This window comes from Delphinapterus leucas, chromosome 9 (assembly GCF_059928025.1).
Source record: "Delphinapterus leucas isolate spDelLeu-1000000601 "Yukka" chromosome 9, BTC_Dleu_Yukka2, whole genome shotgun sequence".
NCBI lineage: Eukaryota > Metazoa > Chordata > Mammalia > Artiodactyla > Monodontidae > Delphinapterus > Delphinapterus leucas.
The window spans coordinates 24,320,600-24,442,495 of NC_143137.1; the positions used below are offsets into that span (position 1 = coordinate 24,320,600).

The following is a 121,896-nucleotide window of genomic DNA, read 5'->3' on the forward strand; positions in this document are numbered from 1 at the left end:
TGGACTTGAATTCTATTTTGTTTAACATTAATATTGCTGCATTTTCTTTTTGTTACCAATTGTATATTTTCCATACCTCTATTTTTAATTTTACTTCATAATTTCTTCCCTTTCTCCTTTCCTCCCTCCCTCTCTTCCTTCTCTACCCAAAGTGCAATTTGTCTTTTAAAGGTGGAATTTAATATATTTATGCTTATTATGATTATTGATATGGCCGGTTATATTCCCACTACTTTATTTTATTGGTGTTTCATCCTTTTGGGTCTTTTGTTAGATTTATTATGTTTTTGTCATTTAATTTTTATTTCTCTCTTTCTAATCATTATCCTTTAAGTTTTTATTTTTAGAAATTTATTCATTTATTTTATTTATTTTGGCTGCGTTGGGTCTTCGTTGCTGCGTGTGGGCTTTCTCTAGTTGCGGTGGCTTCTCTTGTTGTGCAGCACGGGCTCTAGAGCGCAGGCTCAGTAGTTGTGGCGCACGGGTTTAGTTGCTTCGCGGCATGTGGGATCTTCCCGGACTAGGGCTTGAACCCGTGTCCCCTGCATTGGCAGGTGGATTCTTAACCACTGCGCCACCAGTGAAGCCCATCCTTTAAGTTTTTATCCCCTATATTTAAACTTAAAATTTGACTTCAACCTCTAGAGCAGTACTGTGCAATAAAAAATTCTGTGATGAAGGAAATGTCTTATATCTCTAACACTGGCTAGTAGGGTAACCACTAGCTACATGGGCTATTGATTACTTGAAATGTGGCTAGTGTGACTTAGGAACTGAAGTTTTAACTTATTTAATTTTTTTTTTTTTTTTCGGTATGCGGGCCTCTCACTGTTGTGACCTCTCCCGTTGCGGAGCACAGGCTCCGGACGCGCAGACTCAGCGGCCATGGCTCATGGGCCCAGCCGCTCCACGGCATGTGGGATCTTCCTGGACCGGGGCACGAACCCGTGTCCCCTGCATCGGCAGGCGGACTCTCAACCACTGCGCCACCAGGGAAGCCCAACTTATTTAATTTTAATGAATGTAAATTTAAATAGCCATATGTAGCCAGCAAGTACCATGATATTAGTTTGCTCAGGCTGCCATAACAGAATACCACAGCATAGGTGGCTTAAATGACAGAAATGTATTATCTCACAGTTCTGGAGCCTGGAAGTCCAAGATCAAGGTGTTGCCAGGTTTGGTCTCTCCTGAGGTCTCTCTCCTTGACTTGTAGATGGTTGTCTTCTTGCCCTGTCCTCACAGGGCCTTGCCACTGTGTGCACACATCCCTGGTGTCACTTGTGTATCCACACTTCCTCTTCTTACAAGGCCACCAGTCAGATTAGATTAGGATTCACCCTAACAATGTCATTTAAACTTACTTGTCTCTTTAAAGGCCCTATCTCCAAATACAGTCACATTCTGAGCTACTGAGGGTTAGGGCTTTAACTTATGAATTTTGCGGGGACACAAATCAGCCCATGACAACCATGCTGGAGAACACAGGCCCAGAGTTAATTTGTGTTTATTTCTTCCTCTCCAGATACACTGCTACTCACCTTAGGATACTTTGATTTTTCTGTTCCTCATCCTACACCACTATGTGCCTTACGGTAATCATCTGGAATTCTACTTCCAGGTTTTTTTTTGTTTTTTGATTTCTGCATTAAGAATTATTAGAATTATCTTGACATTTTATGTATTCCTTTGTTTGTATTTTTTCTTGTATACCATGCATTTCTCTTTCTTGAACTCATTTATCTTGCTGCTCCAATATTGCTCTCAAGTAATTCTTTCATAGAGAGGCTAGAGGGCCAGGTATAGGGTTCTAGGTTCAAAATAAATTTCTCTTAATAATTTGAAAACATTGTTTACACTGCTGGTGTCCCTCTGAGATCCCTATTAACAGGCAAGGGCATCCATCCCACAGCTGCCATAATCATTGGCTACTAACAGCTCAGTCCTGCTCCCTTGTCTGGAGAATTGCCCTTTGCTCAAAGAGAGCTAACTCATTTGGTAAACTACCTACCCACTTTTCCTGGGGGCAGCCTCCAGCCCTTGCCTGGTAGGGGCATACAAAAGGCTTTCTCACTGCCTCAAGTGAGACCAATTCTGCGGGAAATGATCATGCTCCAGAGCTCTCCAAGGGATCAAGCTGAAGCCAGTCCCTTGCTAACACCACATCTTAATTCCTTCTCCAGCCTTATTCTGTTTCTCTTATTCTCTCTCTCTAAGGAACTCCCTTAATAAATCACGTGCACCCAAACTCCGCTTCTAGGGAACCTGATCCAAGACACATTGTTTCAGTATTTTCTACTGTCTTATGCCCCCTTGCTTAGCCCAGGACCCAATGCCAATTAGACCTTCAAAAAATGTTCACCAAATGAACAAATGAAGTCATCTTCCCTGGGCAGCAAGCTGATCACATTACACTTTCTTTCCAAACCTAACTTCTAATTATGAAATTAAAATTCCTGATTTTGGGGACTTCCCTGGTGGTGCAATGGTTAAGAATCTGCCTGCCAATGCAGAGGACATGGGTTCGAGCCCTGGTCCGGGAAGATCCTGCATGCCGCAGAGCAACAAATCCCGTGTGCCACAACTACTGAGCCTGCGTTCTAGAGCCTGCGAACCACAACTGCCAAAGCGCACGTGCCTGGAGCCGGTGCTCTGCAACAAGAGAAGCCACTGCAATGAAAAGCCTGCACAGTGCAATGAAGAGTAGCCCCCACTCTCTGCAACTAGAGAAAGCCCACGTGCAGCAATGAAGACCCAACGTAGCCAAATAAATAAATTTTTGAAAATGACTGATTTTGGCCTTAAAGCCTTGCACTAGTGGCTCATTCACATCAAGCCCATCTACCTTTATTTGTTAGTCTACTGTGATTTTTTTTTTACTGCTTTTATGATCCCAAATGTATTTTTTTACAATACTCTTTTTTTTTTTTTACTGCTTTTATGATCCCAAATGTATTTTTTAACCTCTGAATTATAAACAGTCTTACATTGCTTATACATGTGTCCTATTTCCTCAGCTGGAACACAATTTTATGGACTTTCTTTTTCTTTATTGCTTAGGACCTAGCACCTTGCTAGATATATAGTGCTTAATTAATAATTGTATAATGTTTTTATGACAGCTTAGTTTAAAGGGATTGTATTTGAACACAAATTTTTTCTTAGAAAAATCCTTTTTTTCTTTCTTTAGTACTCCTGGATCATTTAATCCCTGTTTGGGAACTCTATTTCCATAGCAACAGATTATCCTAACAGAAAGAGGACAGTATAATCTTTACTTTGAATGACCAGAAAGAGAAGGATTATGAGAAGAAAACTTGAAGTTACAAAATTGTGGATAAAATGAATGAATCAAGCAGAGGAAACAGTTAATGCAAAGAAGGATAAATCATTTCTAACAGCATTAATAGTATTATTGTACTTCAAGATGATTAAACTAGCCAGCAGAATCCAGAAGCTCAAACATTAGTAACATGATAAACTTGAGAAGCTGAAGGCAAAAGCATTAAGTCGGTCCCAGGGGTCCTTGCTGGCTTCAAAGCAGTGCCCTCTATTTGATCAGTGAGGGCAGTGGAACAGAACCTAAGCTCTTTAATGATTTGCAGTATCATCAAGTCTCCACTAAGCCTGTATTTGAGAGTTGCCTGAGGTGACTTTCTCTTTAATTTGCAAAAAGTGTTCAATATCTAAGTAGTGACAAATTGAATCTGGCCCACAAAGAGGAGAGAAATATAATGCGGCACAAAATAAGCTGCTCTTTGGAAACATAAATAGAGTTCAGGACAAACTCCAGCAGCTGAAATTCTGTGGATATTTCTTTGGCTTTACATGGCTAGATATTTAAAAGTATTCTAGGTGGATGCTGCCATCAACCAGACTCTCTCGTCATTGAGCATGCTCTCTTAATTCTTGAAGTGAAGAATTTTTGATTGGAAAAAAAGACTGCTACAGAGATGAGACCACACCTAAGTTTCGACACTGAACCAGTCTTGGGAGTGCCGAGATTCAGAAGAGGAAGCAGCATGGACACAGGACCTGCTACCCAGCCAGCCCTCTGCTCCCTGTGTCTTGGTGACCACCTGAGAAATAGGAGATTCAATAGTTGGGATGATGATCTCTGAGGATCCCTGAGCTCAACAAGTCTACAGTTTTAAAATAAGAGCAAAAGCTATTTGTATTCTCTGCATTGTTAGTGTGAATTTCTTTCTTAACCTCACTATTCTTTGTGTTAACTATAGTTCTTTGTATATTGTATATTCTGGGCATTAGTCCTTTGCTGATTATACATACATGTTGTAAATAGTTTTCCTACTCTGTGGCTTGTCTTTTCATTGTTTTCTTTCGGACACAAATTCTTATTTAGTGTAGTATAACTTATCAATCTTTATTATTACAGTTATGTTTTTTATGTCTTATTTAAGAAATACTTCTCTGAGTATACCTTGAAGTCATAAATGTATTTGCCTTTATTATTTTTTAAGGTTTTATGTTTTTTTCTTATTGTGTTTAGATTTTTAGTCCATCTGGAATTGATCCTTACATATAATGCGATATAGGGATACAATTTAATTTTTTCATTTGAATAGCTAACTGTCCCAGGACCATTTATTGAAAACACACTTGTCTTTTCCTAATTGATCTGCCATGCTCTCTCTCTCTCGCTCTCTCTCTTTTTTTGCATAAGACGTGAAGTTTAGATCAAAGTTCACTTTATTGCATATGGAGGCCCAGTTGTTTCAACATCATTTGTAGAAAATACTTGATTTGCCCATTTTCCTATGCCAAATTTCCTTTCCTACCTCTCTTAACTATTTATATATGGGTGTATCCTTTTCTGGACTCTCTCATTTGTTCTATTTCACTGTTTCTGTACAAAAACCAAACAATCTTATTTGCTATAGCTTAATAATAGGTCAATATCCATCAGAGCAAACTTTTCTATTGCTAATTTTTTTTAACAGTCATGAATGGATGTTAAATTTTATCAAATGCTTTTTTTTATGTGCTTACTGAGCATATAGTGAATTATGCCAGTTGATTTTCCTAATGTTAAAATAACCTTTCTTCCTAGAATAATCTCATTGTGTTACTGTATAAGTTACCCATTGCAGCAAGACAAACACCCCCAAATCTCGATGGCATCCAACAATAAACATTTATTCCCAGGCATCTTGGGTCATCTGGGTTTGGGGTGATCTAGGCCGCATGGCTTTGTTTGATGCTGTGGCAGTGGGGGCAGCTCATATTTTCTGAGGACTGTGGTTGGGTTGAGCCAACTGTGCTCTGCATGCCCCTCACCCTTCTTGGATTAGCAGACTAGACAGGACATGTGCTTTTCACGGTAGAGGCATTATCAGGTAATCAACAGTGATCCAGTACTGTTGTCTACTCTGTGTACTTTATTCAAATATCACCATCTGTCTCACTAATATTCTGTACAGCAAAGGAGAAAAACAATTTCTGGTCCAGTTCAGGACGACACATTGTATTTACTTGTCATATTTCTTTAGTCTCTTTGACCAGAAACACTTCCTCAGTCTTTCTTTCATGTTCTTGATATTTATGAAGGGTAGAGGCCATTTCTTTTGTAGATACTTTTGTATTTTAGATGTGTTTTCTTAAACAGTCTTTAAGTGGATTTTGTTTATTGTTTTATACAGTTGGAAAACATATTGCTTCCACTAGATACTTATCTATTTACATTTATTACTGATAGTAGTTATTGATATACTTGGATATATTTCTACATCTTATCATGGATTTTCTATTTGTCCTACCTTTTTAATGTCATTTTTCTCTTTCTTGCATTCTTTTGAATTGAGTTTTTTTCTCATTCCATTTTCTTCTTTATTATATGCTTTGTTTCTATTCTTTTACTTGTTATCCTAGATATTTTAATATACATATTTGGCTTATCAAATCCTAAAGTTAATCATATCATCACCCTCTTCTCTAGTAATACAGTTATTGTAAAACATTTAATCATGACAGTCCTGAAATGTATTATTCTTGGCATCCATTTTAGGTTTATTTTGTTTTCTTTTAACTCCATAAGACAATATTATCATTATTTATAAAATCAATGTTTATTTAGTTTTATCCACATATTTACTACTTTCTTTCTTGATGATTTCTTTTTGCATCTTGGATCTTCCATCTGGGATCAATTTCCTTCTGCATAAAATATATATCTTTTAGAATTTCCCTTATCGAGTGTCTGTTGGTAGCAGTCTGTCAGGCTGTTTGTGTTTGAAAATATCTTCCTTTGTCCCTTTTTTAAAAGACGTTTTGAGTTTACAGTTCTAGAGTGTCAGCTATTTTTTTCTCAGCCCTTTGAAAATATTGTTCCATGGTCTTTTGATTTTCCCTGTGTCTGTCTTTGTGCTTTATCTGAAAGTTAGCTGTCTTTTCTCTCTGGCTGCTTTTAAGAGATTTTCCTTGTCTTTGTTATTCTGTGCTTTTCTCCAGGATGTATCCAGGCATAGGTTCCTTTTTATTATCAAGCTTGGGATTCATTAGGCTTCTTCAACTTGTGGAGAGGTGTCCTATCACTTCTGAAAAATTTTTAATCATCAATCCAAATATTCTTTCTTCCTATTTTTTTCTCTGTTGTCCTTTTAGAGCTCTGATGTCACATATCTCTTAGTCTCTCTTTTGTGATTTCTATCACGGGCTCTCTATGCTGCCTTTGGGATGATTTATTTCATCTATCTTCCCATTTCACACTTGAGCTTTTTCTAGTCTGTCTGTTAGGCTTTAATTTTTTTTGTTCCAGGAGTTGTATTTGTTTTAGCATATGTGCTGCCAAAATGAGTACTACATATATATATATAATATATGTATTAATATGCTTCATCATTTCTACAGTGGCTTTTTTTCCCTCATAATTTTAAACCATTCTTTAATTTATTTAGACAGAAAGCCTTTTAGACATTTTTTTCAGGTCTGTTCTAATGGCTTGGGCTTGGGCTTCATGGTATTGTTTCTGTCCTGTTATGTTTTGTGTCTTTTTTTTTTTTTTTTACTGTGACTTCATATTTCATTTTTTGTTTTGCGTGAATTCTTTGAAACTGATAAAGCAGACTCCAGAGAGGATTTGAATTTGTTTCTGCCAGAAACCTGGAGGAACTACCAGCCCAGGACAACTTTAAACTGACTTCTTAGCTTGTGATTTATGGGAAACCCCCCCGTGCCCCTGCCCCGGTAGTATGACTTTGGTATGAAGGCTGGCTTGTGGTTAACAGTTTTGGGGAAAGTGTCCTGCCCTCTCCAAGACTAAATTTCTAGGTAAATAATTTTGCTTTCAATTCCTTCTTTTTCTAGTTCCCTCTTACACTGGTGCTGTGGCCCTTTGCAGTCTCAGCTTTATGAAGTGGGCTCTCCAGTTAAATCTCCCACGTTGGGTTTTGTGACGCGTGTCCGGAGCCTGTGCTCCGCAACGGGAGAGGCCACAATAGCGAGAGGCCCGTGTACCGCAAAAAAAAAAACCAAAAAAAACCCAGAGGCTTTTTAAAACACAAGAAATCTAACAGGGAGCAGAAATAAAGGTCTGCCACCTAAAAAAAAAAATGATCACGGTTATTCTGGAGTCCTCACATAAGAAAATAGTATTCTGAAATATTGTCACGTTAAACTTAAGCTACCCTTGTGTGACTTCAAACTATGCAATTTGCATTTAGCCCATGCTTAATTATATCCTAGAAGAATTCCTCTAATTCTCATTCATGACAATAATCATGCAAAATTTAATAAAGACCCACTTACAAAGCCGTATACACAAGGTTAATAATAACAAATCAATAATTTCTCTTTCTTTCACCTACATTCTGAAAAATGATTTTCTTTCTTCCGCATAGCACAAGGTTTCCAAATCCCATTTACATACAGCCACACATTTTTCCATACCATTTTATTATCTCCATACATAACTTCGCATGCACTAATACTGAAATAAAAGAATGTTCTGTGTTCAAACTAGTCTATTTCATCCAATTAAATAGATGTTTTTTGATTGTATTACATCTAGTATTTTTCTTGTACCTACACCACATGTATTTGACACTGGTTTTGGCATTTGGGGAGGAACACACTTATGAATAAGATTCTCTGCATCTGAGAAGTTTCCATTCGAACCAAAAAAGAAAAAAAAAGTAAGAAAAAAATGATAACACAAGGCAGAATAGAAGAGCTTTAAGAGATGTTTAAAAGGCTGTGGGCAGCAAAAAAAGAGATCACATCTTGTCAGGGTGAGGTTTCAAGAGGTTGCTTTCTAAAAAAGAAACCTCAAAGTAGAAACAGAGATAGAAAACACAAGATGCAGTCTTTGCCAAAAAAACCTCAAAGTAGAAACAGAGATAGAAAACACAAGATGCACTCTTTGTCTGCAAAAATAATCAAGGCCTAGGTGGGAGAAGAAGGAAGGACAAGTTGAAAGGCTTTGAGGTGGCAAAGCAAAGAGCCTGGTCAGGATCCAGTGGTGGTGCAATCTGGTGGAGTTCAGGGTACAGTCTCTACAAGGAGAGGAGAGGGAAAATGAAGCAAAATTAGCTCCGCTTATTTTGAAGAGCCTTCATTGCCAGGCCAGCATTCAGGGTATGAATCTTGCGGTACGCGGGCCTCTCACTGCTGTGGCCTCTCCCGTTGCGGAGCACAGGCTCCGGACGCGCAGGCTCAGCGGCCATTGCTCACGGGCCCAGCCGCTCCGCGGCATGTGGGATCTTCCCGGACCAGGGCACGAACCCGCGTCCCCTGCATCGGCAGGCGGACTCTCAACCACTGCGCCACCGGGGAAGCCCAAAGCCTCTGCTTTTATGTGAGACATCACCTGCAGCCTCGTGGTTTCCCCTTTTCATACTCTTCACCAGATACAAAGCACTTTGGTTTTGCTCAGCATTTTTAACTTTTTCAAACCATGTTTACATTTTTTTATGCTTGCAACTCTGTGAAGTAGGAAGGATGAGTCTTTCTACTCACCTTTTACCGACTACAACCACGAGCCACAGAGCGGTTAAACTGTGGCTTAAAGGCAGTGGCGCTTCCGCAGCAGCCCACGCTGCTTCCCTTTCCTGAGTGAAGTTACGTGGGCGCACAAGTTCTACTGGAACAAACACAGGGCCAGGCTAGGCAGCGCTGCTTGACACACCTGTGTGATTGTGCACTCCATTGTGTGGACAGAGGACTGCAGGAAAATTAATGGGTCACAGAAAGCTTGTTTATGAATTCACACGTTTTATCTACGCCGTCGTTTGAACCAGCTTTCATAATGACCTCACATCATCACACTAAGAGTTATTCTCCAACTGACTTGGAGATCAGTTCACTTAATTTATGTCACCTGCTTTCTAACTGTTTTACATTCAGATGTGAAAATTTTAATTTTAAAATTAAGTTTTGGGCTCCCAAGCCCCAAACTTGGAAGACCAGTTAACATGCCTTTTGTTAACAGCCGAGTAAACACATCTCCAGCTGAGAAGCAGGGGCTGCTTTCAAATCAATTTGCTTCAGCTGGAACTAAATCCATGAATTAGCCCAACGGGGATGATGATGTTATTCAAGAATCTGGGGAAGAAATGAAGGATGAAACTGTTCATATCTTCTTACTCTTTCGGTAATTCATGTACAACTTCCCAAAAGGTGAGATTTTTCATAATACTTCTGTCAGAGGCTTATTTACCCCAAGATTTCCATTTTAAAGTTGTGTTCAGCTTTGTGGCCTGTTTTCACAGTTTTGTCATTTAACTTCATTTCATTCTTCTGTTTTTCATTAAAGAATTAATTTAACTATAATGTTCTCTGTGAATAAGACCTTCGATTCCAAAATCTGTTTTTCACTAATGAATTTCTTTAATCCTTAGATAGTTGTCATTTTCCTCCAGACCAAATAAGTTTTTCTTTTTTCTCCATTATGATGACCTAAGTCAGGACTGCAGGCCAGAATATTCATTTTGCAAGTAAAGTAACCTCAACTTTTACTGTTTCCATTAGCTGTATTCAAGTGGTTCCCTTAAAATAATTCCTGGCCTTAGTTTTTGCCTAATGAAAGTAATGAGGTGAGGTCACCAGCAGGCCGAGAGGGAGGTGGGATGACTCTTATCCTCAATAAAGGGCTGCTGGAGGTTGGTAACTAGGTCAGCAAATGGGGTCTGGGGAGGACTAGGGTCATCAATGATGCTTTACCAGTTGAATGGAGGTTGTGTAGATGCAGTTTAGAGTAGGGCAGAGGTGCTGAACCTGGGGACAGACTGAAGTTCTAGACGCTCTTCTGCTGCTTTCTAGCTCCAAGACCTTAGATAAATTACCTAATCTCTCTGAAGCTCATATTCCTAACTTATAAAATAGGAACAAAAACAATATCTCCTAGGGTCATTCTGTGTATCAGTTATCTGTCGCTAAGGAAAAAGCTATCTCAAAACTCGGTGGCCTAAAACACAATAATTTATTTGCTCACACTTTGGGCTCAGTTCTGCAGGGCAGTTCTTCTGTTGGTCTTTTCTGGAGTCACTCATGCAGCTACAGTGATCTGGGGTTTACCCGGTGGATCCAGGATTGGCCTCACCTTGATCTGGCAGTCATCTGGGACTGTCAACAGAATGCCTCAGTTCTCTACGTGGCTGCTTCTGCAGCCAAGTCCAGGTGTCTTACATGGCAATGGCAGTAATTCCAAGAAGGCAAGTCCCAATGTGCAAATGCTTACCACGTCTCTGCTTATGTCACATTTGCTAAATGTCTTTGGCCAAAGTAAGTCACATGACCAAGCCCAGGGTCAGTGAGGGTGGGAACTTTGCCACAGTACGGAGGCTTGATATATGTGGGACTATTAGTGTAGCAATCTGTACATTCTCTTGGTCAAACGTGACAATGCATGGAAAATTATTTTTAAAGTGTTGTATCAGTGTAAGTTTTGTGTGGTATGTATGCATGTGTAGTGGCAGGTGGGGAGAAGACATAGTACCTGAAAACTTTAACAGATATTGAATTTACAGTCCTGAAAATAATTATTTAGTTTTTAATCTCTGACTTCCATTATTAAATTAAAATTAGTTAACTCAAGTGGGCTCAGAGGTATAGTATGCTGGAACCTGGATCATGTGATCAGTACATGAAGCTTGGAGAAAAGGACTCAGCTACAGAGAATTGGCACTGCAAGAGAATTGGTTCAAGGATATATCAAATTTATGGATGAATGAGTCATTCATCAGAACCTGAAGGTCTATTCTAAGTGAGCTCAACTTGAAGGTCAGGATAGTCGTCAGTGTCATGAGAGCTCACCGCACATCCTGCCTGTGGATGGAGATTGTAAAGATGAGGATTCATCTGAGACAGACTGGTGGTAACTAGGAAAGCACCATCCCTATACTAGAGGGGATTGGGGCAGGGCAGGGGACATAAGGAGGCAGAACTCAAGCCTACTTCTCTGGACTAGACAAAAATACATGGGGAGGGAGGGCAAATAGCATATGAATTTGGGAGTACTGTGACTCACGGCAGGGTGAGGCAGGTGCTTAGAGTTTGTGTGTCATGAGTGCCCTTAAAGTTGGTCTTTAGGGAATCTTGGGATGCAGAGGGAGGATATGGGAGGTCAGCAACCATCCTGAACCACTGGGTCCATCGTACAGGCAGGGCTGACTGTGAGGCTGAGGCTCTTAAACTTCCTAAGTCAAGACCAACTTAGGAACTGAAGTGAAAGTGGCAGGTATCAATGGACCCAAATGAAAAGTTTGAGGAGGCTGGTGCAGATGCCCTGCAGGATAGTGGGTCTCAAATGTCAGTGAGCACAGGAATTTCATGGTTAAAAGTACACATCCCTGGACTCATCCCAGATATTGTGACTTAGTATATCTGACGTGGTGCCCAGGAGTTTGCATTTTCAGGAAGCAGCGTAGTGCTAATGATCTAACCTGTGCTCTACAATATGGTACACTTGTGGCTATTTAAATTTAAATTAGTTAAAATTAAATAAAATTAAAAATTTAGTTACTCATCTACTAGCCACATTTCAAGTGCCCAATAGCCACATGTAGCTAATGGCAACAATATTGAACAGCGCAGAATTGGAGCATTACCATCATTGCAGAAAGTTGTATTGGATGTGCTGGTTAAGCCACTTACTCAGTAATTCCTTTCCTTTGGACCACATCTGGGTCTGCTAGGCCCTCCTGGTTTTGTGCCCCATCCCACGTCCATAACCACTACTTCCCAGATGAACAGCCCTAACCTGAACAATGGTTCAGGACCATGGACAACAGCACACATGGCCATCTCTCCCCTCAAATAGTTTTAGTCACACAGTACTTAAGTCTAAGCAGGTGAAGAGCCAGGAATGGGAGACTAAAGTTAAGGAATCCAATGGGGCAGCAAGCCATGTTGACATCAGAGTCTTTGAACCATACTGAAATCTTCAACCCCTAATCCCTTAGCTCAATGGTGGTGACTCTGGCTTCTGGCCACATCAGCTCTTCTCAAGGAGAGGCAGGGGGAAGAGAGCCTTGAGCTGCCGCTATTTAGAATGTATCATTAACAAGCACCATACCTCTAGGGCAGTGAAGTAGGAGATAAGAATAGAAAGAGTCCACTGGGACTCTCTAAATTCTGGACTACCACTTACTTGTGATGCAACCATGGGGATGTTACTTAACTTCTTTGAGTCTCAGTTTTCCAATCTGTAAAATGGCTAGAATAATATTAATGTTATGAAATGATAAAATACTTGTAATGCACCTCATGAAAGGTCTAGCACACAGTAGGCATTCAATAAATATTAGTTCTATTTCCCTTCATGGTAATTTGGACTTTATACTCTTTAATGTGGCAGTCCCCAATTTACAGTACAGAGTCTTTACTTTATGGCAGCAGCGTCAAAATTTAGGGACAGAGGTGACTTGGTAGGCTATCATTTTTTTGTCTGTCCCCAAGTAGGATCTTGTAGAGCTATGTAATTCAAGTACCCAGAATTTCAAATAACGATCTGGAGTTAGGCTATCATGGCAGATTCTCTTTCTCCTCTCCCCTCCTCTTCCTCTCCTCCCATCTCTTCCTCCATCTCTTCTTTCCTTTCTCTCTTCTTCTTTCACCTGTATCTCTTCGTCTTGCTTCTTCCTCCTACTTTTTCTCCTCTTTCTTCTATTTCCTTCTTCCTCCTTTTCTTCTTTTTCTTCCTTTTCCTCCTTCTTCAGCTGCTGCTATGAGAACTGCTGTACATACGTATGTACAGAATCACAATCTCATTATCCACTGGAGCTTAGTGAGTTTTGTTAATGCAGTTTTTTTCCCCCCAAATTTCAAACTATTAGTGTGCTGATGTATTTGAGAACATAGGTATATCATTTTCCAAAGATATCTCTTTTACATAGGAATCAGGTGGTTTAAACTCATCAATTAAGATTAGTTTGAGGGCTTCCCTGGTGGTGCAGTGGTTAAGAATCCGCCTGCCAATGGAGGGCACACGGGTTCGAGCCCTGGTCCGGAAGATCCCACATGCCATGGAGCAACTAAGCTCTTGTGCCACAACTACTGAGCCTACACTCTAGAGCCCGTGAGCCACAACTGCTGAACCCGTGTGCCACAACTACTGAAGCCTGCGTGCCTAGAGCCCGTGCTCCGCAACAAGAGAAGCCACCGCTATGAGAAGCCTGTGCACCGCAATGAAGAGTAACCCCCACCCGCTGCAACTAGAGAAAGCCTGCACGCAGCAATGAAGACCCAACACAGCCAAAAATAAAATAAATAAATAAATTTATTTAAAAAATAGATTAGTTTGAAATTATGCTTTCTTTTTTTAGCTTTATTGAAGTATAATTGACAAATTGTTTAAGACATTTAAAGTATTCAATATGATGACTTGATATATGTATATGTTGTGAAAGGATTTCCCCCATCTAATTAATCCACACATCCATCACCTCACATATTCCCTGCCCCCTTTATTGGTGAGAACATGTAAATTCTACTCTCTAGCAAGTTTTGGTTATATAATACAGTGCTATGAACTATAGTCACCATGTTATACGTTAGATCCTCTTATGGACCTTACTCAACTTATAATGATAGGTTGTGCCCTATTACCAACTTCTCCCTACCCTATTCCCCCTCCCCCACCAAGCCAGTGGCAATCACTTTTCTACTCTCTGGTTTCTATACCTTGACTATTGTGAATAATGCTGCAGTGAACATGGGAGTACAGATATCTCTTTGAGATAATTGTTTATTTTCTTTGGATATATATCCAGAAATGGGATTTCTGGATCATATGGTAGTTATATTTTCAATTTCTTTAAGAACCTCCATACATTTTTCCACAGTGGTTGTATCAGTTTACACTCCCACTAACAGTACACAAGGGTTCTCTTTTTTCTACATCCTCTACAGTGTTTGTTATATCTTGTCTTTTTGATAATAGCCATCCTAACAGGTGTGAGATGATATCTCATTGTGGTTTTGACTTGTATTTCCATGATAATTGGGGATATTGAACACCTTTTCCTGTACTTGTTGGCCATTTGTATGTCTTCTTTGGAAAAATATCTATTCAGGTCTTTTGTCTATTTTAAAATTGGGTTATTTGGTTTTCTGCTATTGAGTTGTATGAGTTCCTTGTATATTTTGGATATTAACCCCTTATTGAATATGTGGTTTGCAAATATTTCCTCCCAGTCCATAGGTTGCCTTTTCATTTTGTTCATGCTCTCCTTTGCTGAGCAGAGCCTTTTAGTTTGATGCAGTCCTACATGTTTATTTTGTTTTTGTTGCCTTTGCTTTTGCTGCCAAATCCAAAATATCATTGCTAAGACTGATGTCAAGGAGCTTACCCCTATGTTTTCTTCTAAAAGTTTTATGGTTTCAGGTCTTATGTTCAAGTTGTAATCCATTCTGAGTTGATTTTTGTGGATGGTGAGGATAGGGATCCAATTTCATCCTTTTGCATGTGGCTGTTGAGTTCTCCCAACATCATTTATTGAAGAGACTGTTTCCTTTCTCTATTTTTGGCTCCTTTGTTGTAATTAACAACTATATATGGATGGGCTTATTTCTGGTCTCTCTATTCTTTTCCACTGATCCATGTGTCTGTTTTTAATGCTTATACCATACTGTTTTGATTACTATAGCTTTGAATATAATTTGAAATCAGGAAATGTGATGTCTTCAGCTTTGTTCTTCTTTCTCAAGATTGGTTTGGCTCAAAGTTATGCATTGATTCTTAATGGATATATTATCTTTATTGAATATTTCTTTTCTGAAATATTATAGTTAACTGTAAACAATAATATTTGGAAATGCCTGCTACTCCAGAACATTTGCCTTCATCACCCTTTGTAATATTGTGAGGGTAGTATCTATATAATTTGGAATGAATCTACATTCTAATTAAATTTAAATAACAGAAAAACATTCTTTTAGAATAGAACATTTAAAAAAAATGATGGTGTTTGGGGGACATAACAAATTGTTTGTCCCCTAGCAGGCACTGCTGTATTAAAGTTGTTAAAATCCAAAGGCCATGTGTTAATTGACATAGTATAAATATGCATAATAACATAGAAGCAGTGGAAGATCTAGATTCCAATCCCCATATGGCCATTTTCCAGGAATGCAGTGCTGAGCAAGTTGCTCAACTTCTCTAAGCCTCAGTGTCTTCATATGTAAAATGGGGATAATAACAACCTGCACGGATTTTTAAGGATCAGAGATAATATACAATGCTAGGCACAAAAATGCTAGAATTTATTTTATGTTACTTATATTTACTCTTGTCCAGGAAAAATTTAGAGAATCTAGTATTATATTCATAATGACAATGAGCATTACTAGGGAATCCTATTAATTTTATTAAAAGCAAACATAAACTTGGCATCATATAATGTTGATTTCATTCTTTGCATTGAAGATAGTTATTTTAAATATACATAATAGAAGATCACATGATTCTGGAGTGTATTGCTTGTAAAATTAAAAAGAAATAGAATAGGTCAAACTACCAATTTTTAAAAATAAATAGTTATGAAGTTTCACAACTGGAGAAAAGTATTTCCCTTTCAAATTGCTCTGAAAGCCTGGTTTTACTTACCTGATGCATAACTTACTGTCTCATTTTAATCGAATAAAAATGTGCCCTCCAGTGCATGAATTTTAATTTACTTTGTTTTGACTTAATATGTTACCTGTTAAAATAACTAGGAGTAAAACCTTGGCTTTGATACGAAGGGAGAAAGGATCATGATTTGAAGTTCTTTTTCTTCAATTATTTTGACATCAACTTATAGTGAAAGGGAAGAAAAAACCCTAAGAAGCCTTTCTGCTTTGCATTTATGCCAAGTAGAAATCAAATATACTTCACTTGGATTTTTCTAATTGTCGTATTTACTTTCTTTGTGAAGGTGGAGAACTTGATAATTTTAGAACGCTTTACTCTCTTTTGCTCTAGGATATCTATATTACAAAATAGAATGTACTACTTAAAAGAACTATTTACTTTTCTAATGGTTTCCTCTTTCCACATGGGAGCAGTGAAATTTTCCTTCCCTTTTCATTACACCTGTCTTCAGTATCAAGCTACAAACACATTTTTGCTGGCCTTTGTACACAACGAATATAGACAAATTTGCTCATAATGGAGCCTGTGGTTACCCTTTCTACACAGATATGGTGAGTCTTTTGCTTTTATTTATTTATTTTTATTTATTTTTTACTGAAGTATAGTTGATGTATAACATTATATGTCATAGGTGTACAATATAATGATTCACAATTTTTAAAGGTTATACACCATTTATAGTTATTATAAAATATTGACTATATTCCCTGTGTTGTACAATATATCTTGTAGCTTATTTTATACATAATAGTTTGTACCTCTTAATACCCTACCCCTATATTGCCCCTCTCCCTTCCCTCTCCCCACTGGTATCCACTAGTTTGTTCTCTGTATCTGTGAGTCTGCTTTCTTTTTTGTTATATTTACTAGTTGGTTGTATTTTTCAGATTCCACATATAAGTGATATCATATAGTCTTTGTCTTTCTCTGTCTGACTTATTTCACTTAGCATTATACCCTCCAAGTCCATCCATGTTGCTGCAAATGGCACAATTTCATTCTTTTTAATGGCTGAGTAGTATCCCATTGTATGTATATACCACATCTTCTTTATTCATATGTTGATGGATGTTTAGGTTGCTTCCACATCTTGACAATTGTAAATAACACTGCTATGAACATTGGGGTACATGTATCTTTTCGAATTAGTGTTTTTGTTCTTTTGGGGATATATACCCAGGAGTGGAATTGCTGGGTCATATGGTAGTTGTATTTTTAGTTTTTTGAGAAACCTCCATACTGTTTTCCACAGTGGCTGCACCAATTTACATTCCCACCAACAGTGTACAAGGGTTCCCTTTTCTCCACATCCTCGCCAACATTTGTTATTTGTGTTCTTTTTGATGACAGCCACTCTGACAGGTGTGAGGTGATAGCCCATTGTGATTTTGATTTGCATTTCCCTGATGATTAGTGATGTTGAATATCTTTTCATGTGCCTGTTGGCCATCTGCATTTCCTCTTCATAAAAATGTTTATTCAGTTATTCTGCCCATTTTTTTTTTACATCTTTATTGGAGTATAATTGCTTTAAATGGTGTGTTAGTTTCTGCTTTATAACAAAGTGAATCAGTTATACATATGTTCCCATATCTCCTCCCTCTTGCATCTTCCTCCCTCCCACCCTCCCTATCCCACCCATCCAGGTGGTCACAAAGCACCGAGCTGATCTCCCTATGCTATGTGGCTGCTTCCCAGCAATCCCACTACTGGGCATATACCCTGAGAAAACCATAATTCAAAAAGAGTCATGTACTACAATATTCATTGCAGCTCTATTTACAATAGCCAGGAGATGGAAACAACCTAAGTGTCCATCATCGGATGAATGGATAAAGATGTGGCACATATATACAATGGAATATTACTCGCCATAAAAAGAAATGAAATTGAGTTATTTGTAGGGAGGTGGATGGACCTGGAGTCTGTCATACAGAATGAAGTAAGTCAGAAAGAGAAAGGCAAATACCGTATGCTAACACATATATATGGAATCTAAGAAAAAAAAATGTCATGAAGAACCTAGGGGTAAGACGGGAATAAAGTCACAGACCTACTAGAGAATGGACTTGAGGATATGGGGAGGGAGAAGGGTAAGCTGTGACAAAGTGAGAGAGTGGCATGGACATATATACACTTCTGCCCATTTTTTAATCGGTTGTTTTTTTGATTTTGGGGTATATGAACTATTTACATATGTTGGCTATTAACCTCTTATTGGTCATATCATTTGCAAATATTTTCTCCCAGTCAGTAGGTTGTCTTTTCATTTCATCAGTGGTTTCTTTTGCTGTGCAAAACTTTCAAGTTTAATTCGGTCCCATTTGTTTATTTTTGTTTTTGTTTCCTTTGCTTTAGGAGACATCAAAAAGAATATTGCTGCGATTTATGTCAAGGAGTGTTTTGCCTATGTTTTCCTCTGGGAGTTTTATGGTATCCGGTCTTACATTTAGGTCTTTAATCCATTTCGAATTTATTTTTGTATATGTTGTGAGAGAATGTTCTAATTTTACTCTTTTACATGTAGCTGTCCAGTTTTCCCAGCACCACTTATTGAAGAGACTGTCTTTTTTCCACTGTATATTCTTTCCTCCTTTGTGGTAGATTAATTGACCACAAGTGTGTGGGTTTAATGAGTCTTTTGCTTTTAAAGCAATGTATCTCATAGTAGCATGAGGTGGTGATTTTTTAAAAACCACTTAATTAAGGTATGACTGATACACAAAACACTGTATGTACTTATTGTATACAACTTGATGAATTTGGAAATATGTATACACCTGTGAAATTATCACCATAATCTATACCATAAACATATCTATCACGTCCAAATGTTTCCTCTCACCCTCTTTATTATTATTATTGTGTGTGAATAAGAACATTTAACATAGATCCACTGTTTTAGCAAATCTTAAAATATACAATACAGTATTATTAACGATCGGCACTATGCTGTATAGTTGATCTGTGATGCTGATTTAAAAAATAATATGCCAAGGAAAACTGGAGAATCATATATTTCACCTAAATAAGTTAAAATAGTAATGTTATTTCATACACATTCTTTAGAAATGCAATAACCTAATTTTTGTGTAACAGATTTTCAAACACTTATTAAAGCCAATTACCCAATGGGTTTCAGTGTTAGCTGCTCAGGGTGAGGGCAGGAGCATTAATCAGCTTACTTCACCCTGCCCGGCCATGCTAGGATGGATGACGGGAAAGCAGTTAACAGATAACTGCAGTGTGGCAGACTAGCTACAGGCACTGAAATATGCTAGGAAGACCATTGATATGGTTAGCTGTGTAAATGATGCATTTTTAGTTAAAAGAAAAATAACAAAATGAACTCCCACCCAGGCCAAGAAATAGAATTTTGTTCTGTACCGGGTACCCACTGTGTGTTTCTACCAGATCATATTCCTCTCCCTCCTGGCTGAATTTTGTGTGATATTGCCTTATTTCATCATAGTTTTATCCCTCTGTATGCATTTTAGTGAACATATTGTTCAGTGGTTTCTGCTTTATATAAATGGAATCATACTTAGGTATTCATCTGTGACTTACCCCTTTGCTTCAGTTTTGGATTTCTGAGATTCATCCTTGTTGATGCATGGTGTTCCAGATACTCATTTTCACTAGTGCAGGTTATCCCAGTATATGAACACACTACCACTTCGCTATCTGTTCTACTGTTGATTGACGTTTGTGCTGTTTCCTCTTTCTTTGGTATTACTTACAGTGAATTATAAATATATTTGTATTCTCATGTACATGTGAATGAGTTTCTCTAGGGGATTTAACTAGTAGTGGGACTGGGTCATGCAATATATGTTTTCAACTAAGTGTTTTCCAAATTGGTTGTAATAATTGTAACAACTAACAATCCTATCAGCTGTGTATGAGAGCCCCTGTTTCTTCACTTCTTTGCCAACACTTGTTATTTCTCTACTACATTTGTAGTGTGGCTATAGGCTTTAGAACTATAGCGAACCTGGCTTCAAATCCTGGTTATAGCATGTGACCTGGAACTAATAATATCAGCTTGCTGACTTCTTGTAACGAATAAATGATACAATGTATTAAAAGATGCCTATATTGTGCCCCGGTCCGGGAAGATCCCACATGCCGCGGAGTGGCTGGGCCCGTGAGCCATGGCCGCTGAGCCTGCGCGTCCGGAGCCTGTGTTTCGCAACGGGAGAGGCCACAACAGGGAGAGGCCCGCGTACTGCAAAAGAAAAAAAGATGCCTATGCATCTTTACACTTGTAACCATGAATTATTATTGCTGTTATTACATATTCCTTGTGGTAAGCTTTAGGACTCTTTAAGAAAATTAAAAATAAAAATATTCATTCTCTATCATATGTTATTTAGAACAATCCCAACTTCCTTCCTAACAATGTCATTTGACAAATGCATATATAGTATGATGCATACATATTTTACAGACATTCACCTACATATACAGGTAAATCGAGGAACAAAGCACTTCTATATGTGGTGGAGAATATTCTGTTGGTCTGGCTAAAAACAGAAATATTGAGATATGTAGAACTATTTATCTTTCTTATTGAATAAACATTTAGTCAAGGAAAATTACTTTCTGGTTCTCCTTAAAGGCAGACAAGGGTAGTTTTCCATTCCTGACGGTTTTCTGAGGGCATCTGTGATGGATTAAAGATAGCTTCAAGTTGTTTGACACTTCTTACATTGAGAAGTCCATTTCTCCTCCCCTTGAATCAGGGCTGGCCTGGATTGTTTTGATCAACAGAGCACAACAGGAGTGATGCTGCCAGTTCTGGGGCTAGACTCCAAGAAGTCAGACAGGGTTCTCCTTTGTCTCTTGGAGTCCTGATCACAAGTCAACCATCGGGTAAGAACTCTAACAACCCTGCTGGAGAAAACATGTGGAGAAGTCCTGAGATTATATAGTGAGGCAGAGGAGCTCAAGTAAACCCAGCCATCTGCAGCACTGTTAAGACATTGGGCTAGTGAGGGAAGCAGCTGCAACTAACGTCCAGCCTAGGCCAGCCACTGGCTGCATAGCACACGTGACCCCACTGGGTGCCATATGGAGCAGAAAAATCACCTAGCCCAGCCCTTCCCAAATCATAAATATAATAAAAAGGTGCTGTTTTAAGCCACTGGGTTTTGGTAGTTTGTTACACAGCAGTAAATAACTGAAAGAGTAAGTTTTCAAGGATGGTGCCCAGGGTGGTGGAATGCTGCATTATTCCGTTTCTGGCCAACGTGAGTTCTCATGTCTGACTCTAGAAATGGAGATTCCTTGTATATGTGAAGGACCAACAGCTATTCTGACAGTGACTCGGGTTTTAATCAAATCTCAAAAAACTAAGAACTGCAGTATTTGGCAACGCAGATTTGTCCACCTCAGCCTCTGAAGTAGTACCAATGGGTAGATTGTAAAAAGCTTAGATGACTTCCATGGTGTTGGTCTCAAAATGTTTAAGATTTTTCTCTCAGATATCCTACTTTCCTTTAATTATATTTTTTTATTTGCTAAACGTGCATAAGCTTATTTGTGTTCTTAGCTAAAACATCCTTATAAAGTATACTTCCTTTTGTTGGAATTAAATTACACCTTTTAAGCTTTAAGTGGCATCTTCTAGTTCTAGCATTCTAGGGTTTAGTGAAAAGTCCCTACAACACTATTTATACCTCTAAGGATTTACAACCTTCAAGTCTCCAGTGTTACCATCTTTTGGTCTCTTGTTTTCATACATTTTCCTTGAGTATCTAAAAAAATAATTAATTACCCTTCTCTGGATTTTTTGAATTTCTAATAGTACTTTTTTTTGCAATTAGTATATAGAATGGAAAATTTTAATCTTCTATACTCTGTCTGTTCCTAGCATTCTGTTGGGTTTATAATTCAGAGCAGCCTATGGGGATGGTGTGGTGAAACTTCACCTTCGCAGTGATTATAGATATTCCCCAAATGATTTCTCATTGGCAGGAATCCTGGAAGCTCACCTTTCCTTTTCCTCTACTTCTCCCCAGCATATTGAACACTATCTCTTATACCCTCAGTTTCTGCCTGGGGTCCTAGTTCAAATAGCACAGAACCAAATTAGCTCAGAATCATAACCCTGTATCCACCAGACTTTGGGCATCACCTCTGCCCAGTGATACCCACTAAACTTACCATCCAAGCACATCAAATCCTCCAGAGAGGCCCTTGGCATAGAATGGATGAGCACCCTTTGTGATTCCGCCATACCACATCCCCTTGACTTGAAGGATGTGTTTTCAACTTCTCTTCTCGCCCTTATGGAACATGTAGCATAGTTCAGGACGACTCCAGGCCAAGATTTTTCCCCAGGAAGCTTAAAAAGAAAAAACCTCTTTATTATGGAAATGTTCAAACATACACAAAATAAAGTAGAAAAGTAAATCCCCTGTACTTACTTAGTTACTCACTTGGCTTCAACAATTATCGGTATGTGTCCAATCTTGTTTCCTCTATGTTCCTAACTATTCTTACCTCTTACTTCTTCTAACTCTGCTGGATTATTTTAAAGCAAATCCCAGATGTCATATTACTTCATTGTAAAATCTTTAGTATTTACCTCTAAAAGATAAAGAATTTTTTTAAACCATAATACCATTATCATGTCTACAATACTTATCAATAATTTCAGGTAACAGTGTATCCTGGGAAAATATCTTGAGCCTATACAATATTATTAATGTAGGTTTGAATTGCTTTTCTTAAAATGCATTACCTATCCTTATTCACACAGTATAAAATCATCCAACAATTCATCTTTGTTCATTTGGCATGCACTACTGAAAGAAATTTAAGGATAATCTACGAACTCTGCTTCCTATGCAATCACCTTCTTTATTTTAGCATTGAATAAGATTGATTTGAGTACAAATCACTCAGGGAAGAAATCCTGTTGTTGACACATCTCCACCCAAGGAAAGGGATACTTAGTATTTGCCCCTTTATCTCCCATCTTTTTGAAGTCAGTTCCCCATCCACATCAAAATATTACTTTTAGGGACTTCCCTCATGGCGCAGTGGTTAAGAATCTGCCTGACAATGCAGGGGACATGGGTGCAATCCCTGGTCTGGGAAGATCCCACATGCCGCAGAGCAGCTAAGCCCATGCGCCACAACTACTGAGCCTGCATTGCCACAACTACTGAAGCCCACACACCTAGCGCCTGTGCTCTGCAGCAAGAGAAGCCTGCACACTGCAACTAAGAGTAGCTCCCGCTCGCCGCAACTAGAGAAAGCCTGCACACAGGAATGAAGACCCAATGCAGCCAAAATAAATAAATAATACTACTTTTAGCCCCTGTTTTTAAAAATGAAAAGAAGCTATTATCAAAAGGGTTTCTAATCAGCTTTATTGAGGTATAATTTACATACAATAAAATTCACTTATTTTAAGTGGATAATTCAATGAGTTTTGAAAAATGCATGCAATCATGTATCAGACACCACAATCAAGATATAGAACAACTATGTCATCCCCAGAAATCCCCCTATGTCTCCACCAACACTCTACTGCTTGGTCCATGGCAATGACCAAACTATTTTCTACCACTATAGTTTTATCTTTTTTAGAATTTCACGTAATGTAATCTTTTGTATCTGGCTACTTTCACTTAGCATAATGTTTTTGCAAATCATTGCCTGTAACACTAATTATTCTTTTTGTTGCTGTGTATTACTCCATCATACAATATGCCAAAATTTGTTTAGCCATTCATAGTTGATGGATATTTAGATGGTTTCCAGTTTTTGGCTGTTGTGAATAAAGCTTCTATGAAAATTTGAGTATAAGAAGTCTTTGTGTAGATTCATGTTTTCATTTCTCTTAGGTAAGTACCTGGGAGTGGACGTACTGGATCATATGCTAAGTGTATGTTAACTTACTACCAAACTGTTTTCTATAGTGGCTGAACCAATTTGCATTTCCAACAGAAAACTATGAAAGTTCCAGTTTCTCCACATCGTGGGAAACTGTCAGTATTTAATTTTAGCCATTCTAGGGATTGTGTAGTGGTATCTCTTGGTTTCCCTAATGACTAATGATGTTGGACATCTTTTCATGTATTACTTATTTGCTATTCATGTACCTTCTTTTACAGACTTTCTGTTTTTTTTTTTTTTGTTGTTGTTGTTGTTTTGCAGTACGCGGGCCTCTCACTGCTGTGGCCTCTCCCGTTGCGGAGCACAGGCTCCGGACGCACAGGCTCAGCGGCCATGGCTCACGGGTCCAGCCGCTCCGCGGCCTGTGGGATCCTCCCGGACCGGGGCACAAACCCGTGTCCCCTGCATCGGCAGGCGGACTCTCAACCACTGCGCCACCAGGGAAGCCCCAAGTTATAAATTTTGACAAAGTTCAAGTTATCAATCCTTTTATTTAGAATTTGTGTTTATCCTATTAAAAATTACTTGCCTAACCCAAGGTCACTAAGATTTTCTCCTATGTTTTCTCCTAGAATTTTCATAGCTTTAGTTTTACATTTAGGCCCATGATCCATTTCGAGTTAATTTTTGTGTATGATGTGAGGTAAGGGTTTAGAATCATTTTATTTTTGCATATGGATATTCGATTTTTACAAGCTCGTTTTTGAAAAGGTTATTTCCCTATTTAATTGTCTTGGCATCTTTGATGAAAGTCAGTTGATCATATATATGTGAGTCTATTTCTGGACTGTATTCTGTTTCATTGTTGATCTTTATGTTTATCTTTATTGCCTATATTCTCATTCTATATGTCTGTCTTTAGTCAGTACCACACTATCTTGATTACTGTAGCTTTACAGTGAAATGTGCAAAAATTTTGCCAGGATTTTCGCTGGAATTGCATTGAATCTATAGATCAATTTGGGAGCAAGGACAGTAGATTGGAGCAGCCGTCTTGAAGGCTGCCATCACCAGCTTGTTGCTATAATTCTACTATCTCTTTTAAAATGGAAAATAGAATGACTGGGCACATCTGTCCAAATTTCATATCTGTACTTGGTATGTCTTGACCAAATGCTAGTGAGCCTCCAGCCTTCCTTAATAAGACAGTGTGGGATGTCTTCCCAGAAGTTTACAAGGGCAAATGCCAAAATTTGGATGTATGCAAATGTTATTCAGTCATTCATTCTACAAATATTTATTAAGGGTGTACTATGTGCCAGGTACAGTTCTAGGTGCTGGGGGTATAGCATTTAACAAAGCAGACAAGCATCCCTGCCTTAAAAGGGCTGTCTTCTAGCCTAAAGAACCATAAGTATATAGGATTGACTCAAAGTAGAACCTTAAAAAGTATTTTACTTCTTGATCTAGTACTATCTCTTCTAAGAATTTATCTGAAGAAAATAATGAGATGTTGTCAAAAGCTATGTAAAAATGTTCATTGCAGCATTTATAATAGAACCATCCCCCCTCCAAAAACTACATAGTTAATATAGGGGAATGATTAAATAACTGGTGATATATGCATTTGATGAAATATTATGTAATCATTAAAACTTTAAATTTTAGAAGACTGTAAGACCACGGGATAGATAATTTAATCATTTCCTAGTAAGACTGAACAAAGTTACATCTACCAGCAGTGTTTGAGTGTATCCATCTAATTTTACCCTTGCTGCCGTGAGTACTTTGAAAAAACAGAATGTGGAATAATCTTGTGTGTGTGTGTGTGTGTGTGTGTCTAATTACACAATAAAGCCAGAGCCAGTTTGGATGGCAAAAATGGTATCTTATTTTAATTGACAATTCTTTATTACTAGTGACAATGAAGAGTTTTGGTCATCTGTTTAGGCTATTTTTGTATTTCTTTTGTGAACTGTTTTTAAAAGGAATTTGGATAAATTCTTCAGGTTTAATTTGTTGAGAAGGCACCTGGTTAGTGAGGTTTTTGTTCTTTTATTGAGAAATCTATTTATTGTGCTGCAATGTGGCTTATGAAAGATGCTTTAAAAATTTAAAGTATTCTTTAGGTTTACTTGGAAAGGCAGTAATTTAATGATACTTTAAATTGGAAAAAGCTCACACCAAACTAATTTGAGCAGTAAATACTCATCATTCTTTTCCCATATTTCTTTGCTATTTAAAAAGCTTACTGATAGGTAGGGCAAAACTTGATGTGTTGTTGATTTTGCCTGTTGTTTTAGATATTTTAAAATATGTATTTCTTGCATATTTGAGCACTATATATTCAACTGCTCTACTCTTCCTGTTTTTGGAAACATCTGTTTCTATAACTTTTGACATTAAATTTTAATTTGAGGGAATTTCCTGGTGCTTCCACTGATGGGCCGGGTTCAATCACTGGTTGGTGAACTAAGATCCCACAAGCCACGTGGTGTGGCCAAAATAATAATAATAGTAAATTTTAATATGAGAAATAAAAAATAAAACTAATAGCCTAGGGCCAAAAGAAAATTGTTAAATGTACATCTAAGAAATGGAAAGCACTCAACATCTGTCCTGAATTGCTTTTCTAAAATACAATGAGAGGGCTTCCCTGGTTGCTCAGTGGTTAAGAATCCACCTGCCAATGGAGGGGGCATGGGTTGGAGCCCTGGCCGGGAAGATCCCACATGCTGTGGAGCAACTAAGCCCGTGTGCCACAACAGCCCGCGAGCCACAACTACAGAGCCCAGGTGCCACAACTACTGAAGCCTGTGCGCCTAGAGCCCGTGCTCCGCAACGAGAGAAGCCACTGCAGTGAGAAGCCTGCACACTGCAACAAAGAGTAGCTCCAGCTCACTGCAAAAAAAGAGAGAAAGCCTGCGCGCAGCAACAAAGACCCAACGCAGCAAAAAAATAAATAAAAAGAAAAAAGATAAGAAGATGTAGACACATATTACATCACTGTGTTCAAACAAATGCAAAGAATTGGAGTTAGTATGACATGTTTGGAAGACTTGAGAGATGGTGCACGGAGAGAAGGGTGTTGGCAGAGAAGAAAGGTGAGGAAAAGCTGGGTGGACGAGGTGGGACCAGATCATGGGAACCATAGGTGCCATGCTGAGAAGATAGAAATTCTTTTTATTTTTTTAAACATCTTTATTGGAGTATAATTGCTTTACAATGTTGTGTTAGTTTCTGCTGTATAACAAAGTGAATCAGCTATATGTATACATATATCCCCATATCCCCTCCCTCTTGCGTCTCCCTCCCACCCTACCTATCCTGCCCCTCTAGGTGGTCACAAAGCACCTAGCTAATCTCCCTGTGCTCTGCAGCTGCTTCCCACTAGCTATCTGTTTTACATTTGGTAGTGTATATATGTCCATACCACTCTCTTACTTCGTCCCAGCTTACCCTTCCCCCTCCCCTTGTCCTCAAGTCCATTCTCTACATCTGCGTCTTTATTCTTATCCTGCCCCTAGGTACTTCAGAACCTTTTTTTCCTTTTTTTTAAGATTCCATATATTTGTGTTAGCATATGGTATTTGTTTTTCTCTTTCTGACTTACTTCACTCTGTATGACAGTCTCTAGGTCCATCCACCTCACTACAAATAACTCAATTTCGTTTCTTTTTATGGCTGAGTAATATTCCATTGTATATATGTGCCACATCTTCTTTATCCATTCATCTGTCGATGAACACTTAGGTTGCTTCCATGTCCTGGCTATTGTAAATAGAGCTGCAATGAATATTGTGGTACATGACTCTTTTTGAATTATGGTTTTCTCAGGGTATATGCCCAGTAGTGGTGTTGCTGGGTTATAAGGTAGTTCTATTTTTAGTTTTTTAAGGAGCCTCCATAGTGGCTGTATCAATTTACAGTCCCACCAACAGTGCAAGAGGATTCCCTTTTCTCCACACCCTCTCCAGCATTTATTGTTGTAGATTTTTTGACGATGCCCATTCTGACTGGTGTGAGGTGATATCTCATTGTAGTTTTGATTTGCATTTCTCTAATGATTAGTGATGATGAGCATCCTTTCATGTGTTTGTTGGAAATCTGCATATCTTCTTTGGAGAAATGTCTATTTAGGTCTTCTGCCCATTTTTGGATTGGGTTGTTTGTTTTTTTGATATTGAGCTGCATGAGCTGCTTGTATATTTTGGAGATTAATCCTTTGTCATTTGCTTCATTTGCAAATATTTTCTCCCATTCTGAGAGTTGTCTTTTCATCTTCTTTATGGTTTCCTTTGCTGTGCAAACACTTTTAAGTTTCATTAGGTCCCATTTGTTTATTTTTGTTTTTATTTCCATTTCTCTAGGAGGTGGGCCAAAAAGGATCTTGCTGTGATTTATGTCATAGAGTGTTTTGCCTATGTTTTCCTCTAAGAGTTTTACAGTGTCTGGCCTTATATTTAGATCTTTAATCCTTTTTTTTTTTTTTGGCGGTATGCAGGCCTCTCACTGTTGTGGCCTCTCCCGTTGCGGAGCACAGGCTCTGGCTGCGCAGGCTCAGTGGCCATGGCTCACGGGCCCAGCCACTCCGCGGCATGTGGGATATTCCCGGACCGGGTCAGGAACCCGTGTCCCCTGCATCGGCAGGAGGACTCTCAACCACTGTGCCACCAGGGAAGCCCTCTTTAATCCATTTTGAGTTTATTTTTGTGTATGGTGTTAGGTAATACCATACACAAGAATTTCATTCTTTTACATGTAGCTGTCCAGTTTTCCCAGCACCACTTATTGAAGAGGCTGTCTTTTCTCCATTGTATATTCTTGCCTCCTTTATCAAAGATAAGGTGACCATATGTGCGTGGGTTTATCTCTGGGCTTTCTGTCCTGTTCGATTGATCTATATGTCTGTTTTTGTGCCAGTACCATACTGTCTTGATTACTGTAGCTTTGTAGTATAGTCTGAAGTCAGGGAGCCTGACTCCTCCAGCTCCGTTTTTCTTTCTCAAGATTGTTTTGGCTATTCAGGGTCTTTTGTGTTTCCATAGAAATTGTGCAAATTTTTTGTTGTCGTTCTGTGAAAAATGCCACTGGTAGTTTGATAGGGATTGCATTGAATCTGTAGATTGATTAGGGTAGTATAGTCATTTTCACAATGTTGATTCTTCCCATCCAAGAACTTGATATATCTCTCCATCTGTTTGTATCATCTTTAATTTCTTTCATCAGTGTCTTATAGTTTTCTGCATACAGGTCTGTTGTCTCCTTAGGTAGGTTTATTCCTAGGTATTTTATTCTTTTTGTTGCAAAGGTAAATGGGAGTGTTTCCTTAATTTCTCTTTCAGATTTTTCATCATTAGTGTATAGGAATGCAAGAGATTTCTGGGCATTAATTTTGTATCCTGCTACTTTACCAAATTCATTGATTAGCGCTAGTAGTTTTCTGGTAGCATCTTTAGGATTCTCTATGTTTAGTATCATGTCATCTGCAAACAGTGACAGTTTTACTTCTTCTTTTCTGATTTGTATTCCTTTTATTTCTTTTTCTTCTCTGATTGCTGTGGCTAAAACTTCCAAAACTATGTTGAATATTAGTGGTGAAAGTGGGCAACCTTGTCTTGTTCTTGATCTTAGTGGAAATGTTTTCAATTTTTCACCATTGAGAATGATGTTGACTGTGCGTTTGTCATATATGGCCTTTATTATGTTGAGGTAAGATCCCTCTATGCCTACTTTCTGGAGGATTTTTATCATAAATTGGTGTAGAAATTTGTCAAAAGCTTTTCCTGCGTCTATTGAGATGAACATATGGTTTTTATCCCTCAATTTGTTAATATGGTGCATCACATTGATTGATTTGTGTATATTGAAGAATCCTTACATTCCTGGGATAAACCCCACTTGATCATGGTGTATGATCCTTTTAATGTGCTGTTGAATTCTGTTTGCTAGTATTTTGTTGAGTATTTTTGCATCTATGTTCATCAGTGATATTGGCCAGTAGTTTTCTTTGTGACATCTTTGGTTTTAGTATCAGGGTGATGGTGGCCTAATCGAATGACTTTGGGAGTTCCTCTCTCTGCTATACTTTGGAAGAGTTTGAGAAGGATAGGTGTTAGCTCTTCTCTAAATGGTTGACAGAATTCGCCTGTGAAGGCATTTGTTCCTGGGCTTTTGTTTGTTGGAAGATTTTTAATCACAGTTTCAATTTCAGTGCTTGTGATTGGTCTGTTTATATTTTCTATTTCTTCCTGGTTCAGTCTTGGAAGATTGTGCTTTTCTAAGAATTTGTCCATTTCTTCCAGGTTGTCCATTTTATTGACATATAGTTGTTTGCAGTAATTTCTTATGTTCCTTGTATTTCTGCAGTGTCAGTTGTTACTTCTCCTTTTTCATTTCTAATTCTGTTGATTTGAGTCTTTTCCTTTTTTTTCTTGATGAGTCTGGCTAATGGTTTATCAATTTTGTTTATCTTCTCAAAGAACCAGCTTTTACTTTTATTGATCTTTGCTATTGTGTCCTTCATTCCTTTTTCATTTGTTTCTGATCTGATTTTTATGATTTCTTTCCTTCTGCTAACTTTGGGGTTTTTTTGTTCTTCTTTCTCTAATTGCTTTAGGTGTAAGGTTAGGTTGTGTATTTGAGATTTTTCTTGTTTCTTGAGGTAGGATTTTATTGCTATAGACTTCTGTCTTAGAACTGCTTTTGCTGCATCCCATAGGTTTTGGGTCATCATGTTTTCATTATCATTTGTTTCTAGGTATTTTTTGATTTCCTCTTTGATTTCTTCAGTGATCTCTTGGTTATTTAGTAGTGTATTGTTTCTTCTCCATGTGTTTGTTTTTTTTTTACAGTTTTTTCTGTAATTGATATCTAGTCTCATGGCATTTTGGTTGGAAAAGATACTTGATATGATTTCAATATTCTTAAATTTACCAAGGCTTGATTTGTGACTCAAGGTATGATCTATCATGGAGAATGTTCCGTGAGCACTTGAGAAGAAAGTGTATTCTGTGTTTTTGGATGGAATGTCCTATAAATATCAATTAAGTTCATCTTGTTTAATGTATCATTTAAAGCTTGTGTTTCTTTATTTATTTTCATTTTGGATGATCTGTCCATTGGTGAAAGTGGGATGTTAAAGTTCCCTACTATGATTGTTTTACTGTTGATTTCCCCTTTTATGGCTGTTAGCATTTACCTTATGTCTTGAGGTGCTTCTATGTTGGGTGCTGAAATTCTTTCTGTAGTTAATTGATAGCAATGAAGAATATGAATTTAGAAAAGTGAAGTAATGAGAGAATTCCCTGGTGGTCCAGTGGTTAGGGCTCTACACTTCTGCTGCAGGGGGCCTGGGTTGAATCCCTGGTTAGGGAACTAAGATCCCACATGCAGCATTGATGTAATGAGAATAACATAAAAAATATTTTGTTGATAGTCTTGAGTCTGTCTATTCATAGCCAGGCTGTGAAGGGTCTGTATCTTAGTATTGGAGTTATTCCTTTTCCCTCCAGATCGCTTGTGTTTTGCTCCAGTGAGTCTGACCAAAGCAAAACTGAATGATTCCAATCATCACTCACAGAAGGAGACTTAATGCTTTTAACAAGAAGGATGCCTGTTACAGCCCAAAATATTACTGAGGCCAGAAAACGTGAGTTCTGAGGTGGCTTGTCTGGGCCTTTGCCACTCCAGTCCTGCCACAGCTGCATGATCCTTGATGGACTGGCATCCATTCTCAGTGTCCACCCAAGGAAGGACATGGAAGTGCCCCTCTGATGGTGTGGTGATAAGGGCCCTATACACCCTTATCACAGTGACTCAGTTTCTTTGAAACACTAAAAATCAGCTTCTGTAGAACTAGAAGACTCTCACTTAAAATGATAAGAGAATTCAACCATGTGTATAATTGTCCCTTGAAAGGCAAGCAAGGAGGGACCACTGAAGTCCATTCTTGGTTGTAGTTTATGCAGCAGGGAAAGGTCTAAGATGAGCTATTCCTTTGCTGCACTGATTAGCAACTCCTCTGTAAAAGGAGGGAGATAGTTAAGATTAAAGACTGGAAGAGATGTAGGTGATCCTGCTGTTTGTCTTTGACTGAGATATTCCTATAATATTTCACTGGACTGAGAACCAGGGGTCATTTCCCTGGTTTCAGAAGGCCACACTTAAATAAGATGGGACATACTCTCAGAAAGATAAAAATTTGAGCGTATGTGAATGTTATTCAATCATTTATTCAACAAATATTCATTGAGGGTATACTATGTGCTGCATACTGTTTAAGAATCGCAGCATTTAACAAAACAAATGAGAATCACTGCTTTATTAAAAGCCTATACTCTAGGCTCTGTTTTTATTAAAAACCTTGTATAGAACCACCAGTATATAGGATTGGTTAAAAGGAGAAAGAGAGAGAGAAAAAAGAAACCAGCACGTAAAATCATTTGTGCTTCAGTGGACACCATCAAGAAGTGGAAAGATAACTCACAGACTGGGAGAAAATATTTGAAAATTGTGTATCTGATATATATATATCAAGAGTAGGTCTTCCCTAGTGGCGCAGTGGTTGAGAGTCCACCTGCCGATGCAGGGGACAAGGGTTTGTTCCCCGGTCCGGGAGGATCCCACATGCCGTGGAGCGGCTGGGCCCGTGAGCCATGGTCGCTGAGCCTGTGCGTCCGGAGCCTGTGCTCCGCAACGGGAAAGGCCACAACAGTGAGAGGCCCGCGTACTGCAAAAAAAAAAAAAAAAAGGACACATAAAAGAAGACATACATTGTCCCAGAGAAGATATACAGATGGCCAACAAGTACATCAAAAGATGCCCAATGTCATTAGCCATCAGGGAAATGCAAATCAAGACCACAATGAGATACTACTTCACACCCACTTGGATGACTATAATCAAAGGGAAACAAAAACAAGTATTGGTGAGGATGTGGAGAAGTTGGAACCCACATATATTGGTGGTGGGAATTTAAAATGCTACAGCTGCTGTGGGAAATAGTCTGGCAGTTTCTCAAAAGACTAAACTTAAGAGTTACTGTATGGCCCAGAAATTCCACTCCTAGGTATATATCCCAGAGAAATGAAAATATATGTCCATACAGAAACTTGTACATACATGTTTATAGTGGCATTATTCATAATATCTAAATGAAGAAACAACTAAATATCTATCAACTGATGAATGGATGAATAAAATGTGGTAAATCCACATAATGGAATATTTGTTTTGGCAATAAAAGAGAATGAAGTACTGATACATGCTACAACATGGATGGACCTTGAAAACACGTCAAGTGAAAGAAGTCAGACACAAAAGAAGTCAGACACAAAATATTGTATGATTCAATTTATAGGAAATTTCCAGAATAGACAAATCCACAGAGACAGGAAGTTTATTAGTGGTTGCCTAGGGCTGGGGGCAGGGGAATGGTGGTGATGCTGTTGGGGAGAAATGGGAACTGACTGCTTATGGGCTCAGGGTTTCTTTTTGGGGTGATGAAAGTGTCCTAAAATTGTGGTGATAGTTGTACAACCCTATGAATATACTAAAACTATTGAATTGTGCAATTTATATGGCTGAATTGTATTGTCTGTGAATTATAGCACAGTAAAGCTGATATACATATGAGTGGTAAGTGGTAAGAGATGTCCACAGGCAAGTGGTAAGAGATGGTCCAGTGACATCATTTAAATAACTTTTACTACAATTTTTTTACTTCTTAATTTTATTTCCTATCATTATTCTTAGCTGCAGGCTAAATGCTTGGATGTATGTAAGGAGGCATAGAATGGGTCGTGGGTGCATGTGTCAGACTCGCTGTGGGTTACTGGCAGCTACAAAAGTGAAACAGTTCTGGAAAGGAAATTCCCATCCCGTTTTGTTAGTGGGGATGGCAGCTCCATGTCAGACCCACTTGAGTTAACAGCAACCCTAAGATCTAAGATCTGCATCTGTCCTCCATTCCCTAATATAGATCAGGTTTGGCAGTCTGGGCTCGGCCATTTTTGGGAAACACCGACCTTACTTCCGTCCCCGATTAGATGGCTAAATTCCCCCCTGTGGCCTGGGAAATTCCTTTTCACTGAGAGATGGGGACCAGGGTGAAGAGGGGGTTAGAGACAGGCTGGTGGACAATGGGATGCGAGCAGAGAAGAGTGCACCCAGGTTTTGTTTTGTTTGATGAAGGGACATATTTGAGAGAGAGGAGATAATCTTTCACTTCTTGTACAGAATATGGAAGCATAAATTACAAGTTTGCTTTCAAAAGCCACATAAACAATATAATTTATTATATGTTTTACAAGTGAAATAAACTTCATGTTATTTTCCAAGTCACTTCCAAATTCATATACTTATATATCACGTCATATATTTGGTTGGCCAAAAAGTTCGTTCAGGTTTTTCCAGACAATGTTACGGAAAAACCCAAATGAACTTTTTGGCCAACCCTATATACATATACATATATATGTATATATGTATGTATATATACATATATATATGTGTATATACATATATATGTATATACACATATATATGTGTATATACATATATATGTATATATGTATATACACATATATATGTGTTTATACATATATATGTATATACACATATATATATATTTTTAAATTGAAGTATAGTTGATTTACAATGTTGTGCTAATTTCTGCTTACAGCAAAGTGACTCAGTTTTACACATATATACATTCTTTTTAAATATTCTTTTCCATTATTGTTTATTCCAGGAGATTGGGTATAGTTCCCTGTGCTATACCGTAGGACCTTGTTGTTTATCCATTCTAAATGTAATAGTTTGCATCTACTAACTCCAAACTCCCAGTCCATCCCTCCCCCTCCCCCCTCCCCCTTGGCAACTGCAAGTCTGTTCTCTACGTCTGCGAGTCTTTTTCTGTTTTGTAGATAGGTTCACTTGTGCCATATTTTAGATTCCACATATAAGTGGTATCATATGGTATTTTTCTTTCTCTTCCTGACTTACTTCACTTAGTATGATAATCTTCTAGTTGCATCCATGTTGCTGCAAATGGCATTATTTCATTCCTTTTTATGGCTGAGTAGTATCCCATTGTATATATGTACCACATCTCCTTTATCCATTCAGCTTTCAATGGACATTTAGGTTGTTTCCATGTCTTGGCTACTTCATATATTTTTTAAAAGTTACAGTGATTCAAGAAAGCTTCCAAATTGTTACATGAGGAGTATTAATAAACGCTCTATCAGAAAACAAAAAAGGAATGGAGACAATTCAAAATAGGTGAAATAAAACCAACATCAGTTAGGGCTGAAAAAATTTTAATGCAGTTGTTTTTAAATGGTAACAGAGTATATAGACTCTCGATTTCTATCCATAAAAAGGAGTGAAAAAAGACATCCCATTTATTTTCAGCTAGTCTGGAATCAGTTCTTACAACATTCTTACCAAGCTGAACCTGTGGGACAATTCACTAGCTTCCATTCCTGGTGTTTGACTCTCTCAGCTCTAGGCTTTACTGCCTATAGTATCACAATTCTTGCCTCTTCCTATGTAGACGGTATATGATTTGAGCTGTTAGCACTTGCGGGGGAGGTTTTGCCTAAAATAATTTAATCCGCTGTAATCGGTACAGCTCCCGGCATTTGCTTCTGCATACCACACCAGTATTTCCCAAACCCTGCTGCACGTTGGAATCTCCTGACGGTCTTTAAGTATACTGACACTTTGTTCCCACTCGTAGATATTTTGGCTTAACAGGTATAGGATGCAGCCTGGATGCTGGAATTTTAAAAATTCTCCCAATGTTCCTCATGTGCAGCAAGAACTGGGCACCACTGTACTAGACTATTATTTACGGACTCTCGGTGTAAGCCACTCTCTGACTAAAAGGGAAAAGCGTTAAGCCACGCACTGGTACAAGAAGCATGTGACTATTAAACTGCTTGGTTGAATCTAAAGGCAAGTGGTAAGAGATGGTCCAATGACATCATTTAAATAATTTTTACTACAATTTTTTTCAGTTCTTAATTTTATTTCATATCATTATTCTTAGCTCCAGGCTGAATGCTTTCTCTTTCTTCCTAACAATATCTTTTACATATTTTTGTAACTTTATCTCTTAACTCTGTCGTCTCTTGGCAAGTTCTGCATATTTCATTTCTTGCTCTTTTTTTGATGAATGAAACCCCGAAGGCTCCTAGTTATATGCTTTGCTAGATGAAGGTTTCTTGTGTTCCCAATTTGAATATTACCTGGGACTAGATGGTCTCAGCAAGCAGTGAGGAAAGGCAGCCTTGCCTCCATACCCAGTCCAAATCAGCACTGACCTGTTTCTCACTGACGTCATTGGAAACCAATCTCTAATTTGTTTTCCATTATCATTCCAAGATCTCCCCCATTTCTCCACTGCTGTTCTTGCCATTTGTTGCTTTCCAGGCTTCTCTATTATTGAATAACTGTGCAGAAAAGAATTTCCCCAGAAGTTTTGGATTGAATTTTTTCAAGACTTAAAAAATGTCCTTCTTTATTAATGAGCTGTGTGGGCAGTTCGTGTCTGGGTTGGCCTGTTTTTGTGGCCCTCCCTATTGCTTTGCCAAGATACTATTTGAAATATGACTTAATATGCCTTGAACTTCCTTTTGGAAACTACTGGTACATATAACATCAGAACCAAAGCACCAGTAGCCCACATCACAACTGCCTTAAATGGATAGACTTAGGGCTTTTTATTTTTTCACACACAATTCTACCTAATGGCTGCGTTTCTTTGAAGTTACAGAATAATACTTTTTTAACTGAGAGGGACATCACCTATTATTATGCTGACATAACTACTGTCAATATTTTGGTACATTTCTTTTTAGTCTTTTTTCTATACATATTTTTTCAAGTTTTTATGATAAAAAATTTAAGCACATAAAAAAAATGAAAGGCTAGCATGAAGGACCATATACCTACCACCTAGATTCAATGGTTATTAGAATTTGCCATAAATAATTCCTTTCTCTGTCTCTTCTGGCTCTGTTTTTCTGTAGCTCTCTCCATCTCTGTCTATCTCTGTCTCTTAGGAGAGTGAGCCATGCTTCTTTACTTTCCAAAATATAAAACATTCTCTTACGTAACATAAATAACATGATCATCAAAATTAGTAATAGCTCCCAAATATAATCTAATACCCAATCTGTATTTAAAATGTCCTCAGTTTCCCCCAGATTGTTTTCCAAACCAGGATACAGTTAAGGGTGGCCATTGGCTTATTACGTTTCTCTAGTTTCTTTTCATGACATCACCTTTTGAAGAGACCAATCTTGTAGAATGTCTCACATTTTGTTGAGGGATTGTTTCTTCCAGGTAATAGTTGACTTGCTCTGGTCCCTGTGTTTCCTACAGACTGGAAATTAGATCTAAGGCCATGGCTAACATTTTTGGCAAGACTGTTTCATAGGTGATGCTGTGTAGCTCATATTAGTTCATGTCAAGAGGCATATAGTATCAGAGTATCTTACTAGGAGCCGTGCTGTCTGATTCCCCAATTAAAGTGATGCAGTCACATACTTGCATGTTTTTCCCCTTTGTGATCTGCAAGTAGTCTGTGGGGTGAAATTTCGGCACTTTCACATAGTATCCAGTCCCTCATTATCTTTTCACCTAATGGTGTTAGCATTCACTGAGATTCTTGCCTGAATTAATTATTTCACTGGGGATTTCAAAATGGTGATTTTTCTAATTCTATTCTTTCTATATTTATTAGCTGGAATTATTCTCTATAAAAGAACTTTCCCTCATAAATTCTTTTCCTCCTAAAATGACAGGGTAAGTGCCTAGTGACTTTCTTTATTTACTAATTTTCAGAGTAAATAATTAGTTTAATATTTCATAGTTTTTTAAGGCACAAAGTTGAGATCATAAAGCATATACAGTTTCTGTACTTTTGAGTTAGTGTACTAGAGTTCGTATTTTCTCCTAATGATTTGTAAATATCTCCTCTAATGGCTGTGTATAATTTTTCTGTGTAGTTGAATCAAAACTCTATTAAATATTTAGATTGTTTCCAGTTATTCAGTGGTGATGAATAATGTTTTAGAACATTCTGTGCCTGAAGTTTTGCTTAAATATTGGATTATTTCCTTAGGATAGAGTCTATTATCTTAAAACTCAAATTAAGCATGTAACTATGTAGAGCATGCTGGTCAGTGATTGGCTTAGGGATATATAATGCACCTTAGTTAAATGCTGCTCCCCCCACCCATCCCTTTAGATTAAATGCTCATCTAGTGCTGTAGTTTTCCTCGTGCTACCTTGTATTTCACTTCACTTTAAAATGTCTGTGTTCTCTTTCTCAATTCTCTTACAAACCCTTTGAGGTCAGATATTGTGTTCCATTTCTCTGTGTATCCCTAACATCATGCATTATGTTTTTATTCACCATAGACACTGAAGAAATGTTTGTTGATGCTGGTGATTTCATGATATTTTGCCTTATTGGGGCAAATTTAGTAGCTTTAAAGTGATTAGAACTGTCTGTGATTTTGAAGGCTTATGTCCAATTGAAGACTCATTTTGGTCTATTCCTCCTATTAAAAAGCTCCATCATTTTGTTTGTGAAGAATGAGATTGGTGAGGGTGTTGCTAATGTGTTTCCTAAATTACTCCCAGGTCAGGAAGTGATTCTTTTATTTTAAAGCAAAATCTACTGCATCATCTGTGGTGTGCTGCTGAGAGGTCCTAGGTATGGACCAATTAGTGAGCAATGTGGCAGGATGTCGCTCTCCATAGTGTGGCAGTATCTTCTCCTGGGAAGATTTCATTGACAGATGAGTCTGCATAAAAGTGGTGAACAGGGCTTCCCTGGTGGCGCAGTGGTTGAGAGTCCGCCTGCCAATGCAGGGGACACGGGTTCGTGCCCCGGTCCGGGAAGATCCCACATGCCGCGGAGCGGCTGGGCCCGTGAGCTGTGGCCGCTGGGCCTGTACGCCCGGAGCCTGTGCTCCGCAACGGGAGAGGCCACAAAAGTGAGAGGCCCGCGTACAGCAAAAAAAAAAAAAAAGTGGTGAACATTTAGCTTGGGACACCCATGTTAGGGGAGATAAAACCTTTATTACCTGCAGTGGTTGATATTTATTTGGTATTGCTAGACATCAATGATGTCCCTCGAACTACTGCTATTTTTCTTTATCAGTTTTTTTTTAACATCTTTGTTGAAGTATAATTGCTTTACAATGTTGTGTTAGTTTCTGCTGTATAACAAAGTGAATCAGCTATATGTATACAAATACCCCCATATCCCCTCCCGCTTGCGTCTCCCTCCCACCCTCTGTATCCCACCCCTCTAGGTGATCACAAAGCACTAGCTGATGTCCCCGTGTGATGCAGATGCTTCCCACTAGCTATCTATTTTACATTTAGTAGTGTATATATTTCAGTGCTACTCTCTCACTTTGTCCCAGGTTACCCTTCCCCCTTCCCGTGTCCTCAAGTCCATTCTCTACATCTGCGTCTTTATTCCTGTCCTGCCCCCTAGGTTCTTCAGAACCTTTTTTTTTTTTTTAGATTCCATATATATGTGTTAGCATATGGTATTTGTTTTCCTCTTTCTGACTTACTTCACTCTGTATGATAGACTCCAGGTCCATCCACCTCACTACAAATAACTCAATTTCGTTCCTTTTTATGGCTGAGTAATATTCCATTGTATATATGTGCCACATCTTCTTTATCCATTCATCTGTTGATGGACACTTAGGTTGCTTCCATGTCCTGGCTATTGTAAATAGAGCTGCATTGAATATTGTGGTACATGACTCTTTTTGAATTATGGTCTTCTCAGGGTATATGCCCAGTAGTGGCATTGCTGGGTCATAAGGTAGTTCTATTTTTAGTTTTTTAAGGAGCCTCCATAGTGGCTGTATCAATTTACAGTCCCACCAACAGTGCAAGAGGGTTCCCTTTTCTCCACACCCTCTCCAGCATTTATTGTGGTAGATTTTTTGATGATGGCCATTCTGATTGGTGTGAGGTGATATCTCATTGTAGTTTTGATTTGCATTTCTCTAATGATTAATGATGTTGAGCATCCTTTCATGTGTTTGTTGGCAATCTGTATATCTTCTTTGGAGAAATGTCTATTTAGGTCTTCTGCCCATTTTTGGATTGGGTTGTTTGTTTTTTTGATATTGAGCTGCATGAGCTGCCTGTATATTTTGGAGATTAATCCTTTGTCATTTGCTTCATTTACAAATATTTTCTCCCATTCTGAGGGTTGTCTTTTCATCTTGTTATGGTTTCCTTTGCTGTGCAAACGCTTTTAAGTTTCATTAGGTCCCATTTGTTTATTTTTGTTTTTATTTCCATTTCTCTAGGAGGTGGGTCAAAAAGGATCTTGCTGTGGTTTATGTCACAGAGTGTTTTGCCTATGTTTTCCTCTAAGAGTTTTATAGTGTCTGGCCTCACATTTAGGTCTTTAATCCATTTTGAGTTTATTTTTGTGTATGGTGTTAGGAAGTGTTCTAATTTCATTCTTTTACATGTAGCTGTCCAGTTTTCCCAGCACCACTTATTGAAGAGGCTGTCTTTTCTCCATTGTATATTCTTGCCTTCTTTATTAAAGATAAGGTGACCATGTGTGCATGGATGTATCTCTGGGCTTTCTATCCTGTTCCATTGGTCTATATTTCTGTTTTTGTGTCAGTCCCATACTGTCTTGATTACTGTAGCTTTGTAGTATAGTCTGAAGTCAGGGAGCCTGATTCCTGCAGCTCTGTTTTTCTTTCTTAAGGTTGCTTTGGCTATTCAGGGTCTTTTGTGTTTCCATACCAATTGTGAAATTTTTTGTTCCAGTTCTGTGAAAAATGCCAAACTACAGAACAATATCTCTGATGAACATAGATGCAAAAATCCTCAACAAAATACTAGCAAACAGAATCCAACAGCACATAAAAGGATCATACACCATGGGGATCAAGTGGGGATTATCCCAGGAATGCAAGGATTCTTCAGTATACGCAAAATCAGTCAGTGTGATACACCATGTTAACAAATTGAAGAATAAAAACCACATGATCATCTCAATAGATGCAGAAAAAGCTTTTGACAAAATTCAACACCGATTTATGTAAAAACTCTCCAGAAAATAGGCATAGAGGGAACTTACCTCAACATAATAAAGGCCGTATATGACAAACCCACAGCCAACATCATTCTCAATGGTGAAAAACTGAAAACATTTCCACTAAGATCAGGAACAAGACAAGGTTGCACACTCTCACCACTATTATTCAACATAGTTTTGGAAGTTTTAGCCACAGCAATCAGAGAAGAAATAGATAAAAGGAATCCAAATAGGAAAAGAAGAAGTGAAACTGTCACTGTAGATGACATGATACTAAACATAAAGAATCCTAAAGATGCTACCAGAAAACTACTAGAGCTAATCAATGAATTTGGTAAAGTAGCAGGATACAGAATTAATGCCCAGAAATCTCTTGCATTCCTACACACTAATGATGAAAAATCTGAAAGAGAAATTAAGGAAACACTCCCATTTACCATTGCAACAAAAAGAATAAAATACCTAGGAATAAACCTCCCTAAGGAGACAAAAGACCTGTATGCAGAAAACTATAAGACACTGATGAAAGAAATTAAAGATGATACAAACAGATGGAGAGATATACCATGTTCTTGGTTTGGAAGAATCAACATTGTGAAAATGACTATACTACCCAAATCAATCTACAGATTCAATGCAATGCCTATCAAACTACAGCTTTTTAATGGCTCATTTTCATGAATGACAGTATCAGTGGCAAAATTTGTTCTCTGAGGATTCTGTGGTTTTATTTCAATAGCATTAAAGTTGAAATTTAATTCAACATTAATACTTATAATCTATTAAATCATCTTTCTTGGTGTACTTCACATACATTCTTTTTTTTTTTTTTAGAAAATCACATTAATTTTTTTTTTAGTTTGAAATTTTTTATCTTCAGGAATGTTTAGATCTAGAAGTATGATGTTTTTTAAACTAATAGTGGTAGAGGGACAGAATTATTCTTCTCTATGAGCAAACTATATCTCTGTTGCATAGGCCACAGAATAAACTGAAATGCATGAGTACATTTTTTTCATTGTTTTGAGATGAGAATTTCTTTATAGACTTCTCTCTATCAAGGATAGGAATCATGTCTTATTAAAAAAATCAAATCTCCAGAGCCCAGTATAATGCCGAATGGGTGCTCAATAAATTTTTCCTGAGTCAAGGAATTAATTTTTCTCTATTGCTGTTGGTGGGGCCTAATAAAAGAATAAATAGAGTAGCTCCATTAGTCTCTGAATAACATAAAACCCTTTGCAGTTCTTAGAATATATGATAGTAATGCTTCCTTATAACTTAAAAAAAAAGTAGTTTAATCACTGTCTTTTGGTCCAACCAACTGGACATTCTCATTTTTCTTTACAAGGTGTTTTTCATAAAACACACACACATACACAAATATCACGGAAAAATGCTTAAAAATTAATTAGACTTCAGTATTTTCAGTGCTGTGTAAGCGTTAGTCCCATTCACCATCATAACATCCTTATAAAATGAGTATTATTATCTTCTGCACATAGGTGGGTAAATTGAGGGACCATGTTTGCAGTGACTGAGTTGAGTCTTTAATGTCATAGAGTTTTCTTACTCTTCTCTTAGGAAAACAGAATCCATCTGTACTTTTGCTGGAATGCTCTTTTCCATTGTTATTAATTGCAGTTAGTACAAAACAATTTCTTAATTCTGGGAAAACATCAAACAGATTTTTAACACAGAGAATAGAAGGTAACTGAAGTATCCTCTGGTGGACAAAGGTTTTAATTAGCAGAGGAAAGAACACAGTGAAATAGGAGAGACTAACCACTACATAGAAATCCATCCTGTATCTATTCTTACCAGGACCACCCTGTCATTGTCAGACCCATTTCAGATTCCCATGTTAGCGGCCTAGAGCTGTTACTTTTGTCCTCCTTCTCTGGTTACCCTAAGAGTCAGACCTTGCTGCACACATGGTCCTGTCTGACTTCTCAAGTCCAGAGGTTTCTCTGGGACTGTGTCTTTCATCCATTTCACAAGATCCATCTGTTCCTTACTTTTCAATACTTCATTATTCCCAGGAAACTAAGTGACCCTATATATACCTAAATGTACACCTGCATAGCCATCCATCTCTTTTTACCCCGTTTCAGAAACCCTATCTTATCCACAAAGTGGCTCGAGGAAAGGATGTACCAGTGATTTTTGGAGGAAGAATTTACAGGTTGAACAGATAGTTGAAGTGCTAAGGGAGTGTTTAGATTTTGTTTCCTTCTAGGATTTTCTTTTTTTTAACCACCAGCCTCCAACCACACTCTAGAAACTCAGTATAGAAACTCCTCCCAGGCCTGGTTAAGAAGCTTCCCAACCAAACCACCTGAAAAACACTGTGAGCTGATAAAAACCACGGAGTATGTAAGTGAAGGGTGTGTATGTGGCAGAGAGGATGTGATCAAGAAAAGTTCTATGCTTAATTCTGAAGGCAAATTTTATTTCTTTTGAATTATACTCTTTCCATTCCCTTCTTTAGTTACTTCATGCTACCTGGGGCACTTCAGTCAGGACAGAAAACAATAACCATAATTACTCTAAAATTTTATGGTCTTACTATTATTTATTTTTAAATCCTTGTGATGTAGTTAATATCACTTCCATTTTATAGCTGAAAAATGTGGAATACAAAGAAGTTAAGTGATTGATAGAATTAGTAAGTGGCGGAAACTGAACTTAATCCAGGGCTTTTGATTCTAACTCTGTGCTTCCTCTACTAAACCACAGTGCGAAGATAATAGCACGGTATGTGGGAAGTGACAAAAATGTACCTGAAGAAGAAAGACCGTACTTGGGATTTCAAAAAATTAGTTTAACAACATTATATACAGAGTCATTATTTTGGTAGAAAATTGTAGAGAAATAATCTGCCAGATTTTCTTCTAGCTCACTAGATTGGTACATGTCAGCCCTATAAAAGGCTATGCTTCCTTGATTTCAGAAATGACAACTATAGCAATAATAAGAAAGGAGGCCCATAAAATTCACAGGAAGTACCTAAGGGAAATTTAAATGAAAAACATTTAAAAATGAAAAAAATAGATCTATGTTGAGGAAAACACATCTTAAAGAATCAAAGCGAAGAAAATAAAAAACTCCAATCTCAGTTGCTGCAATAAAGAGTGAGTAGCTAAAATATGAATCTCTTTTCATTACAGTATAACTGCCAATCAACCAAAGAGAGTAACAGCCCATGGAACTGAGGACCATTAAGCATGACGAGGGGTTATGTACAGTGACTCTCTGTATTATAAAAAGATTTTCTCTGTAGATTCCAAAGCATACTCTTTACTTAGAGTAGAAAACATTTCAACATTAAAAAAAACCTCTTGTTACAATTAAGATAAATCTATTTTGACTTTTTCGCTAGAATAATTCCTAATTGCCATGTAATATAGTCAGTCCATCTGTCACATGTTGGAAGGAAAAGAGAAAAGTGATGGGAAAAATGTCTCTGTTCAATCAAAATACATTCTATGTCAATTTATAAAAATCTTTCTTTACCTATAAATGGTGGATTTGGCTGCAAACCTTATAATAATGGATTTCTCTCAGGTTTACTAGAACCTCATATGCTTATCTAATTTTACCTTAATTTTTTTTAAAAAAATATTAATACAACAGTATAAAGACCAGAATAAAATTCATCCATAATTCCTCTGCCCAGAGAGAACCACTTTTAACATTTTGGTGTATTCCTTATTTAGATTTGAGAATGCTAAATGGAATAGGTTATGGTTCAGGAGGATATTTTCATAGGAATGACAATCTTAATTTTAAGAGAATGGGAAGTCAAAACTTTGTGAAAAACTGAAGTACCAATTATTTGTAATTATGCAATTATTCAATCAGGAGATTGTTCTCTCTCAATGCTCACGGACTCTAGGTATTGAAAGGTACCTAAGAGGCCAGGTATCGCTTCAATAGGTGGTGTTGAGTCTTTGACAGAACATGATTTAGTAATTACTTGGGTCATTCTGACAACTCTCCTTTTTAAATCATTTTACTGATTAAAGATTTTAGAGTTCAGTATTTAAGACTTTTTCAAAGTTTAAAAAATATTTATTAGTGCTCACTTTGGCAGCACATATACTAAAATTAGAACGATACAGAGAAGATTAGCATGGCCCTTGTGCAAGGATGACATGCAAATTCGTGAAGCGTTCCATGTTTTTTGGGTCATTTATAGAGACACGGATGGACCTAGAGACTGCCATACAGAGTGAAGTAAGTCAGAAAGAGAAAAACAAATATCGTATATTAATGCATATATGTGGAATCTGAAAAAATTGGTATAGACAATCTTATTTACAAAGCAGAAATAGAGACACAGATGTAGAGAGCAAACGTATAGATACCAAGCGGGAAAGGGGGTGTGGGTGGGAAGATTGGGAGATTGGGATTGACATATATATATACTACTGATACTATGTATAAAACAGATAACTAATGAGAGCCTACTGCATAGCACAGGGAACTCTACTCAGTGCTCTGTGGTGAAGGAAATCCAAAAAAGAGGGGATATATGTATATGTATAGCTGTACATTATAAACTAACACAATATTGTAAAGCAACTATACTCCAATTAAAAAAAATTTATTATAGACCAGTGGTTGCAAAACATATGTACTGATCAGAATCACCTGGGCAGGCTTATAAACACAGATTTCTGAGTTTCTGATTCAGTACATCTGGGTTGGGGCTTGAGACTGCATTTCTAACAAGTCCCCACCCCAGGTGACGCTAGTGCCGCTGGCCTGGGGAACCACACTTTGAGAACCACTGATACAGAGGCTACTTACATGAAGACAGTTTAGAAAAGGCAGTTTTCCCTTAACACTGCAGAAGGAGTTTCATCCTTACAATTTAGCATCTTCCATTTGGGATATTTCACACTGCAGTGATGAGCTCTAGGTTTTATTTAGGATTTTTAACATGAAATTTTGTAGTCTGATTTTGAGTATGTCAGAAACAAGCTCGAGTATAAACTATAGGAGTTCAACGTAGATCTCTACAGGCATGAGAGAGGAAAAGCAATTTCATCAAAAGAAAACCTCCGAAATTCTAGAATTTCCTATTTACATGCAGATCGCCTATAAAAGCTTATAAATCTGTTACGTATGGTGAAAATTTCTGTTTCTCATGTTCTAAACCCCAACTATTTTAGTTTTCCTCTTCAAACTCTAAATCTTGCATGTGAGGGCGATCTGGCGGCAACATCTGTCACCCCTTTGATTGCCAGGGTTGATTGGGCTGATCTGGCTGGCTAAGCAACTGTCCTCTTCCTCCCCGCCCGCTCCACCACGTGTGTCCCTCCTGAAGCTGCGTGCTGGTGGAGGAGGGCAACCTTCCCCGACAGAGGTGGATCTTTCTTCCTTCAAGTGCAGGCAGTAGCTGTGCTCTCCTGCTAGGACCTCCAAACAAGCTCTCACGGTCCATTTGTAGGACAACATAGGGCAGTCAACCTCAGGACTCCAGATACATCCTAACGAGGGCTCTGCAAGTGGCGGTCTGCCTTTCTTAAAAAAATAAATAAACCCAACCCCCCTAAACCTCATTAGCATGGCCCTTCCTCTTCTCTTACCCACGATCAGTATCCAGCCACCCTCACAGACGTTCCTAGTCCAGAAGCCTCACCCATTTTCCAATCCTCTGATGCTGTGTAGAGCATCTGCAGAGTATGAGACAGGAACAAGAGGTCCAGTGGGTCTCAGCCCTTTGCCAGGCCACCCTGCAGTGACGCGAGAACTCTGTAAAATTTTGCGTTTCAAAGTGTCTTGCAGTCATCGAGGCAGGATACTGGTTTGGGAGCCAGGTGACCTCCATTCCAGCTCTAGTTCTGCTGTGAGCCAGAACAGCAGGCAAATTGGTTAAAACTCATTCTGGTGTGACGTCCAAGAGTTGAGGACTTTGGTGTCAAGCAGACCCGGGTTTGAACCCGGGTTTCTGATAGTCACTGGCTCTGGGAATCTGTAAAAATGGGGACAATAGCAATGCATACACTGAACAGGGTTGATGTAAATATCAGAATATAGGTATCCGTCCCAGTGTCCCACACTGTAGGCACCCGATACTGCTAGTTATTATTACTATACATAGAATGAGAGGGTTGGCCTGGATAATTGATGCTGTGGCACTTAATTGATGCTTTAGGCACAGTGCTGTGATTTTAAGTAAAATATATAGTTGAAAAATAATGATGGCTGTATTAGTCTGTCAGGGCTGCCATAACAAAGTACCACAGACTGGTGGCTTAAACAACAGAAATTAATTTTCTCATAGTTCTGGAGGCATCAGGGTGTCAGCAGGTTGGTTTCTTCTGAGGCCCTTCTCTTTCTCTTGTAGGTGGCTGTCTTCTCCCTGTGTCTTCACATGGTATTTTCCTCTGTGTGTGTTTGTGTCCAAATTTCCTCTTCTTGTAAGGAAACCAGTCGTATTGGATTAGGGCCCACCCTAATGACCTCATTTTAACTTAATTACCTCTTTAAAGACCCTATGTCCAAATACAGTCACATTCTGGGGTGCCAGGAATAACACAGGAATTTTGAAGGGAAACAATTCAGCTCGTAACAATGCCTAAGCATGCAATTTGGGCCTTTTTTTCCTACTGGGTTTGATGAAGAATTGTGATGAATTGATCTTTAATTTTGGGTTTTCAGTTTTTGTTTTGGTGAGTCATTTCATGGTGAACCTTGGGTAGTCAAAAACAAAAAACAAAAGAAATCAAAAACACTACCACCATCACCGCCACTGAAACCCAGAGGGAAGCAGTGGCATCAGTCATGTCAAAGAAAATAATTCTCAAACCACTATTTAACATGAGAATGTACATTTTATTTTTAAATTTTTTCCATTTTAATAATATATTTCATTTGACCCAATATATTTAAAATCATTTCAACGTGTAAACAATGTAAGGAAATTATTAATGAGATGAGAATGTACATTTTAAATGCTCACAGATTTACCTAATCCTGTCTTGTTTTCTGAGAATTACTAGCCTGGCTCCATAATATCTGGCTTATTCAATGGTGTTAATATTGGCTGTGGCTTTGTTTTTTGTGCCAACATCTGCCTCAGAACTGATGGCCTCACTTTCTGCAAAAGAATACTGATCACCCACAGATTAAATACATTAGTGGCAAGAAACAATTTTCACATTCCATATTTTCTGCTATGTGGGCATGTATTGACTGATAAATGAATGCCCTCGTGGGCAGTTGCCTGGCAAAGCTCTGAGATCCCTGATACCTTTTGTTTCTACCTCATGCTCTTAATTCATGACACACTAATGATTTCCAGATCAGTTAGTGTACTTGTTAAAATGTATTTAAACACGGTCTATTGCAAACCAATACTTTTGTCATTGGAGTTGGGAAGAATACGTCAGCTTACCTTGGCTTGGGAGCTATTTCAGCGAGGAAGCTCTCTTGGGTGTGAAAAAGATCATGTTTAATAAACAGTGCTTGGGATGTACTTGGTGCTCAAAAAATGTCAATTTATGATTCATTTTATCAAAAGTCTCAATTCATTATGGGCATAATCATGAAATGATTTTACCTTCTCAAGTTATGCTCTGCCTCTGGGTAATGGGCTCCTTTGAGGCATTTCAGTGCAATTCCACAACTTTAAAGACACAGAAGACAGTTATTAGGCTAGTTCATCGATCATGTTTTAAGGGCAGTACTATCCATTTAAAAATATTAAACTCATATACATTCAATAGTAAAAAATATATATGTATATAAAACTCATACTTGGCCTAAATCTCTAGCCATACCCCTGCCCATACAGGTAAAACTTTTGGCTCTAGCTGCTTGCTACTGGTCGTGATGGTGGTGGGCAGAGTGGTGGTAAGGGGAATAGTAGTGGTTGTTGGTGGTGGTAGAAGCTGGAGCAGTGGTTTGTAGGCCGGCCGACTGGAGCAGGCAGAGAGCACACGGTGGACACTCTCTGAGGCACCTGCCCTCACTCCTACCTTCTCACTGCTTCCCCTATGGTGCTGGGGTGGGGAGCAAATAGGAAAGACAGAGGCAGGGGTCTCCTTATAGAATGGCCTATAATAAAGTAGCAACTACTACTCTGCCGATTATGACTGGCACTTGTACATTTGCATTTTGTGGTAGCAACCAAATGCTATTCTCTCTGTGGTATGTTTGTTGATTCTTTGAAGGGTGCTGATAGGGGCCTCCTCTTTGCACAGTCCCTAGTTTGGGGGGTCTGGCTTGGATTCCAGCCACATGGCCACAGCCCCTGCCACTTCACTTGGGGTCCACATCACTTGGAGTCCCATAACTGTTGGGTGATTGTTCAGTTCAGTAAAAGTGAGGTGGCTCAGACATATAGACCCCTTCATCAGTGTCATCTTGACCCACAGGCACTCAAGAATCCTTGTTTCTCCAAAGAGTGGAAATTCAGGTTGCCTCTCCCAGACAAACCATCTCTCAGATCTATCATCATTCTCTGACGTGGCATCGGGCACTTGGCCATTCTGGTCCTTGATCCACTCTTAGATAAGATACTCATCTGTAGCCCCCACTGTAGTTGGGGATGAGAGTTTGGGAATCCTCTACTTTTATTATCACCTTTCTTTGGTTTGCAGGAGGTAAAGGAAGAGAATAGCCTCATTTCAGTGAAGCTGTAGTCTCCCAAATCATGATCTCCTCTCTTCCAGTTCTTCCCTCAGTTCTTCCAGAACGGCAGCTCTCCACAAGCCCCATGGGATGCTGCCTCCTTCTCAGTAGCTGTGGCTTTGACTCAGAATGTGGGGTCTTTCTGGACCTTTTCTTTCATCTTTGGGTCTTAGTTGCCAATTCTGTGTCTCAGAGCCTAAAGCTATACTGTTACTTTAGTTTTGTTCCCCTAAGCGGAAATAGGAAGCGAAAGGAATGGGTTACATGGTCTTGAACATCCCATCTAATTATGAGATCTGAAAGTCACTTGCTAAAGAGGGGGGCCTACATTGCAAGAAATAGCTTTGCAAAGGAAGGTGTAATGCTAGATTTTGTAGGGCTGGGACTACAAATGCATTGGGTAGTGCTCCAAACACAATCAGAATAGGTGACTACTTAACAGTTCTTCATTTATTGGGTGCTCTAGGCTAAGGTCTGTATTGTTTCTCATCTTCACAACATATTGCAAGGGGGTATAATCAATCTATCCATTCCATGACGAAGAAATTAAAGTTCAGAGAAGTCAAGTGATTGTCCAAATTTTGCAAAACCTCCGAAGTAACATCGTGGGGACTTGCACTCAAATATTCTCATTCCAACATTTGTATTATGTGTTACAGTGTAGCAAATACTTTTACTAAATGTGTCAGCGTGGTCTAAACTGTGGTAACAAATAGGCCCAAGCCTGGACTCAACACAATAGAAGTTTCTTTCTCTCTCACAGGACAGCCCTGGGCAGTTATACGGACCAGTGGGTGACTCTCCTCCATGTCTTCATGAAGGCTCCTTTCCTCTGTGGCTCTGCTGTCCTCTAGCAGGGTTTGTTTTTTTTTTTTAAGTCAGGTTTATTTAGGTATAATTTACATATAGTGAATTTCTCCCTTCTTAGATGTACAGTTCAGTGGGTTTTGATGAATACATACAGTTGCATAACCACTGTCCCATTTGAGATCTAGAACATGTCCATCAGTCCAGAAGTACCCTGGCGCCCCTTTGTAGTCAGTCTCCTTCCCTTCCCCACTGATTTCTATCCTTATAAATTTGCGTTTTCCAGAATGTCTTATAGATGGGATCACATAGTAAATAGCCTTTCATGTTTAGATTTTTTTTTTCCTCCTTAGCATAATCCTACCAGGGTCCTAAATTTTTTGTGTCATGGGCCACTTAGACAGTCTGGTTGAGCCTGCAAACTTGTTTCTTGGAATAATGTTACAAATGCATAAAATAAAATATTTAAGATTACATAATGAAATTTATATGTTGAAATATCGTTATTAAAGTATTAAAAGAGCTAATTTGTGATGGAGTAGTGTATGTGCTTTTAATTAATGCATTAAATAAGAAGATCTAGCAGTGGGTCTAATGATGACTATACTATCAAAGTAGTGATGAGCATACATTGTATTTCAGATTTCTCCAACAACTGTAGTATTGGTGACTTTTATTGGTGAAAGGGTCAGTTACAGCTCATAGTACTGTGCTTTGTTGCCTACATTAACAGTGAAAGGAAATGCAGCATTTCAAATAGAGGTTAGTGGAAATAAAGATTTAAAGATATTCCTCATCTAAATCATAGATTCCCTGAGTTCTATCCATGGATCCTTTGGGGCTCCACGGACCCCAGGTTAAGATTTCCTGCTTCTAGGACCTCACCATCATTTACAACCAGCCTACAGGTTGGGAAAGGTGTAGAGAAACAGCTGTGGGAGATTTTCAGGACCTGGCTGGGAGTGGCATATATCACTTCTGCTCACATTCTGTTGGAGAGAACTTAGTCAGATGGCTCCACCTATCTGTAAGAAAGACAAGGAAATTTCATCTAGCTGTGTACCCAAAGATGGATTTTGGTGGCTAGCTGATCGTCTCTGTCACACAAACCTTATTGAATTTAACCCTTGTAGGATACCACTTTACAATACCATCATACGTCATAAAAGCATGGTTTTGAAAAGTTCAATAATAATAATCTCCTTTGGTTAGTAAACCAGCAACTCAGGACACGAATCTGGATCTTTTCATTCCAAATCCTACGCTGTTTGCACTATGTCTTGGTGTCCTTATAATGCCATGTGATTAAGGGCCACTACAAAGATCTACTTGCATGAAAATACTGCTCCCTTGTCTATGGAGCCACTGCATTTAGGGTTTAATGCTCTGTGGCTACTGTCTTGAAACTCTTTAATAATTTTATCTTTGAATTTGTGGTTTCTAAGCGAAGTCTGCTGGGACAATGAACCATTCTCTGGGGACTCGGAGCCTTGGCTCACACACCTGCCCCCCTCTGACCTGGCGGAGGTTCTTGGCTGCCTGCTTCCTGCCCCCTGGTGCCTTGGGCATGCTTTTCCTCCTCCCCACTCTCACCCCATGACCACTGTCACCCTCCACGTGACCTAGCAACCAGGTGGTGGCAGCAGAGTGGGGAAACCTGCATTCTGTTGCCCACTTCTGCCCCTGGTGGTGGCCTAGGTGCAGGCGCAAGGAGGGTCAGGGTCTGGAGCGTGACCTGTAGTGTCCTGGGGCGGCAGCACCCTGTACATTTGGCAGGTGACTCGGAGGGCCCTCTTGAACATCCCTAATACAGGTGCTGAGCATGTACTGGTGTGGAAGTTATAATCCTTTGGAACTTGCCTGTCCCCTGTGAGCTGGGACTGGTTCTGGGGCCCTGCATTTTCAGTTTGCACTGGACCATGCAAATTATGTAGCTATCCCTGGCTGAGAATCCTGATAGAAGCCACTATGCTGAATTATACAACAGAGGCATCTGCCATTGTTTCAAAGGTGTTTTTCTTTTTCAATATAGATTTACCTACAAGGGATGGAAAGATTCTTCATCTGTCTCCCATGACCACATTATCGTGGATCAAATTCATTAGTTTTGCAAATTGTGATCAGAGATGGCATTTTAAAGAGCCTGATCCTGGGGCTTCTCTGGTGGTGCAGTGGTTAAGAATCTGCCTGCCAATGCAGGGGACACGGGTTCAAGCCCTGGTCTAGGAAGATCCCACATGCCTTGGAGCAACTAAGCCCATGCGCCACAACTACTGAGCCTGCGTTCTAGAGCCCGTGAGCCACAACTACTGAGCCTGCATGCCACAGCTACTGAAGCCCGCGCACCTAGAGCCCATGCTCTGCAACAAGAGAAACCACTACAATGAGAAGCCCATGCACCACAACGAAGAGTAGCCCCTGCTCGCCACAACTAGAGAAAAGCCTGTGCACAGCAACAAAGACCCAATGCAGCCAAAATAAAATAAAATAAATAAACAAATTTTAAAAAGAAGATATATATTTTGATAAAAATAAAAATAAGAATCTGATCCTGAGGAAATTCAGAACTGGCAGATTTCTGCAGGTAAATTCATCATAACAAATCCCGAATGGTCGTGGCAGGACGGGTCAAACAGCAAAGATGGCAGAATGTCTACGGGACCCTAGACAATCCTGGCCAGGAAAGGCAAATACGACACAGTGAAGTGCCTGAAAGGGAGGAAACAGGGGAGGAAGAGAAGGGAATGGCCAAAAGGCAAGTCTCCTTTACTTCGTAATTTTGCTTAGGTTGGGTTTTGCTTTGAAGATTCTTTATCTTGAGGAAAATGGCAGTGGGAAGCTGAGGTGTATATCAGCAGTGTTTATATGCTCAAATCTAAAAGTAACAATTTCTTGTCACTGTAAAGTTTGGCTGGTAATTTTGCATGTTCTTCTATGACAAGTAGTTGTATCTCTATTGCTATTATATTATTTCGCATGAAAAGCCCTCAAGATGACTTAAGGGCACTTACAGTTGTCCAAGATTTCTGGTATTTTTCTCCCTCAAAATCAAGAAGAAAAATAAGCAGGAGGACTTAGAAATTGAAGCTAGAAGTCGTACCACTCATCAGTACCACTATTTTACTTCCTTTCCCACAGCCGTAATTTCACAGGCAAAGCATTATTGCTTTAAGAAAAAAGGTAAACGTTATGGGTTGAATTGCGTCCCTCCTCCCACTCCAGAATTATATGTTGAAGTCCTAACCCCTAGTACCTCAGAGTGTGACTATTTATTTATTTATTTTTTGAGTTTTTTAAAAAACTGAAGTATAGTTGATTTACAATGTTGCGTTAATTTCTGCTGTGCAGCAAAGTGATTCAGTTATACATATATATACAGTTTTTATATTCTTTTCCATTATGGTTTATCATAGGATAGCTATACAATAGGACCTTGTTGTTTATCCATTCTATATAAAATAGGTTACATCTGTTAACCCCAGCTTCCCACTCCATCCCTCCCCCAACCCCCTCCCCCTTGACAACCACAAGTCTGTTCTATATATGAGAATGTGACCTTACTTAGAAATAGAGTTTTGCCGAGTGACGGTAAAGATGAGGTCCTACTGGAGCATGGTGGATCCCTAATACATTATACTCTTTCTTTTGGCAATCTTGACTTACGTATTCCATCCTGCACAATTTATACTCACCTCCTCTGCCAAATAATTTAAGGCAGTTGATGACTCTTTCCTTCTCTCCAGTCTGGAATGTCATAGCCATATTGGTGGCTGGGTCAATGATACAAGGTTCATTAAACAATTCACATGGACCAATGTGACTCTCGTTGCTATAATGCCCCATGATAATATGAGATGTCTTGATATTGGATCTAACTCAACTTCAAGAAATCATAGATTAAAATTAAAATAAAATGGGAGACTTCAGAGAGAGAAAGCAAGAATGCATTAAGCCTCCATGTTTTCCAGTTCCTGAAGCAGCACCTGGACTCCTGTTCTAAGACCTGCCTTTATTAGCTAGAGGCTGCAGGGACCAAGACCACAGCTGAGCAACCACGCTACTTGGAGACAATCAATACATAAAGTTAAGATATAAAGGAATTAGATTCTGAAGATATTAAGCCACTCCCCAACTATATGTTTGACATCTTTGTACATTACACTATTATGCTGTGGTCCTGTAAGGTCCCAGAAGACTTTAAGTGATAAAGGATTAATTTAATGATACCCGGCACCATGGGAGAGCATGGGGGAACACTGGCCACATTTGCACTAGATTTCAAAGAAACCCAGAAAAGCTGTTGTGTTTCTCTTGAGTCAATAGATGAGCTTCTCACAGTCAATTATCTGCACAGCATCTGGAGTTTATAGAACCCAAACATCATTATGTTACCTCCTATCTTGCTTTAAATATTTATAGTTAACAATAATTAAAATAGCACGTTTTAATTTGTCCTTTAAATCATGAGTTTTATCATCTTCTGCGTTTGAGGATGAGGCTTGAGGTTTACTGCTCTGGGGATGAGAGGGAAGTTACCTGACTTCTTTAATCTTGAAACCAGGCTTGCGCTAGAGATGATCATCTAAATTCTTTTAGCATATCAAGAACCAAGCCTATTCACTTGAGAGCATAGCGCCTGCCGTAGTGTAGAGAAGCTAGCCAGGCCTCGGATGATAGCCAGGCCATGAGGCTTGCTGCCCTGGGTGGAGGAGGATATGATGTAGAGCAGTGGGTCTCAACCCTCTCAGATCCAGTGTCCCATTTCCATAACTAATATTGTGTAATTCCTCCTTCATTATCCTGAAATGGAAGTCATAGGTAATATAAATTTATCCACATAGAATTCCAAAAAAATCAATATAATAACCTATACCTAATATAAAGGGGAAACAAAGGGGAAGTAATTTACTATAAAATAATAAATCTTTCAATGTGTAAATGCCTGGGCATGTCTAGACTAGAAGATATCATGTAGGGGTCAGATGCTTGAGTCTTGTTACAATGAAAAAGTTTGAATTTGAGAGAAGTAAGAAATTCCTCTGTACAAGAAATACAGGAAAATGAAAGAGCAGAAGTACAAGTGGAAATGAAAGTATAAACTAGAATTAGGATACGTATTATGGATCAGACTTATTTGTATATGATAAGAGAAAGAGGGAAATAACCATGACTGAAGTGTAGTTAACAGCCAAGACAAATTACAGACAGTGGAAATGGAGAAAATGAGGAAGTACTATATGATATTTGTACACGCGAGTTTGGTCTTATTTGTTAGTACAATGTAGAATAATTCCCTTTATTATGACATCAGATAGACAGTGATGATATATCACACACACACACACACACACACACACACACACACACACACAAAACATGTCTCCTGTCTTAAAATCCCAGTGCACTCAATCTTTGGTATTTAAAAAGACCTTGGATACTACATCCTTAGGCGAAGAGGAAGAAGGTAGACTGGAAATACCGTATTAGAAGAGACTACCAAGAGGGTTGTTTGACAGGCTTCTGGGAACATGAAGTAAGATCGAAAAACAACAGAACATTATGAATTACATAATTTTAATATGTAATTTTCACAGCATAGATAACACTGTGTTACACAACATTAAAATACGTAAGTTAGAAATAACATAGAATATTTACAAACAACCCTTATTGTTAACATGCATTGAGATGCCTATGTTTCTAAATCTATTAAATGGAGTCTCAAATTCCCTTGAATACTTATTTGCATGTCACAGCAACAAGCGCAGACTGATACAGAAAGGCATGTTACACCAGCAATTCAAATGCCATGAGGGCACTGCCACTGATCATGTGCTCTGAAATAATGAACAGTTCTTGCTAAGCTTCTGAATATAACATGGTATAATCGATACTCAATTTACATGGTAGTTGCATTCCTTGAATTCACCATATATTAAAACCATGCAAAAATATTTCATGATTGTATGTGACCTGGAGTTTAATTCTAGGCTCAGATAATTATAAACAATATTTTACCTTTATGAAAGTCTAATAGGATATTCAAAAGTCAGGCATGGTTTTTCTTCAGAGAAGACACACAAATGGCCAATAAACCCATGAAAATATGCTTAACATCATTAGCTATCGGGGAAATGCAAATCAAAACCACAATGAGATACCACTGCACTCCAACTAAGATATTTATAATGATAATAAAAAAAAAAGACAGTAGGGCTCCCCTGGTGGCGCAGTGGTTGAGAGTCCGCCTGCCAATGCAGAGGACACAGGTTCGTGCCCCGGTCCGGGAAGATCCCGCATGCTGCGGAGCGGCTGGGCCCGTGAGCCATGGCCGCTGAGCCTGCACGTCCGGAGCCTGTGCTCCGCAACGGGAGAGGCCACAGCAGTGAGAGGCCCGCATACCGCAAAAAAAAAAAAATATATGTATATGTATATATACACACATTGTATATAGACACACACGTAACATCATGACACCATGTTTTGTGCGCATGTTTGAGTGTAATGATTAAATCTCTAATCTTGTTACACACTGGGATGCTTTTACTTGCTTTTAAGACTAAAGGACCACCACTCATGGCCTACAGGGGTCTTTCCAGCCTCATCTCACACCATGCCTCCTGTGCAAAGGCATACTGGCCCTCATTCTTCCATGAGACCTTTGCAGCCGCCGGACCCTGTGACTGGAACGCTCCTTCAGCCTCACTTCGTCTGGGTAATTATTTGTCATCATGTCCTTTAGCAAGGCTTCCCTGACCTCCCTGACAAGGTCAGACCCCTCTGTTAGACCCTCTCGTAGCACCATACCTCTTAACATGCCACTTCTCATATTATGCATATTATATTTGCATTTTAATGGGTGGCTTTTGATTAGTATCTGTCTTTTCAGTTAGACTAAACTTCTTGAGGGGTAGTACGATCATGTCTGGTCTTGCTTACACCTATATACCTCGGAAGAGTATCTGACGTACAGTGCCCGATTTAATTATAGAGATGAGAAAATATTTATTGAATGAGTTAATGAGTGGGTCACTTTCTCTTTTTTTAACCCCTGTTATGCTAATTCTGAGTTTACTTCCACTTCTGCCCATTTGTTCATTCATTTAAAAATGTTCATCGGGTGCCTAGTGTGTGCCAGACTGTATAATGTTGCCTGTGACTCGTGAAATGATGACTGGTTTAATCAACCACGATTACAAAGTCAGGAGTCGTTTTACCTGCAAACAATTCTGAATAGGCCTGCAAGAATATAGGAATTCATCTCCTCATCATGTGGCTTTGTATATGGCAGGAACTTAAGGCTTCATAGATTCTGTCTTCAGAGTTTTCATATGTTATTCTTGGTAATGTCAGTCAACTAAATCACATGACTTAATCTTGTAAAAGTTTTTTCCAGCTCCTAACCTAAATCCTACTACCAAACTTCCAGCTCAACTGTAAATTTAATTTTGCAGCAAATCAAACTACTGGGGTATGTAAGAACCAGACTACTAACCACAAATGTTTCTAATGCTGATCTAGACCATAGTATCTATCTGAAAACTGCAAAATGCCAGCTAATTAACGTTCATAAATAATTTTTGATTATTCAAGTAATTATATTCTCTTAATGAGTCACATTTCATGCAAATTAATTTGTCTATATAAATTAATCATAGCAAAGAACATCCTTACATATTATGTATATTTGTACTAACTCCATAAATATAAGCAGTGATGTATTTTGGTAGAATATGGTTTCTCAGATTATGTAAATTGAGTCCTTCTAAGCTGATAATCATGATATTTCTGATGAATGTTTAATAGAAGGAAAATGTTTTTTCTGTTTTAATTATTTTGACATTTTTAATCAGAAAGTAAATTAATGAAGGCACATGCATGGAAACAGTAGATTTCATGTGATCTGTAGGGAGACAGCAACTGTACTAGACTGTAAACTCCTTGAGGGCAGAGGTCATGTTTTTTTGTTCATGATTATATCTCCCATCCCAATCCCTAGCACTGTTATTGGCATATAATAGGTGCTCAATAAATAGCTGTTACATGAATGAATCAAAATACTCTAATTCCATCCTTGATATTTATAGAGGATAAACCAATGATGCCTGATCCCAGTGTTGGCATTAACAGGTCAAGTTGTTGGTTTGTGTCTCAATTTATGAAAAAACCAGTGAGTAACATTGTATATTCTAACTTTGAATTAGGAAGGGTAGGAAAAGTCTGATTTCTTATTGTATGGTTCATGTGAGAATAGTTTATTCCGAGTTGTTGTATTTTGAACTATGAGTTCCGAGGCACGAAGGTTTGGTTCAATCACCAGTCATTTGTGAACAATGTCTGGGTTGGAAATAACTTCAGAGTCATCTTTTTAAACCCAGTCTTCCATTTTAAGTTTGAATCTCCTTTACAATATTTCTGCCAAGGGCCCAGTCAAAGTTTGCACATTTCCAACTGATAGAGGACTTATCACCTCCTGAGGCAATCCATTCCATTTAAGGACAGTTTGGTTAGAAAATTCTTTATTCTATCATATTGAGATTGGCCTTCCTGCACTTCTTGCACCCAGCAAGGATGGGCATATAGAACACATACTTTTCCTCTTCCATCTGACACCTCATGTATTTTTGAAGTCTTCAGTGGCTAGGCGACATTTCCCCAGTTTGTACGAACACTCCAGGTAGGACATGATTTCCTATCTCTTCCCTTTTCTGGTCATTCTCCCAGTGAATGTGCCTCTGTTTGTTTGTATCTCTTTTAAAAGTGTAGTGTCCAGACAGAGCCCAGTATTTTAAGTGTGGTTTATGTGCAGCAACTATGCTCCTGCCAAATACTGGATTTGTAGATAGCCAGGAGTTTCCGCACACGTTTTCTCCTGGTAGTGTAGTGACAATTCCTGTGAATCGGCAGCAACCTTTCTGTCTCCCTCGTGAAAGTATCAGAGCTAGAGCATTTTAGACTGGGCAAAGTGATTTTTTTCATAGGTCACATCAGGAGAGAATATCTCCATGCTCAGTGAACATATGAAGGCTAGTATAAAGCTATTTAATACTGCTTGGTAAGTGAGATAATGAATGTATGTAAAGTGCCTAGGCTGGTGTCTGGTCCAGAGTAGTGACTCAGCTAATGTTCATTAACTTTTGCTTTCCCCTCGCCATCTCTTTATATTTTTTCTCAGAATTTTTTCCCCTCTCTTTTAACACAAGGATGATGTAGGGATGAACACGTAGACTATAAAATACCTTCTGTAGACTCTTTTTGTAATCCCCAGAAGACATGAGTTCTCTGTTTTCTTTAACTAAAATCCTAAGGGAGAGTTAGATGAGATACAAACGTCTCAGACGTTTTCCACATAAAATATAGCACTTAAGTTGAACAATCTTTAGGCATTCATTTTATTAATCTAGTTGACTTGTGCATTATTTTGCATCTTCATTCATCTGGCTGGGTTGTGTGTTTAAAATGAACTTCCTAGCTATTTGTTTTATTTAAAATTATGGATACAAATTCGAATAAAATTAGTGTATTTGAACACCAAATAAAATAAAATAAAGTAAAATGAGCTTCCTAAGACTAGAAAGACAAGGATTAAAAAATGAGAAGTTTCAATTTTTTCACTTTATTGTATTACAATTTCCAGTTTCACAAGAGATTAAGAAAAGAGAACTAACATGGATAGGGGAATTCTTGAATATCCTATAGCAATTGTTTCTTTAAAAATAAGGTTCTGAGAAATGTAAAGCAACTTTGTTCCATAAATGAAACTGCCATTCCTAACAGTTGGCACACCATCTCTTTTAGCGATAAGATGCTTAGAAACACACTGAACTTTGACTCACTTTTTTACAAAGACGTTTATTTTAGAAGAGAGAGTGACACTACTTTAGGTACTCCCCCACAAATTACTAAGAAGAAAGCATCATTCTATGGCATTGAAAACAGTGATATTAACTCCAGCATCTAGGTGTTACTGGATGACGTAGTACTGCCCAGCAACACAGGTCTTACCAAGGATCTCGACACTCTGGATCCTGAGGGGCTTTATTCTAACTTGAAACATCTCTTCTTGAGTGGAGAGAGTAATTCCTTGATGCTCTTTTTCAAAATTCTCACCGATCTAACTTTTTTCCTTACTCCACATATGATCATTACAACACTGAAATTGCTTTAACTGTTTGCTGACTGACAATAACTGATGACTTGAAGTAGAAGAAACACCCAAGCAAGCTTCCTGACTTTTTATAAGGTACCTTCTACCTGCAGAGGCTCTAATTCTAGAGATTTCTCAGATGTAAAATATGCAACTTTCATTTGAGAAAATTAGACCGTTTAAATGGGAAAAATTAATGCCAATTTAAGATAAAAATGTGATCATTTTGTAGAAATTATTTTAGAAATTACTTAAAATCTCAAATCAATATAATAAGTGCAGACACCATTTATTTACTTAAAATGTTCCGTTAATACAGCATTTTGTTGTAGGTTATAGTCTGGTACTATAGTCTGGTACATAGTAGTCTATGTATTCAACTGGAATTAAGACCTAAGGCACATGTGTTGACTCAGTTCTCATAAGTCAAAAATGTACATTTCTTCTGATCCTTTGTTGTTAGAGATGAGGCATCATCTCACTTTTCCAGAGAAGATTTTGGATTTGGTATTTTAGATCAAGATACTAATGAAGTTAGAGTTACATAAAAGACATTCTGTTCTACAGTCCTGAACTGCAGCCTTATTTTCAGTCATTCAAATAAACCTTCTTGGCCATAAGGAGGAGCAGTTAGGAGAATGAATGAAAAACTCAGACTGTCCCTTTTTTTTTTTTTTAGTGGTACGCGGGCATCTCACTGTATCTCACTGTTGTGGCCTCTCCCGTTGCGGAGCACGGGCACCGGACACGCAGGCTCAGCGGCCACGGCTCACGGGCCCAGCCGCTCCGCGGCATGTGGGATCTTCGCGGACCGGGGCACGAACCCGTGTCCCCTGCATCGGCAGGCGGACTCTCAACCACTGCACCACCAGGGAATCCCCCAGACTGTCTTTTTGATGGTACAATATCAAATACAAAGCCCTTCATGACTGTTGTTCAACCTGAAGCACAAAACATTTACAACTTCCGATTTAGGATGAATGATTCTGTTAATATATAATAATAGGTAATCTGTTAGCTGGCCTAAAGAAATAGGTCTTAGTAACATTTTAATATTTACTTGGAAAAAAACCACATATTATTATTCATCATCTGTTATCATGGCTTTTCTAACTCGAGATGAAAACATGCTGCAAACACCCCCTCCCCCCTGCCCCCATGCTTCTGTTGTGAATAGACCTTATAAGTCCATGGTTTCAGTCATCTCTCATGTGCTTGTCTTATGTGATTATCATGAAACAATACAGGTTTTTACTGCGTCACAATTACTAGATTGGGAGCTCCTCAATAATTAGACTATAAACTGCAAGTAGGTAAGAACTTCCCAAATTATTCATGGATGTATTCCTAGAACCCAGTGCATAGGCACTAAGGAAATTTTTGTTTACTAAAGGGAAGAGACCTGGTCTTACTCATCAATGTATTCTCAGCTTGACATGATGTTTGGAATATTACAGATACTCAGCAAACGTTGGTTGAATGGATTTACTGATAATAAATCAACACCCAGGGTAATAAATATTTTTCTAACTTTTTATCATATAAGAGTAAACCAAAAAACAGCTTCCAGTTACATAATTGACCATAGTTTCTAATTATATTACAGTCAGTTCAATTAACTTTTACTCTCTTTAATTTTGCTTTGATAGTTTCTAAAACCTAAGTAAGATTACTGAGATCACTAGTTGAAAGGAGTCTCTATAATAAAACCATTGTTATCTACACATAAATTACTTATTCATAACAACAGGAAAAACAGTAACTATACGGTGGAGAAGCTGAATAACGTCTTAAACCTGTGATCAAGATTAATATCAAACATATATGCACCACCGTGTTCATTGTAGCATTATTAACAATACCCAAGACACGCAAACAACCTAAGTCTCCATTGATGTGCATATATATACACACAGTGGAATATTATCCAGCCATGAAAAGAAAGAAATCTTGTCATTTGTCACAATACGATGGACCTAGAGGGCATTATGCTAAGTGAAATAAGTCAGACAAAGACAAACACCATATGGTCTAACTTATATATGGAATCTTAAAAAAAAACAAAAACAAAACAAAACTGAACTCATAGATACAGAGAACAGATTGGTGGTTGCTGCAGGCGGGGGGTTGTGGGGGTGGGAAGGAGTGAGTGAAATGTGTGAAGGGGGTCAAAAGTACAAACTTCCAGTTATAAAATAATAAGTCCTGGGGTTGTAATGTATAGCATGGTGACTATAGTTAATAATACTGTATTATATATTTGAAAGTTGATAAGGAGTAGATCTTAGAAGTTCTCATCATAAGAAAAAAAGTTTCATAATTCTGTGGTGATGGATATTAACTAGACTTATTGTGGGGATCATTTTGCAATATATACGAATATATTTGAATCATTGTGGTGTACACCTGAAACTAATATAGCGTTATATGTCAATTATATCTCAACTTAAGAAAAAGGATTACTGGGAGTTCTCTGGTGGCCTAATGGTTAGGGCAAGCCACGTAGCTAGGTGCAAAAAAAAAAAAAAAGCCTATCAACCAGGCATTCCATGCCTTGAGAAAGACACCACATCAAGTATTACATACCATTCAAAAAATGTAAAACTTCAATCTAATCATGAAGTAACATCAGACAAGTCCAAATTGACTCATTCTATAAAACAACTGGCCCGTATTGAACAAAATGTCATTGTCATGAAAGACGAAGAAAGGCTGAGGAACTATTGCAGGTTAAAGGAAAGCAAAGAGACATGACAACTAAATGCAATATGTGATCCTGGATAGGGTCTTAGATTGGAGGAAAAAAAATCCATAAAAGGCATTATCAGGATAACTGACAAAATTATAACATAGACCTTAGTCTAAATAAAAGTATTGTATCAGTGTTAAACTTGCTGAATATGATAACTGTATTGCGCTTATGTAAGATAATAAAATCCTTGCTTTCAGAAAATACACACTGAGGTAATTAAGGATAAAGGGGCAGGATGTACATTTGAATCTACCCTCAGATGGTTCAAAAAATCAGATATGTATATGGATTGAGAGAGAGAGCAAGTGAGCAAATATGATGAAATGTTAAAAATTGGTGAATCTGAGTAGAGTATGGGAATTATTTGTGTTCTTTCAATTTGCTTTTAAATTTGAAACTATTTCAGAATTAAAAGTTAAAAAAGTCAAAGATGATATCTAAAAAAAGCAGAAATTGCTTAAAATACAATCCCATTTATTTGCAAGTTAAAAAAAAAAAAGTTAAAAAAACCAACCAAACCAAAATAACCACCCCTCATAAAAACAAAAACACAATCCTGATGAATGGTTTTACATGATGAATGGTTAGTAGTTTCAAGTGTCCAGCTACGGCATATAGTCTACAGCATTACTAATTCTATACAATAGTGGTTCCTTTAATTGTCCTCGTATGGTTGTTCTCTACATTGAAAATGAGTGTCCTATTAGGCCAGGGGCCTAATTAAACTAAACCAGTAAAATTGATTTTCCCCACTAAACTTTTTCTTATGATGTTTATTGCAAAGAATGAACGTTGTCATTATTTCTTCTTTAGCCCAATTGAAATGAAAATTTGTTCACTCAAGCCCATCTAGTAACTTTTAATTGTTGCCTATCATGTGCCATGTAGTGGGCTAGGTGATGGCAAAACAAAAGAGGAATAAGTTATGATGTGTTTCTTGACGAATTCAGACTAATGGGAGAGTCAGCCATTTAATCAGAATGATTTATTACAGGAGCAGGAAAATGGAGCAGTTATTTGTCTGTGGGAGCTAGTTTCTCAGAAGAAGTGACATCTGAAGGATGAATAGGAGCTTTCCAGGTGGAGGGGAAGGATATTTATTTCCAGGTGTAAGGAGTAGCATGTGCAAAGGCTCAAAGCCTTGAAAAGTTCAATACTCATTTCTAATTTATGCCAGATGTAGCTCAGAGGCATTAAAACCTACGTCAGCTGCTTTAAAAAAATTTTTATTGTGAAATATTATACACGTTCATAAAAGTGCATAAAACATAACTATCAGCTTGCTGAATTATTACAAGGCAAATATACATATAACGGTCATTAGGTCAAAATCTATAAAATGGCCAGTAGCCCCCAAATTGGCACCCCTCCCCTCCCAGTACACTTCCCAAGCTTCTACCCAAGCCACTGTTCTATTATTTAACAGTTGCTTTAACTAATGGATACAGCCACATAACCTACAACTCTATCATCTCTCTCTAAAATTCCCTCGTGTCCCACACTCCCTCCCCACCCAGCTAAACTACTGTTTGCTTTGTTGATTTCTGCAAAGGGTGAGAAATCCAGCAAGTTTGTTTGGAGCATAAAGTTGTGAAGTTGTGGGAGGGACAAGTATAATAGCAAGTATTTATTATTGTTATACCTGAACTGTGTTCCAGGTCCTTCTGGGCACTTTATTCATTCACTGATTTCCCACAACACTGAAAGTAGCAGACAGCTGAGGAAACTGAGGTTCAAGACAGGTTCTCACTTGTTTAGAGACACAAAACTCATGAATGGTGGAGATGGGACTAAGACCTAGATTTTTCTGGCTCCAAAACAAATGCTTTTTTTTTTTTTTTCCAACACAGCTTGTGGGATCTTAGTTCCCCAACCGGGGATCGAACCCTGGCCCCCTGCAGTGGAAGCGTAGAGCCCTAACCACGGGACCACCAGGGATTCCCCATGTGCTCTTTCTACTAATGGTTTTTGTTGAGATTTGACTTCTTCATATGGAAAATGAGCAGTCAACAGAAATTTTAAATTGGGAAGTAATATTATTATATTTGTTTGGACTACAATTCTGTTGATAGTGTGGAATAATGGAGAGAGGGAGAGATGGTGGTAGGGAGGCCATGGAGGTAGTTATTGAAATTGTTCAGAGATGAGGTTTTGGACTAGAAGATTGATGGTGCCCATGGAGAGAGGACACTATTTTCTAGACTTTTCTGAGGTATAACCAATGGTGCTAGGTTAGGCACTGGGGATAAGTGAGATGAGAAACCTTGTACACAGGTAACTTGCATTACTTTGCATCTCTGCATGTGCTCCTCTCTATGACTCCAAGGCCTCTACCTTGATAGCCTGAATAGATAGCAACACTGTTGATTAAAATTTGGAAGAGGAAGAACAGGTTTCGTGAGAAGGTAGGTTCAGTTTGGACCCTGCTAATTTTGAGATGCCTGGGAAAATTCAGATTATCTGCCTCCTGGGTAGTTAGAAATAGAGCTTAGAGGCTTCAGGGACAGGTCTGAGCTGAAGATAAAATTTTAGGAATAATCAGAATATATAATCCGAACGCATGTAACTTGAGGTACAGGACCTGGACTCAGACCTACATTTAAACCTTAGGTCAAACACAAATTATCTGTGCCCTAATTTGTAAAATGGGATAATATCTAACCCAGGAACTTGGTAAGGATTCAGTGAAAAACCAGAAAGCACTTAGCACCTTGTCTGAGTTCAATAAGTGACAAAATTATCTTTAGCTATTATTATTAGATTATAATACAGACTTACTTATGAACATACTCCCCTATAACAAAAAACATTTTTTAAAATGGAATTCACTTAAATGTTATCTAAAATGCATTTGAATGGAAGACCTGTAAGGCATGGTTTGGTGCCGTGTCACATGGCACCATGGTATATGCTCTGTGTCACCTGGCCAGGAAGACCTAAGTGTGCTTTTAGCACCAGGAATGGAAACTTTAAGTCCATGTTCGGGGTGTGGGGTGGGGGGGTGGTTCCTAGTAGGTGACTTACCTCCAGGGCAGCAGGTACAACCTACTCCCTACTGTCCTTAAAATAAACATCTTAGGGAAAGCATTATCATCCCTTTTCATATTATGTTGCTTACTTAGATGTTAAGTTCTAGAATTGATAATAGATCAACACTTTAATATTTGTCCTTCTAAATCAATTTTCCATGACCCTTTCTAAACTTTCAGCCTCTATTTTGGTCCATAATTTGATTTGTAAATAATTATGAATTTAATTATTTGTGTTGTAAAATGCCACATCATAATCAAAGCTGGAAAAATCTGGACCAGAATATGTATGTCCTATAGGAACTATAAGTGCTTCTACTTGTTGTTAGGTTTTTATACTGTGTTTTAGAGAGATTTGTTTAGAACAGTTGGGAAAATCTTAAAGAAAGCAACAAAATGATGAGGAAAGTAAAGGAATCACTAAAGTTTATTTATACAAGGCCAGCAAATTGACCCACTTAGTTTAAAGAATTGGTCTGACTAGTGTTTCCTTGTTATGCTCTTCTTAAAGGCATCATCGAGCATTAAGAAAAAGAAAAGCAATCCAGCAGCTTTAGTTAGTATCATTCTTGAAATAATTGTATATTGTGATAGACTACATGCAAAGATCATCACAATAATTGCTTCCATTCCTATATGCATATCCCTTTGAAATGTGACTTGGCTACTCCTCCCATCAAGAAGGGAAATTTAAAATACAGCACAAGTGAACTTATCTACAAAACAGAGACTCACAGACATAGAGATCAGACTTGTAGTTGCCAAGGGGGAGGGAGGGAGGGAGAGGGGTAGACTGGGAATTTGGGGTTGGTAGATGCAAACTGTTACACTTAGAATGCATAAACAACAAGGTCCTACTGTATAGCACAGGGAACTATATCCAGTCTCCTGGAATAAACCATAATGGAAAAGAATATTAAAAAAAGAATGTATATATGTATAAAACGGAGTCACTGCTATACCGCAGAGATTGGCACAATATTGTAAATCCACTATACTTCAATTAAAAAAATTTAAAAAGAAGGGAAATTTATCTCCCCAGTTTCTGAATATGTGCTGACCTTTTGACTTTCCTTGACCAATACAGTGTGGTGGAAGTGATGCCAAGTTTCTGCTTCAAGAGGTCTTGCAGTTCCCACTCTGTATTTGCTTGGCATGCTGCCACAATGTGAAGATGCCCAGGATAATATTGAGGATGAAAGGCTACAAGGGGAGAGAGAGGTCCAGCCAATAGTCAGCACTAACTGCCATCCATGAGTGCACCCAGTCAAGCTGCCAGATGACTGTAGCAGCAACATGCATGATCCCAGACAAGGCCAGAGAACACATAAAATGGCTTTAAGGCACTGATTCTAGGGTGGTTTGCTACGCAGTAATAGTATATATGTGTGTGTATGTATGTGTGTATATGTGTATATGTAATATATACACATACACACACTCACATATATATTCTCTAGCCTTGAAGATGAGGGAATATTTTTAAAGAGGGTCTTAGGTTAATCATTAGGATGCACTTGCAGACTTTAAGGATCAAAAATTTCCTTAAAGCTGTAATGATGTGTCACCTAGGTTGCTGCAGTGAACAACGAAAAGGGAAGACAAATACTTTTTCTGTGATGGTTTGTGCATAGTGTTTTTAGAGGTAGCGTGAAAATTCTAGAAGATGTTCAAAGTCTCTTTAAACTCTAGGGCCCTGTGAAATTCAGTTGTGATTTCAGCAACTCCATTCCCGCTTCGTGAACTTGTAGGTGGCATTTTAATACCTTTCACAAATGACAGGATCTACTGGCTCATCTTTCACATACAATGTGATCCAAAACAGCTGTGGTACAGTGTAGGCAACACAGTATAGCCAGCATAACATAGTGACTAAGGTCATGAGTTCCAGAGCCATACCGTTTGGGTTCAAATGCTGGTTCAGTTACCTATCAGCTGTAACCTTGATGAGTTATTTAACCATTCTTTGCCTCAGTTTCTCCCCCTGAAGAATGGAATGATAACAAAATCTCATTGGATTGTTGTTAGGATTAAATGAGTTAATGCTTGAGCTTAAAACATATTACTCAAAACATGTCAGATACTAGCATTGTTATTTTATAAAGGGAATGATCTAGGTCCTAGACTCAGTTCTGTTAACTGTGTGACCTTCAGCACATCAGTTAACCTATCTGGGTTTCAGTTTTCTGCCTATAAAGTAAGGTTTACTATGTAACTTCCATGGTTTCTTTTCCTCTTTAAAATTCTATGATTCAGGGTTCAATATTTGTTCTACCCACATGCACATTACAATCTTGTCTATAATTCTAATTTTTCAAAGATTGTTTAAAACTTATTCTATTAACAAGCAATTTTGAGGACCCTCTAGTAATGACCACTTTGAAGTACAATATAAATAATACTGCATTTACTCAGGAAACTAAACATTTTTTATTCACATCTGGTCAGCAAACATTTACAACTCTTACATATCCGAAGAGATGCCTTTTCAGGTTTATGAAAACTTAAAATTGTATATTCATTTTTTAAACCCATGATAAATTTGCTTATTAAAGTAGGAAAAGATCTTCCAAAAGTGAAGACAATATTTCACCACAAATTTTACCAAAGATGTCCAGTGTTAAATAAAATCCACTGTTAAGGGTCACGTATAAAATTTTTGTCTATTTTTTTGCTTAAGCATATTACACACAATATTATAAAAAAATGTGATTTTTTAAATTGGCTTCATAACACCATCATGTGGACGTAGTTTATTTTACACTGGTTTATAAATTGTGGCATTTCATTTTAGTTTGATGTTTTGTATTGCTTCTTGACAATGGGACAGATAAAAAGATCAAACATACTAAGGTGACCAGTTAGTATGTAGAATGTACAGTACGTGGAATTCCTTTTTAAAAGTTTTTCATTTTCCTATCCTTTTCCTATCACCCCTATAATCAAGCTGCTACAATCCCTTAGGACCTATGCAAATGTTCCATTCAATATTTTTACAGTAACAAATTTATCAATTACTGGATCTACTACAAACTTAACTTTTAATTCTGAAAATAGATTTCAGTCACTCATTTGTTTTTCCAAAAGCCTATCTACGAAACTTTGTTTTTCAGGGATCCGAAAACTGGCAAGCTAACTACGAAGTGGATCTTGGGGGTGGGGGGGGAGAGATGGAGATAAATAAAGCAAAGGGGCTTCTTCTGTCTTAAAATTTTCATATTTGCTTCTGGAGCAAGAATTCTATCCTAGGCGTCGGGGAGAAGGCGGGGGAGGCGTCTCTCCTGCCCCCGAGCAGCGGCACACGGGTTTGCTGAATTTGACAGACCACTGCGATCTTGGGGGATTTTCCAAGCTGGAAGAGAGCGCCGATGAGAAAAAGTGCGTACAGCCCACGTGACCCAACTTCACTTTCAGGTGCCAGAAGCGGAGCGCAGCTGCAATCAATACCGATCTTCCACCAACTAGGTTGTATTCCTCCCAAGGACCTGCTAAAACCCCCTAAGTTCTGAGAGACACACTTCGGAAATTGTTGGGTTTAAAAAAAAAAAAAGTTCCACTTGTACCATTTATAAATGCGCTGACAACTTTTTCGGAATCACCACGATTTACGGCTTACGCATTTGCCAAGCCTTTTCCTACAGTTCCCTCCCTTGCTTTTCCAAGCCTCCCGTTTCGGTTCCACCGAAAGAAGAAAAGCGATAGCAACAGTTTGGTTGCCCAGCAGCCCGTCTCCCGGGCGCAATCACCGCACCAGGGGCCTCACACCTCTCGGCCCGCGAAGCCCAGGACTTCGGCTCCCCGTCCGCCGGGGACGTGCGGGAGTACGGCCGCTTCGAGACCCGGGCCGCGGTCCCGCGCCACCCGCCCCGGCTCCCTCCCCGCGCCCGGCCGCAGAGCGTCGCCACCCAACCTTCGGGGACGCCGGGCTGGGCGCATGCGCGCGGCGCTCCCGGGCGTGCCGGCCACACTCCCCCCACCCACTCCGAGAGCTTGTCACTTCCTGCCCTCGCCCCATCTCCGTCCGGGGTCAGTCAGTCGCTCCCTGTCGCAGCCGGCGAGTCTCTGCTTCCCCCTTCCTACCCGCTCCGCGGCGGCAGCTCAGGCTCTTCGTGGAGGGGCAGACAGAGAAAGAGAGAGACTGACTTAATAAAGTTTCCTGAAACAACAACTATTACCAAGAAGAGCCCAAGGCGGGGGAAACCCCCATCCTTCCCCGCCCCTCTCCAAAAGCCTGAGGGACCGTCGCAGGTGGAGCGGCGCTGAGGGGAGCCGGGCTTCGGCGGCAGCCGTTGCCCTGGCAAGGGGCGCCTCGGGTCCTGCCCGCTCCGGTTCCGGCTCCTTCGGTGGCGGCGGCAGCGGCTGCGGGGCGGTACCTCCTGTCAACTGCCTGCGCCCGCGCGCCGTCAGCCCGCCCGCCCAGCTCCACAGCGCGGAGAGACGCCGTGAGCCGCCGCCACAGCCGTCGCCTCGGGTCGCGGAGGGACGTGGTGAGCTGCGGCGCTTCCGCGTCAGCGCCGGCGGGGAATCTTTGGGAGCGCGTCGGGCCCGAACCCCGGTCCCTTCGCGCGGTCCGCCGAGGCTGCGCCAGGTGGGGCCCGAAGCCGTCTCTCACGCCAGGCTGTCCCCGCGGCCGTCCGGCCTGCCTTCCTTCCTTCCGCCCGCCCGTCGGCCCGCCCTAAGAGTTCAGTAAGTTGGGCGCACTTGGTTGGGGGGACGGGGGTTCAGCCGGGGAGACCCTGGCGCACGTGCGTCGCGGGAGGGCGCGACGTGGGCCGGCCGCCGGCGGGAGCTACACCTCGGCCGCCCGGCCGCCGCGCCCCCCGCCCCACGGGCCCCGGCGCCGGCCGTGCCCGCTGCGCTCCGCGCCTCCGTCTCCGCGCGCGCCCGCCCGGGAAGGCGAGGCCGCCACCGCCACCGCCGCCCGCGCAGCCGGCCAGGCCCTTGCCCTGCGCGCCCGGGGCTGCGTTTCCGGGTAGGGCGATGAACCTGTGCGGGAGTTCGGGCTGAAGAAGCCTTCGTGCGTTTTTCTTTCTCAGTTCGAGAGGAGGGTGCAGGGCTGTGTAGGGAAAGCGGAGGGCAAGCGGAGGGCGGGTGAGGGGAACGTTTCTGGAAAATGCAGCCAGAACCCCCCCAGGAAGTTCAGGCTGAGTGACGGGTTTGTGCTTCTTTCAACAGCCAAGCCGCAATGAAGAGCTTCTTACAGTGAAAGGAAAGTAGGTCGCGCCCACTGAAAATGCCTTTAAGGGACAAATATTGTCAGACTGACCACCATCATCACGGATGCTGTGAACCAGGTATACGCCTTCCTTCAGTTACTTTGCCCTCCACCAGAGCCGCTCTGCCTTCTGTTTCCTTTTAGTTCTCCTTACCTCCTGCCCAAGAAGACATTCCTAACTAAGCAGGCTATAATTTCCCCCAGCATAAAACCAGTTATGAAGCTAAAAGCTTGTACAAACAAGAGATCTCCCCTGCTTGATCTCTTAAAAAAAGTACTGCAAGTGTCACCTTAAATCTTTTCCACAAGATCAATTACTCAATCCCCTTTCCTTTTCTTTCAAGGCAGCCTGCAGTTAGTAGTATACCCTCATGGTCTGTGAATGTTTAAAACTGAAGAGAAAGGAAAAAATGGGTAGTAGAATACTGGCATTTATCTTCGAGGAAGCTGTTTCATGTAAATTTTTAAAAACTAAGTTTCTCGTGCTTTGATAGTGCTTAAAGACAGAATAATGCTTAAACTTAAAAATGAGTTTAGTTTGGGCTAAGAAAAGTTTGCTGAAGTCAACTTGTTGGAAGAATCAGGTTTTGTTAAGTGGAACCTCTTAAAGAAATTTCTTGGACAGAACACATTGTTGCAAAATCTGAATATTTAGATAGAATACATAAATATTTTTAGGATAGTTTGTTCAGTGGAACTCTTTTGAGTTGAATTTATGGAATGAAGAAGTTGCTTTTTGAAGGCTCATGAAGAGTATTACAACACTTTAATAAATGTGATATATAAACTCTTAATGGTTTCTCTGCTTATTAGAAGTATGATGTGCTTTGTCACAAACATTTAGAGGTACAGCTTAAAAAGGGAATCCTTGAATACACAGTCACTAAGCCAACTAAGGGCTCTTCTGTTACAGTTCAAAGGCAGTTGTTTATCATTATTTTTGACCTAAAAGTTATTAGGATTTTTTAATACTTTTGCTTGTTTTTTTGTTGGAGTATTTTAACTGCACTAATGTACTTGGTTTTGTCACAGTAGAGTTCATGTAAAGTAGAGTACTTTTTTTGTATAATGGGAAAAAATGGCAATGGTAAAAGGGGAAGAACTATTTTCGGAACACTTTGGTACACATGAGAATAAAATTTGTACTATGACCCTATCCCCACTGATTTGCTGAAAATAATACTTTTTCTAGTAAAACAGGCAATCCCAGGGTGGAATCCAGTGTTTATTCAACTGTTCCCTGATCTACCTACCTTTCACCATCCTTTCTGCTGCATATTTTGTATCTTTGAAGTGATGATATATCACTTAACGTTTTGCCAAATGTTGAATGGATTTTGCTAGTTTTGAAGTACAAAGCTGTGAATGACTTCTTATACTTGTGTTCCACTGTCTTTTTATTCCATTTTTTTTCTGAGAAGTCATTTGAGTTGCACTAGTTAATTAAATCATCATATTAAAACCTTCTTATTTAGGAAGAAATTTATTTGGTCACTCATTTCTTTATTTCTTTGACAAATCTTTATTGAACACCAGTTAGGGGCTAGGCACTATTCAAGGCAATGGGGATATAAGTGGTGAACAAAACAGATAAGCTCACCCCCTCATGGAACGTTTGAGTGGGAAGAGATAGACGTAAGTAAACAAGTAAGATAATTTGTGACCATACCTTATTTATAAAGTATATATTCTGGTAATTAAAGTTTTCTAGATACTTTAATGTCTTTTTAAAGAGGTTTTCCAGACTTGAACTTTTAAATATGTGTTGGAACTTTTCTGCTGCTTTTTCTCCCTCATTAACACAAATTCAGATAAGTTGCATTAATTGAAAAATTTCAACTTTATTTTGCCAGGAATTTTTCCCATGCAACTTATTTTTCAGACTGTCATGTCAAAAGTGGTTGGTGTTTCTTCACTTTCTTAGTTAGAAGTAAACACTTTCTGAGAATTTAGTTCAGTGGAAAGCCAAAAGTTTAACTTACGGGGTAGCTAATTGTCATTATTTCAGAGGAAGGTATGGGCCAAGTGGGAGGATGTTTCCATTATTGAGAGGAATATGTTATGGTAGTTTTAAAAAGAGGATGCCCTCAGATGGAGGAAAGACGGTGACATATGTTTGAGAAGTTCTTTTAATGAGCTGTCCCAAGAGGTCTGACCTCCTTTGGATTATGAACGATAGGTGAGTTCTGAATGAGAGCAGTGTGTTCCTGAGCAGGTCTTGATAGGATGGATCAATTTGTATTGAGGGGTGGTGTTATAAGTCTATCAGTGTATGTAAAATATTCTTACTTATGTTTTAAGAAAGTTTTTTGTTAGAGAAATTTTCAGATGTTCAGAAGTAGAGAGAATGGTATAAGGAACCTGATGTAGCCATTACACAACTCCATCAGTTATCAATATGTGGACAAGCTCTTTTGATCTGTATTCTCCCCTCCCCACAATTCCCTTCTCCATCCTCCAACTGCTCCCCTACTCTCTACTGTTTGAAAGAAAATCTCAGACATCATAGGTAGAAGGATGTTTTAAGGGGCTTATTTTAGGGTAGGAGAGACTCTTAAAAAAGTAGGTGTTTTATTCTGGGAAGTGTGTTCTTGGAAGGATGTAAAGCAAGGTGTTAACTTCTGAGCGTTTGTGTTTTTTGGCTGGAGAGAGATGCTCTTTTTTTCCTGAATGGTCATGTAACCTGATCTTGGGAGGGATGTTAGGATATGTAAGAGGAAATTTTATAAAATACATATAAAGTTTTTTTAGGATTGAGAGTATGTTTTCATGAAGAAAGAAAAGTTTCTTACAAGGGGACCTACACAGATGTGTATACCAAATGAATGTGTCCACTCATAACTGAACTAACCCTGGGGTTATTTTGAATGGTATCTCAGGATGTGTATCTATTCTGGTGGTACCAGTGATGGTTATGGGTAACAAAATTTTGCTCTAGCTTTAAAATCAGATGTTGTTATGTGGAAGTGGAAGTTAATGTATTACAGGAAGTTTTCTGGAGCATGTACCTAAATGAGGAAAGGGGGCTCTAAGGAGAAGTTTCCATTTTTTTCCCCCATATTTCTCCCTTATTCATTACTCTTTTTTCATTCTTCCTTTCTAGAATTCTTGTCACTTAGAGAGCCAGGCCTTCGAGCTTTTTAGTTCTTTAAAATTGTATAACTTCTATCCTATCTTCTGTAGTTGTTATTTTTTATAATCAGTTATTGGTTGTTACAGTGTACAAATACTGGAAAGAACATCTAACCTAAATAAATGATATCATCAGTCTACTTACAAACTTCTGTTGTTTCTCTAAGGGGTTGCATTCTACTTCTCTTAGATTTTGGAAAAGATTTTTCAGTTTTTGGTGTCAGGAAGGCAGTTGATTTGTAGATTATGATGATGACGGTGCTAGAACATTTATTGAGCCTTTACTATATTCCAGGCTCTGATATAACCAGGTACCTGCATTAGCTAATTTAATCCTCGCACAACCCTATGATTTGGGTACTTTTATTATCTGCATTTTAGAGATGAGAACAGAGAAATCAGAGAGGGTAATTTGCCCTAGTGGTATCTAGTTATTGGTAGCAAAAGAATTTCAGCGCAATCAGTCCAGGTCTGGAGTCTTCTGTTCTTAACCACTGCAGTTAGTGCCAATGTCAGATATTCCCAAAATGAGTTGTATTTGTGTGTATGTTCTTAAAAATACCTCAGAGTTTCTCTTAAAATTGGGAAAATTTTGCTTAATGGAATGATTTGGTCGTGAGACATAGTTCCTCCCCTTTGTGTACACTGAACTTAAGAGTTGAAACCAAAATGAGAATCTAAGGCTGTGTCTCTACACATAGCCTACCAGGCTTGATCAGACAGCTAAATGCTGTCCAAGCCTGGGCCCTGAAGCAGTAGCGGCACACATTACTGAAGTAACCCTCCTTATCTTCTCACACTGAGCGGATGATGGTAAAATATCATCTGGGTTAAGATGGTAAAACATTATAACATATTGAAAAAAAAGAGGTAATTAAAATGGCCAGTTTTTCTCCACCACAGCTATCTCTTTATTTGATATCTGATGGGAAACTTCAGTTTTCCTTTTCAGTTACCTTGTTTCTTATTACCATAATCTTATTTATATTATATATTTATACTGCTACTCTGGGAATTTTGGAAAGCAGGGATGATATAGACCTCTGTATATGAAAATTTTTACTTTTACAATGGGAATATTATTTTTACTTATTATAAAAATGCTTACTTTCTAAAGTGCACACTTCCAAAAGCCCAGGCTAGTGAAGTGTGAGGCAGAAAGTGAAAATCACCCCTATAAGCGCACCCTGATGGAAAGAACCATTGTTAAATTTTGTTGGTATCCCATCAGACTTTCTGTGTTTATATTAGCATTTATACATAGACACACATATACATTAAATTTATTTCTTTCTGTAGCTACTGAAATATGTATTAATATAATTGAGGTCATATTCTATAACCTGTTTTTGTTGCTTAGGAATGTAGTATTGACATCCTTTGTTGTCAGTACATGTAGACCTAGCTCATGCTGTGTAAGAGCTGTGAGAGATTCTGTTGTATGGATATTTCATAGTTTATTTAGTCTGGTTCCTTTTGAGAGACTTCTAAGTTGTTTGAAATTTTTCTCAATTATTTACAGTACTGCAGAGTGCTGCAGTGAACTTTCTTGTACATCTGTCGTTGTGCACTTGACCAGTTCTTTCCTTAGGTAGTGGTTTTTGAGTTTTGCTCTCTTAATTGCCCAGAGAGCTGTACTAGATTGTCCGGAGAGTTTTGGAATGGTTTATGAGGTGTGGCTAGGTTATCATTGCCCTAGAATTTTGGTTAAATATAGTGGTTCCTCTTCAAGGGGAATAAAAAGGCAAACATGACTAATATGTACTAACTAACACCAAAATAGTAAGATCTTTGCATTTGAACTTAATGCATAGTCTCAGTAGCCTTAATTTCACCTTGAATTGAGAAAAATTTTAGTTACATTTTCCCCATTATTTCATTTTGCCTTACAAAGATAATGTTGGAGTATATACAAAAAAGTGTGATTGTCATTAACATGATTATAGCAAACCATTGTTTTACTTCAATAGTAAATGATTTAAATAAATAACCCTTTTTTTGTGGGGATTGGGTTGGGTGTTTGTCTTCCATGTAGTTTATATCCTGGAACCTGGAGATGCTCCTTTGTTACAGCAACCACTACAGACATCCAAATCTGGTATTCAGCAAATAATTGAGTGCTTTCGATCAGGTATGAATGTTTTAGGATGTATTTTCAATCTTCACATAGTAGCTAAAAACTACCTAGAAATCCTTAGAAATAATTTTTTAAAAATAAAATGTATACATTGGTTTTCTTTACAGAATACTTTTGATTGTCATTTTTAAAAAGTGGATGAGTAAATATTGACTTGATAGAGATTCCTTTTCAGTACTATATATTATATACTAATTTAAAAAGTATTTAGTATGGTTTAAAGAAATATATGGTATATTTGCTGGCAAAGATTTATTGTTATTTTTTGGCATGTTCTTTATAAACTCTCAAAGGACGGTAGTAGATTATACAGGGTCTTTATGAGCTTTGACAGAGTAGATTATTTACTCAGAATGTCTGAGATGTCCCTTGTTCTAGATTACTTACTTTATCATCTCTGTTTATGTGACTCACCATCTCCTACCTAACCCTGGAGTTTCAATATCTTTAGTAGAGCACAGATAGAAAAAAGATTATTCCAGCCCTGATATTTAGATATATTTGTATAGCTTTTCTTTCCATTAGATTACTATAATAATGGATATATAATAAGTATATTTGTGCAGTTACAATCCAGTGCTCTAAAGTAGGTGTTGCTCACTAAGTATAAATGGTTGAGAACTGTTAGAACTACAGTGTTTTGTAAAGTCTTAGGTTGCTGTGATTCTTATGATCCACTTGTCCACCTCTTGTGGATTTGGCTTCTCTGACATTGCAGGCTATTAAATCAAATATGAACAAGCAAACATACATGACTGATGGACACCTAAGTGGTGGGCAATTAAAGGGTTAGAATATCTTTTGTTCTTATTTTAAAGCTTATTATATCGTAATGAAAAATATCTGAGATTCAAAGAAAAAGATAATTTATATGAAACCATTTGTTTTGTATTGAGAAATTTTTTGAGGTGCTTGTTTTTAAATCATTTTAAAGGGAAGTAGTATCTATTTGATTTACTTTAGGATTCTAAGAAATAGATTGTTCTTTAATCTAAAATAAAGTTAATTTCTGAGTCTAAGATTCATTTCTTACACTTTTCATCTGTAGTCCTTATGGCATTGCTTTTATGTATATTTAAATCAGTAAGTATTTCGTGTATGCCATATGCCTATGCTTAATGTTGGATGGTGGTATAACGTATTTTACTGTGTTTTTTGTTGTTGTTTTTTACTTTTGATAATTGCCCTTGGTTAACAGAAATAAATAATACGTCAAATTCTCCTGTGGTAAATACAATTAAAATTTTTCTAATTAGAGGCAGTATTTAAATACGTTTCTGGCATAACAGAAGAATGGTTAGTTTTTATTTGTAGTTAGAGTTTCTGTTAGCTACTTTTAGTATAGAGATAAAAATTCTTTTTGTTCTTTCTTATATCATGGAAATGAAGGTAATAGCTTTACACTTAGTCATATTCCTTGCTATAGGTTTCTTTTTTAAAAATTCATAATTTGGGATTAACGAAGTTATTTTATACTGCTTCAGTTTATTATAGTGTTATTTGATTAAGAAGTTAGAATTGTTTCATTTATTTGTGCTTTGTCTTGTAAAAAATACCTTCTCAATAAGCTCCTGTACCCAAAATCTATATATTTTTTTAACTTTGGAAGGTGAATATTTAAAAAGGAAATTATGTGTTTTTTCATTGCACTGTGGTTGTATCTGTTTTCTGTGTTTACTGTTTCTTTACAAAGCTGAAGGAAAGGGACTGTGAAATGGGTAATATGTTCTTTCTTAAATGTCCCTGGTAAATTTGCCTTCTGAGTTTTTTTTTTTTTCCCCAAGCAAATTTTGAAAATACTATAATTTAAATTCTCTAAGTACCCTATCATTTAAATTAGAGATGATTTAGAAATATGCTGAATGGTACAAAGAAACTAATTTTGGATTAAAAAAGGAATTCTTTTACTTCATTAGTGTATCTCATAGCTAAGTAATTCTGATTTCCTCAAGATAGTAATCTCTTACGTATCTGGATAATCTCAAGTCTCCTAAGTTAGCTCTTCTTTAGCACTGAGGTATTTAAGCCTTGACTGACTGAAACCTTGAGAGGATGAGCTGGAAGTTGGGGCCTCATGACTTAGGGTCTAAGATCCCTTCTCATCCTGAGACTCGTGTAAGTTTCTCCCGGTCTCACTCTACTCCCAAGCAGCCCCTCAATGACTCATCTCTTTCTAGGCTCTTTCCATTACAGCTGGGTCACACACATTGCATTTAAAGAACAATCTTGGTGGTGTTTTGTATCTGACAGGTATTTGAAGATAGAACTTCGAAGTCTATGCTTTTGCTCTTGTTAACCTTCACAGGCTAAACCAGGTTGGGCAGTAGTAATGTGTTAGGATATCTGGCTTTGTCTTCAAGCTCAAGATAGTTGTCTTCAGCTCCGGCATCAGTTTTGCTTAAAGGGTTCATGGTCTCCTGCCTAAACTGGGCTCTCTTTGGCCTGGTATTAATTCCTACCCAAGTTGGAAGTTCGTAAAAGGCTGAGGAAGGAGTTGACTCATTTTTTAGGTCTACCAAACCCCATGTGTGCTGTACTGACTGCTTGACCAGTTTTGACTCATTTTCTTTGCTTCACACTTCAGCTTTTGCTTTGGACTGTTTTCCTGGCTTTAAATTACAAATACTTCTTAACCTCTAATCTCTCTCTATTTCTATCTGCTTAACTTATAATCTGAATAGACTTTTCTTTTTGGAATAAATTGTTTAAAAAAATAATAAAGAGGTATAAAAGGGTATACAGAAATACAAAAGTAAGTGTCTTTGTTCAGACAGCACAGCTACATGGTTTGTGTCTTCTTCTAGAAACCTTCTACACACATATGAGCATATATTCCTCACTTTCTTCCTAATACAAGGAGTAGCTGACTCTGCATAGTTAGGTATCTTTGGTTTTTTAACAGTACTTTCCACTGTTGTTTGACGTCTATCCATAGATAGATACCTCATTTTTTTTAGAAGGCTGCCTGTTTTGCCCCTACCTGCAGATTTTCTACTCTGAAATCCCTGATGGTTGGGTGACTTGAGACATGCTATTTGCTTTGAATCCTGGCTTCAGGTACTACCTTGACTGTGCCCTGCCCTTTGCTCGAGCCTTTCCTTAGTTGTGTCAGTCCTTCCAGGATCATGTCTGTGACTTTTTGTCTTCAAATTTCCCTCGTATCTATTAACTTTTTTAAAGAAATAGTTGATTTACAATGTTGTGTTAGTTTCTGGTGTACAGCAAAGTGATTCAGTTATATGTATATTAATTCTTTTTCATATTCTTTTCCATTTTAATTTATTACCAGATACTGAATATAGTTCCCTGTGCTATACAATAGGATCTTGTTGTTTATCTGTCCTCTATATATTAGTTTGTATCTGCTAGTCCCAAACTCCCAATCCAACCCTCCCTCTATTAACTTTTATTTTAGCTTCCTTCTTTTCCCAACCTTTCTCCCCAAATGGAAACAAAATTTTAAATAACAAAAAAGGTGCACTTCCATGAGATATTTATAAATAATTGATTAATTGAGCTTAATATTCTTTCTTAGTCGCTTAGTCTTCTGGTAGAGGCAAAGGAGCTGTGGAATGCCCTAAGGTTAGAAGCAGAAAAATGGGAAATTGTCCAGTATTCATAACTGGTCTTTAATATGAAGTTGACATCTTTTTTTGAATTCTTGAAATATATATTATCTCTTTTTACAGTATTATACTGTTGATTCTTGAACATTCACCATGGGTGTGAACTGTGCAGGTCTATTTTTTGCGGAGTTTTTCAATAGTAAATATTACAGTATCAGATGATCCTTGGTTGATTGAATCCAAGGATGCAGAAGTGAGGATATGGAGGAAGGGAGTATAAGGAGGACTGTAGGTTATATGCAGATTTTTGACTGTGCAGAGTGTTGGCATCCCTAACCCCTGTGTTTGTTCAAGGGTCAACTGTATTATAGAAAAAAGATTCTACCTATAGAACACATTACTACTATTTGCAAGTAGCATCTTTTTTGAATCTTAGGGAGGAATAAATTGCAGTGAAAAATGAGAATTGGCTTTGTGTGATGTTTGCTATTGTCATTAATTAAATTTAAGTTTGGTCATTTACTTTCTTAGAAGAGTTTTTGTTTATTTTTTATTGCTTAAAGCAACATTTCTTGGAGTTAGTGTAAGCTATGACTGGATGGTGATGCCTCTGTCCTGGAAGTGTGATTTATCAGAGATACATAAGATAGTGCCATATTATATGATGGATTTTTTGGGGGTTTTTTTTGGCTGATACATAGCAACTGTAGGAAGTTTTAAATCAGACTGCATATTTTGGGGATGAATAAGAAAAATGTAGATTTGTTTTATTTGTTGTTCTTACATTCATCTTCAAATCACCTCATCTGGGGCTGTGTTCCTAGGAGAGCAGCCATTTCTATTAGGGAATTTCTCAAGGGTGCAGATCACATCCTTCACTTCTCATGTCTTCAGTGAATAACATTGTACCTGGTATTTAATAGGTGTTCAATAAATGTGTGTAAGACTAAACGAAAGATTCACCAAGTAGGCACTAAAATAATTTTATTCTACTTATAAATTTATTGTCGTATGTGGCAGTGTTGCATAATTTAGTAATTTTTTTTTTAACCAACCTTTGTAGGTGGTGGTTTTAAGATAACAATTTCAATTTTCCTAAGTTTTCTTACGTTAAGGATGATCAGTGCGAAATTCCCTTCATACTGGTCTTGGAACTCAGGAGGTATGACACGAGTTACAGATTTGCTTGCGGTGTTGGGATGATATTGTGGTTAAACAGTCATCCTAAAGAAACTGAGCTCATGTGTGAGTCAGCAATAAAGCATGCAGTATACTATTTAAAAATCATTATTGCTGCAACTTATCATTGATCAACATATCAGTATATTAAGGGAGAAAAGGAAAGTTTATCTTTGTCTAGCACTGAAGAGTTAGAATTAATATGTCATGTCAACTGACTGCCACCGAACCTAATGTAAAATTGAATATTGATTCCTTTTGAAAATAATTTTTTAAACATTTTTATCAGTATATACAATGTGTTTGGCATTAATTGATAGCACAGGAGAAACCCTTGATGAGGTTTAACTAAATTTTATTGACATCCATTATGCGTGATAATCTGAAATATTCATTAATTAGTTAATTTCTAGGCATCAAAAGCTTTCCCTTTGGAGGGCTGGTTTTTTGAAAGATACTGATTGATGATCTATGTAAGCAGTATGTAAGCAGTATGTAGTGACTTCTAAGATAATTTAAAAACCTAAGGCAAGAAAGAGAGTTAAATATAGGAAAAGGAATAATTAGGGGTAAGGCAGCATGGCTCTCTCTCTCTCTCTCAGGGTTAGGAGTTGTGGAAGAACTTTTGTGGCTGTCTAGATGAACTTTTGCTGCTGTCTTGTCTCGTGTTTCAGGTTGTAGAAAGTTTTAACTGTTGACAGAGGCACAGTGGTTGCTGTGTCTAATTGTCAGTGAGCAAAGCAATCAGAAAAAGGTAGCTGATTAGAATAAAGCAGTTATGTCCCCATGGGAAACCAACAAAACCTTAAATGGTAACTGAAACTAAGGGAATAACTTTTGCCTGTATTTATGGAATGAGGGCACATCTTATTTTTCTCATTTGGAATGTATGTAAGCAGAATTGGAAAATCATTCAGGTCCCTTTTTTGACTTTCTGGTCAATTTTACAGAGACTTAAAAGAAATCTTACTTGTAGGGAAGGTTTTATGAAACACAGAGAAGGTTCTTCAGTATGTCATTTAACAAATGCCCATCAGTCCTGGTCCTGAAAGCTAGGAGTACAGTGGTGAGCATCAAAGATATCTTCTCTGTCTTCTTAAAGCCTCCAGTTTAATGGGGATACAGAAAAGTGACTAATTACAAGATAGCGGGGTAATGTAGTATAGATGTATAGGGTGCTCTGGGGAATATAGGAGAAGAATTCTTTTTTTTTTTTTTTTTTTGCGGTACGCGGGCCTCTCACTGTTGTGGCCTCTCCCGTTTTGCGGAGCACAGGCTCCGGACGCGCAGGCTCAGCGGCCATGGCTTACGGGCCCAGCCGCTCCGCGGCATGTGGCATCTTCCCGGACCGGGGCACAAATCCGTGTCCCCTGCATCGGCAATCGTCAGGCGGACTCTCAACCACTGTGCCACCAGGGAAGCCCGGGGGGAAGAATTCTTAACAAAAAACAGGAGGAGTCCGAGAAGGCTTCCTGGAGGAAATGACATCTAACCTGGAATCTGAAGGATTGCTAGAAGTGAGCCAGACCAGGGAAATGAGAGAATGTTATAGGCAGAGAGAAAAAAACATAGGTGAAGGCCTGAAAAGTAAGTGAGAGAGAATTTGGTGAATCCAAGGACCTGAAAGAATTTTGGTATGCCTGGATCAACACAACTGTGTTTGTATGTGTGTGTGTGCATAGGTGACGTGAGGGTGGTGGAGCATTTGTGATTGATAAGTCAGGCAGGTTCTCTTACATCGACCGCCTAAGAGTCGCGCTGTAAGAAGCAACAGCCTCTCCTCCTCCTGTCTGCCATCTGCTTGGCAGCCGCAAAACAGCAGCTATCATCTCCATCCATGTTGGCCAGGCTGGTGTCCAGATCGGCAGTGTTTGCTGGGAGCTCTGCTACCTGGAACACGGCATCCAGCCCGATGGCCAGATGCCAAGTGACAAGACGATTGGGGGAGGAGATGACTCCTTTAACACCTTCTTCAGTGAGACAGGCACTGGCAAGCATGTGCCCAGGGCAGTGTTTGTAGACCTGGAACCCACGGTCATTGATGAAGTTTGCATTGGCACCTATCGCCAGCTCTTCCACCCCGAGCAGCTCATCACAGGCAAGGAAGATGCTGCCAATAACTATACCTGAGGTCACTACACCATTGGCAAGGAGATCATTGACCTCGTCTTAGACCCAATTCAGAAACCGGCTGACCAGTGCACAAGTCTTCAGGGCTTCTTGGTTTTCCACAGCTTTGGTGGGTGAACTGGTTCTGGGTTCACCTCCCTGCTGATGGAGCATCTGTCTGTCGATTATGGCAAGAAGTCCAAGCTGGAGTTCTCCATTTACCCAGCCCCTCAGGTTTCCACAGCTGTAGTTGAACCCTACAATTCCTTCCTCACCACCCACACCACCCTGGAGCACTCTGATTGTGCCTTCACGGTAGACAGTGAGGCCATCTATCATCTGTCATAGAAACCTTGATGTTGAGCGCCCAACATATACTAACCTGAATAGGTTGATAGGTCAAATAGTGTGGAGCCCTGAATGTTGATCTGACAGAATTCCAGACCAACCTGGTACCCTATCCCCTTATCCACTTCCCTCTGGCCACATATGCCCCTGTCACCTCAGCTGAGAAAGCCTACCATGAACAGCTTTCTGTAGCACACATCACCAATGCTTGCCTTGAGCCAGCCAACCAGATGGTGAAATGTGACCCTCTCCATGGTAAATACATGGCTTGCTGCCTGTTGTACCATGGTGGGACATGGTTCCCAAAGATGTCAGTGCTGCCATTGCCACCATCAAGACCAAGCGTACCATCCAGTTTGTGAACTGGTGCCCCACTGGCTTCAAAGTTGGCATTAATTACCAGCCTTCCACTATGGTACCTGGTGGAGACCTGGCCAAAGTACAGCGAGCTATGTGCATGCTGAGCAACACCACAGCCATCACTGAGGCCTGGGCTCACCTGAACCACAAGTTTGACCTGATGTATGGCAAGTGCGCCTTTGTTCACTGGTATGTGGTGAGGGCACGGAGGAAGGAGAGTTTTCTGAGGCCCGTGAGGACATGACTGCCCTTGGGAAGGATTATGAGGAGGTTGGTGTGGATTCTGTTGAAGGAGAGGGAGAGGAAAAAGGAGAGGAGTACTAAAGTTAAAATGTCACAAAGGTGCTGCTTTTACAGGGAAGCTTACTCTGCTCTAAACATTTAAAAGTTGTGGTCTGACCAGTTGATTTGTTCAAACATATAGAGAAGAGCTAACACCTATCCTTCTCAAACTCTTCCAAAATATAGCAGAGGGAGGAACACTCCCAAACTCATTCTAATAGGCCACCATCACCCTGATACCAAAACCAGACAAAGATGTCACAAAAAAAACAAAACTACAGACCAATATCACTGATGAACATAGATGCAAAAATCCTCAACAAAATATAGCAAGCAGAATCCAACAGCACATTAAAAGTATCGTACACCATGATCAAGTGGGGTTTATTCCAGGGATGCAAGGATTCTTCAACACATGCAAGTCAATCAGTGTGATACACCATATTAACAAATTGAAGGAGGAAAACCATATGATCATCTCAAGAGATGCAGAAAAAGCTTTCAACAAAATTCAACACCCATTTATGATAAAAACTCTCCAGAAAGTAGGCATAGAGGGAACTTACCTCAACATAATAAAGGCCATATATGACAAACCCATAGCCAACATCGCTCTCAGTGCTGAAAAACTGAAACCATTTCCACTAAGATCAGGAACAAGACAAGGTTGCCCACTCTCACCACTATTATTCAACACAGTTTTGGAAGTCCTAGCCACAGCAATCAGAGAAGAAAAAGAAATAAAAGCAATCCAAATCAGAAAAGAAGTAAAACTATCACTGTTTGCAGATGACATGATACTATACATAGAGAATCCCAAAGATGCTACCAGAAAACTACTAGAGCTAATCAGTGAATCTGGTAATTTAGCTATAAAATTTGGTAAAGTAGGATATAAAATTAATGCCCAGAAATCTCTTGCATTCCTATACACTAGTGATGAAAAATCTGAAAGATAAATTAAGGAAATACTCCCATTTACCATTGCAACAAGAAGAATAAAATACCTAGGAATAAACCTCCCTAAGGAGACAAAAGACCTGTATGCAGAAAACTATAAGACACTGATGGAAGAAATTAAAGATGATACAAACAGATGGAGAGATATACCATGTTCTTGGATTGGAAAAATCAACATTGTGAAAATGACTATACTACCCAAAGCAATCTACAGATTCAATGCAATCCCTATGAAACTACCAATGGCATTTTTCACAGAACTAGAACAAAAATTTCACAATTTGTATGGAAACACAAAAGACCCCGAATAACCAATGCCATCTTGAGAAAGAAAAACAAAGCTGCAGGAATCAGGCTCCCTGACTTCAGACTATACTACAAAGCTACAGTAATCAAGACAGTATGGTACTGGCACAGAAACAGAAAGATAGATCAATGGAACAGGATAGAAAGCCCAGAGATAAACCCACGCACATATGCTCACCTTATCTTTGATAAAGGAGGCAAGAATATACAATGGAGAAAAGACAGCCTCTTCAATAAGTGGTGCTGGGAAGACTGGACAGCTACATGTAAAAGAATGAAATTAGAACACTCCCTAACACCATACACAAAAATAAACTCAAAATGGATTAAAGACCTAAATGTAAGGCCAGACACTATCAAACTCTTAGAGGAAAACATAGGCAGAACACTCTACGACATAAATCACAGCAAGATCCTTTTTGACCCACTCCTAGAGAAATGGAAAATAAAACAAAAATAAACAAATGGGACCTAATGAAACTTAAAAGCGTTTGCACAGCAAAGGAAACCATAAACAAGGCAAAAAGACAACCCTCAGAATGGGAGAAAATATTTGCAAATGAAGCAACTGACAAAGGATTAATCTCCAAAATATACAGGCAACTCATGCAGCTCAATATCAGAAAAACAGCCCAATCCAAAAATGGGCAGAAGACCTAAATAGACATTTCTCCAAAGAAAATATACAGATTGCCAACAAACACATGAACGGATGCTCATCATCACTAATCATTAGAGAAATGCAAATCAAAACTACAATGAGGTATCACCTCACACCGGTCAGAATGGCCATCATCAAAAAATCTACAAACAATAAATGCTGGAGAGGGTGTGGAGAAAAGGGAACCCTCTCGCACTGTTGTTGGGAATGTAAATTGATACAGCCACTATGGAGAACAGTATGGAGGTTCCTTAAGAGACTAAAAATAGAACTACCATACGACCCAGCAATCCCACTGCTGGGCATATACCCTGAGAAAACTGTAATTCAAAAAGAGTCAGGTACCACAATGTTCATTGCAGCTCTATTTACAATAGCCAGGACATGGAAGCAACCTAAGCATCCATCGACAGATGAATGGATAAAGAAGATGTGCCACATTTATACAATGAAATATTACTCAGCCATAAAAAGAAATGAAACTGAGTTATTTGTAATGAGGTGGATGGACCTAGAGACTGTCACACAGAGTGAAGTAAGTCAGAAAGAGGAAAACAAATACTGTATGCTAACACATATATATGGAATCTAAAAAAAAAAATGGTTCTCAAGAACCTAGGGGCAGGACAGGAATAAAAACGCAGAAGTAGAGAATGGCCTTGAGGACATGGGGAGGGGGAAGGGTAAGCTGAGACAAAATGAGAGAGTGGCATGAACATATATACACTACCAAATGTAAAATAGATAGCTAGTGGGAAGCAGCCGCATAGCACAGGGAGATCAGCTCCGTGCTTTGTGTCCACCTAGGGGGTGGGATAGGGTGGGGGGAGGGAGATGCAAGAGGGAGGAGATATGGGGATATATGTTTATGTATAGCTGATTTACTTTGTTATACAGCAGAAACTAACACACCATTGTAAAGCAGTTATACTCCAATAAAGATGTTAAAAAAAAAAAAAGATTGATGAGTCAAGGTTAGCCCCAACTTGTTTTTTTTTTGGGAGGGGATGCTTACTGGGAATAAATTTATGCTCTCTACTGAATATAACTGTGTAACTGGGACTAATGAAGAAATTGATACTGTTTTTGTTTTTTTATGGTTGATTGAGAGAACCTGATTTCAAGATGCAGTTTTACGTTTTTACAAATAACTTTATGTTGTATGTTCTAGTTATATCTTCAGTAGAATTCTTAAAGTAATCCTAGTTCAGATTATTTCTGTGTCCCTCTTCAATCCTTTTTAACTACCTTTAGAGGCAGAATTGAATTTGTAGTATGGGTCTAGCTGGTCTTTTAATTTATAATTAAAGTGCAGAATTTTCCCATGTTTTCTTCCGTCTGGTAACACACCCATCTGCACTTACCGAGAACTATATGTAGATCAATTGGAGAGGTTTATCTAAAGTGTTTTTTTATCTTCAGCCTACCTCTCATAGTTTGTCAGTGACTTATGAGGTTAACTATGAACTGAATATATTAGCACTTTATTGCCAATATATTTTGTAATGTGAAATAAGCTAGAGAAGTGTGTGTGTGTGTGTGTGTGAACTTACTTTTATACAAAGTATAATACCCAAGCTATCCTCTGAATCTTTAAAAATGTGTGTTTTCTGATTTTGCAGTAGTATGGTCTAGTGGACCAAATTAAACCTTGAGTTGGATTGGGAAATAGTGGAAGTTATTATATATATATATATATATTTTTTTTTCTCAGTAGAAACCTGGATTTATAATTTAGTTCTTCTAGAATTTAGGTTCATATTTTCTTTCATAACTCTCCAAGATGGGTTTGGTTTGTTTGTTTTAAAAGATGAATAAACCAAGGTGCAAAGACTATATAGCCCTTTAAGGTCACACGACTAGGTGATAATCAAAATTGGAATCTCTAAAGACTTCGTAAAGTTCTGATAATGTGGTAATCTTGTTGCAGTAGAAGTTTGAGGGCTGGCTTGTCTTCAAAATGATAAAATGCAACATGGTGATTAATACAACAATTAAATATAAACAGATTGCAAAAGATTGAATCAGAAATGCTTAACCTTTATGCATCCTACAGTATTAATTATGCTACTGAGATGGTGTTTATTCTCTAGTAGTCTTGGAGCTTAATAGTCACGCGCTTGTTGAATGATGGAACACTGTGCACCTAGATAGTCTTGAAGTATTTTTCAGGACGCTTTTTTTTCCCCTCCTTTTTTTTTTTTTTTTTGGCGGTACTCGGGCCCCCCCCCCCCCACCGCGGCCTCTCCCGTTGCGGAGCACAGGCTCAGGACGCGCAGGCCCAGCAGCCATGGCTCACGGGCCTAGCCGCTCCGCAGCACGTGGGATCCTCCCGGACTGGGGCACGAACCCGTATCCTCTGCATCATCAGGCGGACTCCCAACCACTGCGCCACCAGGGAAGCCCTCCCTTCTTTAATTTAAGCCAATATTATTATCATTTTTTGAGGAAACCAAAGGCTCCTTAATTAGTGAACACTGCAGATCACTTTTGTCAATTTACCTACGTCAAAGACCTGTAGGAAGTAGTGACAGAAGATCTTTTATTTGTGTTTTATTTTAAAGATTTAAAGAGTGCTTGTTGCTGTTTATTTTTTCTCTGCCTTTTGATCTTCCATCATAATAATGCTTAGATTCCATAGATCAGTGGCAATTCTTCAACGAATATTTATTGAGCATTATTAGAGCTGAACACTTTTTAGCTGTAAATAAGGCAGGCTTGGTCTTGGCTGCCTTGGAATTTATAATCTAGTGGAAAAGACGGGCTTTAAAGTAGTAATTATATCAATATTTAATTTATTGCAATTAGAGTGAGTTTTTGAGGGAGAAAGGCTTTGAATAAATTTCTAGTGGTATTAAGAGACCTAAGCAAAATTCAAAACCGTGGACAAGGATTCTTTACTCACACTGAATGGCCATAATCCCACGTTGCCCCAGAACCCGAAGTAATTTAAGCTGAATTTAAAAAGAAAGTCAAAGACAATCCTGTGACACAGCTTTGACCTTCTTTAAGGAATCGGGGAAAGTGTATTACTCACGTTTACTTCCTAATGTGAAGGAGAGCTGGAAGAACCAGCCAAAAACTTGGGTTGGGGTGGCATTTAATTCTTCTGTTCACACTCCAGGTCTGTTGAATCAGAATCTCCAGGAGTGGGTCATGTACATCTTTATTCCTCGGTCATTGTGATGATCAACCAGATGTTGGAACCACTGTTAAGATAGCCCAGGAATTGACTGGCTGCTGAATTAGAAAAAGACCATCAATTTCAGCTGTCCTAATATCCAAATGATAGTAGAATTTTGCTTAAAACTTAGTTTATAACTTAGTTCTGAGTATAGTATGGTAGACATTGGCAATGCCTGTATTTTGTTTTTAAAGAGTGAAACTGCACCTTTGGATTGTCAACAGTGGTTGCCCAGTTTAAAACTGCATTTAAAGTTACCTTTTGTGTTAAGTTTTCTTTTCTTTTTTCCTTCAGGAACTAAACAACTTAAGCATATTTTATTAAAAGATGTGGACACTATTTTTGAATGTAAATTATGCCGCAGTCTCTTCAGAGGATTACCAAATTTAATTACCCATAAAAAATTCTACTGCCCACCAAGTCTCCAGATGGATGACAGTAAGTTTTATTCATATATTCAATTACGCATTTTGCTATGTATTCTTATACTACAGCTATACATTTATGTTAAAATGGTATCGATGTCTAGTTACAGATAATTTAGTGATAGAGAGTAAGGTAAAATACTTGACTCAATGTTATATTCAGTTTCTTAAATAGATATTTTAATATCAGTGTTTTTCATTTGGATTTTGCTAAAGATATATGAGGTTAGATTTTTGAGTATATTTGTATTAAAGTATTGGATATATTTGAATGTTTATATGGACTATACAGTTTATATCCAGGATTTTTGTAATTTAAAATATTAATGCTTGATGAGGGTGTTGGTATTTTTCCTCCTTACTTCTTAAAAACTTGTTACCACATATGACTCATCATTTACTTAGATTCTCCTTAAGTAAGTGAGAAAGTTGGAAATAGAGCAAAGAATGAGTAAATGAGTTGATTTTTTTGGTAATTGTAGAGAGCATTAAAAAATACTTGTTGATCTTTCTAGTGTTTTCTGGGTCTTGATTTGAAGATCAGTTTTATTCTCAGTGAAGTTTATTAGATAAGTCATTTTATCAGACATTAGATTGTGTTATGGGCTAACCTGAGATCTGAAATAGCTTTATGTGGTAAAGGCAGGTAGTAGCCTAACAAAGTCTTTGTGGAACCAAATGTTTGTTGAATTAAGCATATTGTCTCTTCTCTGTATGATTAAGTTGCAGTATATATAATGGTATTATTTTCTTTAAAGAATAATGTAAATTCCTTAAAATATTTTAATAAGTAATAGGTTACTTTCATTATTTCTTGTTCAGGGATTTAACTCTTGTGGACTTACAAAATATAGAATTTATTTTGTTAGCTTGATATTACAGTTGCATTATGGATTTTGTGCATTTTTCCTCTTAACCTTTTTGGGAGGGAAGTGGAATGCAGAGCTCCAAATATCAAAAGTACTGCTTTAATTATTAGCATGAAGCTGATTTAAAGTATATTATAGGACATAGATGAAACAGAAATTTCATATTCGTTGGAAACTTTCCCTACCACTGTTAAATCTTATTATACTTCTTTTTATCCTTGAAATATAAATGAAAAGGTAGTCTATAGAGATTAGTTTCAAATCTAACCTTTTAATTAAAGAACTAGTAGGAATTTAATTTTCTGGTAGTCATTCTTTGTTACTTTTTGGTGTGAAATAAAGTTTAGTTGAATTTTAGAGGGAAGTAGATAAATGGATTTGCTGTATTATTGTGCACTCTTCTGCAATACTTATTCTAGAAATACTTCTGTGAAAGTATAATTCTTCTTATAGATACCACTTTATCCATTTTAAAAAAGAAAGATTAGTAGACTAGAAGAGCTATGATGAGTCATTTCTTGATTTATAATTAGATACCAGATTTGATGCTATACTTGTAGCTAGATTTTAACATTTTAGGTAGAAACATAACCAGTGTTAGACAACTCTGTTACAGTAGGAATATTAGGTTGCCTACAGATGGTGTAATTATTGCACAGATAAATAAAACTAGCTCTGTTTTTGGAGTTAATCTGTAGTTTTTAATCATTTGTTTTAATAGGTTGCCATGTTAAGAAGACATGTAATAGGACTGAATTTAGCAAACACTTCTATACATCCTGTTATTCATGTTTATATATTTTCCTATAAATCTTCTTCATTTTCCATAAGATGTTCAAATGTCCCTATACAATTAGATGAGATTATTTATTATGGATTAAGTTAATAGGAATGCTGTTATATTTTCTAAAAAAAGAATTATTTTTATATGTAGTAACATTCTTCATGGTGTTTTATCCACCTTGGGTTATGAGAACTTTGATTTGCCTTTGCTAGCCTAAAAATATGAAATACTATTTTTATTGTTTATTGTACCCATGTGCTTAAATATTTTATATTAAGGGCCCTTATTAGAAGTAACTCTTCAGATTGCATCTATTCCTTAACATTTGTGTACCATGATGAGATTGTAAATTAAAGCAAATTTTAATTTAATTAATACTTGTTTTTATACTCATAAAATACTGAGAAGTAGATAATGCTCTTGTAAAAATAAATGCAAACCAGTAATATAATAAATTTTAAAATAGAGGTTCATAATACATTTAAAAATATTAGAGGGCTAGAGCAGGCTAATTATTTCAGATTAAAATGTTGTTTTTTCCTTAACAGACCTTCCTGATGTAAATGATAAACAAAGCCAAGCCATAAGCGATCTCCTAGAAGCCATATATCCAAGTGTGGACAAGCGAGAATACATTATTAAGCTAGAACCCATAGAAACTAATCAGAATGCAGTTTTTCAATATATTTCAAGGACTGATAATCCTACTGAAGTCACAGAGTCAAGCAGTACTCCTGAACAGCCTGAAGTTCAAATACAGGAAACTAGCACTGAACAGTCTAAGACAGTTCCAGTTACAGACACAGAGGTGGAAACTGTAGAGCCCCCTCCTGTTGAAATTGTTGCAGATGAAGTTGCACCTACATCTGATGAACAACTGCAGGAATCACAGGCTGACTTGGAAACTTCTGACAATTCTGATTTTGGTCACCAGTTGATATGTTGTCTTTGTAGAAAAGAATTCAATTCCAGACGAGGTGTTCGTCGTCACATTCGAAAAGTACACAAGAAAAAAATGGAAGAACTAAAAAAGTACATTGAAACACGAAAGAATCCAAACCAATCCTCTAAAGGACGCAGTAAGAATGTTCTAGTTCCATTAAGTAGGAGTTGTCCAGTATGTTGTAAATCATTTGCTACAAAAGCGAATGTAAGGAGGCATTTTGATGAAGTTCATAGAGGACTAAGGAGGGATTCAATTACTCCTGATATAGCAACAAAGCCTGGGCAACCTTTGTTCCTGGATTCTGTTTCTCCTAAAAAATCTTTTAAGGCTCGAAAACAAAAGTCGTCTTCAAAGGCTGAATACAATTTAACTGCATGCAAATGCCTCCTTTGCAAGAGGAAATATAGTTCACAAATAATGCTTAAAAGACATATGCAAATTGTCCACAAGATAACTCTTTCTGGAACAAACTCTAAAAGAGAGAAAGGCCCCAATAATACTGCCAGCAGTTCAGAAATAAAAGTTAAAGTTGAACCAGCAGATTCTGTAGAATCTTCACCCCCTTCCATTATCCATTCTCCACAGAATGAATTAAAGGGAACAAATCATTCAAATGAAAAAAAGAACGCACCGGCAGCACAGAAAAATAAAGTTAAACAAGACTCTGAAAGCCCTAAATCAACTAGTCCGTCTGCTGCAGGTGGCCAGCAAAAAACCAGGAAGCCAAAACTTTCAGCTGGCTTTGACTTTAAGCAACTTTACTGTAAACTTTGTAAACGTCAGTTTACTTCCAAACAGAACTTGACTAAACATATTGAATTGCACACAGATGGGAATAACATTTATGTTAAATTCTACAAGTGTCCTCTTTGCACTTATGAAACTCGTCGGAAGCGCGATGTGATACGACATATAACTGTGGTTCATAAAAAGTCATCCCGTTATCTTGGGAAAATAACAGCCAGTTTAGAGATCAGAGCTATAAAAAAGCCCATTGATTTTGTTCTAAATAAAGTGGCGAAAAGAGGCCCTTCAAGAGACGAAGCAAAACATAGTGATTCAAAACACGATGGCACTTCTAACTCTCCTAGTAAAAAGTATGAAGTAGCTGATGTTGGTATTGAAGTAAAAGTCACAAAAAACTTTTCTCTTCACAGATGCAATAAATGTGGAAAGGCATTTGCCAAAAAGACTTATCTTGAACATCATAAGAAAACTCATAAGGCAAATGCTTCCAATTCACCTGAAGGAAACAAAACCAAAGGCCGAAGTACAAGATCTAAGGCTCTTGTCTGGTGAGGAACAGTTACAGAGTTTTGCTTTTTTCCCCCCATCGAACTAAAAAAATCATTTGACCATAATATATAGCTGGTTCCATTTTAACACATTTGCTTCCATATATCTTACGGCAGTGGGAACTGCAAGAGTAATGTGCATATCGCATTTACCTCTTCAGTGACCTTTATTCCAGTGGCTTGGGAACAAAAGTTAACTTCAGAACTTATCTTCCACAGGACAATGCAATATAGTTATAGGTAGATGGCACAGGGTCAGTGATTTCCTCTCAATGTTGTAAAATATATACATTTATATTGGCTTATGTTTACAATAGAAGTCTTCTGTTTAACTAACTTTGCACAGGTTTAATTTGATTCAGTGACTTAGTCTACTAATTAATACATTGTAGGAAGTTAAGTATATTAGAATGAATTTGTGAAGGCAATAATTATAGGAAAAAAGTCTTTTGAGGCACTGTAATTATTGTTAAATTAATCTGTGACGGCTAAATAAAGTGCTGCACTCAGAAAAAACAATCCCCAAATTGAATTTAGAACAATTAGCATTTATTATTTACGTTTAACATAGTGCTTCCAGGCAAAGGGGGAAACGATAAACAAAAGTTTGGGTTTATTTTTCCTTCTCCTTGGGAGTATGTGTTAGTTCCTGTTTTTTAGTTTTGACCTTTGGAAAAAGTTATTGTTTAGGTCCCTGATCCTCTTATTTTTACCTTTTTGTTTAAATAAAGTTTTGGTGATCATTTCAACATAGGTAATATTATTAAGGAGGTTTTTTTTTTTTTTTTTTTCTCCTGTGGTTGTGTGTTGCAAGAAAAATAAAATTCCTATTGGGAAGAAAGAAAAAAATATTAGTTTTTTAGAGGGTTTTGGAACAAATGTAGATTTTTAAAATGCAATATGAACTAAGGAGTAGACTCCCTGTACTTGTTTTTGCAAGTCTCTCTATATTTTTAAAGTTTACCTTCAGTACCTGTGTCCCTTGTATTAATGCATTTAATATATTTAATTAGTATTAGTTTTGGATTCAGGTTCTAAAGCAGTATACTTAGTTTGAGTGCTCAGTAGGTTAAATGTTGTGGTTTGATTATCACACATTTTTTTATTTGTGTGGAAAACTTGAGATGAAACCATCCTTTAGAAGTCATTTACTATTGTATTATTTTGAAAATAAGGTTTTATTGGTAAACTCAAAAGTGTTCATTTATTCCCATTTCTCCTCAGATAACTTCAAGTGATGTACGAAAAGGTTTGGAGTTCATTTTTGTGGAAAGACTTTAAATTGGTGTTAGAACCACTAAACATCTTCAAATGGTACTATGAGGAAAAAAAAAGAAAAAAATTTGATAAATATATGACTGTAACTGCTGTTTTCTGACTAAAATAATAACCATCTAACCACTTGTTTCTAAGGCACTGCCTCTTCCAGCACTTTCAAGTAGCTGTGACATTTTGTATTGTCATCACAGTCCATCAGCTAACCACCCCTGTGCATTTTGGTCTACAGTTTCTACAAAAATGTTGCAAATTTTGTTTTCCAGCAGTTTGTTGATTAAGTGATCAACAATCTGAAGAAAATATCACCACTGGTGATTTTTAATTATCAAAGACTTTATAAGTTAGCGATTTTAGTTTTGTTCCACTTTATTTGGCAGAATTTTTATTGGATTGTACAGATATATAATTTCCTAGTGAGCGTATGTTAGGACCAAAAGACAAATCTCAACACATTATAAATATTTAGCCTACTAAATATTTGTAATTATTTTTACATCCATTTATTTCTAACTTGTTCTATAGCACTTAAATGTTTGAAAATTTCATTCTAAAATATATACTATAGGAAACTTCCGGTTCATTTTCATCCATGGATCATCACATTCTTCATTTGTAAACATCTGAGGTTTTTATGAAAATTAAACATTCCCCTATTTTTCTTTAAGTTTCATACAAAGCACTTTAATGATAGATGCAACTTAATTTTTCAGTTTTTTTTTAAAAGACCCCACATTTACTAATGTTAATATGAAGGTAATAAATAGCTTACTGCTATTTTATGGATGCAGACAATCCCTGCACAACCACTTCTTATAATACTAGTTTATTTCTTTACATATTGCTGAAAAAGGAAGATTGGGGTATAAACCCTGATTCTTTTTCTCTCCCAAGTAAAATCTTAAATGACCACTTTAGATAATATTTGATCCCTACTGTAAAATTTAGAAAATAATGAATTTTTGTCCATTTTTGTAATCAAGATTTTAGGGGAAACAGAAGTACATCTATCTTTAATGAAATACTGGACAGGTTTTTGTGTAATCAATATTTTGTACTTTTTAGGGAATATTTTATTTTTTAGTAATTTTTGTCAAATTATAATTTTAAAAGGTACAGCAGAGAATATACCATGTTTTTATATAGGTTCATCCCTGTACTTAGGAGGGACCCTGTCCATCTATATACTTTTTGTATAAAATTTTAAAATGTTGAAGATCCACAAGGTCATAATAAAATGCTTTCATAGCTAGAAAAACATTTACCCTTCCCAGTGCTTTGCACTAAAATATACTGTGAAAGGAAACTAGAAAGACTGTAACTGTTGCTGGAAATGTTCTATATTGAATGTACATGCTCTTGTTGGAAAAATGTACTATATGTGATGGAAATAAACCAGACTCGAAGTTATTTCAGCTAAATGTGCTTCAACGGAGGTGCATTGGTTGAAACTTAAATGTTTTATTATCAAATTTAAATTTATTCAGTGACTATGAGCAGCTACACTTGAAATTTATCCTGATAGTTTTATTTTTAAGAATTAGAGTAATAATTTCTCTTTAATTTAAAAACAGATTTACTTTTCCACATATGGAAAACTTGTACTTATAGGTCTAACTTTAATGATTAATAGTGTACTATATTTAGGGAACTAAATGTGTAGGTGTTATTTCATTTATAAACCATCTTCATTAGTTGCACATTATTAAACCTGTATGTTTGACTTTTGCAAGGTGTTATCTTTTATGCATTCCTACACACAAGACATATTCCAAAGATATTTTCCAGACTTAGGTACCTATAACAAATGGAAAGATATGAGGATTCCTAAAAAGCTTGGGGTAGCTCTTTGCTGCAGCCTCTCTTGTGTATGATGGCCTTTTCCTTTCTGCTTTACTTGTTAAATACTGTAGGGAAGAAAGAGAAATATCCTGATGTTGGTGGAGGAGAGCCCAATTGCTGCAGTTCCCTTACTTTACTCACCTGTTTCCACAGGACCTTTCACATACAGTTTGTCTCCACTGTCGTAACTTAGAGCCACAGAGCAGGAATTTAGGAGGGGGCATCAAGGGTTCCAAGGACTATAAAAATATTTCATCTGGGTCATAGAGAAAAAAATATCATTATGTCAGGACTTGTCTAAATTAGAAGGGCCTAGAGAGATTAAGAATATTTTATCATAATAGCCAAATTAATGGATCATGGGGAACATAGAGACTAAACTAGGACCAGTTAAGTAGAATGAACAAGTAAGAAGTGATTAGAAATTCTTTGTTCTTCCTATTCCTTTCTGGTCTTCATCCTTTTTGGTTTTATTTTGACTCTTGAGGTTTGTCATCTCAGAGGATCGGGCTTGAGGGTCTTGAGAAGAGGCCTAAGAAATTTGTGCCAGAAGCTTTTCTACACACAGGCTGTATAAGCAAGTATTTATAGTACTTTTTGTTGTCGTTGGGGGGAGTAGTGAAGCAGGTAAAGAACCATCGGAAACTCCTTATTTTATATTAAGACCTATTTCTGGCTACAAATTACATCCACTTTTGCTGCAGTTTGATCAATTGAGAGTTCTTCTATAGAATTCAAATCATCTTCCTTCCTGAAGATAACTTTTATTCCTAAATTTGGTGGAAGAGGAGAAACAGTAAAAGGTATGGCTTGCGCTTCAACTTCATAAGTTTGTATAGTGCAAGCGAAAGCTGGATGAAGTATGGCTGATACTAAGCAGGTGTTTTTGGTTTTGTTTTGTTTTTTTTATGGCCACGCTGCCTAGCTTGTGGGATTTTAGTTCCCCGATCAGGGATCGAACCCTGGCCTTCGGCAGTGAGAGTACGGAGTCCTAGCCACTGGACTGCCAGGGAATTCCCTAAGCAGGTGTTGATTATAACATGCAGATATACCTTGAATGCACAATAACCATTTTGGGGGTTCATGTCTCTTTCCCCTCTTTACTCCCTACTTCAAGAAGAAAACATTGAATGTATACATTCTTGAGCAATATATAAATTATCCATCCTTAACTTTTAGCCTAGTTTTATATATATATATATATATATATAAGCCAAATTTTCGGTTGACACAGATTGCTTGTATTGTTGAAAAGTACCTTCACAGTTTTTAGGAATATGTATTTGTTACATTGCCTTATGGTCAGTAGGCTGTTCTACTCGGTTTGCTTTAGGGAGCCTGTGGATGCAGTAGTGGGGAGTTTTGTGGTTTTGCTACAGTTTGAGGCTGCAGGTATAGAAAGAGGAATTTCCCAGTAGGTATTATGGCAAGTAGGTATAGAGATAGAAGCACAAGTGAATATCATTTCCTGCTGTGAAGTTGTAAAAGATCTCTTTGAATAGCATGACCACTGAAAATGAGATTTGAAATGCTTCTAAAACTTCAGAAATTAGGTCTTCAGGTTTCCTGTAGTGGCCCTTGGAAATATTCTAGTTCCTTAGTTAGGAGTTTTAGAATTTACTTTTCTAATGGAATCCTTAGATTATCAGGATTATGATTCAGACACAGTCTCGTAGTTGATCAGTGGCCGAGCTCTAAGATATGGGCAGCATGATGTTGGCTGTGGTGTTAGACAGAATCCTTCTGTACTCTATGCTATTCTTTTTCTCTTCTCTGACTTCAAGAGCTAGCGGAAACCTCAAGATTGAAAAGGAGTAAGGATCAGCAATCTTAAGTACGGCTGTTAGTTGTTTGGTTTCTAAGGCATAAAGCACATGTTAGACGGCAGAATAAAATGTGTTTCACTTAAAGTCACCTACAATTATTTTGGCTTTTCTAACTTTCCAAATTCCTTCCTTCTCTCTCTTATAATTTGTTTCTGTACCCTTTTTCTTTGACCTCAGTTCTGAGCTTCCAGCTCTTTCCTTTTTTCTCTTCTGGTTAATTAACAGATCATTAGTACCAAGATAGCTAAAACATTTTTTTGAGAAGGTAAGAGTGTGGAAAAACAGCTCATTTCTTCCTGAATCTTTATCATTCTACACTTGTCAGGTTTATTATTTATTTTGAAGTTTCTTTCTCTACATATGTTCACCACTATCATACCACAAACAGAGGGGAACCTAATGAGCACCATAGGTGCATCTGGTTCAGAAAGTGCCCGGAGTTGGAGGTTGTGCTGTTGTGCCCACTCAGCAGAATTAATTTGCTTGATTGTGTATTTTTGAGGTCAGGGACTATGTCTTGATAATTCTGTTTAGTGCCTAGCACGTTTTCATGTATATCCGGACACTTTAAATAAATGTTTGCTAATGATGTTAAAGTAAGTAGTAGCCTCTTCCATGTGAATTGTGCTGTCATATACTTTGAGGCTTTGGGTCTTACTTTCCTAAACTTTTATTATCTCAATATTGATAGATTTAATTTATTTTAGAAAGTGCCACCAGTACTAAAATGAGAGTTTATGATAATAAAGAGAATTCTTAGTATTAGTTGATAGTAATTAACGTGTATAGAGTGCTTACTATATACCAAGTGCTTTGCTAATCCTTTATATGCATAATGCCCCTAATCCACCAACAGCCCTATGGAGTAAGAACTGTTCTTTCATCATGCCCACTTTACAGAATAGAAAAATTGAAGCTTAGGGAAGTTCAGTGGTTTACTCCAGTTCACATAGCTAGTAAATTATAGAATTGAGACTTAACACTAAGTCTGACCACAAAGCATGTTCCCTTAATCAGTGCACCTTATATATGCAGATTTTATCATTTGCAAAGTACAGTCACTACATTACTTGTTGGCAGTTTGGTGTAATGATCTGGAGCTAGATTCGTTGGTGAAATTTTTGTATCCACCATTTATTTCCTGTGTGACCTTGGGCAAGTTCAGTTACTTAAGCATTCTGTATCCTAGTTAACCTCATTTATAAAATGAGAATAATATTTCTTACCTGATAGGGTTGTTCTGAGGAGAAAATGAAAAATACATGTAAAACAGGGTGGTCCTTGTCATGTTACAATAAATGTTAGATATGATTACTATAAGTAATTTTCACAGTATAAATGTGCAACTTTTTATTACCTTGTAAAGTTAAGTTTAAATGGAAATGTGTGCATTAGAAGAGAGTTTATTGCTACGCATCAGATTTTAACTGCTGCTTTTGTGTTTAACTGGGAAATGAGGACAACCAACTATGTTATTATTTGCCACCAGTTTTCTTCTAAGCAGCTATTACTAGTTTATCATTCCTACTCAAGTTTTTCATTCATCTTGAAAAGGTATTAGGTAGTTTTAAGCACATTCATTGTTTAGGCTTTGTTTTTATCATTACTCCTTAGGACAACCCATCTGTCTTAAAATTCTCTTAGTATCTGTTCTGTCACACAATATTTTGGTTTTGGTCATGTGTAAAGTATTGACATGGAGCAAATATTAACTGAGTAACATAGTTCAAATATTTCTATGAAACTAAAGTAGATATGCATTACTATTTGAAAGCAAGCATTTGGTTGTGGAAAGAGTGGATTCTTCAGGAGAGCATTATTTGGGCTAAGTCAGGAATTTCTTTGGTGAATGTGTCATGAAGAAATAAGAAATGGTACTTTTCAAAAGTCTTGCCAATAGTAGGCATTAGTGACAGTACTCCACATTTCACTTGAGGCCCAAGTACTGTTAAATTATCTACCAACAGGGTTTACCCGTACATCTCCCTGTTCTTGATCTTGTTTTTTTTAACCATAAGATGACGATTTTAGAAATTTTTGTGTCTAGGGTTAATTTGCAACACCAGAGAACCTTTGTCCCTAGGTTTGGATGAACTTTCATATCTTGATCTGCAGATCAATTGCTGGGGTCCCAACACCTGGGTTGTGTGGTTTCTTAATGATTCTGATACTCAAATTCTTATGTCAGGTATCTGAGCATGTTTCTGGCACACAAAACGTAGTAATGTTTAAACAGTAGAATGAGGTGGTTGAAAAAAATAGGCAAACCAAAGCAACAAAAAAAAACGCTTTGAATGCTTGAGCAATAATGACTTGCAGCCTCTCTGGGTGTCCTGCTCCTGTATAGTCTGGTAACACTTTCGATGCAAGAGCATGTAATAATGTTATGTTCAGAGGAGAAATTATTACACCAAAATGAACCCTAAATGCATAGAACTCTCTTTACAACCCAGGTTTTGAATATTAGTTTTTAATTCCTTCTATCTGTGGAATTATCCTGAGAATAAATTAGCTCTGAGAAATGGAACTGTGGCTTTTAGTCAGTCTTTCTTTCTAAGCTGTGCAAAAATATATTTTTTAAAAAGTTTAGACTCTTCTTGGCTAAATTGATGCTTTGGTAGACTTAAACCCCAAAGTACTGGTTGTGTCTGGTAGTTTTTATTTTGGATGGGAAGAGAAAGTGAGGAATAGTTTTCTTCTAAGAAAAAAAAATAGCCAAGTACTAGGAACATTGTGTGCACAAGTGATTGAATTACGTGAAAAGAAATTAACTTTTAGGGAAAAGATGTTTATGTAGTGTTCTTGGGTTTTTGTCATATAAGTTGTTAGGGTCGTTCTGTATAAGCTTCTGCAGGAGAGTGGCCATGCCATTTTCATGCTTTTTGCTCATTAGATATTTACTAAGTTCCTTGGAATCCAACATGCTGGACATTTGTAGATGTTTGAGACTTTCTGAGCCTTATTCTCCTTTCCTTTGAATGGGCAGCCTTTGAGGACATAAGGTAGGCTCGTGGGGCTGTCATAAAGATAGAGGGAACACGCTTAGTGAAATTTGTGAGTCGTCATCAATATTTATATCCTCAAGTTAAACTTTCCTCAAAACGTTTTCATGATTTTCCAATTTGCCCTTTCTTTGCCTGGCTGTCTTGACTAGTCAGCTGTTGTTTCTTAAGATTGTAAGTGAACACAATCACTTAGTTACCATGAAATTTGGATACAAACACACACCAGAGGAAGAAACTTTTCAAGGAAATGGTTTTGTTGCTGTAACTGCCCTGGATCTCTTTTCAGTTTCTAAGTGTATAATTGTAATGATATGAATTGTTAATTTTTAAGGTTTAAGATACTTCTTTGAAGGTCATTTCTTTCTAAAACAGTTAACTAGAGCTAAAGAACACAGTGTCTTCAAACCACAGATTCTACAAGATGGAAGTAAGACCCACAGTACTTGGATTACCAGTCACCACCCAGCTTGCCATGCCATCTCATTGCAGGTGTGTGAGTGCATGTGTGCCCGTGATAGAGCATTGTGCTATGTGCTTGCTGCTGCGAGTGCAGGGTTTTAGTTGGTCTGTAGCTGGTCAAGAGAGGTTCGTTAGAGAGTGCTGTGTGGGGAACTAAGACAGAAGGGGCCAGGCCTTAAGGCAACCTAGCAGTAATTGTACAAACTGGCTTCACCATATGGATTTCAACCAGTTAAAGAAGCCGGAAAAAATAATGCAACTCTAGGGACTGGGTGTTGCCTTCTTAGGAGCAGGAGTATGGCTTCTCTGCTGCTATTAGCCCTTCTCAGACTCTGCTTTTTTTTTTTTTTTTAACATCTTTATTGGAGTATAATTGCTTTACAATGGTGTGTTAGTTTCTGCTTTATAACAAAGTGAATCAGCTATACATATACATATATCCCCATATCCCCTCCCTCTTGCGTCTCCGTCCTACCCTCCCTATCCCAGCCCTCTAGGTGGTCACAAAGCACTGAGCTGATCTCCCTGTGCTGTGCGGTTGCTTACCACTAACTATTTTACATTTGGTGGTGTATATGTGTCCATGCCACTATATCACTTCGTCCCAGCTTACCCTTCCCCCTCCCCGTGTCAGACTCTGCTTTTACTTTAAAAAAAAAGACACTAATTACGTCATTTGATATCTTCTCGGTGTGGTTATATAACTGCCTCATTATTTCCACTGCTTGCCTCTTCTGTGTCTTTCAAGTATTTTCTTTCTCCATATAGCTTGAATTTAGACTTCTGTAAGAGAAAATCTGATTGGTTCAGTTAGGTGCATTCTTGTTGGGCAAATCTCCCATGCTAGGCCTCTTCGTAGGTTGCTGGTCATAGGTTGCTCTTCAGAGGTTGGCTGTTCCTGGGACAGGTGCTCTCTGTGGGTCCTGTCGTTGGTGATCATGGTAGCAGAGTCAGTGCCATAAAACATGGCCCTGGACCTAGTAAGAGGAATCTTTTGGTGCCAGTCTTTTAAAAGAGGGATCTGGATAGTTCTAGAATGTACTAATCTTTCCAGTACACATCATTTTCTTTCATTTTAAAGGTGATAGAATTAAAGGTAACCTGTGGGCTTGACTGTTCGTCAGTGCAGCACCAACAATCCTTTCCATACTGAGAAAATGTGGGGAAGAATTTTCTAATCAGCACCTGCAGTTCCTTTTCTGAACTGCCTGATGCTGTTTCCGTCTTTGGCTTTTGTAGATTCATAGGCAGCCTGAAGTTTTCACTCAAAAAGAGCCATTACATTTCCTGTAACAGCATATTAGGCCATTCTGTCAGTTGCTGTGATTTTCCAGACACCCACAATTATGCTGCACAATTTGAGTTGGTGATTTAGTGAAACCTTAAAGTATTGCTTCTGCTCTTCTTGTATTTTCCGCATTTGGGCTTACTCTGCAATAGCTGCTTTATATCGTCTCATCCATTCCTTCAACGACAGGCACTATTGAGTGTTCATCATGTGTCTGGCACTATTCCATTCTTCTGGGAAAACAGAATCACACAGTGGTTAAAGCATGGATTTTTAAGAATCATGCATACCTGAGTTCAAGTCCTGGCTCCTGTGTGTGTTGGGCAAGTTACTTAGTTTTTCTAAGCTTCAATTTTCTTGTCTGTATAATGATGGTATTAGGAAATGCGGTATAGGTCGGTTTATTGTGGGAATTTATAAAAGTTTAATGATATATTGTATGTAATATACTTAGCACAATGCCTGGCTCAAGAGCTCAGTAAATATGTATTAATACTGTTACAGTGATCACTAAAATTGCTATCAGTTTGCTGCCAAAATACTTTCTGGCACTTGCCAAATAGTTTCTGGTTATCTTGCTTTGCCATTTGATGTTCGTTGCCTTTTTGTTGGTATTAATCCAGCCATTTAAGGAAAAGTCAGATGTAACATCTGTGATAAAGCCAAGATGGACAGCAGTTTATTAAGTTAGAACATATTAGTTTATGGGTACTTAACCTGCTGCCGTTTTTGGCAGCACCTTTTGGTAATTGTTCAAGAAGTTGTTGAACTTTTTATGATGTAATTGTGCTTCCTTGTGATTAATGTCTTATAGAACAATGCATAGTTTTGAGTAGCAAAACTCAAAACAGCTTTCAGTTTTATTATGATTATTTTTTGTAAAAATTAGGCTATGGGTATAAGAACATATTCTGAATTTATAAGCAAGAATTATGTCTTCTCTTTGTATCACTAATGCCTCACAATGTACCTGGCATAAAACAGCTAGGAGAATGTGGAAAGAAGGAGAGAAGGAAAGCAGCAACATTACATCAGTTATCTTTAGGCTTATATTAGTCCACAATATGTCTTTGCTTTTAAGCGTCTTTTCCCATTACCTCATCTTCTAGTGTATATAGCTTCTCTACCTGTGAATTCCTCTTTGTTTCTATTGCTGATGGCTTCTGTTTCCTGACTTTTTTTTTTTTTTTCCTGCGGTATGCGGGCCTCTCACTGTTGTGGCTTCTCCCGCTGCGGAGCACAGGCTCCAGACGCGCAGGCTCAGTGGCCATGGCTCACGGGCCCAGCCGCTCCGCGGCATGTGGGATCTTCCCAGACCGGGGCACGAACCCTTCCCAGACCGGGGCACGAACCCGTATCCCCTGCATCGGCAGGCGGACTCTCAACCACTGCGCCACCAGGGAAGCCCTGTTTCCTGACTTTTTAATTTGAGCCTCCTAGCTTCTGGCATTGCTACTAAGTAGTGGTGACAGGTTCAAATTCATGGGAGTGCTGTACTGACTGTATACCCTGGTAAATAATCCATAATCAGTTATACACTGGGTGTACATTTAGTGATTTTTTGATAATTCTTTTTTTTTAAGACTTACCTTTGTTTAATTCATCCCTATTCAATTCTATGAAATGCATCTCACATTTCACTTTCATATTCCACTCCCAGACCTAAACAAACTAAGCATACAGTTGTTGATTGCCTCTTCTGTCATTTGTGTAATCTTAGGAATTAGAATTCGTTATTTCATTTATCCAATTCTCACATTGCTACTTCAGAACTTTTACACTGCCCTGAAAGCCTCCAGTCCTATTTTGCTTCCTTGATAAGAGGCAGCCTTGCCTATATCATGACAAAAGGTAGAAGACATTTCTTTATGCTCCCCTTCTGCATCACAGTTTTGTCTTCGGTTCCTTCCTTGGTTCTTTGAAGGAAGAAGTCCAAGTCCAACACTTCTGCCGTTGCCAGTCTTCTTCCTCAGACCTTCCTCCAACCGTCCTCTCCTTCCTCCTCCTCATCTCTGTCTCCCTTTCCACAAACTTCTCCCCTCAGCCTACAGACATGCTCAAATTACTTTCAGCCAAAAGGTAAACTTCTCCTCCAGACTACCTTCAGTCTAGTTACTGCCATCTGTTCCTCCTTCCTTTCACTGTCAAACTTCATGTCCTCTCATACTGTGCTTTAGCACTAATTTCACTATACTGTAATTGTCTATTTTGTTGTCTCCTTTCTCCATTAAGCTCTTAGGAGACCTGTGCCTTGGTCACCATTGATTCCCCAGGGCCTAGGGTAGTTCCTGGTACATGGTAGGCATTCAATAAATATTTGTTGAGTGAATGAACAATATTGAGCCATGCCTATACCATTCACATGTGAACCATATAGTTTTTCCCTACCCCTACATTTCTATTGAGAGTTCACTTGAAGGCCATCAGTGACCACAGAAATGCTAAATCTAGTGCCTTCTTGCTTCCCATCATGCTTGAACTCTCTACGACCATTAATGCTTACAAAAATATACCTTTCCAAGATCTTCATGGTCACTTGTAACTAAGTCACTTTGGGCTGGTCTCAGCATGGTATTGCATCCAAAAGAAACAGACAAGTTTCCAAATCTTTGGAAAATATGAACTTTTTACTATTTTACAGAAATCTTCTAAGGAGATAGAAAGGTACAATTACATTAAGCTCAGCAAGCTTCATACAAGTTCTCTTTACCCATCTCTTCCCAGATCCTCATACAGCTTGGCAGCTTCTCTCAATCTCCCTTCTGTAACATTTCCCCCAGAATCTTCTGTAAACTTCCTACCAAAACCTCTTGTCTACTTTTTTCATCTTCTGGTTCTCTTAACTTTGTTCTTTCCAATTTAAATCACTTTAGCCTCTCAGCTTCTTCCAGTTCTTTTCTATAACCTGTTATCCTGTTCAGCATTCCAAAAGTCTAGGAGCATTCTCTTGATTTCATCTGGTTTGTCCTTACCAATTTTCTTTGCATGATTTTACTTAATTTTAGAGCCTTAGATCATACACTGTCTTCTCCATGAGTATTTCTTGATCTCCTGGGTTTGGCTGGGTTTCCCCCTTGTGTGTTTCTGTAGTGCCCCATCTATAACTATATTGAATTTATCTATTTGTGTTTCTCCCCATAGTCTGTAAGCATCTTGAGAACTCCTGTCTTTTCTTTATACCCCTAGCATCTAGCACAGTACCTGAAACATGGTGGATGTTGATAAATATTTCTTGAACTGATGGTCCTGTGAACTCTGATTCTTCCTCTCCTGCCACTGACTTTTATTTTGTTTCTAGGTCTTTAAATATGATCAGAGTTTCCTTCCTCCTTTTTCTTTTCTTTTTTTAATACTCTTACTGATTCCTTCACTCCTAAAGCATCCCTTATTACTTCTGTGAAGATGACCCCAGACCTGTTTTCTAGCCTGGCGATTCTGATTATTAGACCATTTGTTTTCAAAGTTACATGTCAGACATCTCCACATGGATATTTCTCCATATCTTACCAGCAACGGAAACTCAGTAAGCCAAACTTACCTTCTTTTTAAACTTGCTTCTCCTTTATGTGTTCCCTGTTTCAATTATTCACACTCCTACCTTCTTGGTTACCTAGGCTAATTAGAATCCTAGGAAATACCTTGACTTCTTTCTCTCTCTTACACTCTTTACCTTATCAGTGATGAATGCCTGTTCATCCTGCAATTCAGTGTTTCTCACATTTGGGTCCTCCTTGCCATCTCCACCTTTAATAGTTTAGTTAGGACTATCTCTTATTTATACTACTGCAATAATCTGTTAACCGACCTCCTCTCTAATCTGTCTTCCATGCTGCTGTCAGAACTACCTTCCTAAAACACAGATCTGTTGTTACTGTAGGTTCATTGCTTGACTAACTTACTCATTGTCCGGTCTCAGCTTAAATGTCACTTCTAAAGACAATCTAGAGTAGTCTCCCTTACAGTTCTGTTTCATGTTCCTTTCCGTATTGTCATCGAATACAGTTTGTAGTTATGTTTATATTTGTGTGTTGATTTGTTTAATGTCTGTCTTCACACTGGAGAGATTTATGTAACAGACTGGGGAGAGTTATGTAGACCCTGTACCTAGCACAATGCTTGGGACATAGTAGTCCTTAAAAAATATTTGTTGAATGAGTGGATCGATAATAGATAGCTTATCAGTATAGGAAAACAGGAGATAGCAAAGGCAGAAAAGTTACGGGGTCCTAGAATCTTCCTACATTTTCACAGACCTTGGTCTGTAGTTCTGGCCTTTCTGAAATAGTAATGGGCTTCTCCCTTCTGTCGTTTGCATTTATTTCCCTAAGGATGAGAGTCAACAATTATATTACCCCACACTCACATTAATGCTGATGTGACTATAGTTGATTTGGGGGCTGTAGAGTAGTGGCAGCTAGATTTGTTGACCTGTTGTTAATACATAGGTGGTACCCTAGCCATGCAGACAAACAGGTATTTGCTAAGTTGACTTAACCCAGATTCCTTTTTAGCCTCGAGTGATGCAGGCCTCTGTACCACATGTTAATTAATGTGTTTATTACTTGTAGGACTAGTTGTGTTTGACATGAGAAATTTATTTGCCTTTTAAAGATTAAAGATTTTAATTTAGCAAACTTTTATTGAATGGAAAATGAAAAAATTATTTTAAAATATTATCTAGAAACAGATTAGTGAGTAATAAGCAAATTAATCTCCCTCTCCCTGTGGAGCCTGCTCAGGTTTCAAAAGTCAGAATTTCATCAATATTCTTGAGATTTCACTGTCTTAGGTTGACTCACTTCATCCATTCAGTAGACATTTTGAGCTCCTGCTTTGTGTGAGGCACTTAGTTAGATGCTAGGGTTACAGAGATAAGAAATGCAGTTCCTTTTCTCAAATACTGTGAAAGAAGAACATGTTACAAGGATACACAGAAGTGGAATATTAAGGCACACTGAGGGTTTAGCAAAGGTTTTTCATCATTCATTCATTCATTTTTAAGTTGAGTTTTGAAAGAGTTAGCTAGGCAGACAAACTTTCCAGGTAGGTACAGAGGACATGAGACCACATGTAGACCAAGGGAAGGAATTATGGCCGAATCAAGAAAGGTCTTATATACCAAGTGAGTAGTTTGAATCATATTTTCAAAATTAGGAGTAGCTGTTGAAGGATTTTAAGCCAGGGGCATCTGATAGCATTGAGAAGACTGAATTGGAGATGGGATAAGGGTAAGATTTGTGGTGGGGAAATCAAACAGAAACCAGTTTCAGAAATTTAAGTAAGAAGTGATAAGGACCTAATTTTAGGTAATGGCACTGAGGCTATGGAGATGGATACAGATACTATAATTATTTCAGAAGTGGAATTTCTGAAGTGGAGTTGAAGATGGCGTCTAGTTTGGGCCTTCTGGTTGGGCAGGTAGGTGGTACCATTCTTCAAGGTAGGGATTAATTTGCTTATTACTCACAGGAGGAGGAACACTTTTCCGGGGAAGTGTTGAATTAAAGTTTAGACATGTTGAGTTTGAGGTGCTTGTGGGACATCATATTGGAGATGCTTAGTGTGAGTAGGATATACAGACTAGAGGTCAGGAGAGAGATTGCGCAGGGGCTGGAGATTGAGGGATCATTCGTGTACCTGTGGTGGTTGAAAATGTAGAGATTACTGGCAGGAATAGAGTCAACATACCATACTAATTCTCACATTCTTTTGGTTTATTTTACAGTTTAGGTCAGTGCCTTCCTATTTCAGTTTTTCATTTGGGAAATGATGTTTAGCTAGCACCGGTTCTCCTCCCCACTGCCACTCCCCACCCCCATTGCAACGTATGAAATCTATAATATAGCATGTATTTGATACTACTTTAAGAAGTGCTAGATAATTAACTTGTAATAGTATTAGGCAATGTGAACTAATCCGTCTTGTATTTTGAGGGCTTTTTCAAAACTCTGTAAGACCTATTTTTAAAAGATTATTTCTTTAAAAAGGAAATATCCTACTTTTAAAAATAAAACAATCAGTGTTCTTGGACTGAAGAAGATGTGTTTGTTGACTCCCATGGCTTTGGTCTATCCAGGAGTTGTTTGTGACTTAGTCCCTATGTTCTGACTAAGGCAGAAACTATTTCTGAAAACTGGGAGGAAGCCATTTGGGTAAACTAATAGAATCTGACATAATCCATATGATAAACTTAAGTAATTTAGTATCCATAGCCAGATTCTGAGGGCAAAAGTATGCTATTAAACATTGAACAGATTATGAAATAAATTACAGTAATTTTACTTTGCCAAGCTGCACTATTTGGACTGGTGAATATTTAAAATAACAATGAAATGAAAACTAGGCCCTGCATTGTCACGTATGTTCCTGTGTTCCGCACTGGTTTCTCTCTTTTTACCTCCTTTCTGAAGGGAGAACCTAACAATAAAACTTCAGGTCTTGCCATCTAGCTAACCACTAGAGTTCAAGTAGAGATTTTTGTCTTCTTGGAACTGAAATGAAGCAGCCTATTTACCCTGCCCTGGCCAGCGTATACTTAGGAGGGTATGCAGAATGACTTTTAAGAAGTCAGTCCTGCTTGGGATCGAAACCAATGATTTAATACTGAAAGTGTAGGTCTGTATACCATTTAAGCTATCCAACTTTTGATTAACTTTTAAAATCTGCCTTTAAAGGGAAGAATTCCCAGGAGACTGTGTGTCAGGTTTCAATAGAGCAGATTTTATGGTTGAGTTATGAAACTTAAAACGGAAGTCAGTAATAGAAATACTGACAGACTTGAACCTAGAAGAGAAGAGGATAACTATAATAAAACAACGTTTTATTATAATCTTATAATCTATAGTAAAATGAGAAAAAAAACTTTAAAGTTTTCTGTTTTAATGCTTTGAAAATGGTTTCATTTTCTTGTTATTTGAACTTTAAATTAATCAACAGTAGACATCAGCATAAACCTAACAGCCATGTCAAAATAACACAGGGCACATTGCTATAGCACAGAATTATTTTAAATCATAAACTTTTAACTAACACCTATTTCAGATCTTCCTTTTTAAATAAATTTGTTTCTAAACATTGATTTTTCCCTCCCCCCAGCAAGCCTCTGTATACTCATTCTCACATCAGTAAATCACTAAGAGATTACTAAAAAAAAAAGGTAATATGTGTATTTAGATGTTTGAAGGATTGTAACAAAAATGAATGGTAGAGTAGAATTTTAGAATTTATATTTTCTGCACTGAGGACTTCATTTGTTTAATAACCTTCTTTATATTTGTTGATATTCTTTCTTGCCCAACATTTTAGAGATAAATTTTGTTTAGAAATTTCTTACAAGATTTATCAGTATGTCACCAATAACAACACACACACACACTCATACACATACACGCACACACTCTTTATTCATAAGATAATACCTTGAATATGTATCTTGCCAAAAGTTATTACATGGTTCTATATTATTCGTTTAGCTTCACAAGGTTACTAGATCGTTGAGAGAGAGGTTAGTTTTTTTGACATTTTTTTCATGTAGTAAAACACACAGAACTCTTTCATCAAGCAGACCCAACTCACAATCTTAATCAATGGAAAGGTAGAACCGGCACCTCTTGATTTCCTCATTTTGTTGTATTTTGGGTGGAGCTGACTCTTGCGTATGAAGGTTGTGATAGGAAATAATACTGGGTACTTGCAAGAAAATACTGGAAGAGGGTTGCCAAGCCTCCTGTATAGGTATGAGTTTCTCATACTTCAGAGCCCTGCCCTATTAAAAGTTGTATCTAGATGCATATTAATCTTATATTTGAGCCTGTTCAGTCACTTTTGATATATCTCTATCATGTCATCACTCCTGTATTCTATCAAGAAAACTTGGCAACCCAATATTTGAAAAATAATTTCTAACATTTTTTTTGCCAAGTTACTATTTAAAATCAAACTGTGACTAAAACTAAATTTATTATCCTACTACCAGCACTGATTCCCCTTGCTGACTTTATTTTGTCCATGCTATCATCATTTTGCTTATCACACAGATTTAAAGTGCTGTTTCTTCTATGAATCTATTCTTGGTAGCTCCAACCCATGGTGACCTCTTCCTCTGATGAACTCACATTTACCAGTTTTTTTCACTTTCATCCTTTGTGTTATTAATGCATTATTATTTAATTACAGTGTCCCCACGATTAGACTGTAAGCCCTCTGAGTCTCAAGACTAACAGTTTTGCTCTACAGCATGTAAGGTCATGAATGAATGGATCATCAGGCCTGTCCCCATTTTCTGTTCTCCAGATGTCAGTATCCTCTTCATGTCCTGTTTTTACTTGTCTAAACCTTCTATTGCTCTACCCTTGGCTACCCTGCCTGGTCTGCTAGTATCTTGTGTTTATGAAGATTATGGATGATTTTTAGGAGGTTCTTGGGCTAATTTTAGGGGAATACAGGGGTGATTTTTCAACTTTTTCCTTACCCAGGATCCATTTTTAAACTCTACCACAAGATTCTACCTCTTTATAATTATTTTTAATATTTACTCATGTATCAAAATATGTTTTGAGAGTCTGTATCTTAGAAGCAATAGTTTGTGTGTGTGTGTGTGTGTGTGTGTGTGTGTATAAAGAGGACTAGCCAGATTATTATTTATTAATTGGCTGCGGCTTGTGGGATCTCAGTTCGCCAACCAGGGATTGAACCCAGGCCACAGCAGTGAAAGCCTGGAATCCTAACCAACTAGGCCATCAGGGAACTCCCAGGACTAACCAGATTTTTTACTTTTGATAAAGAATAAAAACGAAGAGAAACATTATCAAGTTCACAAACATGAATTTTCTTCCCAGATTCTTTTGCTTACTATGCTGCTTTTGTAGCCTGGTGGGAACAGAGCAGGCAGAGTAGAAATAATTATAATATCATGTATGTAAGTCACTGCAAAGTCAGGCTTATAGTTATTTTATTTAGCCATCTGGTATATACATTTTGTATATACCTTCTTTTGAGCCAAAATTCTGTTGAATTGTAGATGGGAACTATAGAGATGTAGTATAACCTCATTTTAAAATGGAGAAAATTGAGGTAAGTGATTGCACAAGGTCAGTGAAGAAGTCAGAAATAGAGACCAACTATCTCTTAAAGATTATTTTAATAGGTAATAACATGTACATGTTAACAAAATTAAACAGTACAGAGAGATGTACTGTGAAAGGTAAGTTTTCTTCCCACCCCATCTTTTGGTTTTCTCATTCTCTTCCCCAGAGTTAAGAAGTTAGTTTCCAGTTTCTTGGGCTTTTGAGATCTGTTTTATGTATATATAATCATATAAATGTATATATTCCCCTTCACGCAAATGGTAGCATACTATACTGTACCTTGTTTTTTTTCACTTTTTAACATGTCTGAAAATTGTAGAACACAGATGTTTTTATCCCTTGGTCCATGAACTTTCCATTTTACTTTACTTCTTATCATTTAAATAACCAGTTTTAGTTAATGTGAACAAAGTGTTAAATTATTCTTTGCTTCTAGCATATCGTATTGAGTACCTCATGTGCAACATAATGTGGTATTTCACATTTCTTTCAGAAAGAGAGCATGGTCATGGATTTATTTTATGATAAATGCTAAAGTGAAATGTACATAATAATTATTACTACTAGTTACCCAAAATAGCTGATTGGGATATTTTCTTTAATATATGAAAAAGAAATGGCAGGTGAAATTTTCAGGGAAATCATTTACTTTTAAACTTGTGTAAAAACTTGTATGGTATGTACAAAGCAGTTTAATATCTTAGTGCCAGTGACAAGCAGTGGTGTTATAAATATTAAAGCACAAATGTTTATTTTCTAATCTCCAAACTCATATGCAAATCAGAAAAAAAATTTTCATTTGTTTCTCAAAACAGGTTTTAACTATGTGCTTTAATCTTCTTGAGATGACTCATGGTCATCTGTATAAAAATACACCCTTAATTTTGATCATTCAGCGTTTATTTTGGCTAGCTTCTCTGTCAATGCAATTATTGCTTTATTTTTCAGAGATTAGTGGGGCCTATTAACACTGCTTGATTTTACATCTTTTGGACCAGACTATATTACAAGAGACAAATCCATTATAAAAAAATGTGAACCATACCAAATGTCCATGTTAAGAGTCATAGAGGCCACGTACTTACACTTGAATTTTACTTTAGATAATTAGTAATCCTGCATTCTCCCTAAAGATGGCAGTACTTCTCCATGTATCATTTACTGAGTAATTCTGTTTGAAAATAGTATTAATTATAATTCCATTATTGATTGGAAAAAAGTTAATCAGACTAGAAGTATATTTTCATAATATCACAATAGTTAAAATTCAGTAGTAGAACAAATAAAATTGTATCCTTGAGGTTCATAGCATTAGCACAACTTTTATGTGTGTTATCCTTGACCCTGGACACAGGGTCTTAATGGTTCTTACTGCATTCTGACTTTGGAATTCTTGATGTGACATCATGAACTCAAGTCTTGTCAAGAATTGTGATAAGTCATGTTAGGACCTTGCTGTATTTATATAGATCTCTCGCCTGTAGAGGTATCATCAGAAAACAAAAACTGACAAAAAACCCCAAACAGAAACAAAACCCTTAAGTAACTGCGTATCGTGCATATTTTTGGACGTGAGAAATGTTTTAATCTTTATTCTTCGGTAAAAGTTTATATGTCCAAGTTCTACTCGAACTTTTTCTTTTTTGCTTAGGTGACTAATTGTTTTAATAAATGAAATAATTACTTATTGGTGCCATAAACAAACCAAAAAGAAAAAAAAACCACACAAATCTTCAGCCTTCTCTGCTGTAGAAACTAAGCTCTAAATTCACAAGGTAGTGCTCTGGAACATGGAGAAACAAGTCTATATCTTGTTCCTCCATTTTCCATTATTCCTGTTTTGAATTAAATGGTTCTTCCTTGCATGCATGTGTTTGAAATCATGTGGCATTGTAGTTTGAAGATGGTGAACAGCAAGACAGAGGGCAGGCTAGCTTCCCTGCTAGGCCTCACAAGTAACTTTCACATGGTCACTACTTTCTAAGGCTGGCCCTATTGGTTCATCTAGGGGCATTACTGGTTCACCTAGCAAGGTGACTAGGTGCTTGAGGACTCTGTCACTCTGACCAGCCTCATAGATACTGGTGTATAAATACCACAATACTACTTTTTAAATTTGTCATGAGATGTATCAGGGACACTGGCTTCTCATGTTTATGGTTCAGTGTATTTTCTCCCAGTAGGCAAATATACTAAATTATAATGAGGTTTCTTGATGAGCATTGAATCAGCTGTTAGTGACCAGTATCAGCAAGCTCTGGTAGTATGATACATTCATCTTTCCCATAGGAATATACTTGCCACTCAGACCAGATATTCATCAATTTTCAGAGAATCCTTTCTCGTAGACCAGGATGCAGACAGATGGCCAGCTTTTGCTTTCTTGATTTATTTTCTTACAGATGCTATAGATTGTCTCCTTTAGCACATTTTTTTTCCCCATTAGAGTTTAATAAAATTGCACCAATGTATGTAAAACACTTAGCCCAATGCCTGGCATACAGTAAATAAATGATAACTAATATTAATAAATGTAACTGGTATTAAGTTCAGGTTACCTTGGTACTTGTAATGTCAAAGACAATCTTTTAAAGGGCCATTTCTTTAGATGACTGATCAATCTCATCTTTCACATTTTGAGTTATTTTCATTGTTTAATTCTTGATTCTTTTAACTCAATTGCATTTATCATTCATGTTGAATCCCTTTTGACTCTGCATGATTTTGCTACCATTTTGTGGAGATTTTGATACTTCTAAAATTTAAGTTTCTTGCTCCAAAATACCCCATTCCCCACAGTTCTTCCGTCTGTAATGTGAATCTGTTGGAAGAGATAATCTTCAAGTTACTGCTCAGCTCTAGGATATAGGTAATTTTATATCTTATTTGAGTGGATGATGTCGACTGTAGGCCTTTCCATCTAATCACCTTACCTTAACTTCAAATCTGCTTAACTTCTTTCTCATAGAGTGTAAAGTTATTTTGAAAATGGTCTGAATCCTTTGAATAGCAGGTGGCCATGGAACTGGGAGGCAATGATTGAACAATCCAGGGGTAGAGTTATGATGGTGGTAAATTCAGCAGTCAACAATGGCATTACCGATCTGGTGAACACACACTTGACAAATCAAACTTCTTGTGTGAAAATGAGTACAGAAAGGAATAATTGAGATGAGTTGATCTGTCACTCGGGCAACAATAAGCATTGTTGTCAGCCTTCTCCTCTCCATCCATCTGGGGATAAGTTATTTTTTTTAAGAATGGCAAAATAGGTTTAGGAAAACAGTGGAGAAATTGCTACAGCTCTTTCTGGTGTTTGTAAAAATACAGATTATGGTGCATTTTTGAAGCTGGTGGTCTCATAACCACACTTTGAGGACAGTTATAAATAGTAGACATTGTGGGAGTTCATAAAAATGGATAGATCATTTCAGACTGCAGTAATCAGGGAAAGCTAGTTAGAATGGCTGAGGGTCTTGAGGGATGGGCAGTGTTTGAATACATGAGAGGAGGGAGAAGACATTTTTTGATGGATGAAATGCCAAGAACAAAAACATAGAGGTGGGAAATAATAGTGTATGTTAGGGGAGTGGAGAGTCAAGTAGTTTTGGCGCAAAGTTTCTTAAATATGGCCCATGAAAGAGAATTGAGGCAGTGTTTGTCAAATGATATCATTCATTCCAGGGTTGGAAAAAAATGGGCGCCATGCCATTTCCGTTCATCATGCAACTGGATAACACTACTGATGCCTCTCAGTGCATCAACCTTCACGTTTTCATGGGCTCTCTGGTGTCATCAACAAAGAATTTCATTTTAGGACTCCTTTTGGAAACTGGAAAGGCTGTCAATATCTTCAAGATAATATCTCTCCCTCTCTCTCTGATAATTATTCAGATGGCAGGAAAAAAATGATAGCACTCTGAGGTCAGATGTACACTTGTGATGTCAGGCATACATCATGGTTTTCCTGCTTTGATGAGGGATAGCCACATGTCATTGTGCCTCATTACTTTCCATGTCAGCAGCCGTCACCACCTTTCCAAGAGGTATTGCCAAGAAATGGGAACAGAACATGATGTTTTTCTCTACTAGACAGAAAGAAATGTGCTGCCTTTCCAGAGGTCTTAATTGAACTTGAAGGCAGAGGAAATAATGTGACTTGACTTCAACTTGAAAGCCTTAGAGGAATTTAGTGTTCTAGTACACAGGCTACCTTAACCTGACAAAGCATTCTATGAAATTCTGCTTTGGTTCTGTGTACCTTTGTGAGTCAAGGATTTCAACAGTTGTTACCATGGAGAAAAAGTTATAATTGATTATCCAAGATTATGTATGTGTTGCTGTGTCAAAGTCCATATTACAATTTCAACTCAAGCCAAATCTCAGATCTACTACTAAGCAGTTAGAATTTTAAAATTTCTTTCAGGAAGTCACCAGTTTTCTTTCATGAAAAATAACGTGAGGGAGGGATTCCTTTCTTTGTAAATATTTGTTTTTGTATATTGCTTATGTTGAAAAATCAGTTTCTAGTGCAGTGAAATAAAGTATATGGTGTATGCATTTCTGTGCATGCTTCTGGAGGACAAAGTCCATGTCTAAGCAGAATCTCGGACTATTATTTGATTCCCCTAAAAGGTTAAGAACTAATAATTTTGCTAGTGTGGAGACAATGGGACGCTCTGGATGAATTTGAGCAAAGGAATGACAGGAAATTAGAAAGTGCTCATTTGAAGGATATGAGAAGGAAAGCTTTGGCAGGACTGCAGTGTGATTTAGGGATTCAGGTTAGCCTTAGGGTTGGAGTTATCTGAATAATCTGAAGGTAATTTTCTAGATAGAGCTTCTCAAAGGAAGGAATCTCATGTCTTTTTTTTGGTTCTTAGTGTCTGAGCACAGTGCCTGAGACATAATAGGCACTCAAAAATGTTGAATTAAATTGAAATTGCTGTGTGGACATGATACACCAAATGAAAAGTTAGATGATAGCGCCCCAAAAATGTTCTTCTGTCTTATCTGCATTTAATACTGTTATGTTAAATCATTTGGTGTAAAATAAGGGTTTTGGTGAGACACTGCTTTATAAAAACCTCATGCACACTTTTTGTTTGAGCAGTTGGTTAACACAAAGTTTTGACCACTTAGGATTTGTTCTTTTTGTGTATTTTATTTCTGATAATTTTTTTGACTACAGGTATGTCTCTAGACATGATCATTTTATCCAGTACCTGCAGAGGGAAGGAAACTTGCAGGATGGTGTGGTTGATTAGGTCATCATCTGTTTAAGCAGCTTTCCAATAAACATCTAAGCTTGGATTTACTGATCGTTAAGGAAAATCAATCTGACAACTCTGAGGTCACTTTGGCTTAAAATATCATTGGAACTTATGTATTAAATGGATCTTCTATGAGTTTAATAACAAAGCCCTGGAATCCCATCCCTACGTTACATTAGTATAATTTTATTGTCATCGTACACATTTTTCTGGAACAAGGTTTAGCAAAACAGATTCCCTTGGTATTAATGAGTGCTAAAAATTTAAATTTGTTATGACTGGAAGACCAAGATGTAAAGTTTAGACTCTCGTTTATTGCAGTATTTTAGTTTTGCTCCCACTAAGTTCTTTCAACTTAAAGAGCAAATTATTGAATACATTGTGAAAACATTGGTATTATCTAAAACATTTGTTCCAAAAGTATGGTAATTTTTTTTCGGAAAACTTTGTGTTCCTAAGTCTGTGGAGATTACAAATCAAATTAGGTTCGTTAGCAGCCCAGAAAGCTTTTTTTTTTTTTCCTTCCTGAAGTAGAAATGCTTAATAGAGTAAAATAAGGTATAACTTCACAGAAGACAGTGGTTTTGATTAACTGCATAACGTTTAAGGCATAAACTGCTCTGAAATACTGTGATTTACTCAGAACTTTTGAGGAAGATAAACTACTTCTGTGGACCATTCATTCATTCTTAAAATCTTTTGATGTCCACCACTTTGCTACACAATATAAAATATAATTTTGAATTGGTATAAAGTTAGAATGGGTACATAAGAATGAACTAAAATACCTTTTATTAAATTACTTGAATTTTTTATTATAAAGATATGCTTATTGTATACAATTTGGGAAATATATAAAGATTACCTGCAGCCTCATCACCTGAAGATAACCACTTAACATTTTGGAGTGTTTCTCTCCATTGTTTTATACATGTGTGTTGTGTTGTGTGTGTATACACATGTACGCACATAAAGTATACACACATCCCACCACTACAAATGGGGAGGAACCTAATTTTTTTCATTCATTCTAGTATACCTTTCCATATGAATAGTTATATCCCAGCATTGTTTTAATAGCAGGTTAGTATCAACTATAAGAGAAAGACTATAATTGTATTTTTGGATATAGGATATTCCCCGTTTCTCCTTAAATTTTTTTTTTCCATTTTCTTTGCCTGTTGTTTTTTGCTGTTACAGATACCGCACTGAATACCCCATATGAAATTTTTGCATGTGTTCATAATTACTCAAGGGAAAACTCTAAAATTAGAATTTCTGGGTCAGAGTATTAAAAAATTTAAGGGTTTTGGTACATTTCCCTAAATTGCCAAAAACGTGTATAATGACACTTCAATTGGATGCTGTTTTCCTCTGATCAACACAGGTTTATCTCCTGTGTTTACGTGGCAGACAACCTGTTGGGCGGAAATGGCATCGCGCCGAGTTTGGGTTGGCGGCTCCTTGATTAGCTGGGAGGCGCCGGCGCGTTCGGCCCGTTTCTAACCGGCGTGTCTTTGTCTCTCTCCCTGGGGACCGCTGCCGCCCGTGCGGGCCGAAGCCTCGGGAAGCCGTCGCCCCGCAGTGCCGCCGCCCTGCGCCCGGCCGCCCCGGGGAGCCGCTGCCCTCCCGCGGGCGCCGTCACCACGCGCCAGGCCGCCGCCAGCTGCCGCGCCAAGCTCCGCGGCGGCGCCGCCCGGGAGCGCCAGCACGCCGCCCGCGGCCTGGGGAAGCCCGCGCCCCCGTGAGCGCTGCCGCCCGGCCGCCGGCGGACGCTGCCGCGCCCGGCACAGCCCATACCTCAAGCCTCGCCCGTCGCGCCTCTCCTTCCCATCGGACCCGCCGCACCCGCCGGAACTCTCGAAGTCCACTCGGGCGTCGGCGATCTCCCTGGGGTCCTCAGCCATCGCAGACCTGCCGTCCCCCCGCGCTTTACCGAACTCTGTCCCACGCAGCCCCTCAGGCGGACCGTGTGCCTTAGGGCCGGCGGGTGGGGAGGAAGGCCTCCCTGCTAGTCGCTGCTACTTGCTGAGCAGCACTTCCTCATCCCGTCTGCCACAATCCCGGCTTCTCTGAGAATCTTGCCACTGGACTCTCTCCCTCCTCCTCGTAATTTGTCAAGTTCCTAGCCAGCTTCTTTCATTATTAGTTCTTAAAAGACTAGCTCCCACATGAGTCTTCACCTCAAATCCCATCATCAGCAAGCTGGTGACCCGCACTGTCTGGAGTCGTGTGACCCATAACTGTGGTTAAACTTGAACTCCAACCTCCAGTCCACTCCTTGTAGCTTCATCCCCAATGACCATTTCTTCCCTTCGGAATCAGCCCTTGCTCCCACGTTCTAGACTGCCATCCCAGGGCATCCTCAACTGGGTTTGCGCTGAGGCCGGTGAGTCTCCTGGGCTACCCTTAGTCCATGACTGAGCACAGTCGGGGTATTAGTGAGACGCCGGGACTCCTCTCACGAGCAGCTTGGGCATGGGGACTCCTCAGCAGCCTGGCTGAAACTTTCTTAGAACCCTGCTGCATGCAGTCTAAGGCAATTCTTGCCCAATCTCCCTCTCCTTTCCTAGGTGCCAGACTTGAATTATGATATGAAGACCCCGCCCTGCTGATTCCTTTCCTTTGTCCTTCACAGATGTTCCCTCAATAAAACTCTTCTAAGTTGAACCCTGCCTTGGTGTCTGCTTCTAGGAGGACCTGAGCTAACACATTATCAGACATTCCACTCTGATTACCATCTTCCTATCCTCCTGGATCCCTTGTTCACTGACAGCTAATTCATTAACCTCATTTTTTCCAGTATTTATCAGCCTATGTTTTGGATTCACTTCCTTTCTTGTCTAGCCTAGATCCCATGATCCATCACTGTTATCATCCTCCTTGAAATACAGTGCCCTCAGTAGTCTTGAGCCTCAGTTTCTTCCAGTTTACTTTCCTGGTAAAATCCCCACTCCAGATGAACCTTACCATCTCCTTCCACTGGCCTGACTGGGACAATTGGACATTTTCTTTAAGAAAAATCACACAACACAGTCAACTAGTTTTACTTTGAATCAATTATCTCAAACCTCAAATTGGTGCTATTGTTCCTACTGTAGTCTTAGTTTCCCACTTCTAAAATGACTGTTTATACCTTTTCAACTCTCCTCAAATTTTCTGATCCCCTCCTCCGTTTACTTTAAATTTCCCTTGGAAAATAGAAGATGTTACATACAAACTTCATCTTCCCAGCACAAGACCCCTCCACCCCCAACCCAGCTAGCTTGGCAACCACCAACTTCCTTTTTGTGACTATGGAGGAAGTTGCAAAGTCCAGCCCCTCCTCTTGTGCTCTGGATCCCAACCCTTCTTGCCTTTTCATGGACTTTTCTCCTTAGCTTTTCCCTTTTCTTCTGCATTATTAATCTGTGTCTTGAATGGATCATTCTCATCAGCCTGCAAACATGCTCCAGTGTTCTCCATCTTAACCAAAGCTTCCCTTGTGCACATCTTTTCCATCTATTAGCCATTTCTCAGCTGTCCTTCATAACCAGACTTCTTTATGGAGTTATCCTTATAGATTGTCTTCATTTTCTAATCTTCTATTCACTTTTCAATTCACAATGTGACTTCCCTACCACCACTACTGAAAGTGCCCATTTCAAAGTCA

At 38.1% G+C, this 121,896-nt stretch overlaps 1 protein-coding gene, 1 non-coding gene and 1 pseudogene across 5 annotated transcripts; all 3 read left to right on the forward strand.

Moving 5' to 3' along the window:
- The first annotated feature begins 45,131 nt into the window (after window positions 1-45,131).
- On the forward strand, window positions 45,132-45,238 carry LOC115801744 (U6 spliceosomal RNA). The gene has a single exon (XR_004022085.1). It is a non-coding gene; the product is annotated as a U6 spliceosomal RNA (small nuclear RNA).
- Window positions 45,239-70,424: 25,186 nt separating this feature from the next.
- On the forward strand, window positions 70,425-120,100 carry ZNF800 (zinc finger protein 800). 4 transcript variants are annotated; one of them, XM_022581974.3, is made up of 6 exons: window positions 70,425-71,118; window positions 71,608-71,726; window positions 76,815-76,910; window positions 90,166-90,309; window positions 92,498-94,190; window positions 119,806-120,100. In XM_022581974.3, the coding sequence occupies exons 2-6, from the start codon at window positions 71,666-71,668 to the stop codon at window positions 119,990-119,992; spliced, it is 2,181 nt and encodes a 726-aa protein (XP_022437682.1). In that variant the 5' UTR covers window positions 70,425-71,118; window positions 71,608-71,665; the 3' UTR covers window positions 119,993-120,100. The 4 variants fall into 4 exon arrangements, with proteins under 4 accessions (XP_022437682.1, XP_089773568.1, XP_022437692.1 ...); XM_089917442.1 differs by having other exon boundaries at window positions 70,425-70,919; XM_022581994.3 differs by lacking the exon at window positions 119,806-120,100 and adding an exon at window positions 95,415-97,193 and having other exon boundaries at window positions 70,426-71,118.
- On the forward strand, window positions 76,921-90,159 carry LOC149748363 (tubulin alpha-1A chain-like; annotated as a pseudogene).
- Window positions 120,101-121,896: the final 1,796 nt, after the last annotated feature.

Bases quoted from the DNA above. Each gene is read 5' to 3' on its own strand.
- ZNF800 (XM_022581974.3), top strand. From the start codon at position 71,666: ATGCCTTTAAGGGACAAATATTGTCAGACTGACCACCATCATCACGGA. The intron at 71,727-76,814 runs GTATACGCCTTC...TCTTCCATGTAG, and splicing joins TCACGGATGCTGTGAACCAG to TTTATATCCTGGAACCTGGA. The intron at 94,191-119,805 runs GTGAGGAACAGT...TGCGGGCCGAAG, and splicing joins AGATCTAAGGCTCTTGTCTG to CCTCGGGAAGCCGTCGCCCC.